The 144,179-nt window shown below is 37.8% G+C and overlaps 6 protein-coding genes and 2 long non-coding RNA genes across 9 annotated transcripts in view; 4 read left to right on the top strand and 4 right to left on the bottom strand.

The window, feature by feature from the left end:
- Window positions 1–8,461, bottom strand: part of LOC110803778 (kinetochore protein NUF2 homolog) — a 17,352-nt gene extending 8,891 nt beyond the window's left edge. The window contains exons 1-6 of one of the 2 annotated variants that reach the window (XM_022009301.2): window positions 8,049–8,461; window positions 7,727–7,945; window positions 6,690–6,780; window positions 6,426–6,605; window positions 5,702–5,791; window positions 3,659–3,766 (exon numbers count right to left, since the gene is read on the bottom strand). In XM_022009301.2, coding sequence (XP_021864993.1) covers window positions 3,659–3,766; window positions 5,702–5,791; window positions 6,426–6,605; window positions 6,690–6,780; window positions 7,727–7,945; window positions 8,049–8,242 — 882 coding nt within the window. In that variant the 5' untranslated portion in view covers window positions 8,243–8,461. The remainder of the gene's footprint in view (window positions 1–3,658; window positions 3,767–5,701; window positions 5,792–6,425; window positions 6,606–6,689; window positions 6,781–7,726; window positions 7,946–8,048) is intronic. The other variant, XM_022009302.2, reaches the window with a different exon arrangement.
- A 7,685-nt stretch (window positions 8,462–16,146) lies between these two features.
- Window positions 16,147–17,876, top strand: LOC130469013 (uncharacterized). The gene is made up of 3 exons (XR_008929379.1): window positions 16,147–16,227; window positions 16,560–16,619; window positions 17,583–17,876. It is a non-coding gene; the product is annotated as an uncharacterized lncRNA (long non-coding RNA).
- Window positions 17,877–44,758: 26,882 nt separating this feature from the next.
- On the top strand, window positions 44,759–66,213 carry LOC110803788 (CLP protease regulatory subunit CLPX1, mitochondrial). Its single transcript, XM_022009310.2, has 15 exons — window positions 44,759–45,631; window positions 47,855–47,916; window positions 48,010–48,110; window positions 48,263–48,342; window positions 53,551–53,601; window positions 55,589–55,663; window positions 61,539–61,616; window positions 62,207–62,263; window positions 63,238–63,308; window positions 63,401–63,500; window positions 63,637–63,741; window positions 64,997–65,059; window positions 65,146–65,268; window positions 65,431–65,589; window positions 65,989–66,213. The coding sequence occupies exons 1-15, from the start codon at window positions 44,801–44,803 to the stop codon at window positions 66,061–66,063; spliced, it is 2,031 nt and encodes a 676-aa protein (XP_021865002.1). The 5' UTR covers window positions 44,759–44,800; the 3' UTR covers window positions 66,064–66,213.
- Window positions 66,214–71,659: 5,446 nt separating this feature from the next.
- On the bottom strand, window positions 71,660–72,526 carry LOC130469699 (uncharacterized). The gene is made up of 2 exons (XM_056839128.1): window positions 72,353–72,526; window positions 71,660–72,223 (listed from the first exon to the last, which is right to left on the bottom strand). The coding sequence occupies exons 1-2, from the start codon at window positions 72,524–72,526 to the stop codon at window positions 71,660–71,662; spliced, it is 738 nt and encodes a 245-aa protein (XP_056695106.1).
- A 398-nt stretch (window positions 72,527–72,924) lies between these two features.
- Window positions 72,925–75,112, top strand: LOC110803782 (protein FAR1-RELATED SEQUENCE 5-like). The gene is made up of 4 exons (XM_022009306.1): window positions 72,925–72,936; window positions 73,487–73,574; window positions 73,871–74,403; window positions 74,495–75,112. The coding sequence occupies exons 1-4, from the start codon at window positions 72,925–72,927 to the stop codon at window positions 75,110–75,112; spliced, it is 1,251 nt and encodes a 416-aa protein (XP_021864998.1).
- Window positions 75,113–86,158: 11,046 nt separating this feature from the next.
- LOC110803781 (uncharacterized) lies at window positions 86,159–86,905 on the top strand. Its single transcript, XM_056839129.1, has 2 exons — window positions 86,159–86,713; window positions 86,891–86,905. The coding sequence occupies exons 1-2, from the start codon at window positions 86,159–86,161 to the stop codon at window positions 86,903–86,905; spliced, it is 570 nt and encodes a 189-aa protein (XP_056695107.1).
- Window positions 86,906–106,020: 19,115 nt separating this feature from the next.
- LOC110803780 (uncharacterized) lies at window positions 106,021–111,567 on the bottom strand. The gene is made up of 8 exons (XM_056839130.1): window positions 111,512–111,567; window positions 111,328–111,417; window positions 109,131–109,217; window positions 108,488–108,817; window positions 108,220–108,393; window positions 107,964–108,143; window positions 106,965–107,623; window positions 106,021–106,598 (listed from the first exon to the last, which is right to left on the bottom strand). The coding sequence occupies exons 1-8, from the start codon at window positions 111,565–111,567 to the stop codon at window positions 106,021–106,023; spliced, it is 2,154 nt and encodes a 717-aa protein (XP_056695108.1).
- A 7,188-nt stretch (window positions 111,568–118,755) lies between these two features.
- LOC130469014 (uncharacterized) lies at window positions 118,756–120,928 on the bottom strand. Its single transcript, XR_008929380.1, has 3 exons — window positions 120,722–120,928; window positions 119,997–120,061; window positions 118,756–118,978 (listed from the first exon to the last, which is right to left on the bottom strand). It is a non-coding gene; the product is annotated as an uncharacterized lncRNA (long non-coding RNA).
- Window positions 120,929–144,179: the final 23,251 nt, after the last annotated feature.

The raw sequence follows: 144,179 nt of genomic DNA on the forward strand, positions 1-144,179 counted from the left end.
ATGCCACAATGACTTCTCTTTCATCCCCTTTCTCGGTCGCAATAATTTAAACCAAACATCTAAATCTGAATTTCTTAAAATTTCTCCCACGATGCTCTACCCATCTTAGTGCAGTTCAGACTTCAGACTTTTGTTTTGTCCTCTTTGATGAGGTCAACGAAGACGTCGTTGCTTTTTTTGTGATCCCGACTATCTCTTGAAGGTGATGATGGTCTCTCATGAACTTTGACGTCACTAATGAAGTTTGGGGAGATGGCAGTCCCTCTGCTAGAAAATTAGTAATTATTGTTATTTTGTAAATGTTCTTTGTAATTTTTTTTCCCCCAATTAGAAGTTGTTTTTAGTATAGCTTAGTTGAATTAGGGGCCGTTTGGTTGGGGGTATTCAGGAAAGGGAAAGAGAATCAGAAGGATTAATTCCTTTTGTTGTTGTTTGTAATGCTATTTCAATCATTCCCTTTACCCCCTTGATTCCCCCCAATCCCTCTATATTGATTCCCCACCCCCCCTTAGGTATTGGCATTCCCTTTCCTCAGCACCATACACCATCAACATACCACCACATCCACCATGACCAACCCATAACACCACCCCCACCACTTGAGCCACCCTAACCGTGGACCCACCCTTGACCACCCTCGTCGTCGACCACCTGTTGACCACCCTCGCCGTTCACTGAACGCGTCTTTTCCGTCACTATTACTCCTAGCTAGCAAATTTTTCATCTTCCACAGCTTCGAGAATCCCGTCGAGTTGCTCTTTTGGCTCATCTTCGGCGTCGGCGATTTCCACAAACAATAATGTCTTTCCATCACGTCATGCCAAATTTCCATATCAATTTAAAGAAAATGAATACAAACCCAGATGATAAAATCATCCCAACAATTAATTTTTTAGATGGGACAATCGTATCAGTGGGGTGATAAAAAGTGGACCAAACAACAACATTAGACCAATTTTTCTGGTAGAAATGACCGGAATCGTCAAGGGTGGCATGGAAAACGTCAGATTTCGAGGTGTTGGATTTCCACAGAGTAGTCCCGACGTCGGAGAGGGACGTCGGAGAGGGAGTTGGGATTCGTGGGAGTCGCGAGTCGGGGAGAGGGGAGTCGCGGGTCTGAATCGAGTCGGAGGTGGTGAACTGGTGGTGGGACTGGTGGTGGACTTTTTAGGGTTTCCCTAGATAGGTTCAAACAAACAACTCTTAAAATCTAAGGGATTTGCTTTCCATTCCCTTCCTACCCCTTTTTTGATTCCATTCCCTTTACCCCGTGTGAACCAAACGGCCCCTTAGTGTTAGTGACACCAGGGCTAGGGTTAGAGTGAGGTCAAAGTCCGTGTCCATTATACTGTTTGGTCTTTGTACTTCGTACTACTGTTGTTCGGAGTCTTTGTATTCTATTGTTGTCTCAAAATCTTTGTATTCATCCGAAATGATGATTTCAGGTTTTCTTCCATAATCAAATAAAATAAAAATAAGTGACCTATCCTTTTTATGTTTTGACAAATCTAAATACCCTCACAGGTCACAAAATGAATCATGCTTTAAGTAACTTTCAGCAGCAGCAATAGTCAATAGCATGGATCAGTGTCACCCTTAACGTGGAACGAGGCCACGTTCCGCGACCCGGGTTCGCCCGTTGCATGTCGCTGCGGTTCGCTATCCGGTTCGCGATCCGATTTGCAATCTGGTTTGGCGAACCCAATTGAAGATCTAAGAAGATGAGAAAGAGAGAATCATGGCGTTGTAGTGCTGTGAATTGTGATGCTTCGGACATGGTTGTTGCTCAAGGTTTTTCCATACTTACATTCATTTTGTACCTTATTTTTCTCTCTCCTCTTTCTTTTTTGTGGGGCTGCTTGATGCCTTTATCTCAGTCATATGCTTTTAGGATTTCTTATTTTTCTCTCCCCTCTTTCTTTTCTTGTGGGTGGCGGCTGGGGCTACATATGCTTTAGGGTTTGTCAATGGGATGTGGGTTAAAGCCCAAAACATATTTCCTACTCTTTTCTTTTCTTTGGGCTGTAGCTGTTTTTTTATAAGACTATTATTTACCAAACTTCTAATTAGACCCGTCAAAAATCCACCCGACCCGAAAACCGACCCGAACTTTACCCGAAAATAATGGATCTTGAACAAGGTTTTGTGACTCGTAACCCGATTTTAACCGAACCCGGACAACCCGAAAATTAATGGGTCAAAACCCGACCGAACCCGTTTTTTACCCGACCAATTGAAAATCATTGTATTTATAGTAATAAATGAGTTTATGAGGAATTTTAAGCATAGTAAACACATTGTTGTTACTATTGTTGGGTCTAATATGATTTTAATTTGAATATTACGTCATTTTATGGTTGAATTTTACTAAATATAAAGTTTTGTAGGAAAATTTGTTAATTTGTGCCCATATTTTGTATATTTATTACATACTTTAATGAAAATATAATACGCGTTAATTTGTGCCCAAATGTTCTGGGTCTTGAACAAGCATTTGTAAACCCAAACCCGAAACTGACCGACACGAATTAACCCGAACCCAGAAATAATTTTTTACAACCCGACCCGACCGACCTGTTTGACAAGTCTACTTCTAATGGATTACAGGATTACTAATTTAAATAAAAAAATATATTAAAAAAAACCCAACGTTCCGGGAACTTTAGAGGCAGCGTTATGCGTTCCCGTACCACGTTCCCATCGTCCCGCGTTCCGTGTAACATTGCCCAAGATGGTCACATACTCACCACCTATGATGCACAAAAACGTCATTTCTGAGAGGTTGTCGTTTCAAAAACGTTTCAAAACGGCAAAACACGGAAAAACTTTCCAGAACGTTTTGCATTTCTGAAGCCTAAAATGCGCACGGGAAACGCATTTTGGAAAGACTTTTCTCTTATTAAAACCCCAAACCCAAATTCCTAATGTTATCACTTAAAACCTAGGTTCAGCCAATATCTCAGTTGTTGCATTCCTTCTTCCTCCGATCCTTCCTTTGATAGTCTTCACCGAAGATTTTCAGTGTTCGTCGGCGCCGATGTAAGACCGTAAATTTTATGTCCTATTTGTTAATAGTGTATGAATTAAGTAGTTAAACACTTTAGCATCCCTTAATTTAAACGAATGAGTTTTATTTATACTAAAATGGGATTAATTTGTAAGAAAATAGATTAATTTGATACACAATTGTGTTCAAATTATACGAAATTGAGTTAATATTCTACGAAATAGGGTAAATATTCTACAAATTTGGGTTTTTGAGTTTAATTTCAGTCCACCCATTACATCAGTTGGATGTTTGATTCTTTGATATTGTTGTACTCTTCCGTTCCTTAATACTCGTCTCGTTTTTCTTATAAAGTCGTCCCTTAATACTCGCCCTGTTTCTATAAATGGCATATTTTTACTAATATTATATCATTTCTCTCACTTAACCACGGAGATACATATATTCCTACTTCCTTAACAAACATTAAAAACTAACTAGACTACATTCAAGTAAAGACACAAAGTAATATAGACTACATTCAAGTAAAGACATATATACAACAAATAAATGTGGACAACTAGATTTTGCATCCAAAGTGGCAACTACCCAATGCATAAGTACTAAGTAGAGGTCATGTATCCCAAATAAAACTAAGCCTTAGTCACATACCTTTGTATAAACCTCCAAAATCGCAGTCTTTTCTTGAAAACTTTGGAAAGCTAGCCTTCCAGAATCATTTGCCTCCATCTGAACTAGTTTCTTCTCCTCTAAAGTCCTCTATCATTGTAAAGAAGGAAAGAGGTTAGTTCTAAATTTTCAGAATATGACAAAGTTAATAATAGAGAATAAAGATGCTTGCATGTCTTCTCCCCCCTTTGCCTTTAAAACTAACTAGAAGATGAAAGGCACAAGGAGGATACAAAAGAAAATTTAATATGTTATTTGAGCCCAAAAAACTCCCTGAATGAGCTGCTATAATTTTTAGGAAAAATTTACGTCATCAGTCCAAACTATTGACGTTCATCTTTAAAAAGTCCCAACTTTTGATTAATATTGGACGATCCCAACTTTAGGGGGTCTCAACTTTAAACGGTCCTCGACCGAGATTAACTTGTTAAACTGGTCAATATGCCACGTGGCACACTCATATTGGTTTTTAATTTAATTTATTTTAATTTTTTTTGGCGAAAGATTTTTAATTTTATTCTTTTAAAAAAACTTTACTTAACATTTTGGTTTCCTTCCACCAACTCCGCTGGCAACCACCAAGGGGGCTTCCCCACTTTTCCCCTCCGCCTGACCCTTCCATTGCATACTCCGGCGTCTCCTCTCTACTCTCCACCTGCACTTATTTCTCTTTCATCCATCCATCTCCGGCATCTGTATTCATCACAACACCGTAGCCTTCAGATCTTCCACAAAAAAACCACCTCGTTGTCGCGCCTCTGTTGTCGTTGTCGCCCAATTCTTTCTTCTCTCCTTCCCTCACCGCCTCCATCACTTTGTCACCCAGCATATCTCTCTATCGTCGACGCTGGAGAAGATGATGTTGCATAAAAGGAAAGGGGCGTGTTGGGGGTGGTGGTGCAACTGGAGTTTTGGTTTGGTAGCTTAGCTGGCTTCGGGAGAGGTGGGGAGCTGATATGGACTACAGGCGGGGGAAGGCAGGGGAAGATGGGTAGTGGAGGCGAGTGGGTGGGAGGGGCTATTGCAGGTGGTGAGGGGAGGAGGAGGGAAGATCTACAGGTGGAGGAGGTCGAATAGTGGTGGCCAACAGTTGCAAGTGGTGGTGAGGGAGAGAGGGAGGAAGAAGTTAATTTCAAAATTTTCATTTAATTTTAAAAAATACGAATCAATTAAATTGTGCCATGTGGATAGAAAAGAAAAAACAAAAGAAAAAAAAAACTTGTTTAACGGGTTATAGGTAAAAAAGCCCAATTAAAGTTGAGATCCCCCATAGTTAGGACCGCCCATGATTAATCAAAAGTTGAGACTTTTTAAAGTAGATCGGTTATAGTTAGGATTGGTGATGTCAATTTTTCCTAATTTTTATCATAGAAAAGAGAACTAATAAAGCACCACTTCTAAAGAAATTGCTAAATGGTTTAAAAAACAACTTGATCAAGGACGTCAATTTAATCCTTTTCTATTGCTAAGAAACCAAGAAAGATAAATCATATATTTTTTCCTTTTGAGAGGTCATGGACAAACATATCTAGAGTCATATAAATGGGAAGAAATAGCCTTGACATCACAGAAGTTTTGATTACGCTCCTTTCGAAAAAGAAAAGAAGAAATTGAGACAGTGTTATTACATTAAAAATGCAATCTTTGTGCATGATTGTTCTTATTCATGCTTCCATTATGTGCTTCCATTATGTGGAGTCTTTTTAATAATATTTTTTAAAATATTTGTTAATAAAGAGAGAATAAAAAGGAGGGAGCAAGTAGCTGAAAAAAAGGACATAGCCCAACTGATACTATATTCCTAAAAAATCTAGAGAGTAGGTCAAGATGTCATATTTCATGAATAACTCATTTGTGAGAGCCAAAGAGTACCTTATATATCTTTTGACCTTAGCATTTAAAGATTCTTGCTCAGGCCGAAACAATCTTAAGTATGACTTGCTAAACCAATAATTTGTGGTTCTAACACCATTAGAGCTAATAACAACAATAAACTTGAAATATTGAACTGAATACAGGTTATACCTGAAGTTTGTCTGGTGAGTGTACAATTTTAGAACGTAATGTAGCATTCTCTTGTGTAGCTTGGATGAGTTCATACTCAGATCTGGTAACCTTGCACACATAACAAGAAAAAAAATAACAGCAGCCATTTTAAGAAAAGAATAAAGCATGCTATTCACTAACTTACAAATGTATGACGCTACTCATGTGATCTATGGGTGCGACTATTGGCACTACATGTTATAGCACTATATCTTGCTGTAAATTTTGAACAAATACCCACTACATTAATGACATCTATCACTCCAGCATTAGATGCTGCAGTGCTCGCTGCAAGAATTATTTTAGAAAGCATAACTGCTCATTGCTTGCCTGTTTTTAAAAATATCTGACAAACTGTAACTAAATGTTGAGTGCAAATTTGCAATTAGAAACCCTATTCTGCTCATAACTTGCCGATTTATGTGTCTAAATGCAATGTCACTATGATCCCATGACCATAGAATTGCCATGAAACTTATGCTGACCTCTTCCACACACCATGAGGGTGAATAAAAGGAAATGCATAAAGAATAACCAAGAGCTTAAACTAGTAATCAAATCATAAGGATATCAGACTTAGGTTGGAATTCGAAGTGACAGAACACAATTCAACAAAGGAAGATAGACTTCTATGATGCCTCATTTGAAAATTCAGAAAACATAATATGACATGAAAGAAAGAAACTAACAAAAACGTTCTTACATTGTTTTCCAGTTCTTCGGTCTTCTCCTTCATTGCTTTATGCTCCTTCCTCAAATTGAACTGAAGGCTATTGAGGTTATCAAGCTTTTGCTGCAATTCCTTTACCTTAGCTTCAGCTTCTTGGACCAGAGGCTTTTCCTTGTCTCTTGCTTCATTTAATGCTGCACTTTCTTTTCTAAGCTGCATTAGATACTGTGAATAGTCAAAGCATATTTCCACCCATGTGTTTCAACGTTTCCTGAGATAAATTTCATTAAGCTATACCTGTAAAATTTTAGCCTCACGCTGCTTGCACTCCTCTTCTAGTATACCAAGTTCCTCGGCATATGGCGTTATCATACTAAATTTTGATTCCCTGTCCCATTGGCAACACACATATTAACTTACATCGAATAATCGAAGACATCCTACTAAGGAATTTACACTATAAATATGGTCCTTTATTGCCAAAGAACAAAGCACACTGGACAATAAAGCCACAAGTAATCACACAACACAAACAAAACCTTATAAATTATACCGTCATAGAGTTTTATGATGAATATTGGAACTTCACTGTTTCGAAAAATCAGTCACGTTTCAAGTTTGATGCTGAAGGATCACCAATTTTGACCATTGATTTGTTAAAATATGCATAGACATACAATATCAAAACATCTAGCTAGATTTATCTGATTATGAACTTCCAGAAGTTTATCAGTTATCATTTTACAGCTTACAAAATGAAAGGTCAAAAACCAATTCTATAAAGGGTTATTGAATTGTAAGGTAACCTCAAATAATAAAAAAAATCATATTAAGTAACAAGCAAAAACAAAAAAATCAATAAAAGCAGTTTCTGAAATTTTAATGACATCGTGATAGAAAACAACAATCAAATGTAACAAAATTACACTACAAAGCGACTCGCCAAGCTCAAATTGGCTGAATAAAAGAATCTTTCCTACATACCAGTAATAAAATGAGTGATGATTAACTGAGCATAGAGCATAGCGTCAGTGTACGCAAAAAGGCGGTATTTCTTTTATGTTTGTAGCGACTATGGGCACATTTTTGGGCATTCCCTGAAGTCCACGAAACTAAGCATTACCGTCTTGAAACCCATTTAGCATTCTATTCCAAATATTCATTTCAAGGAAACTACAAATACACTTGGTCTAATATGAGGAGAGGACATAAAGCATACAACACAATGGAATGGCAATTACTCACACAACCCAAACACCAACAAAATCCCCGTGCATCTATTATAATTGAGTTCAAAGAAGAAATTGAACAAAATTAGTAAACAACCAACTCACTTATGAAGGACAAAATTGATAATGGCAGAGACGAACTTGACGGTACGACTCGAGTCAGGACTGATCAAATCAGGGAAGGTGAAACTAATAGGGCACCCAATTTCAGATAAAACATCCTTAATTCTTCTATACAACTTGATCGGCCTAATTGCATCAGCATATATTTCAGGGTTCTCGAACCGTTCCAACGCCTCAAAATCAACTTGACTAGAATCTTCCCTGCAGAAATTCAAGATGAAAATGTCAGTCAACAGCAATCAAACAGAAAAACATCAAATTAACAGAAGACGACTTAGGGTTAGAATTATAGAGAGATATTAACTCGAGAGAATCAAGGAAATGTAAGAAAGAATTGTAGAGATTAGCTACGAAATCAGGGTTAGGGTTAGTGAGATCGGATTCGGAGAGACTGATAATCTGGTATTCGGCCAAAATACCAACGATTTCGGGGCGAGATAGAACTGGAAGCGAGTACACTGATTGTGTTGATGATGTTGGGTTTGAGTAGCCCGCCATTGCTGGTTGCGGTTGCGGTTGCGGTTGCTGGTTGAGGAGAGAGAAAGTGGGAGAGGTGAGTTCTTGACGTCTAATTTCCGATTATCTCCCGCGCCAGTACTATTTGAATCTAATGATACTCGTTTCCATGCAATTTGGATGGTGCAGGCCTGTTCACCTAGATCTAGGTGCACCACTGTACCGGGATTAAAACGCAAACATTTTAAAACAAAACGCGTGTTTTTATTAATTCTGCAGATAAAAGGAACATGTTCCGCTTTATATGCTCTTTTTTCTCTGTTTAGTTTTCGCGATTTTTTTGTTTGTTCGCTCCTTTTTGCGGGTATTTATATGTTTGGGCTTCATAATTTGAATTCAAAAAGTGTGAAGAGGAGAGAGAAAGCTTACATTTGTGTTTAAATTGTTTTTAGAGAGAGAAAGTGATGGAAAATTCTCAAATATTCCATGATTTTTCTGTTTCAATATCAATTTCGAATGATTCTTCTTCTTCTCATTTGAATTCTTCAGCTGAAAATCAGACTTACGAAAGTATTTTTTTCAATTTGTAATAACGAATTGCAATTTTTTTTGGATTTTATGATTTCGATTTCGTAATAATCGCACTTTTTATGTTTTTGGTGATTGTAATTACTTTGATTAATCTAATTTTGAATCTCATTCTTCGTTGATTTTGGAGATTGTTGATAATGAAGGTTACGAATTGTTTTTTTGTTGATTTTGCATTTTATTTTATTTATGTGGTGAAATTGATTGTGTAGTAACTAGTATATTTGAGGAATATACGTTTGATTATGTTCGTTTGCAGAACAGAACATTAAATCATTTCAGAAGAACATATGTCGGTTTAAAAAGAACATGTTTAGAATACGTATTGAGACGTTCCTTTTTATTGTACTAGTTGTTGGACCGTGCGCTAGCGCGCACGATCCCCCAAGATATACAAAGTAATTTCGTAAAATGTTACATAAAAGATATAGTAAATGCAAGAAACGGGATAAATGCTAGAAATGATATGTTAAAGTTGGACTTGCATGTAATAGACAATAGAAAATCATAAATACGTTTACTATCAGGTGCTATTGATGATACATAATCACAATAACAAGCCAAAAAATGAATATCTCCTAGAAACATGGGATTTCAATCTCCTCCATGTTCCTACAAAATAACCCAACCACCATACCTACTTGCTACAATAACAAATTTAAACATTGTCTGCAAACGTAGTAATATGTAATTATTTTAGATTAAAAATATGGTTTATGTTGTATAAAACCAATCTTTGCTTAAATTAAAGATGTAAGCAAATAAGTTCTAACAATGTTTTTTCAATAAATGTATTTGAGAAAGTTACACAAGCCGGAAAAAAAAATACAATTTTGTATTACAAAAATAGCATGACTTGAAGTTGACAATAAGTTAGTGATATTTTTTGCCATCATCTCCGTCTCCTCATCAACCACAACACGAGCTTTTTGTGAGGATGACTTAACCTTTAGATTAAACAAAACAACATATTAACGTTAAAAAAATCACTCAATTAAAGTCAAATTCAAATCCAATGTTGGCAACCAAAGGAGGCACGCAAATCTCATAGCCAAGACATTGTCAAATATAACCATGTTCCATAAAAGGGGGTGGGGATGTAGTGATGGAAGGGAATGGGCTTCTTTAATTTTTGCCTAAAACCAAACTTCAAAATTAGTCATCCGTCACAAGATAAACATAAACATATATCACTATTCATGTGTTGGAAACCCTCACAAATCCTTATCACCTTTATCACCTCTATGTATGGTTGATTGGGCCATCAATGGCGAGCCATGGGGATTATATGATCTTTCTGGCCTATGTGCATTAGCCTGCTTAAATAGTCAATGACACAAGGCACGTCCAAGACTATTTACCAGAAAATCCAAAAGAATTGTACCAAATGCCAAACTCACAAAATTTTCAACTATGCGAACACACAAAGAAAGGGAATCAACAATGAAAGAGAAATTTTCCATGCTTTTTTGATAAATAATATCTCCTCACATTAACACAGGCTATTTCCATTGTTTAGCTATTAGTGTAATAACAAGAAGGTAAAGAACTAAACAACAAATTCAAGCAATAATCTAAGCATACCAAACACTCCATAAAAGAGAACATGATCATTTATATTACCGTACAGGGTATCTCCTGTATTTACTGTCATAAACCCCAAACACAATATCGCAACAAAACAACCAAGTTAAGCTTGATATATTACAATTCACATTTCTGTTTGTCTGAACCCAATATGTAAATATAATTGTTGAATACATCAGGTGCACAATCAATCTGATCACAATTATTATGTGGAAATTATAGAAATCATCTCTCCACCAAAATTTCACTAAGTAGTTATGTGTGCCTTTTAATTTCTCGTTACATTACTTCTAATCATATGTGAGCTATTTATCTGTCGTTCCCGCAAATCACACGAGGCATCAAAAATATAGATGAGTTATTTGAAATGCAATCTGTCAATGCATAGGTTGTTAAAAGAACTTTGATACTAACATCTTCTAAACTATGAAGAACAAAAATAATACTTCGTATAATATAAGTAAAATAATTAAATAAAACAGGACTCAAAGAGCCTCCCCACACCTTATGATGTAATGTAATACCCTATTACCCACCAAAAACATAAATTTAATATAGAAGTGTAGTCTTTTTTAAGGCTAACCACTAAATGAAAGAAAGAAAGGCAATCATTCATAGACCACAGCTCTACTGGTCCACACTCCACAATATATGAATCAACACGGATATAGATCTATAAGATGCACTTATATAATACTAAGAGGTACCATTTTAGTTTTACCAAAGCAGAAAAATAAGCCACAAGTGACCAAATTTGGGTATTGCTTATATCAGAAACATAACTTCATTTTAAAAATGTTGCAGTGAAATGCAGAATAGAGACTCTTGCTTATGACAAACTATTCTCACTTAACTACTTGGTGAAAAAAATAATGGCAGTACATAGTGAGAGAAGCTTTAGCTTGACTTGATAAAAACAAAATTCAAACACTCAAATGCCTCATAAGATCGGACCTTCCTGACTGGAATACTTGATCTATGATAAGGTTCTTTTTCAAATAGATCCCTTAATTCAGATCATTTTCAACCATATCATGTCAACTGTGACTTCAAGATATATCAGCAATAGGAGTAAAGGACCCAAAGACGCAAACTGGTGGTCCAACAGTAATACCAAATCCAACTACAACTGATGACATGTTCTGGATAAATTAAGGAACAAACTATAAAGTTTCAAAGTTAGAAATTATGCACAGAAGATTCTTCAAAAGAAATGCAAATTCCAACAACAAAACTTAGCTCCTGGTATTTACAAACTCATAAATCAAGATATCACTAACACTCCAACTTCTATAACCAACATAGACAATGACCATCAATAAATTATTTGGGCCAGACACTTTTGCACATACGAAGTATGACATATTTATGTGCAATCAAGTCCAAGTAACATAGAGAGGAACTATACCCTAGCTATGAGTTTTTCTTTTACATCGACAATCGGTGAATGTTTGAGATATTACCCTACACCTCTAAGTAAAACCTAAATTCTTGAACCACCATCCCCATATTTTACCAAATTGTAAAATAATTATGCATGTAGAAAGACACGCAATATACATATGATACAACTCATACGAAATATATAAATATCTCAAATAATAGCAAAATCTTTACCCATCAGGCCAACAAGCACTGACCATTAAAATTATAACTAAATACTTAAAATAATAAAATTACACCTCCAACGAAACTCCATATCACTTACACCAAATGGTGACTGTTGATAACAACAGATAGGAAGGAAACCAAGATATTGTTCAGTTATATTATGTCTCTTATAACAGTTCCCACACTCGTATGTGACTGCAAGAACCCTCCACAAAATAACAAATCAAATTACGTCTAATCCATAAAATTCCACCAAATTGAAGTAAATTTAAACATTGAAAAGCAAGATCTTATCATTAATCTCTAAACTCAATTGTGAAGAACACCAGTAAACCCAAAACTCAAAGCTGTTCAAATGCAAAACAACATACCTATGTTCTTTGTCATAAACCCAAAACTCAAAGACAACACAAATTCTCCATCGTATCCCTAAACTAATAGAAATTACTCTAAAAAAATTAAAGATATACACCCTGGTATAAATCTTAAAACCGTTGCAGCATTAATCTCTACTTAGACAATGCGTAAATTACCATTTTTCACAAAGAAGCATCACATAGGACACAATCATCAACCCATCATTACCACGATCCTAGGACAACCTCATCATAGACAATATCCCCATGCAATAAAAAAGAAAGAGACTTAAGGGTGCACCAATGAACTATTATAATGCACAAAAGTACCACAACCATCAGCATCTGATATTCCTACATATTCTTTTGGACTTCCTTCCGAACCAAATGCATGAATTGGAAATTATATCTTAGCTAGAAAGAACAATGTTCACATAATCATATCCTTACTTGCACTCTGTTAGAAAAGTTTAATAGCTTTGTCTCTTTGTTTCTGAGCAAGTCCTACATCACTGCTTCGAGGATCGTTCTTGGTAAAATCCACTCATCAGAAGTTGCACTTTATTCAAAATAACAGAGAATCCTATTAACTTTGATATTCCACCGAAAATTGGAAAGCGAGGAACGAATCTACTCACCAAGACGAAGGCAAAAAATACACATGTTTTTCATTTTCAATACGGTTGCAAAAGGCACTTGATATTTAATTATTAACACAAAGATACCAAGACAAAACTACATACATCCACGAATCAACTCAAATAATCCATTGAAACCGATACAACAACGACATCACGTAAACTTACAACAATAGAAGCGAAAGAGTGGAGCGATGAATAGACAATCTTATAGTATAATTCAATGTTCACAAACCTTAATCCAATCCCTCGATTCCAAGCCCTCAATTAAACCATGAAAAGTCAAACGCAAAATTAAACTAAAAACAACGAAATGGGGAATCACTTCAAAAATCAGAATTCACCATCGTAAAGTTGCAAAATTTCAAAGATTATGAAAATAAACGACCGAAAATGATAGTGTAGACACCTACTTTTGTCCCCATTCCCGCAAGGGAAAGGTTCGATGATGAAAACGTAAATCTCCACTTGACAACGCATCTCCTATAAAATATACGAATCTCGATTCCCCATTTCATTTCACCCGAAACCTGCTATTTATGGAAACCTGCTAAAACTAGTAACTGCCGTAAAAAGGTAGCTTCTAAAAGTGGCAAATCATAAAAGATAGAAACCTGTCAGAATTAGGTGTTGCATTCCAACATAAATCCTAAATGAGATAGAAAACTGCGAGAATCCTATTCCTAATAGGATTCGGAAATAAGAGTTACGTATTAATTAAAATCCTAACGAGCCTAGAGTTCGTAACGGGCCCAGACGCATTCCGTCATAAAATTGATACGCGCTAAAAGACTCGAATTAATCTCAAACTCTACGGATTTCAGGAATCCGAATCTGACTAAAGAAAACAGCCCAGACCCTATTTTCAACGCCTGGCTCTGGGCGCCGAAATCTTCGGCGCCCAGGCCTGGGCGCTGAAAATACTTGGGTACGTGTTTTTTCCTAATTCTTTGTGGATTAGAACTCTGCAATTCTATCTTTCCACAAACTCTTCCCTATAAATAGGCCCCTAAAATTCGACGTGAAGGAACACACAACAACACACACTTATATTCTGAGTATTGACTCCAACCCTTAGCCTAAGCCTCTCGCTGCGAAACTGTTCACGCGTTCTGTCGCAATCGATCCATAAATCGAACAGAACGTATCCTGTCCCATAATTGAGATTCGTTAAATAAAAAGGAGAAATAGCAAAGTCAAAGTGGATAGTTTTTTGAGAACCGTGACGCACCTCTCAAGGGTGCGTCGTAATGTGTCCCTTTTCGATGATTTAACTGCTTTCCTCGCCCTTTTTATGAACTGTTAAACTAACCTAATCTGATTGTTCTATCACGCCTAACAAATATAATATTTTTGGGAAATCGGATTATCATGCTAGGTCCCTTAATATTATTTAAATCAGATAATCACGATCGAATTAGTATTATATGTTGCATATTGCTAAAATCAACTCAGATTAGTTTAATAGTTAACGCATGTCCCTTCAATTATTTATGCTGAGCTAGTAAGGATATCCTGCCTCTGGAGTTATCGACGAGCGAAGTACTCCTCTCGGTAGTTACAGTCCCCCGAACCCATAATCTCCACCTTGCGGGTGTATATTGAGAGATCCCCACACCAGGGATCACAAGGGAACCTACGACCGTCGTGGTCAAACATAATTGCACTCCCTTTATGTCACGATAACCGGGTTTTGTCAGTTTTTCTCATTGTCGTTAAAAACTGAATGGCGACTCCTATATTACTAGTCAATTGGGTGTATACTCACAGGAAATCCAATTACACTTGATTGAATAAAAAGAATCGTCACACCCACGAGGGACAAGGTCACGCATTAGCCTCGCGCTTTTTCGACCCCCTCACAGTGGCGACTCCACTGGGGATAGTGAAGGAAATACTCGTGCTTGTAGGTAATCAAAATAGCCGAAGGGTGAAACGATCCTACCCCGCGTTTATTTCCCCATCAAGTTGGGACGACCTGAAAATCAGCATATTAATGTGAACGGGCAGAACCGCATAACGAATCTCGGCTCCCTCGGGAGTTGGGACTAAGGATACCTTTTTTCGCCAATAGGGGGGTGCATACGCCGCGCATGTTTCCCACTCGGTACTTGTGCAAGTAGTACACCTATCCCGAACCCAATCGCTCGCTCATTAGGTCCCTCTCGCCTGCATGCCCCCTTGGCTTGCACTTGCGGGTTGGCCTCTTGAGCGAAATTCGTCTGTTGAAGACACTACCTCGACCGGGGCATGTGTTGGATCTACGATAGAAGCAGTACCAAGCCAGGCACAAATAAACTACCCATAGAAGCCTATCATAAACTACGTGGCATATTTAATTTTCAAATCCATGTTTGTAATGTAGTTATGTGTAGCGAAATATATGATTGTGTGTGACAAACTATCCTAGAAAACCAACGACCTTAAAAACTGCCCAAACATTCATAGACTAATTTGCCAAAGAGTTATACCGAAACACGTGTTCCGCAAACCCGAATAATCGCCACAAAATAAGCGACGCTCGGGATGGCCTGTAACGAATCCCACAAACGCTGTTACGCGTAAAGGACGTTATTAGGCAAGCACGCAAATCGAAGTCGCATAAACAGAAAACAGAAAACGAGAACCAGCCAGGACGAATTTTCAACGCCCCTGGCTGGGCGCCAGAATTTCTCACGCCCCTAGCTGGGCGCTGAAGTTGCTGCTTGGCCTTCTGGTCAGGCGCAGCAGCCTCGGTGCCCGCGCGAAAGGAAAATACGTAGCTCTAGACACCTACTTTTGTCCCCATTCCCGCAAGGGAAAGGTTCGATGATGAAAGCATAAAAACTCCACTTGACAACGCATCTCCTATAGAATAAACGAATCTCGATTCCCCATTTCATTTCACCCGAAACCTGCTGTAATATCCCGAATTTTCGGGTATTTTCTAATAAATTATTTTGATAAATTAAGATAATTTTACAATTAAAATAAAGTTTTTAATGAGTTTTAACTAATAGTCACTACAAGTATATTTTCAAATTGATTTTATAAATTTTCTGAAATTAGTCTCCTAGTTAAACCTAATACCCTAAGTATATTTTCAGAATTAATTTATATATTTTCTGAAATTAGTCTCCTAGTTAAACCTAATACCCTAAGTATATATATAACCCAAACCTCACAAAAAAAATCTCTCGTTACATTAACTGATAGTAAACCCCTCTTCTCAATAATCTCCGCCGTTGTCACAGTACCCTTCCTCTCGGTAAGTAATAGATGTTTATCATTTCCAAGCTTTTCACTTTTGAAATCTATCTTCGATTTAGTGTTTTCTCGTCACTGCTAATTGACAATTATGGCTGACAATTGGGAGTGGGGATTGTTTAACTCATTAACTAACATTGTTTTGGGTTTTTCTATTGTACGTTCTTTAGGAATAGGTTCATACAACAATGGTGTGCTTTGAAAAAAAAAAAATGAAAGTTGATTTATTAGACTAATTCTTGTTTATATTCTCTAACTATTACTACGCATAGATTAAGTTAGGTTGGGCAAATATTATGACTAACTTAGGTTATTTATTTTGTGTAATCGTAGACGGAGACTACTTAGGAACCACGCGAGGAGACTACTAGTTTGAGTACGTGCGTGTTCAAGGTAATTTTCAATGTCCATCATCTTTAGGTCCCGTTAGTAAAAGTATTTGGGTATATTTATGTGTTAATATGTGCTATGGAGATTAAGTGTTATATGCATATATATGAGTGTTATATATGATTTGAGTTTATGGGGATGTATAATATTAGTATTAGTATGTAAATGATATTTTGTACTAATATAATTATTTTACGAAAATGAATATCACTTCATCTGATTAATGTGTATGGAGGCTATTTTGATGCTAGACACAAGTTGGAGTTTGTTAATTAATTCTGGTTATAAATTTGTTCATGAATTGTATAAAGTTACAGAAGCACTCCAACTCTTTAATAAGAGCTGTAACAATTAAGAACTAAGTGATCGTTGTAATATATTGATAATGATGGGCTCAATTGTACTTCGTATAATTGTAGTTATGGACTCTTGTGACTACGACTATTATGTGCTGTGACCTTATTAAAAATATTAATTACGTAAAGTGTAATATTAGAGGGAAAAGCCCGTAAGGGTTAGGAACAGGTTGCTCTTCTAGATGTTGTTCTATCGGTGCACTTTAGTGGAGACCCGGTAGGCTTCTAGTAGGTTTCTATTATTCTGTATTAAACTTTCTGCTTGGTCTTCCTCCTAATTATATTGGTGCGCGGTCGCGGAGACCCATAGTTAATTAGTGAGGGGTGTGCACACTAGGGACATTCTGTACTCATCTTACTTTGGCCATTCTCAAGGGTTACGCGCGACCCTTAGCGTTCTTTTTCCCTCACTTAATTAATATTGATCTTTATGTGATAAGTTTAATAATGGAGTTATTAAATTGGTACTGGTTGTTTAATTGTCTATTTTATGTACTCAAAATGTTTTCAAACTAAAATTATTTATTTTACGGGATGGAGTTGGAATTACTCAGTTTATCTGATTTTTGGGAGTTCGTCTCTCTTGTCTCTTTTCTATTTATTTTTGCAGGTTGGTAAAGGTACTTGGCTACGAGTGAGGAGACGCTTAGAATAACCACCTAGTCAAGAGACAATTTCTATTTCAGTTTAAGTTTAAGTTGGTTTTTGTTATTCATTTTGTGGGAATTGGTTGTAGTTTTTATGGGGCACCTTTTAGACCACTTAGTTAATTTTGACCTTAATGATTTTAAATTGTTTTGTTGCTTTGCATTTATTTTCTATGGAGAATAAATGTAGCAGTGACACTCCCAAGGTTTGGACGATTGTTTTATGATATAAAAACAGGGTTTTTGATTATATAAAAGGTCCAAATTTTGGGGGTGTTACACCTGCTATTTATGGAAACCTGCTAAAAATAGTAACTGCCGTAAAAGGTAGCGTCTAAAAGTGGAAAATCATAGAAGATAGAAACCTGTCAGAATTAGGTGTTGTATTCCAACATAAATCCTAAATGAGATAGAAAACCGCGTGAATCCTATTCCTAATAGGATTCCGGAATAAGAGTTACGTATTAATTAAAATCCTAACGAGCCTAGAGTTCGTAACGGGCCCAGACGCATTCCGTCATAAAATTGATACGCGCTAAAAGACTCGAATTAATCTCAAACTCTACGGATTTTAGGAATCCGAATCTGACTAAACAAAACTGCCCAAACCCTATTTTCAACGCCTGGCTCTGGGCGCCGAAATCTTCGGCGCCCAGGCCTGGGCGCTGAAAATACCTGGGTCCCTTAATGCTATTTAAATCAGATAATCACGATCGAATTAGTATTATATGTTGCATATTGCTAAAATCAATTCAGATTAGTTTAATAGTTAACACATGTCCCTTCAATTATTTATGCTGAGCTAGTAAGGATATCCTGCCTCTGGAGTTATCGACGAACGAATTACTCCTCTCGGTAGTTACAGTCCCCCGAACCCTCAATCTCTACCTTGCGGGTGTATATTGAGAGATCCCCACACCAGGGATCACAAGGGAACCTACGGCCGTCGTGGTCAAACATAATTGCACTCCCTTTATGTCACGATAACCGGGTTTTGTCAGTTTTTCTCATTGTCGTTAAAAACTAAATGGCGACTCCTATATTACTAGTCAATTGGGTGTATACTCACAGGAAATCCAATTACACTTGATTGAATAAAAAGAATCGTCACACCCACGAGGGACAAGGTCACGCATCAGCCTCGCGCTTTTTCGACCCCCTCACAGTGGCGACTCCACTGGGGATAGTGAAGGAAATACTCGTGCTTGTAGGTAATCAAAATAGCCGAAGGGTGAAACGATCCTACCCCGCGTTTATTTCCCCATCAAGTTGGGACGACCTGAAAATCAACATATTAATGTGAACGGGCAGAACATCATAACGAATCTCGGCTCTCTCGGGAGTTGGGACTAAGGATACCTTTTTTTCGCCAATAGGGGGGTGCATACGCCGCGCATGTTTCCCACTCGGTACTTGTGCAGGTAGTACACCTATCCCGAACCCAATCGCTCGCCCATTAGGTCCCTCTCGCCTGCATGCCCCCTTGGCTTGCACTTGCGGGTTGGCCTCTTGCGCGAAATTCGTCTGTTGAAGACACTACCTCGACCGGGGCATGTGTTGGATCTACGATAGAAGCGGTACCAAGCCAGGCGCAAATAAACTACCCATAGAAGCCTATCATAAAATACGTGGCATATTTAATTTTCAAATCCATGTTTGTATTGTAGTTATGTGTAGCGAAATATGTGATTGTGTGTGACAAACTATCCTAGAAAACCAACGACCTTAAAAACTGCCCTACCATTCATAGACTAATTTGCCAAACAGTTGTACCGAAACACGTGTTCCGCAAACCCGAATGATCGCCACAAAATAAGCGACGCTCGGGGTGGCCTGTAACAAATCCCACAAACGCTGCTACGCGTAAAGGACGTTATTAGGCAAGCACGCAAGTCGAAGTCGCATAAACAAAAGACAGAAAAACGAGAACCAGCCAGGGACGCATTTTCAGCGCCCCTGTCTGGGCGCCAGAATTTCTCACGCCCGACGCTGGGCGCTGAAGTTGCTGCTTGGCCTTCTGGTCAGGCGCAGCAGCTTCGGTGCCCGCACGAAAGGAAAATACGTAGCAAAAAAATGTTCATAAAAAAGAATTGCTACAAGGGCGTAAGAAAAGCACTCGATTTCAAAAAAAAGCGACTCGCGAAAAATTAATAATTCTTTGCGTCGTTGTTAGGCCTCCTACGACGGCAATGCTCGACACTAAAAATCGACCATGCAAATAATCATGAATGTCACACGGGCAGAGATTTTCAAAAACATAAAGAGTTCAAAGTGCACACATAACAGTCCAAATATACTAGTCCGACTTAGGGGTAGTCATAGAGTGTCTAAAAAAAAAACCGACTCACGAAACAAACTAATGTGTCTCCTACTCCACAACAATAATGCAGGGCCCCTGAGTACCTGCCCGTGATAGCCATCAAGGGACGCGATGGAAGAAGCATATCCCGAACATCTATACCTAGAGGTCGCACAAACCCAAGAGATGCATGCTCTGGGACACGACCCTTTACGTTCTCAAAGGCCACTCGCCCCAAAGAACCATGCTATGCCAAAAACGCTCCCCAAATCATACGCTTTCGGGCTATTGTTTGGGTTAGAAAAGAAAAGAGCGAAGAAAGAAACAGAAATTATGGCATTAGCTCTCCAAGTTGAAGTGTTCGATCCTACTAAATTGATCGCTCCATCACCCTCGAAAGACGACCAAATCCAACGAGGGTGGCGCATGACTTTCAAATGGACTAATGCTCGTGGGATGAAGTTCAAGATATCTGCGGGAGAGGGTCCGATGTACGAAGAATTAGGGTCTGAATCCGAGTCTGACTCCGAGTCCGAACCTAGCAAAATTGTAACCCCTCCCAAAACTAGTTTAGACCCGGAAATCTCTACTCCGGGAGATCTTTTTGATGTAATGCTTCATGACTTTAATAAGATAAACAAAACTTTTGAGTATGTGCCGCTTAAAAATCAGAGTAATAATGCAGAATGTCCCGCCACTAATGAGTACGAAAAAGAGCCAGAAGAGGAATATACCGAACTAATAAAAGCTGTAAGTGAACAAGAACTCAAAACTCCTATAATCGACGACACAGAATCGGTAAATATTGGAATGGAAGAAAATCCTAAAATTATTAAAATTGGCCTCACCTTAACTCCCACTGAAAAGACCGATCTAATCTCCACTTTGCGGGAATTCGAGGGTGTCTTTGCTTGGTCCTACAAAGACATGCCAGGAATAGATCGAGAAATCGCTGAGCATAAAATTCCACTAGATCCCAAAATGACGCCAGTAAAACAAAAGCTACGGCGGCTCAAACCAGAGATAGCCTTGAAAATAAAAGAAGAAGTCACTAAACAATTAGACGTCGGCTTTATAAAAGTCTCCAACTACCCAGAATGGGTGGCCAATATTGTCCCAGTAGCTAAAAAAGATGGACGAGTGCGAATGTGCGTAGACTTTCGAGACCTCAACAAAGCCAGTCCTAAAGATGACTTCTCTCTACCTCACATTGACATACTAGTAGACAACACCGCAGAACACGCGCTCCTCTCCTTTATGGACGGGTACGCCGGATATAACCAAATACTCATGGCAGAAGAAGACATGGAGAAAACAACTTTCATTACCCCTTGGGGAACATATTGTTACACTGTAATGCCTTTTGGTTTGAAAAACGCGGGGGCCACCTATCAAAGAACAGCCACCACGTTACTCCATGACATGATACATAAAGAAATCGAGGTCTATGTGGACGACATGATCGTCAAATCTAAAGACCGGCGCGGTCACCTCCCGGCACTTAAAAAGTTCTTCACCCGAATCTTAAAATATAACATGAGACTAAATCCACAAAAATGTGTGTTCGGGGTAACCTCGGGAAAATTGCTAGGATATGTTGTTAGTACGCGAGGAATCGAGATTGACCCATCCAAGATCAAAGCCATTACTGAAATGCCCCCACCAAAAACTGAAAAACAGATAAGGGGCTTCCTAGGAAAGCTGCAATACATTAGTAGGTTCATTTCCAAGCTTACTATGACTTGCGAGCCAATATTCAAAAAATTAAGAAAAGAAGAAAAGGACGAATGGGATGAACAATGCCAGACTGCCTTCGATAAAATCAAAGAATACCTAAGCAAGCCACCCGTCCTCTCCCCGCCTTTGCCTGGAATCCCTTTACGCCTATACCTAACCGTCACGGATACTGCAGCAGGAGCTATGCTCTCACAGTGTGTACATGGATCCGAGCGAGCCATTTACTACTTGAGCAAGAAGTTCATACAGTACGAGACGAGATACACAGAACTTGAGAAAACCTGTCTCGCCCTCGTCTGGGCATCCAAAAAACTCAGACATTACCTATTGGCCCACACTGTTCATATAGTGTCACAACTAGATCCCTTAAAATACATGTTCGAAAAGCCCGCCCTGAGTGGTCGCCTGTCCAGGTGGCTAGTCATGCTCTCAGAATTCGACCTAAAATTCATGCCGGAAAAAAACAATCAAAGGAAGAGCGGTAGCCGAATTCCTGGTCGAGCATGCCACGAATGAGGAAACCACGGAAGCTTACCTCCTCCCCGACGAGGAACTTCTGATGATACAAGACGACTATTGGACACTATACTTCGATGGCGCATCCAACCAAAAAGGATGCGGCGTCGGAGTTCTCCTAGTCAGTCCCGAAGGAGCCCATATACCAATTTCCGTCAAACTTGACTTCGAGGCCACAAACAATGCCGCCGAATACGAGGCCTGCATACTCGGGCTAGAGGCCGCAGTTAGCCTCGGAGTCAAATACCTACAAGTCTTCGGGGATTCTTCCCTAATAATCAACCATATATCCAAAAGATGGAAGGTCTGAAGCACTAGTCTCTCAAAATATCAAGATCACTTGGACCAAATAGTCGAGCAATTTGAAAAAATCGAGTATACGTACTTACCAAGAGACGACAACCAATTCGCGGATGCACTAGCGAAGCTAGCTTCAATGCTCAACATCCCGAATGAATGGGACGGAATGACCCTTCGGGTCGAGCGAAGGAAAGAGCCGGCTTATTGTTGTGCCTTAGACTCCGAACCTGAAAACACCGAAGAAGAACCATGGTACACGGACATCCTTCGTTACAAAACAAGTGGGGAATTCCCCCCAAACAATTCCCCGCGAGCACAAAAGGCCCTACGCCTCCTCGCTTCACAATATAGCATAATTCTGGGAGAACTGTACAAATACACGCCGAATAAAATCAAATTACTTTGTGTCCATCAAAACCAAGCCCAAAGACTGATGGAAGAATACCATAACGGCGTGTGCGGACCCCATATGAACGGAAAAATGCTATCCCGAAAAATATCCCGCTCAGGATACTATTGGACCACTATGGAAAGTGATTGTCATCACTTTGTAAAAACTTGCCCAAAATGCCAAATCTTCAGTAACCTTAACCATTTGCCTCCCTCAGAACTATACACCTTCACTTCTCCATGGCCCTTTTCCACCTGGGGTATAGATATAATCGGCAAGGTAACACCAACAGGCGTAGGGGGACACGAGTACGTTTTAGTCGCAATTGATTACTTCACTAAATGGGTAGAGGCAGTCTCCTATTCGAAATTAATAGCCAAACATGTCGCCCGATTCCTAGAAAAGAACATATTCTGTCGATACGGGGTTCCACATGAAATCATAAGCGACCAAGGTTCCCACTTCAGGGCCGAAGTCCAAGACCTGCTCAAAAAATATCATGTCAAACACCATAAATCCTCTCCCTACAGGCCGCAAATGAACGGCGCGGTAGAGGCGGCCAACAAAAATATTAAAGTCATAATCGAAAAAATGGCCGAAAATTATAAGGATTGGCCCAACAAATTACACTTCGCATTATGGGGCTATCGAACCTCAATCCGCACCTCCATTGGAGTAACACCCTACTCCTTGGTATACGGAATTGAAGCAGTCCAACCGGTCGAGTTGGAGATTCCCTCCCTCCGGATCGTCCTAGAAAGCAAGCTACCCGAAGCTGATTGGGTTCAAGCTAGGTACGACGAGCTCGTCCTTTTAGACGAACGGAGGTTGAGAGCTCTACATCACGTGCAAGTGTATCAAAAGCGCATCGCAAGGCAATTCAACAAAAGAGTCAAACCTCGAAATATCAAAGAAGGCGATTTTGTATTAAAAGAAGTCCGCGCACCTACTACGGACCCTCGAGGAAAATTCCGGCCTAACTGGACAGGACCGTATTTTGTAAAGACCATCCTACCGAGCGGAGCAGTCCAACTAGCTGACATAGATGGAGCGGAATTCGCTAACCTCACGAACTTAGACTAATTAAAAAAGTACCATATTTAAATTCAGTCCAGAGTTAAGGCATCTAATAAAACACATTAAGACTCATAAAGCAAACATTCTGCGCATTACTCTAAACAAACGACATAAAACTCGATAAGGTAAAAGAAGCGAAGGACAAAACTTCAACGCCCAGGACTGGGCGCTGTTATTTTTCACGCCCAGGCCTGGGCGCCGATATTTCCTTCGCCCTTGAACCGGCGTCATTCTCTCTTGCCACCTACCCTCCCGCTTCTGCAAAGTGTTCGTACTCCTTTTTCCAACCCTCAAAAGAACCACGAACACTTGGGGGGGGGGAGCAGACGTGTAATGAACACCCTTTCAAAATGCTTTTTTCAAAAAGCTAGAACTACGCGCGACCTGATTCCTACAAGATACGTAGGCAATCCTTCTCGAGGATTCGGTCCAATAAAAATTAAAAAATAATAAAGTCATGCAACGCATCAAGAAGAAAAGATATTGCAAAGGGCACTCTACCCTAACCCATGCACGGGCAAGACCGAATAAAATGAAAAAGCCACAAGAATTTCCAGGAACAAGCCCAACAAAGGAGTATGGCACGAGTCGGCAAAAAACAAATCCCCCCCTAGTGAACATACATATGTAATACCCCAAGTAGTCGGTTAGTCTAAAAATATGTGTGCACTCTTATATGAACTCATTATTTTTACGAAAGTCTTTTCCTTTTCAAAATTCGTCGTTGGTTTAGAAAGCTAATATTGCTATAATATGTTAAAACAAAGCCCACGGAAGGCTCAAAACATTCTTGCACCAAAAATCACAAAAAATACATATATACATGCGGAATACAAGAATGAATATGTACAAAACAGGAGGTAAGCCTAAGACTCGTCATCGGCTCCATGTCTCCAAGCCTCGCCGGTCCATCCACTCCACTCCCCGTGGTATGAGGGCCCCCAGCCAGAGTCACCCCGAAAATGAGGTTGTGACTGCAACTCGGGGCTAGGCTCTCGGGCCACCGACACGGAACGTCGCCTACGCTCCGGCTCGGACCTCTCCCCGGAAGAACTCACCCCCGCGTCAGAACGGCGATGCCGTAGGGACGAGTGCCGTGCCCTCTCTCTCTCACGACCGTGTCCCCCGCCCGAGGGACCCGCGTCGTCGGCCCAGGCACGTCCAGCAGCCGTCTGCAAAAAAAAAGGAGACAAAAAGAGAGTGAATAACCGAAAGCCAAACAAAAGGTACAGATCAAAAAAGAGGGCACATTACCCGAGTAGAGTGGGGGCTCCTGCAAGAAAGTACAGACCGAGCTCGAACCAACGCGGACTTCAACCGGTTGATCACCCCCACCATCGCATTGGCCGTACGGGCCGGAACCTGAAACAAGAATGTCAGTAAAAAAAAAAAAATATATAAAAAGAGTACACAAATAAAAGGTGCATACCGCCTCTACTCCCTCAGGGAGCGGAGCATGGAAAACCCGGTCTTCCGGGAAAGTCTCCACAATCTCAGATCCACTCTCTCCGGTATACGAGATCCGAGCATCGGGAAGCACCCATCCCCCCAACGAAGGGTCAGGACCCTCCTGCACAAAACACAGTAGGCATAAACACATGGGCACGAGCATGAAAACACTAAAATCGATACAAAGAGAGAAGGCAACTTACAGCGCCAGGCTCCGGGAGACGAAGAGAATCCTGGATAAACTGGTAATAGCTAGCTCCCTCTATCACCAACTCCGTCGCCGACACGCCAGTCCTCGAGTGGACCCTCCACGACTCGCCTATCAAGCGAGTAGACAGCATGGTCGCAGGCGGAGGCCTGGGCACCGAAAAAACCCCGACCGTCTGCATACGTATCCGCTCTCCCAGGTACCAGACAGGGTCCCGGCGGCCAACGAACAAGACCCGCATCGCATAACTATCCCTGACCGAAGCATGGGTACCCCTAAAAGAGAGCCATGGGGTCCAAACCACCTGTTTTTGTACAAACGCAGTCAGATCTCGCACATAAAAAAATAATATAAAAGAATACGAGATAGAGGATAAGATTCTGTACATGCTCAGGGTTCCCGTCCCGGATAAGATCCCACACGGTATCGGGCGGTGGACGCACTGTCAGCTTCTTCTTCCAACCCCAACGGCGACCGGCATGGAACTCCAAAGGCCTCTGCCCCTTTCGGGGAGCTAGCCAAGGTAAGTGCTCAAAGGCCCACAGCTGCAAAAAGAAAAGGACAATAAAACATTAAAAAAGAAGAGGCCCGGTATAAGCGAGAAAACAAAAGAAAATCTAGGCACGTACCTCGATCAAGCGCGGCACTCCCGCTAATGTAATCACAAAGTGACGTCTACTCGGGTCCGAGTCGCGCACCGACAAACTCATCTGGCCGACAAGTGTCGCATAGCCCAAATCGCCCCAGCGATAGTCACCCAGTGTAGACACATCCTCCACCATGCCTGTCCACCTCGGGTCAAAGGTGTCAGTCGGACCCGATAGAAAAGTGGAAGTAATAAAATGGAGGTAGAACAGCCGAGCCTGTCTCAAAGGCGACTCCTCTACCCCATGCTCCAAAGCCCACATCAGGTCAGCGAAAGGTATCCCACGGGGCTGGTACGAAGGTAATCTACTACCCATCCACGAGCCCAGGAGCCTGGTACCCTCAGCAACAGTCGGCGATGGGCCATCCGACCTCAGACGAACGGGGTTCCCTGTAAAGGTCAAGCCCGTCAAAGCTGTGTAGTCCTCAGGAGTGATCGTCATCTCGCCCCAAGGAAAGTGGAAGGTGTTGGTGGTATCCCACCACCACCTCATGAACGACCGCAGAAAGGACAGGGAGATGTTAAGCCGCAGTATCTCCCAGAAGGTCTCAACCACCGGAAACAGTGAGCTCGCCCTCACCAAGGCCTGGGCGTCCGAGCTCAGATAGCTAAAAACGGTCTCACTCGTCGCGGCGCCATAGCCGCGAACCGTAGTTTCTCTCCTCGCGTGAAGGCGGGAAGTCACATGGTGCTCTAGGTCGTAGTGCAGATCACGGCCATCGTAAAGCTCAGGGCCCACCCATAGGGGACCCGGGCCAGTCGACTGACGCGTCATGCCACGCACCTCGTGGCCACCAGGAGGGGGTAACGACTCGTCAGACATGCTGATCAACAATACAACAAGGCATTATACCTTTGACAAAATCGGCACTCATACCGATCCCTAAAAAGAGTGCATTTCACTCATGAAATGGAGTCATACAATTTTTGTTCCCTAAAAACATGATACTAAGTTCATACTTAGCAAAATTCCCTAAGTAAAATTTAACTCCAGCAAAATCAAAATTCTCCCATGATTTGTCACCCATGAATTATGAGGAACGCAAGCAACATACCAAGAATACCTACATTATAAAAAAAGTACTAGGGTCGTAGGTATACTTGGGTGCTAGCATGAAAATGCCCAAATTCAACAAAAATCAACATACTTGCAAAAATTAACATGCACAAACTAATTAACATGTTATGTGGAGCATTTCCAACTATCCAATTGAAGGAAAGGGGCACAAAATCAAAAAGCCCCAAATCAATTTCATGCACAAAAATACTTGACAAAAATATTGAAATTGACAAAAAAGCTCAAAATTACTGAAAATTACTTACATTGGGAAGATTAGGAAGTGATTTGGAGTAGAATTCGTGAAGAAAAGTGAAGGAAACGAGCAAAAATCAGCAGAGAGAAGTGAAGAGTTTGAGCGAAAATGGTGGAAATGGGAAAGGAAGGAGACGGTCTGCGTATTTAAAGACCAGCCCCCCCTTTCGCATTTTCAACGCCCAGCTCTGGGCGTTAGAAATTCTCGCGCCCACAGCTGGGCGCTGAAAATGCTTCCCAGACAGCGAATATTCGCTGTCGGGCACGCGTACTCCCCTATTTTGTGTAAGATATCCGTTATCTTGATATTTCTATCCCAAAAAAAAAAAAAATTGTTAAAACAAAAATATACACAGTGTGGACCCACTTATAGGACACATCTAATCAGGAAATATTACGACCCACCAACAGGTTGTAATCACAAAAGCCCTTCTACATAGGCAAAAGAAGAAATTCAAAATGGGCTCGCCCACCCTCAGCGGGCGGGGTCTGCGTCACTAGCCGCGCAGGTCCTCAGTTTTCGAAAAATATAGTCTTCAAATTTAAAACAGGTTCGCCATCTTCAGCCGGCGGGGTCTACGTCACAAACCGCGTAGGTCCTTATTTTCAAAAAACATCAAAACAGATTCGTCCACTTCTATCGGACGGGGCGTCCACCCTCAGCGGACAGGCTCGCCCACCTTAGCGGGCGGGGTCTGCGTCACTAACCGCGCAGGTCCTTAGTCGCTGCAGCAATAACTTTTTCGGTTTTCCCTTTTTCCAAAAATTAAAGGATTGGTTTTCCCTTTTTCCAAAAATTAAAGGATTGGTTTTCCCTTTTTCCAAAAATTAAAGGATTGGTTTTCCCTTTTTCCAAAAATTAAAGGATTGGTTTTCCGTTTTTCCAAAAAAGAACGATGTACTGGATTTTCCTTCGTTTTACATCCTATAAAAACAAGGGGGTTTTCTCGTTTAGCTAGCCCTGAAAATGAGAATCTTTAAAAACGTTTTACCTCGTGATTGGGCTTGGCCAGGCCCAATTACACTTTACAACTTTGATTTCAAAAACATCTGTAGCTACTCCCAATGACAAAGTGAGGGAGTTTCTACTCACCTTTAGATTCTTCCAATGACAAAGTGAGGAAGTTTCTATACTATCAGTTGACAAATCCCAATGACACGTGAGGGATATGTCGACACTTCAAGTGATGACCCTTAAGTCAAATGTTATCACTCGGGGGCTCGTGAGACCCTCGCAAAACAAGGTCACATACACCATGACTTGTGTGACGCACTCCGTCTAATACTTTGACCATCGTCTTACTCCAAGACTCAGTCAAAGTGGGGGCTAATTGTAGACACCTACTTTTGTCCCCATTCCCGCAAGGGAAAGGTTCGATGATGAAAGTATAAAAACTCCACTTGACAACGCATCTCCTATAAAATAAACGAATCTCGATTCCCCATTTCATTTCACCCGAAACCTGCTATTTATGGAAACCTGCTAAAAATAGTAACTGTCGTAAAAGGTAGCGTCTAAAAGTGGCAAATCATAGAAGATAGAAACCTGTCAGAATTAGGTGTTGCATTCCAACATAAATCCTAAATGAGATAGAAAACCGCGAGAATCCTATTCCTAATAGGATTCGGGAATAAGAGTTACGTATTAATTAAAATCCTAACGAGCCTAGAGTTCGTAACGGGCCCAGACGCATTCCGTCATAAAATTGATACGCGCTAAAAGACTCGAATTAATCTCAAACTCTACGGATTTTAGGTTTTCGAATCTGACTAAACAAAACTGCCCAGACCCTATTTTCAACGCCTGGCTCTGGGCGCCGAAATCTTCGGCGCCCAGGCCTGGGCGCTGAAAATACCTGGGTACGTCTCTTTTCCTAATTCTTTGTGGATTAGAACTCTGCAATTCTATCTTTCCACGAACTCTTCCCTATAAATAGGCCCCTAGTTTCGACGTGAAACAACACACAACAACACATAATTATATTCTGAGTATTGACTCCAACCCTTAGCTTAAGCCTCTCGCTGCGAAACTGTTCACGCGTTCTGTCGCAATCGATCCATAAATCGAACAAAACGTATCCTGTCCCATAATTGAGATTCGTTAATTAAAAGGAGAAATAGCAAAGTCAAAGTGGTTAGTTTTCTGAGAACCATGACGCACCTCTCAAGGGTGCGTCGTAATGTGTCCCTTTTCGATGATTTAACTGCTTTCCTCGCCCTTTTTATGAACTGTTAAACTAACCTAATCTGATTGTTCTATCACGCCTAACAAATATGATATTTTTGGGAAATCGGATTATCATGCTAGGTCCCTTAATGCTATTTAAATCAGATAATCACGATCGAATTAGTATTATATGTTGCATATTGCTAAAATCAATTCAGATTAGTTTAATAGTTAACACATGTCCCTTCAATTATTTATGCTGAGCTAGTAAGGATATCCTGCCTCTGGAGTTATTAACGAGCGAATTACTCCTCTCGGTAGTTACAGTCCCCCGAACCCTCAATCTCTACCTTGCGGGTGTATATTGAGAGATCCCCACACCAGGGATCACAAGGGAACCTACGGCCGTCGTGGTCAAACATAATTGCACTCCCTTTATGTCACGATAACCGGGTTTTGTTAGTTTTTCTCATTGTCGTTAAAAACTGAATGACGACTCCTATATTACTAGTCAATTGGGTGTATACTCACAGGAAATCCAATTACACTTGATTGAATAAAAAGAATCGTCACACCCACGAGGGACAAGGTCACGCATCAGCCTCGCGCTTTTTCGACCCCCTCACAGTAGCGCAAAAAAAAAAAGTTCATCAAAAGAATTTCTACGAGGGCGTAAGAAAAGCACTCGATTTCAAAAGCGACTCGTGAAAAATTAATAACTCTTTGTGTCGTTGTTAGGCCTCCTACGACGGCAATGCTCGGCACCAAAACCGAACATGCTAACAACTATGAATGTCACACGGGCAAGTGTTTCGAAAATCCAAAGAATGACCAAAATAAAAATAAAATAAAAAAGTGTACCGACAAAAGAAAGAGTGAAAAACCAATTTAGAGAGTCGAAGTCTAGACTAAGTAATGCTTGAAACTTTGGGAACCTAAACTTTATCTTATCTTATGCCTAGGACTGGTCCTGCCACTTGGTGCCGATCAGGGAATCAACGGTTAGTGCGTCTCGAAGATACATCACCAACATCAGGTTTAGTAACTCCAAGCTCCGTCCGTCGTCCCTCATTTCAAGGATCTCCGCTTCCCCAACCTCGATTCGCACCTTCAAACATGTCCATCGAAGATTTGCGAGACCAGATGGTCCAAATGACCCAACTTATGGGCCAACTGAAAATGGAAAATGAAGCTTTAGCGGCTGCGCAAGCCAAAAATGACCTCGATAACGAGAAGAAGATTGGAAAAATGGTCCTACAGCAAACCATGGGGAGCAAATACTTCTCCCTCGAGCCTGAACCTTTTCCTGGCAAATTACCAGAAAAGTTCAGTTCATCTGACTTACCAAAGTTCAAGGCCACGGACAACCCCCGTGATCATCTACTGAGCTTTGTGAATACCATGAACTTGAAAGGCGTGGACAATTCCATGTACTTACCTGCCTTTCCTTTGTCCTTGGAACCTGTGCCGCTCAAATGGTACTATCACCAGGACCCTAAGCTCTTCCCCACTTGGGAAGACTTTGTCAATGTCTTCATCAAGCAATACTCGTCGAACATGGATTTCCAAGTCACCATGCGCGAGCTGGAAGTTCTCTTCCAAAAGAAAAATGAGGGTTTCACAACCTAGTTTGCTAGATGGAGGGACCAGGCGGCCCAGCTAATCAATAGGCCTCCCGAAACAGAACTGGTCCAAAAATTCATTGACAACCTGGACCCGGCTTACAGACAACACCTTAGGTACCTAGGACTTGACACTTTCAAAAGAGTTTATGATGTGGGAATAAAGATCGAGGACGACCTCGCCAAAACCATACAGAGCAAACCCACATATAAGACCAACACCTATAATCGGAATAACACATCCCAAGCCCAAGAAGTCCATGTTGTAGAAGAGACTCCCGCCCGAAGAAACCCTTTAAGATGGGTCCGAGACCGAAAGTTTTCCCCACTCGTGTCAGCTTTGGTACAAGCCTTTGAAAGACTAACCAATCAAGGAAAGTTGAGACCTATAGGCCCCACCCGTGACCCTCCTGTCAAAAGCAAATATTGGGTCGAAGGTACTTACTGCAAATTCCATCAAGGAAATGGGCATGACACTGAAAACTGCTGGAGTCTAAAACATACGATCCAGGACATGATAGAGGATGAAGTGATACCTCTCCCTAACGTTGGCAAACCCAACAACAACAAGAGCCCACTCGGCTCTTGTCACATCTCTCTTGACCAACCAGAGAACTTCGACCCCACGGTGTATATTACACCTCAAGGTGCACCACTCGCTGTGGTCCCTATGGATCGAATCGAGAGGGAAGTGTGCGGTGTGTGGAACGATGATGCTGAAGATATTTACCTATCTCAAGTCTCGGGCCAGGACCTCTTCACTGAAACTTGGCCCGGGTATGCTCTCATTGACACCACCCCTCAGGAGCCCGAGGTTGGCAACCTCACCCAATCCGGAAGGATATACCAACCGGATATTCACCCGCCTCCTAGGGACGACATCCCGGTTAGGCAAACTCCTGAGAATGGATGGCACGCCACCGTCGCGGAAGTCATTGAAAATCCTCTCCTGAAACAACTAAAAAGAACCAAGGCTGAGATTACCATCTGGGATCTTATGTGTACTTCAAAGGAACATCGCGAAAAGCTTATTCGCTCACTTGACCTCATCTCAGTACCTACAGATATCACACCTGACTCATTGGTTAGCCATGTCACGAGAGATGCAGGAGAAAAGGCCATAGTTTTCACTGATAAAGACTTACCCAAAGAGGGGGGTGCTCACAATAAAGCCCTTTACCTAGTGGTTGGATGCAAAGGACAAAACATCCCCCTAGCACTCGTAGATAATGGTTCGGCGGTTAATGTCTGCCCATTGCGAACCGCCCATTGCTTGGGGCTAGGAAGTGATGACTTCCAAACCTCCACGCAAGGGGTACGAGCTTATGATAACTCCCGAAGGCCTGTATTTGGGAAAATCAACCTTACCATACAAACCGGGCCTGTGGCACGCACCACGGAGTTTCAGATAATCGACATCAAACCCACTTTCAACCTCCTCTTGGGGCGACCTTGGCTCCATGACTTAGGAGGTGTGGCTTCTACCTTGCACCAAATGGTTAAACTTAACCATAACGGGGTAATACTAGAAATCCGCGCCCCTCCTCTCGACGTCAGTTGTACTATGGTTGGAACAGCTGAAGCTGCAGACGACCTTTATGGGTTTCAAATGGAAGAAACAATCCAGTTCATCGAAGATTATGATCCAGCATTCCTAGACCCGCATGCATCCCGAGTCAGCCCTAGAATGCTGTTAGCTCAAGGCTATTTTCCAAGAACCCCATTGGGCATAAGGAAGAAGGAATGCACATTCCATCCTTTTCCCGACAAATCTACTCCATTTGGCTTAGGTTATGAACCAACGGAGGAAGATATTGTTGACCGCCTATCTAGGCTACGCCTTAACAAAACCAAACAAACAACCCTCCTTCCCCCATATCAAAGGACCCTTAACGGGATGTTCGTTAGGGAAGGAGAAGAACACCCATGCTGTGATTTCCCTGAACCCTTCGTTCAGGATGGCTTGCTAAAACCCGGATTTTCCATGACTGCCACACCTTGGATGAGGCACCCCACCTCGCCAAGGCTAAAACAGCTGAAATATTGGACAACCAGGCTCTATGGACATTATTTAACGAATCGAGGACTATGGAGGACGAGACTGTGATGACTACCCTAGCTTTACAAGATGAAGGTTTCGATCCAACCCGGTTAATCTCTCCTGCATCAACACTAGAAGAGGTCGAGAACGGATGGGTGATCAGTGGGTCAACGCAAAAGGAATGGAATTCAAGATGAGTATCGGTGAAGGACCAAAGTTTTATGAGACTAAACCCCAGGCTTGAGCCACATAGAGCACCATTAGTAAAAAGCGCCTAGTAGTTCTTTAGATTGATAAAAAAAATAATAGAGACTTTAGATGGTCCTAAGGCCCTTTAGAATATGGGTCAGTTTTATTTCAGTGTGTTTTCCTTACTTTCCGAATCAATAAAGGCGTAATATTTCTCCTAAAATTTTTATTCTAACACTAAATAAACACCAAATGTACTTGCAAAATACAAAAATAAAAAGGCGGCCCACTCTAGGCCCAACAAACAAAGCCCACTCGGTTTTGAAATAGTGCCATGGGAACCAATTCCCGAAACCCACAAAATAAACCACACTATCCCATTCATATCCCCAAAACCTAAAAAGCCAACCAGTGTCATCATAAGAGCCAATCCATGCAACCCAAAATCAAAGGAAATCAAAAATTTAAAACAATGCAAATGTTACCAAAAAAAAAAAGATTCATAAAACATAGATTCCATCATACCCTTCACTAACAACCCACCTCCAAAGCCTACACAAAAATCTTCATAACTTCCGCACCCCAACTCCATTTTCAAAACTGTTTTGAGTCACCAATAGAAAAAATTAATCCACACAAAAGTGCATTTCACGCTAACAGTCAAAAAAGCCTCCAAAAATAGCCTCAAAATTAACTTTAAATACGAAGCATAATGTCAAGGCACAAAAAAGGGGAATAGAAATAAACGCAAGAACATGTGAAGCAAAGCGTCAAAAATTGACCGCCCAAGTCATTTTCAGCGCCCAGGGCTGGGCGCCGAAATTTCTGACGCCCCAGCCTGGGCGTTGAAACTCTCTGCCTGCCAAAAGTTTTCTTTTGAAAGTGCTCGTCATTTTATCCGCACACAACGGAAAAATAACGAACACTTGGGGGGTACAGTACGTATCCAAATAGGTTCACCAAGAATATAGCTATACAAATTAGTCGAATTTTACGCAACCTATGGCAAAAAAAAACGGCAGATGAAAATAATGATAAATACTTCACTCATTTGACCAATTAAGTAATATGTTTCCACTTCAGGACATATCTACCGAAATCCGGCATACTAGAACTTATTCTAAAACTAGAACTACGCGCGACCTGATTCTGACAAGATACGTAGGCAATCCTTACCAAGGATTCGGTCCAAATAATAAAAAAAAAAATATTCTTTGTGTAAAAAAGTGTTAGACATATAAAAGAGGAGAAACAAAATTAAATGAAAACTAAAAATACGCCTTTATTAAAATATAATAAGAAGGAAAACAGAGTGCTAAAAATAAAAACAAACACAACTGAAATAAATAGAGGGCACCTACACCCTAGCAAGAACTACACTACTCTAGTTCTTCTGGATCATCAAATAAAGTCTTGAAGAGGGCAATATTCGCAGGATCCACTCCCACAGTCTTCTGCGCTGCCCCAATATCAATCTCCATAAGAACCGGCTCCTGGACACTAACTTCCAAAGATGTCAAGGCTTCAGAAACATTCTCAATTATAGCCCGCTCAGCCTCGAAGGTACAGGCAATGGTGGGAGAAGGATTATTATCATCAACTACTAGCCGCTGTTTCTACGGGCGGCTGAGCCTTCCTAACCCATACATTGTTCCGGCGACGATCTCCGCGAGAGCTTGCATTTCTTTTGACAACAGCAGGCCCCTTCATGTTAGGCATCTTTTTAGGCCTGAAACTGGAACGGGGAGGAACTTCCTTTCGCTTTCGATCAGGACGAGCTTTCACAGTCTTAAAACTATAGGTACGAGGTTTGGCAGAATCAGGATCCTCATACTTAACACGAATACGAGGTATCAAATGCTCAGCCGACTCATTACGAGCCTCGGTCCTCACATCGTTGTCATCGGAGCTCATCCACAACTTGTAGTTTTCAGAAAGACCCACAAAGCCATTTGTAGCTACGGCCCAACGCGGGAGACCATCATAATACTTAGCCCACGCTAAGACCCGTGTTTGTGAAAAGGCCGCTACCTTAGGTGGTACCGTATCAGAAAAGGGGATAGTCTGCCTTAAACCATATTGACGCATGACTCGGTAAGGGAAAATATAAATGGGACGAGATAGCCCCAACAAAGAAATATAAACCGATACATCAGACCCCCCTGTCATAGTAGTCAAACCCCACCATGGTACCACCCACTTAATAGAACAAATGCCATAAGTAAAATTGGAGGTCCATTCGGCCTCGTCCTGGCCTTGGTGCAAGTATTTTCGGTTACCCAAAGCTATAGGGCGATAATGTTTAGGATCGGCAGGAGCTTCCAAAAGTCTAAGTCGTTCCGCAAGCCAAATCTGCAAAAACAGGTACGATCGAATCAAAAGAATGAAAAGAAAGAAAAAAAACGGTTCCTGGAGCGCAGTTTCAACGCCCAGGACCAGGCGCTAAAAATTCCAGGGCCAGCCCTGGGCGCTGAAACTCAGCCCCAGGCAAAAAGAAATATATGCAATAAAAAACATACGTGTGTGCGTGCAAAGAAAAAAATCGATTACCTGCAGTAATAGGGGGCTTCCCTTAAAATGTTCGGATTTGGCATCCTTCTTCAGCTCATCCGCACTCAGCAAAGTCTCGGCAACAACCAACGGCATAATAGAATAGCAACTTTCCATCTGGCTAATCAAGGGGATCAACCTTATGTCACCGAACTCACCATTGTTATTCGACAACAAATATAATGATTCAACAAACAAAATACAAGGGCTCGAATATTCAATTTCTGTTCGGTCATATTCTTACTAAGCCTAAAATGATGTTTTACAAGTTTTGCCAAGTTAACCTTATCATCTACAACAATTTCAGCAAACATGTTATCATCTAGCCCTAGGAAAGCCCTTATGGTTGTTTTACCCTCTACAATAGTGCCAGGGATAACAGGAGTAGCATTAGTAGGATAACCAAGGATCGCAGAAAATTCATCAGGCAAAGGACATATTTCATTGCCCCGAAAGGCAAAAACATGATGATCGGAGTCCCAAAAGCTTAGGGCAGCATGCAGAAAATTATAATCAATATTAATTTGTTGTAAGCCTAAAAGTGCCTCTAAGTGGTATTCTTTTAACAAAGCTTTTTCTGTGGGAGTAAGGGCCCGTAGCCAACGCCTAACAGTTCGTTGGAGTGAGAAAGTAGGGATCGACATGGCAAAAGCAGTAAATAATTAGAGCACAGCAAAAGAAGAGAAAGAATTTGAGAGTGGTGGAAAATAAAGACGTATCTAGCCCCTATATATAGCTGAAGGCACCCAATGACATCCTGATCCCATTCGGAAACGTGTTAGGAGATCCGAAAATCAAATATTACCAGGAAAGGACTTTCAGCGCCCACGCCTGGGCGCCGAAATGTTTAACGCCTGGCCTTGGGCTCTGAAAATGCAGCCCAAGGCCCAGATTTCACAAAACACTAAACATGAAAGGACTTAAGACCGTGTTACTAAACACGAGGCCCTATTGCAAGTAGGATCAAGCCCAAGGCACCTTTAGCTCCCAAATAAGCAAAAAAAAATAATAACATTAAAACTTGGTCGAAACTTAGACTCGTCTCAGAAAATGCTTATGTACACTTTCAAAAAAAAAGAAGCAAGTTAAATATCATGGTCATTCTTCGAAACACCAAAAATATGTGTCGTCAAGTCCTTGGTTTTCCAAATAAAAAAAAATGTTTGTCTGTCAAAGGGTTAATCCGGGCCAAGCTAAAACCGGATGTCGCCTGAAAACTAAAGTCGCACTACACGGCTTTGCTAAAGTAGCACACTCCTATAGAAGGTCGCTCGCACATACGAGCATGACCCCAAACATGATTACAAGATGCGAAAAACAACCGACGAGCCCCAGTGCTTGGGGGCTCGCAAAAAGAACTAGACTCCAACGAGGAGCGCACGATCAAAATCACATTCCCAGACTGCGCCATACACCATATCATGTTTGGATATCTCAAAAAAGAACAACAAATAGGTTCGACCTCATCGAAAGGACGTCACTGACGCTTGTGCACGGTCCTCTGATCAAAGACCAAGTCGAGCCGTAAAGACTAGCTCAAAATCACGAAAACGGACGGTCGCAAGACAAAGATCCATCTGAACACGTTGTCAGCCCACGTTCGGGTCACAACTAAATTCGAGCACCCCTCGAAAGAATTCGCTCTTGCAAGAATGAATAAAAGAAATTCTCAAAAGAAAAAACCAAAGAAATAGGGACTTGCCCATCTTCAGTCGGCAAGATCGCGTCACAAAACCGCGCGAGCTCCCAAATCGAAAAGAAAACGAATTCAGGGACGTCCACCCTCAGCGGACAGGGCTCGCCCACCCTCAGCGGGCGGGGTCTGCGTCACTAGCCGCGCAGGTCCTCAGTTTTCAAAAGAAATAAAATCTTCAAATTTAAAATAGGCTCGCCATCTTCAGCCGGCGGGGTCTACGGCGCGAATCACGTAGGTCCTTATTTTCAAAAAAAAGCAAAATAAATTTCAAAATAGATTCGTCCACTTCTATCGGACGGGGTGTCCACCCTCAGCGGACAGGTTCGCCATCTTCAGCCGGCGGGGTCTACGTCACAAACCGCGTAGGTCCTTATTTTCAAAACATCAAAACAGATTCGTCCACTTCTATCGGACGGGGCGTCCACCCTCAGCGGACAGGCTCGCCATCTTCAGCCGGCGGGGTCTGCATCACTAACCGCGCAGGTCCTTAGTCGCTGCAGCGATAACTTTTGCTGGATTTTCCTTCGTTTTACGTCCTATAAAAACAAGGGTGCAGGATTTTCCTTCGTTTTACGTCCTATAAAAACAAGGGAGTTTTCTCGTTTAGCTAGCCCTGAAAATGAGAATCTTTAAAAAACGTTTTACCTCGTGATTGGGCTTGGCCAGGCCCAATTACGCTTTACAGCTTTGATTTCAAAAACATCTGTAGCTACTCCCAATGACAAAGTGAGGGATTTTCTACGCACCTTTAGATCCTTCCAATGACAAAGTGAGGAAGTTTCTATACTATCAGTTGACAAATCCCAATGACACGTGAGGGATATGTCGACACTTCAAGTGATGACCCTTAAGTCAAATGTTATCACTCGGGGGCTCGTGAGACCCTCGCAAAACAGGTCACATACACCATGGCTTGTGTGACGCACTCCGTCTAATACTTTGACCATCGTCTTACTCCAAGACTCAGTCAAAGTGGGGGCTAACTGTAGACACCTACTTTTGTCCCCATTCCCGCAAGGGAAAGGTTCGATGATGAAAACGTAAATCTCCACTTGACAACGCATCTCCTATAAAATAAACGAATCTCGATTCCCCATTTCATTTCACCCGAAACCTGCTATTTATGGAAACCTGCTAAAAATAGTAACTGCCGTAAAAAGGTAGCTTCCAAAAGTGGCAAATCATAAAAGATAGAAACCTGTCAGAATTAGGTGTTGCATTCCAACATAAATCCTAAATGAGATAGAAAACTGCGAGAATCCTATTCCTAATAGGATTCGGAAATAAGAGTTACGTATTAATTAAAATCCTAACGAGCCTAGAGTTCGTAACGGGCCCAGACGCATTCTGTCATAAAATTGATACGCGCTAAAAGACTCGAATTAATTTCAAACTCTACGGATTTCAGGAATCCGAATCTGACTAAAGAAAACAGCCCAGACCCTATTTTCAACGCCTGGCTCTGGGCGCCGAAATCTTCGGCGCCCAGGCCTGGGCGCTGAAAATACCTGGGTACGTGTTTTTTCCTAATTCTTTGTGGATTAGAACTCTGCAATTCTATCTTTCCACAAACTCTTCCCTATAAATAGGCCCCTAAATTCGACGTGAAAGAACACACAACAACACACACTTATATTCTGAGTATTGACTCCAACCCTTAGCCTAAGCCTCTCGCTGCGAAACTGTTCACGCGTTCTGTCGCAATCGATCCATAAATCGAACATAACGTATCCTTTCCCATAATTGAGATTCGTTAAATAAAAAGGAGAAATAGCAAAGTCAAAGTGGTTAGTTTTCTAAGAACCGTGACGCACCTCTCAAGGGTGCGTCGTAATGTGTCCCTTTTCGATGATTTAACTGCTTTCCTCGCCCTTTTTATGAACTGTTAAACTAACCTAATCTGATTGTTCTATCACGCCTAACAAATATAATATTTTTGGGAAATCGGATTATCATGCTAGGTCCCTTAATATTATTTAAATCAGATAATCACGATCGAATTAGTATTATATGTTGCATATTGCTAAAATCAACTCAGATTAGTTTAATAGTTAACGCATGTCCCTTCAATTATTTATGCTGAGCTTCAAGAGTGACCGTCTACACAAAATGCAAAAAAAACAAAATTAAAAAATAACAACCATAAATTTTCTGAAATTAAAAGAACACCTTTGAGATATTTGGAAAAGAAATAAAAAAAATCTAGAACTCAAATTAGAGATTATCATGAAATCAAAGAAATAAAATGCAAGAAAATGAAGAGATAAATTGAATAAAATAAACCTGAGTAAAAAGATTGTAGGTGCTACAACAATAATCGGAAGAACCAGATGATAGGGAAGTTTCTTAGAGGAGAGAGAAAATAGATCTGATGTAGAAAGATGAGGGAGGAAGCCAAAGCAGGTGAAAGAGGAGGGGATGAATTACAGAGACCCAGAAGAGGAAAAGGGGAGGAAGGTGAAACACTGGGAACACGAACGTGGCACTTGAGTGGGGTAAAGGCTGAAACGTAAAACAAAGGGAAACGTGGGGCATTATAGTAATTTAACTGTTACAGGAATAGTAAACCAAGTTCATGACTTTATATGTGTTAGGATTTGACTTTTCAAATCTATACTGATTGTTCTTTTAACTCTTCATTGATTGTTCTTTTTAATGCCTAGTGTTCTTTTCAGTCTACATTGACTGTTCGTTTACTCTTGATGCATTGTTCTTTTTTAATAACTATTGTTCTTTTGATTCTTTATTGGTTGTTCTTTTATATCTGCACGGATTGTTCTTTTAAGTTTTTATGAGTCTACATTGGTTGTTCTTTTAAATCTGCACAAATTGTTCTTTTAAGTTTTAATGTGTTATTTTGATTGACTACACTGATTGTTCTTTTAACTCTTCATTGATTGTTCTTTTAATGCCTAGTGTTCTTTTCAGTCTACATGGACTGTTCGTTTACTCTTGATGCATTATTATTTTTAATAGCTAATGTTCTATTGATTATTGTTTTAAGTTTTTATGAGTCTACATTAGTTGTTCTTTTTAAATCTACACAAAATTGTTCTTTTAAGTTTTAATGTGTTCTTTTGATTGAGTTCTTTTTCTGATTTTTTTTTTATTTTTATAATTTTCCAGATATTTTACATAATGCGCTTAGTAATTCAGAACAAAATGATGCTAATGAGGATCCAGAATTCTATGTGGTTGTTGGCCAAGGTACATGAATTGCACTTTTACTTGTTTGTCACAATGTTCTTTTACTTCTAGTGTTTGTTCCTTTATCTTACTTCTGATGTTCTTTGTGTTCTTTTTTTATCGTCATGCAGATTTTGAAGAACCAGTTTCATTAGAGGGAAGTGTAGTTAAGGATGATGATGAGGCGTATGAGTTATACAACAATCATGCATTTAGGAATGATTTTGGTACTAGGAAGGGTAAAAAGGAGTATAGAAGTGGTACTAGAATAGTTCGACAACGGTTTTTTGTTTGTGCATATGAGGGGTTTAAAAATCCAGATGGTGTTGTGCCTAAATCCTTTAAAAAAAATTGATAGGAGAACTGGATGCAAGGCTTCAGTTCAGTTTGTGTTCTTTTTCTTGAGTGATTATGTTCTTTTTTTTTAGCTTGTACAACGTTGTTGTTAATATTTTTAAATTTGGTTTTTATTACTGTTTTTTACTTAAATTATATTTTTAAATTTTTATATTTTAAACAGTAATCTATTTTTTAATTTTTTAAAATACAAAATGAGAGAGAAGTAACTTATTTAATTTTTTTTTATTAAAAGATGGATTTTTTGGATAAACCACCTTTTAAAGTTGCCACTTTTGAAATAATGACAGGCTTAAGTCGTATCACCTAATCAAATATACCTAAAATCACTAGCTAAATAGCAAGGGAAATCAGGATCGAATCCACAGGGAAACAACGTTCTTTCTATTACTAAGAATAAAATATAGACTATTGCGAACAAGAGTTTGGTTGGTTTTGATACGAAAACTACAACAATAATAAAATAAGGATAATTCAGATATTAAAAGGTCTAGGGCATAGGTTCACCGATGAACAACAATCCAGGATGATAAACATTCGACAATAATCAATAAAGCAGTTAATTAGACTATCATGCTCTCTCGAATCGATACTAATCATAGACTTAGAATTAACGGGCTCTCGCTACGTATTAATCCCAATTCTACCTATTGAAACAAGCCTAAACATCAAATTGCATCTCTCGAATCTTAATTTGACATTGCTAGACTAATACAATTAGACCTGCGCAAATCCAATCGCAAAGCAAATAGAAGCAATCAATAGGAATTTACCACAATACCAACAATCAACAACAATTAATCATCCCTTCATATTAGTTCATGGATTCCCAAAACCCTAGAAAATAGACTACTCACACATGATTGAAATAACTAAGGCAATATTAATCAATGAAAACATAGCTAGAGCAAAATAATAAATCAAAGTAAGAATTAATACCTAAATGAAGAACAATGAAATATGAAAGCTTGGATTTTTGAGATTAAATAAAAACTAAGTGTTGCAACAATTTTGAGAGAATAACTAAGCTAAGGAAAATAAACTAAGTGTTAAATACTAGAAAATAAGATGTCACTAAAAATAAAAGGGCCTAGTATTTATAATTTGCCCAAAATACAAGCCAAAATCGGAAATAAACACGCGCATAAGTGTAGGGGGTTGGCGTCGCCCGATCGGCAGAGCTTCGCCCGATCGGGCATTCTGCTTGACAAGCAAGTCGATCGGGCGAAATTCCGCCCGATCGGGCGGTTGAGAAACGCCTTGGACAGCCGCGCGTTGAAAGTTCCATAATCCTTTTTCTTCGCCCGGTCTTCTCATTCCGCCCTCCGCTCAAAGGGCGATTTGCAAAAAGCATCATTCTTCGCCCATAACATCGAGTCTAACTTTCGGGGCTCAACCGTAAGCATCTAAGGCTCCCGAAAGTCGACGATAGTCGTCCCGAACTCCCTCGGGATCGTGTAGTGGCCCATATCACCATGAACCAAGCCTAAAAAGGCCAATTTCTTACTAAGTAATCCTGAAACTCAAGGCACACTCAATAACACAGATTGGTACTAAAAACGGCTCCTAAGAGCTCATTTGATGCATAAAATTACTAAGGGACGGAGGTAAAACTCTATATAAAACACACATATCAAATAACCACCTTATAAGTTTTTGTTTTTTTTAAATAACCACCTTAAATTTACTCCGTTAAGGAAATCAACACCTAATTTGAACTTCCGTCAAAAATTCTGTTTTGTGGGACCCACATCCAACGACCAAATTAGATTTCCCTCCTCTTTTCCTTTCTTCTTCCTCTTTATAATCTCTTCCTCCATCAACACACCTTGCTCGAAAAAAAATTCTCAAAAATCTGCAAATTAAATCAATTTCTCTTCCAATTTTTCAAGTACATTTCACCACCAAACAATTTTCGTCAATTTTTCCCAATTATCGGCATGGTGCAAGTAGTTAAACATGTAATTTGTAAAATTCTGAAATTAGAGTTCTTCGTATGTGAATTTTGGGCGGTTTTTTAATTTGGGGTTTTTAACTCAATTGATTGTTGTAGGTTGATAGACCACGTGACTAATAATTATTGTGGAGCTCTTGGTAGTTTATCATTCCCCTTTATTTGCGTTAAATGCTATGCAATGATGACAAGGGGAAGAGCTTGCATGATACTTCTTAATAGTCCCAATTCAAGGGGAAGAGTTGTTTGTTGACCGTGGTCCATCAACCCTTAACAATTAATTGAGTTATAAACCCCAAATTAAAAAAACCCCAAATTTTACAGACGAAGAACCTTAATTTCAGAATTTCACAAATAATCTGCTTCACAACGTGCACCATGCTGATAAATGAAGGAAATTGTCGAATTTTGTTAGCTAATTAAAATTAGCTACAAAGAGAAATTGCTTAAAATGAGGAAATTTGGAAAATAAAATTTGAGCAAGCTTTGTTAATGAAAGGCCGTGTTAATTGGAGGAAGAAGGAAAGAAAAAAGGAGTGAAAGTTCAAAGAATAGTTGGAAGTGGGCCCCACAAAACGGAAATTTTGACGGAAGTTCAAATTAGGTGGCGATTTTCTTAACGGAGTAAATTTAAGGTGGTTATTTTAAAAAAAACTTATAAGGTGGTTATTTCAAAAGTGTCAAATTTGAAATGTGGTTTTATCCAAAAAATCCTTAAAAGATATTGAGGAGAGAGAAATTACCTGCCATGTTCCATTTTTTCATAGGAAAACTTCTGTTTTGCGGTTTTTTTTCTTGCCACGCTCCATATTTTCAAATAAAAACTTCTGTTTGGCGGTTTTTTTCACATTTTTTTTGAAGGCATATAAAATCTTTGTTTTAGTTCTTGAATTATTTGTTCTTTTCTATTATTTTTGTTTTTGTTCTTTGCTAGGTTTTTTTTTTCAATATCGATACTCTTTTTTTGTGTGTTGTTCTACTGTTGTATTTGTCATGTTCTTTTTTAAAGTACTTGCTCTTTTTATAGTTTATTAGGACAGATAAATCGTTCTTTTCTTGTTTTAACCTTTTTGGTTTTTAATATGATTGTTCTTTTTTTCTTTTTTTTTTCTTTTCGTTTACTTCCTGATGTTCTTTCTTTTTAGTGTATTATGTTCTTTTACGTATTTTTTCATGTTCTTTTTATAGTTTATTAATACAGAGAAATTGTTCTTTTCTTCTTTGTACTTTTTTTTGTTTTAATATGATTGTTCTTTCCTGTTTTACTTATTGTGCTTTTCGTTTACTTCCTGATGTTCTTTCTTTTACGGTTTTTGTGTTCTTTTACATTTTTGTGATTTTTTTAGGTTTTTGCTTTTTGTTCTTATTTTTCTGCGTTTTGGTGCAGGTGAAATGTGCAAACGTGCCCCATCCGCGTTGTATAATATTAGGAAAAAGTACCCAACACTTTTCTTTTCCGAATTTTCCGAGGAAAAATAATCACCATGTCGAAACTTCTCCGGCGAAAAAACCTCAAACAACTCCTTACATTTTCTCTCTCCTCCACTGTTCCGCCGCCACATCCCCCTCTCTCTCCTCACCACCACCGCAACCACCATCGCCGCCATTATCACCGCCACTCCTCATCTCTTAAAATCACCAACTCACTTTTATGTCACCCTCAATTTCCGGCATTTCTTAAATTAGGGTTCGGGTTTCAAGGTCGGCTAAAATGGGAAGGGAGTTCCGACAACTACGATCAAATCAAGGCGGTTGTAAATTGCCCTCGTTGCTCGAAGCAAATGAATGTCCTCTTCTCGAATCGTCCATTGTCGATTACTCCCAACGAAGTAGGGATTTACCAAGCGTTGAATATTTGTCCTCACTGCAAAACTGCGTTTTACTTTCGGCCGTTTAAATTGGCGCCGTTGCAGGGGAGTTTCTTCGAGATTGGGAAGGTTGGAGGGAAGGATAAGGATGATATGATGATGGAGGGGATGTTTGTGAAGGAGGATGATATTAGTAATAGTAATGGTGAGGAGGAGAATGAGAAGGTTTCTATGTGGCAGAAGTTGAGGTCTTATGTTAGGGATCTTCCTCCTCCTCCTTCACCCGAGGATTCGACGCTGAGTTCGGGGCAGAATCATTATTGGGCTGCTACTAGAGTGGAGTGTGATAGTGTGCCCGGGGACCTGCCCAAAGGAGGAGGTCGGGTGAACGGGGTTGGAGAGAGAGATGTGTGGGGTGGAGCGAATTTGGGGATGAATTTGCCAACGCCTAAGGAGATTTGCAGGGGACTCGATGAGTTTGTCATTGGGCAGGAACGAGCTAAGAAGGTCAAGCATTATCACCTTTTATTCTTATTTCATATTTTAGGAAAATTTATAGATTTATGCTAATTATAGGAACTTTTGGTTTTTATTTTTGTACTTGTTGCATGTTTGTTGTGATGGTGAGGTGCCTTTCTATGTTTGCTTGTGGAGTTGAAAGTAAGTGCGTTATTGAACTATCCTTTACTAGAACACTGATTTTGATTAGTGCTGAAATTGTGAATGGCATTAGACAGTGATGAAATTGCGAAGAGTGCTTATCGGAGACCAGAAATAATGTAATACAGAAAGTAAGTGGAAGGGAATATGGAATAGGATTTGCCTACCTGTTTACTAAAGATGTTTGATTACAAAGTCTTGGTTGTATGATATTTCTTCTCATATGATTCTTGTAATGTAGTTTAGTACTGCGTAGATAAAAGGAGGATTCAGAGAATTTTAAACTGAGATACATAGCAGTTGTGCATCGGTATCTCACTAATGAATAACTAAAGTGGCCACACAGCCGATACCCATTAGTTTATCATTAAAAAGATGGTTACAAGCTTTTTGCCTTGACTACTATTGCATCTGCTTCTTGTGTCCTTTTCTTGAATGGTTTGTGCAGGCTTAATTTCTCATTCTCCACTGCTTCACACCTCATAGACCATCCCGTGTTCTGATTAAGTGGTTATTTCTTTTTCCTCTTTCAACCGCTTAGATCCCCTTGAAGAAACATCTTGAAGCATCATCATCATTATCCATTACCCCATTTCCTTCAAAGAGGCTCCCACAACAAGCGGGTTGGTGGTGGTGGGGGGGAGGGGAAGAGAGGTTGTTTCCAATTGACCCATGAGCGATAATGACACGACCATCTTCTACTTCATGGAAAGGAAGCAAAAAGATTCTGAGACCCATTTGATTTAGTCCATTATATCGCAAAGTCTAAAGAACAAATGAATCTTTGGTTTCATCAAAAACATCTTAAAGCATCGGCCAACAAAATTTTATGCTCCTAAGCCGGTGCGAGCTATGTTGTTACTCTACAAAGCATCAAATTAACTGAGGAATAATGATTAAGGAACTGAGAAAAGCAAAAAGAAACTGCCTCATGTAACCCTGATCTGCTCCACTTGTGTCACTCTTCGACTTCCTTGAGAAGTTCCAGTAACGTTTGCAGTTATTTAGTCTGATTTTATGTAGACTGTCTTAGTGTTGATATTATTTAGGTTCATTTTTCCAATCACATGTTCGTGTTTTAGCATGAAAGACATATCTTCATTTTCACTAAAAGATTAGTAATTACAAGCTTCCTTGATTATACATAACTAATCTAGTTTGCAAAAAATAGTTCTAGAACTTGGAGTGGCGATACATATTACATTTACCCCAATTGTACAAGTATTCGACCTGTTATTCTTCGACGCATGGTGTGATGCAAACTGGATGCTAGTGGTTGTTTAGTATTAGAATATTGAGAGCATCTTCTAATTTTGTTTCAAAAGAACTTGAGTTGTCATCTAATTAGCAGTAAGCAAAGCACCAAAGATTGTTTCAGTAATATGTAGTGGTGGGGCTTGTTTCTTATTTATAGGTTTTTACTGTGAAGTGTGAACGTAGCTTGTGGCATATCTCCTCACGTTTCATTTAATCCTTTTAGTTGCTTATTTAGTATGGACTCTAATGCTGGTCCATCCAACACAAATTTCATCAAATCTAACATTTGTCTGTTGATTCCCTTGGTTCTGGGTAGTCTGAACACAATTGATAATTTTATGTTATACGTCAGAGGGAGCAGCTTAATTTATACACCCTAAAACAATCGTCCCCATTTAAGTAGCAACCCTTGTATACATGCCATTTAGGAAATTGGATATTTATTGTGCTGAAAGAGTAATCTTTGTTCTGGGGTTGGTGGCGTTGTTTTCAGTGCAAAATGCATTTGTTGTTCTCTCTTTCCCAACTTGCTGCATTTCCTTCTAGGGTTGTCTCAAATTGTTTTGCTCTTTCCTTTATGTTAAAGCTTTTTCTCTTGCTCTCTTAGTCTCTTATCCACCAACTCCCCCCCCCCCCCCTCCCTCTACTACCTCCCTGTTATTAAAAAACCTGCCAACATTCCATGGAGCTAGAAGGGCCGGGGGGGGGGGGGGGGGGTTATTAGATATTCAATAATTTGATATCGAGGGCTCGAGGCATATCTTATCAACTGCTACTTTCAAATGTACATTTATCTCTTTGTTTAACGTGCAGGTGCTTTCAGTTGCAGTCTATAACCATTACAAGAGAATACATTACACTTCTGAGAAAAACCAGTTTGTCCCCTATGACCATTTAAAATAAAATAAAATTTGTGCTTGTTATACTTTTTCACTAAGTGGTTCTTGAATTGCTGGTTCAAATGGTAGGTTTGGCGCAGATGTAGATGACAATGACGTCAAACAGGATGACTTTGATCTTGTTGAATTGGAAAAAAGCAACGTCTTGTTGATGGGTCCAACTGGTTGTGGTATGGACTGCATTACTTTGATCTGTAGATAAACGTGCATCATAAGCTTGCTCCCCCTTCTCTGCGGTATTTGACAGCAGTTACCTTGTGAGAGATGATTAATGAACAAGTTGTTCTGATATGTTTGCACCTGATGTTGGTTGTAAGGACAGGGAAGACATTACTTGCAAAAACAATGGCTCGCTTGGTGAATGTGCCGTTTGTCATTGCAGATGCAACAACATTAACTCAAGTAAGGGTTTTGTTTGATTTGATTTTAATTGTAGCTGTGTATGGTTGATTGGTATTAAGTTGTTCCGTATGGTTGATTGGTATTAAGTTGTTCCGTATGGTTGATTGGTATTAAAAATTTAGTATATGATGCAGTAGCATCCAAGTACATGTGGGCTTAATCTGGAATTTGGACTTTGACTGCAAGATCGATAGATATTCTGCCCAACCATGTCTATTTGGATGGTTTATCTTAGGTATGACATGTCATAGGTAGATAAGAAGATCTCTATTGTTTGGGATTGCATTCAATGGTTTTGCATGGAAACATAAAGCGAAGATGAAGAAGTGTTCAAGTGCACAATAGTTAGTAGTTGGGTCAACTTGAGCAGCCATATCTTCTCTGGCATAAATCATTTAAGGCGATTCAATTAGTTATGACAGTTGGGTTGAATAGCTTTCCGTCGACAAGTCATAAGCGAAAAACCGACTTCAAATGAATGAGATATGACTATTTGAAGTTGAATTTCTTAAATTGCCGTGCAAAATTGGCAAAACCTTGTGTAATATGCAACATCTTGCATCAATGCATGATTGGCCGTGCAAAATGTGTACTCATGCTAATGGCCGGAAACCAGAATTCCACATCTCTTTTGTGTTAAATGAAATGTCTCAACCATTTCATTTGCAATCCAAGGACCCATAGTAGAAGTTCCTTAGGATACCTTTAGTAGTAGTAGCTACCCTATGAGAGAACTAATTTGTATGAGGTTTTTGGCTAAAGACCTCTAAGAACAGCTGCAAGAAATATACGGTGTTGCATAGAGTTTTTGTTCACAATTCACTTAATGTGCTACAGGATAGGGTGTACATGAGGAACTAGACGTCGTCGATGAACTAGAAGATGGACTGGATTCTCGTAGGTTTTATGTCCCTACATCCACTACCCAAATGAGGCTCCTGATTCGAATCATCGAGGGAAGACGAGGTAGGAGGGTTTAATGTTAGCTGGGCATCTGTCGACTGCCTTGCTGTTCAATCGCACTGTAGTCAATCGCACTGCAGTCTGTAGCTGATCGCTGCGTGCTCCAGCAATACCTGATGGTGGGGGGGGGGGACTACCTTGCTGGGTATTGCTTGCCATTGTAGTGCTTGGCAGAGCAAGCTGCACTACTCTCCCTTTGCTCTTTCACATTCGAAGATCTAAAATAGACTCAAGAGTCAAGATCGGCCAAAAAGTCGACATCCACGCCACCAATAGTACTAGAACTTGAAGTAGCTGGTACCAAATCAGGATATTGACATTAGAGAACGAGAATTCAGTTTCGTGAAATTTTAGATTATGAGATACGAAGATGACACCCCTATCCAAGTCATAAAGCCGCCACCCTTTTTGCCATGAGGGTAACCGAGAAAAACACATTCCCGACTCCTAGGTGCAAATTTGTTACCCTTTGCTTTTTGATTGTGAGCAAAACATAAGCAACCAAAAATGCGCATTTCATCAAAACTTAGCACGTGATCAAACAACCTCAAAAAGAGTTTTATCTTGCAATAACCTGAATGATGTTCGATTGATTATATAAACATCACTTTAGGACACATTCACCCCTAAATTTTATCGGAAAATTACCTTGAAACATTAATGCTCGTGCGAATGTTTGCGTTCGATCCTACCATTTTGTTGAGGGGTACCAACACAAGAGGTTTGAAACGGCATTCCATGTTCCTCAAAATATTCCATCATACGGTTGAATTCCGTGCCATTGCCGCTACGTACTATTTTGACAGTTTGATCGTTCAAAGATGGAAAAAGATGAACAAAATGCTTTATAAACCTCAGTTTTATCACTCAAAAGATGTGTACCTTGAATAATCATCAACCAAAGTTAAGATATAATGTGCACCACTAGTAGAGGGAATTCTATAAAAACCCCACAAATCGCAATGAATTAATTCAAAAATTCTTCTCTACTGTCGCTGACAATTAAACATCATGCTAATGTTTCACCAAGGACAAACATCACGAGCCTTATTTAATTGTTTTTTAGCAGTACTAGGCTTAATAAGACGACTCTGACGGACGCCCTGTGCCATAACTCAACCTCAGACTCGGCCGTAGTCACCACACACACTATAGGATTCTTCCGGGAATAATAGAATCCATTCTTCCGTTCCCTAATCCTCTGTTAATTGTCACTGAAATGAGATTGCAATTAAAATTGGGCGCTAATAAATTATTCTCAAGAATTAAGCCATGAACGGGAACCACTCTTTGGCAAACCTACTGGGCGTGACAGGATATTAACAACATCGATCAAGCAAGACTTGTCCCCTGTTGTAACATGTGCGAGGACAATAAAGGAGACTCACCACTCATCTTGTCTTGTTGCGCACTTATCATGTTCAAGAGCACATTGACTTGCTTGGTGCTAAGGTTGGCAAGGCAGTTGCTGCATCGCATGAACCCCCTATCCCACTCCTTGCACTCTCCTCGTGCCACGATATTGGCACGAACCTCCCACCCTTGCCTCAGGGCCGGACTGTGAAGACAAGGCACCGCATAGGCGCATAGCTGTTGTTCCCTTGTCTAACATTGTGGCGCTCCACCCACCGATCTGGATACCCGTGGAGTTTGAAGCATGAAGAGTTATCATTACCCCTCTTGTTACATTGGGTACACAATAAGCTCAAGCGGTCCCATTTATTAGGCTTACCCTTTGAACGATCAACTTGTAAAGCGAAAGTTTGATTATCCACCTTCTTAGTCTTGCCACGAGCAATAGCACGTGGCTTTTCTTCTTGAGTGAATGCTAGATACGCACGATTAAGAGCAGGAACTGTGGCATATAATGCATCGTCAACATCTATAAGGAACTAATGCAGCCTCTCCTCCTCTCGGTCTTCAACAAATTCCCCGGTCAAATACATATTCAGTGTCCGCATTCACATACATGAAATGGTTTGGGACAATTGAGGGCATCATATAGGGCCATAAGACGGGAATGATAATTCTCAATCGACTTGTTTGGCTTTCACATCAGCTCGCAACTTTTGAAGGTGTGGTCCATTCGCTATAGAATACTTCTCAAAAACTCCCATCATCTGGGCAAGGAATTGATTCAGCTAACTACAGATCACGTCGTAACATTCATGAGCAAGCATGGAGTTTACTGTTCCAAGTCAAGGAATTTCTCCTGGTTAGTAGGTTTGGTGATTATACCATACACCATCACAAGCTTTCGGTGAGACTTGAAGGCCAACATCATAATTACCCCCTTCAATACCGCGTTAGTGATAATGTTTCCGGGTTGATCACCGAAACAGAGGTAGAAGGGAGAACTCGGATCAAGCAACGACGAATTATAGAGGCAGCCGATGGACGATTTTTTTTGTTTAGGGTTTTTGGTGGTAGGGACTTGCTAGGCTGCTAGGGCTCCGATATCATCTCAAGAATTATGGGAATATGTTTTCCTTCATTGCATTCTTTTTAAACGTAGGTATTTATACAACCTAGTATTACTATTAGGCCAAAGGCCACAACTATACAAAAAAATAATTTGCCCAAACTAATTATAAAAATTAACCTCTAACAAAATTGTTTCGTATTTTTCTTAGTTGTGTTTGGGCTTTGCAAGCATGAGTAAATTTTGTTGGTTGTAGTAAGTTACAAGAGTACTTATTAATGTATTGCATGACTTCCCATTGGCATGGATGAGAAAAGAAGAATTGTTGGCCAAGACTAGATGAGAGATGAAAGTCTATTAGACTATCTTAAGATAGTGGGAAAAACTATGCCTTGTTTTACTTCTAAGGCCCTGTTCTTTAGAGTTTTAGAGCTGAACTGAACTGAACTTAATGCTCCTGAACTGAACTGAACTTAACTTAATATTACTGAATTGAAATAGATAATAAATAATAATAATAAAATAATAAATAATTAATAATAAATAAAAATAATTAATAATCCGTAATTAATTACTTAATAATAATAAGAAATGATAATTAACAACTAAATAATAAATAATAAATAATATTTAATAATTAAATAATAAATAATTAAAAATCGGTAATTAATTAATAAATAATTCACCCACTACCCCACTTTCATCTTATTTTAATAAAAAGATGATGTGAGTAAGTGTTGGGACCACAAGAAAGAGAAAAATATTAATATAATGTAAGTGGGGGCCAAAACATGTCAAAAAAGCAAAGTGTATCTCTTTTTAAAATACGGCCGTTTAAGGAAAGTGTATCTCTTTTTAAAATACGGCCATTTCATGTTGATGTTTCATAGAAGCTTGCATATGGCTTTCAGATGGTAATACAAGTCAAGTTCATTCCTCCAGCTCCCTTTGGGAGATAAAGTGTTTCCCAAGCAATAAGTGCCCTCTTGACGCCCCAAAGGAGCCTGTCCACAGAAAAGCTCTACACAATGCCTGAATGAGTTTGAGAATTTGTTTGGGGTTAGAAAAATCTGACACCAATATGTTGGCATTCCAAACAAAACCGAGTTAATCAATTGTACTTTACCAACATAGATTAAGAGTTTTGAAGTCCAACTATCTATTTTATGAAGAATTTTCTGGATGAAAGACTGACATTGGATAATAGATAGTTTCGTAGTGGAGAGTGGGACTATAAGATACTTGAAAGGAGGCATACCTTTAGTAAATTATAATGCTTCAAGGATTGCAGATTGCACATCTTTTCTATCTCCTCCAAAGTAAATGATGCTGTTGCTAATGTTTTCTTTTTAGTCAAGAGGCCTTCGAAAAACACTGAAAATCATTATAAAGCTCCCTTACAGAGCCCCTGTCTCCTCTAGCAAACATGAGGAGATCATCCGCAAAACACACAGGTAAGATCCACCTTCTTACATATAGGATGATAATGGAACTTTGGGCTATCCTTTAGTCCTTCTAAAGACCTATTTAGATATTCCATACACAGAACAGGAAAGTAAGGTGAAAAGGAACCCCCCCTGCCTCAGGCCCTTCTTGCCTTGAAAACGGTTTAGTGAGCTTCCCATTGATGTTAAACGAGAATGTATTCAGGCAAGTCATCATCCACTTACAAACTGACTCGGAAAACCAATAGCCAACATTAGATAAAAGGCCATTCTCCAGAATCATATGCCTTTTGAATATTAATTTAAAGCATACATCTAGGGGAGATTTATGTTTCATTTGCGTATCACTGAATTGAGCAATGTTCTTTTCTTATTCAGGCAGGCTATGTTGGAGAAGATGTGGAATCAATATTGTTTAAACTACTAACGGTATGTTACTGGCATGCTGTTCATTTCTGTTCATTTATCTCAACTTTGTGGTTGAGGTTGATAAACAATATGAGGTAGTGTTTGATTTATGTTTGCATATTCCATTGTCTAGCGCACTATTTGGTATGAGGTTTTTTACATGCTTTCACCTTCACGGAATCTTGTTTTTCTGTGTTAAAAGTAGCTACGCCATTGATTACTTCAAGAGATCCTTTTTGGTGTTTTTGCTGAAGTACGAAACAATGGTTTGTTGTGTTGGCTGTAAAGCTCACTGTATGGGATCTTTTTAGAATCTTCTCAATATATAGTTTCCGAATCTTAACATAACTTTTACATATTGATTATGAAAGATATTATTGGTCAAAGTTTTGCGTTAGCTAGCGTGAAAGTCAAACTATGTAGATTAAACTGTAAGAGTATATAAAAATTTCAAATTCTTCAATACCATAAAAGTCAAGCATGGAAGTCAATATCCCTGAATTCGAGTTTTTAACTTGAATTGAAAAACTATATTAATAATCATCTAATAATAGCATTGGCAACAAACTTCTTAATCTATTTTCTCAAAGATTGTTATACATACGTTTTAGTTCATTCGGTCTAAAAGTATATTGAATTGATTGAAAAGTAAATAAAATTGATTCAAAAGTAAAGAGCGCTGAAGCAAAGGGTGTTAATCGGCAAGGTCAATAGTAATGTATCAGAGTTCGGCTGGGCTTGAAGCTGTGATGAGCTCAAAATTTTATTCATGACTTAGCTCGCTGAGTTCATAAATTTAAAGCTCGCAGTGACCAGTGAGTTAGAGGTAGATCATTGCTATCTTAACTAGAAACCCTCAAGCGCATATAGAAGTAGGCCCAATGTACATTTAAGTTTCCTGTTGTTGGAGTTTGGTTTTATACATCCTCTTAGCTCGTTTCCCGTGCTATATCTCGACGTAGGGCAAATGGTTTCAAACTTACATCTCCTTGTGTTCTGCTAAAGTTAAAATGGGTAGCAGGCATTGTAATACAGCTTTACCCAACAAAGGCTTAACAACCCAAGGAAATCAAACACCATTGAAATTTGAGCGTCGCAGGGTTGAATCTTTTTATTTTTATTTTCTTACAGTAGTCGTTTAATCTTTTGTTTACCCTTCACACTTCTTCTGTTCTTTAATAATCTAATAATCACAACGTTCTCACTTTTACATTCACCAGTGTTTCTTTTCTAATCAAATTAGTTTTATTTTTTATTTTTCCCCAAATTATCCTGTTATGTGCCATCTCTATTTTTATTTTCTACCTGGGAGGGAAGAAGATATGACAATCAAGAGGAAATGAAAAGGAAACGTAACCATCATGCGTTGTCCTTTTCCATACTTAAAAATATAGAATGGTCCAAACTAATTTTTACCTCGTATCCTTTTGTTGTCCGTATTAGTTATTACTTCCTCCGTTTTTTTAACACTTTGGTTATTTAACTATTCATACACATTACTTCCTTTATTTTTTGGGATTTATACCTTAGGAAAAATATAGTCATGTGGGATCTCGGTAGATTCGTGTCAATGTATATTTTGGAAATATCATTTTTTTAGTACGGAGTGATTTTTTACCCATTGATAATTAGAGACTATGTTACTTGGACTCGGGTACTAGTGTCGGAAATGGGTACGTATCCAAGTGTCGGACTCGGCTAATTGTGAAAGTTTTCCATGATTTAAGTAAAAAATGAAGTGTCGGAGTGTCCGTAACCATGTCGGAGTGTGGAAGATCTTACACGGGTACTTGAGGTAAAATGAAGAGTTGGAGTAACATAGATTAGAGATATTAATGGTTTAAGTTTTGCATTGGCAAGCGTGAAAATGATTGCATCTAACAAAAAACAAAATATGAAGTACTATTTTACAGAAACAACATTTTTTCTAGAAAGACTAGACCTTTTTTTTATTGTATATCAAGAACCATTGATCTTACATTTTTTTGTCTTTTTTATTTGGCAATAGGTTGCTGACTTTAATGTGGAAGCTGCTCAACAAGGGATAGTCTACATTGACGAAGTGGATAAGATTACAAAGAAGGTACTCATTGATATTTTGTTTCCTGCTTTTGGATATTTAAAGGAGGATTAAGTTAAAGATAAATTTCAATTTTTTTAGTTACATGATAGCTTGGATTTTGCCAATTTGTCGTACATAGTTGACAGTCTTGAGTCTTGACACCCCCTTGGTGTCTTTTTCAGGTAGATCTTTACTACAGTTATGGGTTATACCTGAGGTTGTATTTATGCAATTATGGCATATGCATAGTAAGGCATGTTTAGATTTTGTTTCTTCGCTATTTGAGGATAAGCATACCGAGAATTTTACGAAATGTTTTTAGGTCAATGGAGCATGGAGGAGTCAGGGGTTGTCATTTGACAGGCACACTCTCATAGCTAGTACAATCATTAACATCTACTACAAGGGGTACCTGCCTATAGGATTTTCAATTGTTTCAGATGGTTAGAATCTATGAAGCACGGGTACTTCCCCGGAGTGCCGTTTCCCGTACCGGGGACGGGTAAGTTACGGGTACGGGACGGATACGCCGGAAATACGTCCCCTGGACGACTCTTGAATGGTGGGGACGTCAGGTTCAGTAGGGGACGGCTAGGGAGGTTGTTGGGGACGGATTATACAGCTTCAAGACGTACCCTTCCTTCTTCTTCCCCTTTTTTTCTCAAATCTAGGGTTTGTAACACTAAATCTAAAAATTCAAGCACTAAACATACATGAAAGAGGATGAATGGTTAGGGATCGAAGTCGGCATTATTAAGCGACCAATTCTATGGAGTTGCGAGAAGTTTTTGATGCGGTGGTCCGGTGGTTGCGTGGTGGTCCGGTGGTTGCGTGGTGGCCGGAAACTTATTGAAGCGTCTACCTCGAGTCGTGGATGAACAAGGATCTGACCGCGGGCATCTTGAATCATGGATGTTATTGTAGATAATTGATGGTGACAGAACAAAGGTTTTGAGTTTTCTACTTTTCTTCGATGGAACTGATGAAGGAGGAGAGAGAGAATTAAAAAAGGTGGTCCGTAGATTGAAGGAGAAGACAAAGGATTAAAGAAAGTGGGTCAAAAAGTCCACTCTTCTTATTTATTATTATTATTTAAACTAATTTTAAATATCCTGTAGCTTCTAGTTTTCTATTCATTAGGGCCCACCATATTTTCAATCCATGACTCCATGGTTTAACGTCACTGTATATTTTTCTACAAAAATTAGATGGAGATTTTATATCTATTAAAAATTTAAGGTAATATATATTATTTAATTTTTTTTGCCGAATCCAAGCCGTACCCGTTTTTAGAAGTTTTGGTTTTGCCGTTTTCCGTCCCCGTACCCGTACCCGTATCCGTTCCCGTATCCGTATCGGTGCTACCTAGGTTAGAATTGTCATTGTGGCTTCTGTATGTTTGTGGCTTCTGTATGCTTGTGGCCGGTCAAGGTCGCTAAAAAGAGAGTAGGCAAGAGGCACTACGGATAACAGACAAAATGATGATAAGGGAGAGGGGTGTTTGGTTAAAACTCATTGGGGGGAGGATTTAAAGGCAAGTGAAAATTATTTCCTAATATGCAAAGTAATCATGCTAGATAGAATAAAAAAGGTTATAGAAAAAAGGAAAATTATCCATCTAAATCGTCACAATATCCATGCTCTCAGCTGTCATTCTAACCTGAATTCTGTTCAATGATAATTTCCTGCATGATTTTTCTTTCTGTTGTATTTTTTTTGTGTTCTCCATTATCTCTTGAAATCATATTTTCTTCTAGTGCTTGTTTACATGGGAAGCTAATTCCTAAGTGAAAATATAATTCAGGGGAAGTTACTTCCTTTTGCAACTCTTAGGAATTTATTAAACTTGTTTGGTTAACATCAAGAGAAGTTGAAATTCTTTGAATTTAGATTGACCAAGGGGGCTTGCAAATTTTTTTCCCATGTTTTGAAATTCTTTCTTCTTTTTGTCTACCAAAAACTCTCCGACCTATCAATTCCCATAAATTTCTCTTTCATCATTTGTGTTGTCAATCAAGAAAGCACTTAGTATAGTGTCCAACTATGGTAAACTGAAGGTTGCTGCTCCAGTCTTGGTTTATATAGAAGCCTCCCTTTTTTGAAGCAGATCTACTTTGTTTTATCAGAAATAAATGTGTAACTCAGGATACTAGATTTATTTGTCAGGGAAAGCCTCTTCTCCTCTGTCCTTAAATTCTTACTTAGTAGCCATGTGAATACGTTGGTGATGAAAAAGACTGTCCCAGTACCATGTATAGGGTCAAAGCATTCTGGAAGCCTAGAAAAAATAAGTTCCTGTTAACTGTAAAAGGGTTCATTTCACACTGTTGACTAGTATCCAAGTTGAAATGGAAGCTCCTCAGAGTTTGAGTTAATCGACCTCGTCATTAGATAACTCTCATAAGAGTCTTAACCATGGAATTAAAACTCGGCCGTTCCGTTACGTAACGGCCGTTCTGTTACCTATTTTGGATTTGCCGTTCCGCGAAAACCCGTTACGTTACGGTTTGACAAAAATCACGTCTTTCTCTCCGCGTCGTCCGTTACGTAACGGCGACTCGCCGCGTTAGACGCTTTTTTCTCCGTTACACCGTTCTTTTACATAAATTCATCAAAAATATTCTTTTAATTAGTTATATAGTTTATAAAACATGATATTTCGAGTGCTTATTTGTTCACAGAATATAATACTCACTCGTATTATGATAGATTTGGTTATATTGTGTTGATATAATACTTTTTAGACTAAAAATGTAATAATTAGGCTTAGAAATGTTACGTGGTTTTTTTCAAAAAATTCACACCGCGTCAGCCTCGATCCGTTCTATTCTTCCGTTACAAGAGGTTTCTGCGACAACGTGACCGTTACCGCGAACGCGACCGTATCCGCGTTTTTTTTTCTATGGTCTTAACAGTTTCATCTCCTAATGTATTACCTTGAATACAAATTAATGCATCCTTGCAACCAAAACAGTGCTAGCTAAATTTTCACAGCTTTTTACTTCAACTTGATGTTTTGAGAAACTTCCAGGACTGAAAGTGGTGCAATTGAAGCTTCCCTTGTTGATTATAGATATTTTGATTTCACAAAGTATGAGTATTTCATAAAGGGAGTTGCAAACTGCAATAACTAATTGCTAAATACAGAAATGAAAAGACAAAATCGCGAACAAAAAAGGGCACCACACTATTCTTCCTCTTGAGACTTCTATGCTTCCGCCCAGCTTTCACATTGTGGTGAAAGATGCTATTTAATTTCAAACTTTAAATTCAATCGTTTTAATTAATTTATTGGCCAAAGTGTATATAGCGAGAAAAGAAAACCTCTTTCAGTGGTCCCTTAACCGAAAAAGGAAATGAATATGATGACTAAGTTTGCAACTTTTTTATCTGGAAGGACCGGAGATAATATTAAGATCTGCAAATCTTTTAGTAAAAGGGTAGAATGCTGATATAAGAGTATGTTTATCAAACACCAATTTTTGGTGTTCAAGAGAGAGAATTGAATAAAATACAATAAAATAGTTAGAGAGATGAGAGAGAAAGGGAGAGAGAGAGTGAAACCATTTAAGAATTGGTGTTCATGAACACCAAATGGAAAACCAATTTCATGCATAGAATACTTGACATGTTGCATATGAGGGGACCAAACCAATGATACCCGGAACACGGAACGTTGCCCTGTTCCGCGCCCCGGGTTCGCTCGTCCCGGGTTCACTGCGGAACTCGTACCAGTTCGTTGAAGGCGGCGTACCCGATATATGATAGGCTTGATTTAGTTTTTGGTGTTTCCTAGGTTGAATTTGAAGCTTCATCTCTGTTAATGGTTGTGGCGTTGAAGAAGACGAGGCGCATCATTGAAGAAGACGATGAAGATGTTTGGTTTTCTTTATGTATTATTTTTTTTTTTTTTTGCAAAAGATTCTTTATAATGAGTTACAGCTGGCCCCTCTCATCTTTATTTCTTTGTTTTTTACACAGATAATCATAGTTATAGTTGTGGCCCTTTCATCTTTATTTCTTTATATTTTTTACACAGATAATCGTAGTTGTGGGACTTGTGGCCCCTTCAGCTTTAGTTCTTTATTATTTCTTTATATATTAAAGTGTTTAGAGTCTTTATTAACTTTAGAAGAGGCCTTCATTTTTATAAAGATTACAGGCTAGTCTCCGTGGACCCTTTCCCTTCTATTTTTTTTTAGTATTTTTATTCTTCTTTTATTTATTATTATAATTTTATTGCTTAATTTTTGTAATTTTGTATTATAAAATTTAAATTCCAAAAAAATAAATAATAAATAAATTAACACAACGTTCCGGAAACTTTTAATGGAGAGTTCCGCGTTCCCGTTCCCGTACCACGTTCCGAAACGTCCCGCGTTTCATGTAACATTGGACCAAACAATATTGTTTTTAAAAAAAAAATGCAAAGTGGCATTTTATAGATGGTGTTTTAATTGTAAAGTGACATTTTAGAGATGGTGTTTGATAAATGTTGTTAAATATTGTTGGTGTTGGGTTTGGTGTTTGGGAGAGAAAATATAAAATATTATATTTTATTGGGTTGAAGTCCAAAATTTTGGTGTTTGATAAACATGCTCTAATGTAAGTTGTTAAAAGGGATTGTACGATATTTAGTACATCATTGTAGTATATTTGGTTCAGAGACGAAAACCAGTGGGAGACTAGTGTGTATAGAGAGATCGAACAAGAGAGGGCGAAGGGAGAGTTCGCGGGAGGTACTTTTTTTTATTTTTTTAAGAAGGTGTTTTGGTCGTTTCAAATTTGGCATCTTGCATTTTTTTTTCTGCATTAAGAAACTGTGATAGATTGATGGAATAAAAACATTTTAACCTTGGGAAATTTTGCTACTAGCCTACTTCGCAGAATGCTTTTGTCCATGAATATGTTGTATGCCTTAGAGCTTCCTCATGCACCAAGGGCTTAGATCTGAGTTTTTAATATTTTCACGGGAGGAGGGGGGGTTTGGCAAGAATGCTGTGGAGTCCTTTTATAAAGTATGATTTAGATCAGTAAATACACCGACATGTTTTTAACTAATGATGATTTGGTCTCTACTTTTGTGGTGGGAAGTGGTAGTTGTTTTTCACAGAAACTTAGTTTTAGGTGTGATTCCTTGACTAGGAGCTGGAAGAGATTACTAACCAGTTGGGTGCTCGAGTTCGTGTGAATTATTTAGATTTGAGATTATTAAGTTTGGTTAGCCAACTCTAGCAGATTGTTCTCTTTTAATTCGTTTAAAACACGTCTGCTAAGAAATTGTGACTGAAAATCTCTTCCCTTGTCCAGAAGTCTTTGGGAGGCTAAGGCCTTGAAATGAGTTAAAATTTTTATTGAGTTGCTAATTATAGAAAATTTAAACTTACAATTATGCAGGTGCTAAGAACCAGTAAGGCAGTCTCTTATATTTTTGCGTGTTTTGTTAGTGGAAGACGTGCTGCCAATCTGCCATATGTTTTTCCTTTGCACTAACTAGATTTTTCATATAAACTAGAACTATATCTCTAGTGGGAATGTGACTATTTTCGAGCACCTGGTATCTTCTTTCGTGACTTCTCGGAGGAGTATGGGATGCAGATGTTGCTGTTATAAGCTTCCTTTGAGGTCATATAGTTGGTTGGTTGGAGAATGACGCATTCGGTTGTCTACAAATATTTCTTGGTTGGAGAGAGTTGTATTTGTAATGTCCCTTTAGGCATATGTGTATGTGGATTTTCTTAGTATTCCTTTTGCAAATGTTCAAAGAAATTCGAGTGCTGTATCTATATCTTCATATTTTTGAAGGACTACTAGCGTGCTGGTCCTTTCTCTTTTTCCCTCCTTTTGGCTTATCTTAATAATAGACTTTCTCTTTACCGAACATATTTCTCTGCAGGCTGAGAGCTCAAACATTGGAAGAGATGTATCTGGTGAAGGTGTTCAACAGGCATTGCTGAAAATGCTGGAAGGAACAGTAAGCTCATTGTTCTCATGAAAAACCATGACCCTCATTTATCTGGCTTCTATTGTCATGATTTAAACTTCACATGTTTGATTGGTTTGTTCATGACTCTTGATGCCTATTCAAATGTCTTTTCGACTATATCGACAAATAAAAGACTTCTGCTGTTCTGCATTTGTGAATTTATGAATTTGGGCCCTTTCATGTCCTAGTCGACTATTATTTGACCAGTTTTTGCCTTATTGTTCGGATTTGCTTGCCTGGCACATGTGTACGTAGAATGCGTCTAGTGATTTTATTAGTTCTGATTGATATTTTATGTGTTATGCATCCGGGACATTACAGTCAGTTTAATGTCAAATGTTCTACTTGATTATGTTGAGAAGGCTCGGGATAAACAATTTACTATCAGATATTCAGATGTTAATGATTGCCACTTACTGGATTATCATTAATGGTATTGTTCGTGTTTGTAATGCTGCTATCTTCATTCACACATCTTGCCCCTGGTCCGCTACTTGGATTTTTAATGAGAATTTTCTTATTACTTCGATTTGCTCTCTCATTTTTGTCTGCTTTGTCGAATTATCTTTGTTGTTTAGATAGTGAATGTTCCTGACAAGGGTGCTCGAAAGAATCCCCGAGGTGATAGCGTACAGGTATTACAAAATATGTATGTTTGATCATTTGATGTGTCTGTCGGGTCAGCTCCTTTCTAAAATATATTACGTGCTTGTATTCCTGTTTTTGGTTGTTTTACTCCATATGTGGTGTTAATTTAGTTTTACATCACATGTTGAATATTGAGTTTAAATAGCCTTATTTGAAATCCATATCTTCTTCTTTTAAATTGAAAGTTCTATTAAATAAATGTCATGAATTTGAGTAATATGTGAACAAAAAACTTTATTTTTTCATAGTAGGCCTTTTTATTTTACTTTTGAGAAGCTTTTTGAAAGTTGAACTCATATCATTCTTGTGTATGGAATGTATTTTTTAGCATAAACCTTTAATGGACCTTTAGTGTGATTTAGGTGGCGTATGCTAATACAATTTATAACGTGATAATGATATGTGTTGTTGGTGTTTTTAACATATCATTTATTTGTGAAATATTTGAAGATCTTATTTTCACAAATTTTATAGTGAACATATGTAATTACATTATCTTTCAAATTACCATTAAAAAGGTACAATGATTTTATTTGCAATGCTTTCAAAGGTATTTACTTTGAACTTTTGGATGCAAATTCTTGAGTTTGAAAATGGTGTATGCAAATTCTTGAGTTTTAGTTTGGATGCAAATTCTTGAGTTTGAGTTTGGATGCAAATTTTGAGTTCACTAAAGTGGGGAACGTTTGAAAAAGACCCCTATTGCCTTAGTGCAGCCTTGAGCTTTTGTATACATTGAACTTGACTAAGAATACTAGGAAAACAATCTGGTTATGAGCTCTATTCAAATCAAAGTAAGCATCCTCCTCAAAGTGGGGAACATTCTCGACATCATCTTATATCATTGTATATAATCCTCTCATTTCTGATGTTTGGCAAGCTGTATACGTCCTGCAAACTATTATCTTTGTAATATGATAAAGTGTTCTGTTCTTTTTTAATATTTGTTGATGTTTAACAGATCAATACAAAAGATATTCTGTTCATATGTGGTGGAGCATTTGTTGATCTGGAAAAAACTATATCTGAAAGGTGTGTATTATATGTGTTTCCTAATCATTACCTAAGTCTTCTTACAATCTTATGATTAGCGCTTAGAGTAATTCCTATTTTCGTTTTGTCAGGCGTCATGATTCCTCAATAGGTTTTGGAGCACCAGTTCGTGCTAACATGAGATCTGGCCGGATGACTAATGCTGTGATTGCATCTTCATTATTGGAAACTGTGAGAATCAGAATCTTAGGCGTATATCCAAACTTGTGTCACCATTTTTTATTATTCTGCCTATGTGGGTGACTTTACTTTTAAATTTGGCGGCTTTGACCATTAGTTAAACCTTCAAGATGGTTTTGAGATGCAGGTAGAAAGCAGTGATCTTATTGCATATGGTCTTATACCAGAGTTTGTTGGCAGATTTCCAGTGTTAGTGAGCTTGTCAGCATTGAATGAGGATCAACTTGTGCAGGTTTTTTTCATTTACTCAACTTGTTTTCCTAAACTTGTCCATTTATATTTTTTTCACTCCCCTCCTAAAAAGTCAAAACAGTGCATCTACTGTATAACGAAGGAAGTAAGAGCTATCAAGTACCTTCCCCTTGAAAAAAACGCTATGGTGTACCCTTTCTCTCTGAGGGAAGGATAAGAGTCATATTCTTGTACATGGTGAGAGTAAGCCAAGTCTGTCATGGCTAATGCATGTTGGATGTTGGGATATTTACCTTTTAAACTTCATCTATTAATTTTCAAATGTGAATACAAATTATAAAATCAATTATCCCTAATACATAATTATGACTAACATATTGGTACTATTCATGGACTTTAACGTTCAATAATTCAATTACTACGTACTAGTTTTGTTTTTTTGTTTTTTTGTGTTTTTTGACATGTCTTAATAATTTGATATTCTAAGATTGACTAGAGATACAAAAAGGCCTGTAATATACTCAAACTAATGTAATAATACAACGAATATTAATTTGCCTTCTTTCTTTCCTAGCCATTCGCATATTTTCCCCCTTTTAGAAACAAACTCAACCACGAAACAGAGTTTTGAAGAAAGAAAATGATTAATTGATAACTGTTCAAAGCAGAATTATTGAAAAACTGCCTATATGAAATGGTTTAGACTAGGGGGATTTGTGATGCGAGTCGAGCTCATGCTGTAATCAAACTCGCTAACTCAGACTCGAGTCGAATAACACCCGTGAGCATGCAATTTGAAGGTCAACTTAAACTTGAAAACTCAAATCGAACTCGATTGAGATAAGCTTGAAAATGAACCGCATTTGTTTTTTTAAGTATATTATTTAAAAATGTTGTTGATATAGTAGTAAATTATACAATGAAAATTTCTCAATGGTAGCCCTGTACAATTGTACTTTCTTAATGGTGGCAAAAATAATACGGATCGTCACTGGTAGCTCCATGTTAATGTTTATTACCAGCAATGACTGGTAGCCCCAAGTTAATGGTTAACTAAATTCTTTCATTTACAAAGTAACGCAAGATCGTCCATATTCCTATTTCCTTTACAGGCCATCTGCATCAGGTGGTGTCGTGCTAAGGATTGCACGTCTTGTACGTTTTAGGCGTGATGCTGGCAATCCCTCCCTTATCCAAAGTCCCAAGCATTTAGCTTCTCTCTCCCCCCCCTCCCCCCCTCCCCACCTAAAAATAAAAAATTGTGGTTTACGGGTGTCCGTTGTTATGTCTTTCAGGTGCTCATGCAGCCAAAAAATGCCCTTGGTAAACAATACAAGAAGATGTTTAGCATGAATGATGTAAGCTGACTAATCCATGATGCTATTATTGTTCACATCACATTTTAGGTATTTTATTTTTGTTTTTGACCTTTGAAGTGATGCAGGTCAAATTTCATATCACAGAGGAAGCTTTGAAATTAATTGCAAGAAAAGCAATGGCGAAAAACACTGGTGCACGTGGACTAAGATCTATATTGGAGACCATTCTTACTGAGGCTATGTTTGAGGTACTATGAATCAACCACCCTAAAAATCTAGAGATCTTAGCAATCTTCTTGTAAAAACTGTGAAGGAGAACTTTGTTTCATACAGCTTAAACAAATATACCAGATGCATGTCTTTCATGACAGAACAGTGCTGTAACATGGTGTTTGCTTCTTCTTGTGCAGGTTCCGGATGCCAAAATAGGAACTGACCGAGTAGATGCAGTTGTGGTGGATGAAGAAGCTGTTGGATCAGGCGACAGAACAGGCTTGGGAGCAAAAATTTTGCGTGGACATCATGCATTTAAAAAATTTCAACAAGAAACAAAATCCAGTGATCAGACGGTATGTTCTTTTACTTGTTTACCCTACTAATTACTCCCTCTCTTTGTTTTCTTTCTTCTTCATTTCATCTTTCCTTTGTGGGACGTTCTTTTTTGTGCTTTCCACCTTTGTTTTTCCCTTCTACGAGAAACCATTTTTTTTCTACTTATTTCCCGAACCAACTAAACCACAGTCCACTCTTTTCCCAACATTGGCCTCACTAATCTCCTTGTCGTTACCCTTTTGGCCTTGGTCAAAGTTACTAATACAAGAAAATAATACAAAATAAGGGGAGTACTTAGAAGAGTTAGTTTTGTACTTTTGTTGGTTTAAAGAGTTTAACTCAGGCTACAAACAATCTTTTGTCCCTAATAATAGGTATTGTTGAAGTTGACTATCGAAAACTTTTGTTGCTTGCAGAATCAATATGAGGTGGTGAAGGTTGAATCACCAGAAAGTGATGTGCAGTTCGCGTGCCGAGCTATGAACTTGTAATCTACTTTTTTGGTATATGCGTTAAATATGTATTCTAATGTAAATTGTCCCAAAGGGAAATTAGAATGATGACATCTGTATTCAAGTTATGTGTTGCTTAAGAGTTACCCTGAGGTATATATGAAAATTCTAAGATAGTCATGATAAAAATGACCATGGCAAGTGAAATTAATATGGACCATATAAATTGATTTTATTTCATCTTTATATTTTTTAACCAAAAATCATTTAATTGATTTTTGGAAAATATGAAAAATTAATATATTATTATGAAGGTAGAGAGAGAGGGAGAGAGAGGAAGAGAGAAACTAACTGTCTATTTTTCTATTTATTCATTAGGCATATATAATATATATACATACATAATATTATATTGGGGTAAGGGTATAATGAGCATTCATCCTAATATATATTTTATAACACTCCCCGTTGGATGTCCATTATTCAAAACAATACAATGCCTTATAATGTGCATGAGATGCTGTCTCACTAAAAACCTTGCTAGGAAAATCCAGTGGGAAAAACCATGGTTAAGGGAAAAAGAGTATAGTTGTGCATTTACTCCACCTAATGGTAACATCATTGAAGATCTTTGAAACGAGGCAATCCAATGAGGCGAACTAACTTTCTAAATGTAGCAGTGGGAAGATTAGTAAACAAATCTGCCAAATTTTCACTTGAACGACTCTGTTAGACATTTATATCGCCATTCTTCTGAAGTTCATGAGTGTAATTTTGGTGAGATGTGCTTTGTTCTATCACCTTTAATGTATCATTCCTTGAGCTGTGCAATACATACTGCATTATAAATTGTTGGTGTCTCTTTTCCTGAAGATAAAACAACAATCTTCTCTTATATGTTGAATCACACCTTAACTATACACATTCACGACTAGCCACGTGAATAGTAAAATCTCAGAATGGTTAGAGGCAGTAGCTGTAATAGTTTGTTTCATAGAACGCCAATAAATAACAGTACCTCCACATGTGAATAAATATCAAATTTGTGATCGACCATTATGAGGATCAGATAAATACCCTGCATCCGCAAAACCCACTAAACCTTCTTTTGATAAATTAGGAAAGAACAAACCCTTATCTTTCGTACCTTGTAGATAACGAAGTACATGTTTAATCCCATTCCAATGCCTTCGTGTTGGGCATGAGCTAAACCTTGCTAACAAATTCACAGAAAATGATATGTCAGGTCTTGTATGACTAGCAAGATACATCAATGCCCCAATCGCACTTAAGTATGGTACTTCAGGACCAAGATTTTTTTCCAGTATTTTCCCGAGGACGGAAAGGGTCATTATCCACATCAAGTGATCTTACAACCATAGAGATCCTCAATGGATGTGCCTGATTCATTGAGAATGTTTTTAGCACATTTTCTGTATATGTTGTTTGATGCAAGGATTCCATGCTTTAGGTGCTCAATTTGTAACCCCAAACAATTTTTTTTTCTTTCCAAGCTCTTTCATTTCAAATTCTTTCTTTAAACATTCCATTGTCATGGAAATATCTTTAGGAGTTCCAACAATGTTTAGATCATCAACATACACTGCAATTATAACAAATCCTGATCTAAACCTCTTTATAAAAATGCATGGGCTAGTAGGATCATTCTTATAGCCTTCCTTCAACAAGTACTCACTAAGGCGATTATACCACATACGCCCTGATTGTTTCAGTCCATATAAATATCTATTCAATTTGATAGAGAAATGTTCTCGAGAACTTGATTTTGTTGCTTCTGGCAACTTAAATTATTCCGGGAGTTTCATATAGATATCATTATCCAGTGGGCCATACAAATAAGCTGTGACTACATCCATTAAGCGTAAGTGAAGTCCTCTCTTATTGCCAGACTGATTATATATCGAAAAGTTGTTGCATCCAACACAGGAGAATATGTCTCCTCATAATCAATACCAGGTCTTTGTGAGAATCCTTGTGCAAGTAATCTTGCTTTATATCTTTCAGTATCACCATTTTCCTTTTTCTTTCGCACAAAGATCTATTTATATCCCACTGGCTTTACATCTTCATGTGTACGGACTACCGGTCCAAATACTTCTCTTTTTGCAAGAGATTTCAATTCTGATTCAATTGTTTCCTTCCCCTTTGGCCAATCATCTCTATGTCTACATTCTCCAATAAACTTTGGTTCATGATCCTCATCGTCATCCATAACATCTAATGCTACATTACATGCAAAAACATCATCGGCGTCGATTTGATTTCGGTTCCATATAATTCCAGACATTATATAATTTGTTAAAATTTCTTCGTTATCAGGTACCTGAATTTCATCTTCTATCATGTCTAAAGTCTCTTCTGTAGATCTTTTAAAATTGTTTGTATCCTCGATTTGACCATCATCAAACATTTCTCCTTTCCTTTTTCGAGGATTCTTGTCTTTGGAACCAATTGGTCTTCCACACTTCTGGCGTGCCTTAGACTCATTACCAACTTCATTTTGTCCTTCTGGGACTTCAATCTTAATTGGAGCATTTACAGCTGGTATATGTGACTTAGTCACTCTCTTTGGGTTAGGAAAAACATCTGGCAACTGATTTGCTAAACTTTGTAAATGAATTATCTTTTGAACTTCTAGTTCACTTTTCTTAGTATGAGGATCAAGATGAGACAATGATAATTCATTCCAACTGATTTCTTTCTCCAACTGTTTGTTTTCTCCCCCTAAACATGAGAAAAATGACTCATTAAAATGACAATCAGCAAAACGAGCCTTAAATAAATCCCCTGTAGTTGGCTCAAGATATTTGATTATTGATGAGGAATCAAATCCAACATATATTCCCAACCTCATTTGAGGACCCATCTTGGAGCGTTGTGGTGGAGCTATAGGGACATAAATTGCACATCCAAAAATTCTATGATGGGATATATTTGGTTCCTGACCAAAAACCAATTGTGATGGGGAGAACTTATGATAATTTGTGGGCCTGATGCGAATCAATGCTACTGCATGTAATATAGCATGTCCCCAAACAGAAATTGGGAGTTTAGATTTTATTAGTAATGGTCTAGCAATCAATTGAATGCGTTTAATTAATGATTCAACAATACCGTTTTGTGTATGAACATGTGCTACAGGATGTTCAACATTTATCCCAATGGACATGCAATAATCATTGAAAATTTGAGAAGTAAATTCACCAGCATTATCATGACGAATAGACTTGATAAGAGTATCTGAAAAATGTGCTCTTAATTTAATAAATCCAGCAAGTAACCTCGCAAACGCCAGGTTGCGAGTTGATAACAAACACACATGTGACCATCTAGTCGATGCATCGATTAAAACCATAAAGTATTTAAATGGTCCACATGGGGGATGTATTGGCCCACAAATATCCCCTTGTGTACGTTCCAGAAAATTGATTGATTCAAACTTTATCTTAGCTGGCGATGGCCGAATTATCAACTTTCCTTGTGAAAAAGCAACACATGAAAAATTATTAGAAAGAATCTGCTGGCTCTTTAATGAATGCCCACAAGAATTTTCAATGATTTTTTGCATCATTATTGAACCGGGATGGCCTAACCGATCACGCCAAACTATGAAGCTATCAGTAAATTTCTGGTTTACTATAGTATGTGTTTTAATCGAATTAATTTTCGTGTAGTACAAACCAGTGGAGAATGTAGGTAATCTCTCCAAGATATTTTTTGTGCCATGGTTTATGCTCGTGATTTGAAGGAATTCATCATTTCCTTCACTAATTGTCTCAATATGATAACCATTGCTTCAAATGTCTTTAAAACTTAATAAATTTCTTTGAGACTTAGGAGAATACAATGCATCAAAGATGTCAAATTTAGTTCCCATAGGCAACACTATATTTTCTCTTCCGGAGACTTCAATAATATTTGTACTACCCGATATATAGTACTCACACTAGTTTTTCTCATTGTCAATTGAGGAAATATTTCTTATTTTTAAGTATAGTATGAGTTGTTGCACTGTCTGCAAGACATAATTATTCATCATTTATTTCCCTCTGAACTTGAGAGGTATTCATATTCTTCAAGGAAATAAAAATATGTGTCACAAAATCAAACATGTCCAAAATAACCATTATAAAATAAAACACCCAGAATAATACCATATCATAGAAAGCACACAAAATATAAAGTCATAGTACAATCACAAAGTTCACAACATAAACACAAAATTTCATAGTTAAACTACTACAATTTTATATCAAATTCAACACAATATATTAAAGGAAAAATTACTTTAAATAATCCAACCTTTTGACGATTTTCCATTAATAATTCAACCTTTCGATTATTATCTAATAATCCAACCTTTGTATCCCATTAACTTTTATTGCACCCAGATGACCGTTTGCCGGTTAACAAGGTCACCCTTATTTATATATAAAGGAAAAAAAATTTAGAAATACAGTATAATTGTTTTTTATTCAAAAAATAAAAATTTAAACTCTTCCTCTCTATTTTCTCGGTTTGTTCCTTCCTTTGTCTTCCCCAACTGAATTATCGTCGTTGCTTTATGGTCACAACTCAAAGTTGATGGCTACATCAGTTCGCAACAAACAGGACCTCTATAGTCTTCTTGGGTAATACAATCTATACCTTAATCTCCTTCTAACTTAAGCCCGTTGAGTGTTGCAATAGTTCTGAAGTACTACCAGTTTTTACTCTGTTTCTTCCATTGTCGATCCATGTCAGCCACCACTTGCGGCTTTTTGAATTATCGTCGTCGCTCTAAATTAAATACTCGAAGCCCAGATTCGCACAAGCAAACAAATATCCGATGTCCAGATTCACAAAAGCCCCGAGAAAATCAAATTGGGTAAAAAAAAATAAGGTTCTTGTTCAAATAATTTGGGGTAAATTTCGAACAATTTGGTTCGCATTAGGCATTGAATTTGAGTATCTGTTGTTTATTTTGATCAAATTAGTAGTTCTTTTACAATTTGATAGGAAATTAAAATTTGGGTGGGTTGGAAGGTTGGTCGGCAGCCGCGAATGGCGATGGTTCTTGAAGGTCAACTTTGTTGATGGTTGTTACTTCTGCTTTTGTACTTAACTTTCTTTTGGGTTTCTGGGCAATCTACGTAGATGTGGGTGAGAAAATGTAAGTGATTGAATAGTGCATAAAATCAATTTCTTGTGGTTATTTAATTTGATGATCAGAGGATGACGATGACAATGGTGGTGGGAGTGAGTAAGGTGGCGGTGGAGGATGGAGGAGAGAGAGGGGATGTGGTCGGTGGAGGAAGCTAGGATGAGAAAAGATGACAATGGTGGTGGGATTAGAGTAATTAAGGACAGAGAGGAGGAAAGAAGAAAGAACGAAAATGAAATAAATTAAAAAGAAAATAAATTATTAATTTAAAAAATAAAATAAATTATGACAAATGGTTGCATGACACGTGTATAGGTTACCTGATATGTTGGTTTGGTGACGAGTTGGGTGCAATAAAAGTTAATGGGGTGCAAAGGTTGGATTATTAGATAATAATCGAAAGGTTGAATTATTAATGGAAAATCGCCAAAAGGTTGGATTATTTAAAGTAATTTTTCCTATATTAAAAGCTTAATTATTCCCTTCAGGGGAAGTAAAGAAATCTGCAACTTCTAAGTGAGTTGTATCACCAGAATCAAAATTACCTTCTCCATCTTCTAATACAAGATTAGTCTCTGCATTCTTTCTTTTTTTCTTCAATGATTGCTGATAAAGGTCAACAAGTTGTTTTGGTGTGCGACATACACGTGACCAATGACCTTTTCCTCCACAAAGATAACAAACGCTAGTCACATTGTCACTTTTTCCTTTCTCACATTTACCATCTTTTCGGTCCCACTTCTGGTGGGAATGTGAGCTCTTGTAATAACCTCCACGACCTCTACCATAGCCACCAAAACCACGTCCACGCCCACGACCTCGCCATTGGCCACGACCAGGACCACTGCTGCTAGCATGGTCTTTTTTCTTTGATTCTTTTCCATTATGGGAAGTCACATTCGCTTCAGGGAATGAAGTTGAGCCAGTAGGGCTTGCTTCATGATTTTTCAGCAACAACTCATTATTTTGTTCAGCCACAAGAAGACAACATATCAATTCAGAATATTTCTTAAAACCTTTTTCTTGATATTGTGTCTGCAGGACAACATTGCTTGCATGAAAAGTGGAGTATATATGTTTTTTCTAACATATCTACATCAGTTATTGTTTCTCCACATTCAGTTGAGAAGTAATTTTAAACATGGCTCAGTTATATTCACTCACGGATTTAAAATCATGTAATCTTAAATGCAACCAATCATAACGAGCATTTGAAAATATCACATTTTTCTGGTGGTCATACCTTTCCTTTATATTACTCCAAAGGATTTGTGGATCTTTAACTGTCAGATACTCAGTTTTAAGCCCTTCGTGGAGGTGATGGCGAACAAATATCATAGCCCTAGCTTTATCTTGACATGTTGCTTTATTTCCTTATTTTATTGTGTCACCAAGCCCTTTAGCATCTAGGTGTTTTTCAGAATCTAACACCCATGACAAATAGTTTTTCCCAGTAATATCAAAGGCCACAATCTCAAGTTTTGCTAGGTTCGTCACTATTCACTATATAAGATAATATAATAAATTAGAATTTAAGAGATAACTATATTCACACTAAGCCATAATTATTATTAATGCTAACATAATTATACATACATATATATATATATATATATATATATATATATATATATATATATATATATATATATATATATATAGGAAGGCTCCCGTAAGAACGCCTTCTTAACCGTTGGATCTAATTTAATCTAACTGTTGAGATTTTCTCATTACTAATGGCAAGTTTTGTAAATTTCCTGAAGTTTTTTTCTTTCCTTCTTTTTTTTGTTCTTCGATTCTTTTTCTCTCTCTAATTTTTTTTGGTTCTTTCTCTCTCCTCTTCTCGCGCAGCGATCTTCAATCGAACACGAAGGACACAAATCGGATTTCGTTCACACTCTACATCAAATTTATTAAATCTTCTGCGTTTTACCTTGAATTTCGGATTTCGATTTCAAATTTTGCTGATTATTCTTAATCGATCGATTTTGTTCATCAATTTTTTTCCCAGAATTTCAGCAATTATCGAAGGTATTTGAAGACTAATTGAATTTCTTTATTTGTTGTTTGTATTTATGTGAATTCGACTTTTTATTTTGTTTCGATTATGAACTTTTTCCTAATTCTCAATCGAACGATTACAAACTTTGTTATTTGGATTAGAACTTTTTCCTCTTTTGATTTTCATTCGATTTCTAGCTTTTTTTTGTTTTTAAATTGTTTCTGTTTGTTTTTGTGTTAGTTTTTTGTTGTTGTTTTGTATTTAATCTCTGATTATTCTTAATTTTAATTTTTCAGGTTAATTGTGCTCTGTTTTTATTTTTTATGGCTTCTGCTGAAGTTGATATGTTATCTCATGGTTCTAGTTCATCAGTTACTCAATCAGGTATGATTTAATTCTTGCCTTTATTGTTGATGATGTTCTAAAGTTTTTTCAATCATGTTCTAAATATTTCTTTTTATGTTCTTTAGATCCTATTCATTTGTCTGTACTGTTATTCATATTGTAACATTTTTTTTTTGTTGTAACTATTTGTTTTTATGTTCCTTACTTTTTTTTGCATTTTTTAAAATTTTAATTTCATTTCCTAAAGTTTTTATCTCATGTTCTAAATTTTTGTTTTTATGTTCTGCATATTTTGTGCACTGGTTTGAATTTTTATTTTATTTTATGTTGTGCAGTTGGAATTATTATTAATGAACCATCAAGTTCTTCTGTTGGTACTCCTAGAGTGTTTACTTCATTGAGTCCTGGCGGTACTAGAGAATGGATTCCTTCTTGTTCCGAGGAGTTAAAACCTATTGTCGGAATGAATTTTAAAGATCCCGAGGAAGGTTTATCCTTTTGTAAAGCTTATGCTACTGCTTCAGGTTTCACTTCTAGAAAAAGTACTACTACAAGAAGGAAGAAGACTGGTGTAGTTGCGTTCCAGTATGTTGTATGCAATAAAGAAGGTTTTAAGGCGTCTCGTAAGCCTGTTGTGGAAGCTCTTAAAGATAAATCAGACAAGGCTCGTTCTACACGAATGCGAATGCTTACTCGTACTGGTTGTGGTGCTCAAATGTGTATGAAAAACATTAATGGATCATATGTTGTGACATACTTCAAAGAAGAACATAATCATCCTCTATACACTCCTGGTTGTGCTAAATTTCATAAGCATGGGAGGAAAATGAGTATTTTGCATAAGAAGATTATTATTGATAATTCAAAGGTGTTTTTTATTCTTGTGTTCTAATGTTTCCTTCCTATGTTCTATATATTTTGTGTATGTTCTAAATTGTGTGCTCTGTTTCCTTCCACAGGTTAACATTGGTCCAGTGAAGTCCTTTAGAATAATGAAGGAGTTAACTGGATCATATGACAATGTTGGTGCATCAAAGCAAGATTTCAAAAATTTTCAGAGAGATTTGAAGGCATTAATTGAAGGATCCGATGCACAAATGTTTATCAACAATTTTCAGAATAAAAAGTTATTATGGAGTGCGTTCTTTTATGATTATGAGTTAGATGAAGAAGATCATCTCTGTAGAGCATTTTGGGCAGATCCTATTTGTAGAAAGAATTATGCTCTTTTTGGAGATATGGTTTCATTTGATACTACATTTAAAACAAATAAGAATGTTCTATTCTTTATGCCTTATGTTCTAAACGTTTTGTTCTTATGTTCTAAACTGTTCTATTTTTTTCCTAGGTACAATATGATATTTGGGCCATTTACTGGAGTTGATCACCATAAAAAGTGTATTACCTTTGCTGCTGCCCTTATATCTAATGAGGATATAGTGGCTTTTGAGTGGGTTTTTAAAACATTTGTGAAGGCAATGGGAGGTAATGCGCCTCTCTGTTTGATTACTGATGAAGATCCTGCAACGAAAGTTGCCTTTCCCAAAGTGTTTCGGTCTACAGAGCATCGGCTTTGATGAAAAAGATGCCTGATAAAGTGTGCCGTGATCTTCCACCAGATTCTGACTTTCTACAAAAGATTTGCAAAGCTGTTTGGAGTGTAGAGATTGAACCGGCTGAGTTTGAAGAGAGGTGGGCTAAGGTTATTAGTGAATTTAAGTTGGAAAACCATGACTGGTTGTTGCAAATTTATGAGAAGCGTGAAATGTGGATTCCAGCTTATTTTAGGGATTTATTCTTGTGTGGTATTATGAGAACCACATCAAGGTCAGAGAGTGAGAATAACTTTTATACTAAGTTCACTAATCCACATCTTACCCTTGTTGAGTTTTACATGAGATTTGAAAGTGCTTTGGATGCTCAACGCCATACTCAAGGTGAAAATAATAATTCTTCTAAACATAAACATCCTGAATGCAAAACACGTTCTGCCATAGAGAACTTTGCTTCTGAAGTTTACACGACAACTGTTTTTTATGAGTTTCAAGACGAGGTTGAATCAGTTATTTTCTCTTGTGGGCTTGATGGTTTTAAGAAAGAATTTGGATTGGATGTTTATACTGTTAGGTTATGATACATATGATATTACATAAATCATGCGGAAACAACCATTGACCCAGGATTACATATTATTTACACATAATCATATAGCATAATTTAGATGCATACTCTTTGTTGCGTGCCCTCCCTAGCTGCGCCCGAACCGAACAAGAACAAGTCTTTAGGACTCCAAGTGTCGTCCCTCCGTAGATAGCCCACAGCACGTCCGGATCCGCCTTAAGATTGACCAACTAGAATCGCCCTTAAGGTACTAGAATTTTCGGCACTTTTGAGCAAGATGTGTGGCTGAATTTTTCTCTCAAAAACTCACTTTGAATACTTTTAAAACTCATCATAAATTGTGAACCCAGGCCACATATTTATAGGGTTATGGAAAGGGAATTGGAATCCTATTCAGATACAAATTAATTAAACCTAGAATCCTACAAGAACTCTAATTTAATTAATTTATCAAATAGAATTAGGAATTTAATCATTAACCGAACTCTGCACGTTTTAGGAAACGTGCACGAACACAAACACTTACGCACACACACACGGCAGCCTCGATGGGCCGCCCATGCGTGCGTGCGAGCAGCAGCCCACGCAGCGAGGCCTGCGCGAGCTGCAAGCCCACGCAGCTCCCGCGCGCGCTGCGCGCGCTGTGCGCGCTGCCACGGCCTGCTGGGCCTGGCCTTGCGCTGGGCCTGGCCTTGCGCTGGGCCTGGCGTGGCTGTTTGTGCGGCGCGCTTGGCTTGCTGGGCGATGGCCTGGCTTCGTGCTGGGCCCTCGCCCGGCAGGCCTCGTCCGATGCTTATTCGTACGATACGCTTCCGATTAAATCTCCGATTCCGGAATTCATTTCCGATACGAACAATATTTAACATTTCCGATTCCGGAATTAATTTCCGTTTCGAACAAATATTTAATATTTCCGTTTCCGGAATTATTTTCCGATTCCGGTAATATTTCCGATTCTGACAATATTTCCGTTTCCGGCAATATTTCCGATTCTGGTAATATTTCCATTTCCGATAATATTTTCCGATACGTACCATGTTTCTGTTTCCGGCAACATCTACGACTTGGATAATATTTATATTTCCGATACGATCCATATTTCCGTTTCCGGTAATATCATCGTTTCCGGAGTATTCATTTCTTGCCTGTGACGATCTCAGCTCCCACTGAAACCAAGATCCGTCGATTCCGAATATCCATAGATAGAGTATTTAATGCCATTAAATACTTGATCCGTTTACGTACTATTTGTGTGACCCTACGGGTTCAGTCAAGAGTAAGCTGTGGATTAATATCATTAATTCCACTTGAACTGAAGCGGCCTCTAGCTAGGCATTCAGCTCACTTGATCTCACTGAATTATTAACTTGTTAATTAATACTGAACCGCATTTATTAGACTTAACATAGAATGCATACTTGGACCAAGGGCATTATTTCCTTCAGTCTCCCACTTGTCCTTAGGGACAAGTGTGCATTTCCTAATTCCTTTGTCGCTCGATGCTTGCTCTTGAACATAAGGTAAGAGTTGTCATCCTTATTATGTCCAGAGGTGTTCCTCGGTTTCAGAGTTCAACTGATCAAATAAACAGATAATCATAGCCTATGATTCATCCGAGCACGGCCATGCATTTCACAGTTTCTAGCTCTCCGAGTGGCCTTGTACAACTTTTAAGCATCTCATCCCGATTTATGGGAGGACAATCCCAATCTTGCGATCTTGAGATTAGACTTCGTTTGATAGGTGATTACCTGAGCGTTGCCTTTATAGCCTCCTTTTACGGTGCGACGGTTGGTCAACGTCAAAGCAACCAGTTCTCAAACAAGTAATCTCAAATCACTCAGGTATTGAGGATTTAGTGTCTAATAATTTAATGAAATTTACTTATGACATACTTTCATCTCTTACAGTAAAGTTTCATAGGTCTTGTCCGATACTAGTCTTCCCAAAGTAAGTATCTATGCAAATGATTATAACATTGCCATGTCCACATAGTTCAAGAAACAGAACTACTAGTCATCTTGCATTCTAATCGTCTAACGTTTTCTATGCGTCCATCTTTATAGAAAACTCCGACCAGGGACCATTTTCAACTTTTGACATTCAAGTTCACTTGATAGACATTTCTTAGTCACAGGACTGGTCCTGACAGTCTATCTTGAATATATCGTCAAATTTGAAGGGACTCATCATTTAATACTAAACCAAGATTAAATGGAATATGAAAATACATTTCATATATGATAAATGTTCAACCCCAATGTTTTATAACCATGGGCCTCAAACCCATCTTCTAAAACAATTCATGGAATTCAAAGCTATGCTTGATTTCCAGTGCGACAATGTGAGTGTTGCTTCTCACTTGTTGCATAGGTTTAGCTTTTTCATCGAATGTTCTTCGAGATATGATGAATAAGATCTTTTGAGTTTGTTTATTATGCGATCTAGTCTTTCTTACTTCGATGGTGGTTTTACTCATTTTGCAATGAAGAACCATCAAGTTAGCAGACGTTTTTCTTGCTTCAAGAGTGGTTCTACGCATTTTTCAATGAAGAACCATCAAGCCAGCAGATAGGTGATCTACCCAAGTTCAGTGAAGAACTTTAAACAACCCTGTTTTATTGCTTCTAAGGCAACAATCACTTTTACTTCAACTGTATAGGTTGCTAGTGATGCTTTGTTTGGATTTACCTATCCAAGCAGTTCATAGATATGTGGAAGACTCTCCAACTATATATTAGAACATAGAAATTAATATTTTAATTTCCCACGCAACAACTCATGGTCTCCAATCCATGTTGCCATTTCAAAACACGATGCTCTATAGCTCGTCCTTATCAATGGTTAACTCAAAAGGGTCTTGCTTGATCCTTTGCCAGTGTTTATGCGTGTAGCATCAATATTTAGCATATCTTTATTTCCTTGAATCAAGAACTATTCCTATGTACTTTTTCAAGTACCATAAGTATTCTTGATCTCAACCTAGTTGATCTTCACTTAGATCAATAGAGATTGGTATATGTTCGTCATGCCTAAAGTCATACGATACGTTTTTGGCGATCCTCATATTATATCATACATGATAAATTCTTTTTCAGAATAATTCCCAATTGAATTCTATTCATGTAATTTTAGCTCATTCAATTTCAGCAGATACTGAATCCAGCTAAATTCTTTGACATATAATATAGGTTTAAGAATCTCATTTAGACTCTTTGATGTTTAACTTAGTAAATGCTTATACATAGTTCAAACATCCTTTACTTAGATTTATTCACATGGGTCGAATATCTCCAATGGAGACTTTCGTGTTTGATTTAGTAAATGCCATTACTTAATCCAAAACAATATCATAAGATCTTTGTAAATAGATCTTAATACCCAGTATGTACTAAGTTTCGCCATGGTCCATCATTGATGAATAATTTCAAATCTAAGTCATTAGCATTTGAATGTTATTTTACAATAGAGAGATATGTGTGTGATACACATAGGACCAATTAAGTTTTATGTACTCCCACTAAACTTCTTATATATCTATAAGAATCATGTACATTTTATGAAACTAAAATACTTATTAGCTTCACTAAAATACATTTCTAATTCCCAATTGCTTGCTTAAATCTGTACTTAGATTTCATAAGCTAGCTTTCTTTTTCAAGCATTTATTTGGATCCACAAATCCTATGACATACCATGTACATAGTTTATTCCAACATTTGATTGAGGAATACGTTTTGTCATCCAATTGCTATATGTACCAATATGCAATCATTGCTTGAATTATAGACTTGAGCATTACGATTATGCATGAGGTTTCAACACAATTCACACCATGAATTTGCTTGTAACCTTTAGCAACTAATCTAGCTTTGTGTGTGAACACAATTCCATGTTTGATGGTTTTTATCCTTAAAACAAACTTGCAACCAATAGGTGTGAACCTATTCTTGCAAATCAACAAAATTTCAATTTTGTCATCAAAACATTGAGTATGTTTTATGGCCTCTAACCATTTAAAACATTTGAGTCTATATATGGCCTCTAACCATTTTAGGGAATCTAGGTTTCGTCATAGCTTTCTTACAAGTCACAAACTCATTAATCTACAGGATAATAGTTTGACTGCAAGTTGTAGGTTTCTTCACTATTTAATAGAAGAATCTCATAGTTTCATTGACCTGATCTCTATGTTTCTTCACTATCTAATAGAAGAATCTCATAGTTTCAGTGACTTGAATTCTATGCCTACTTGGGTATAGAACATCAAACAAATAGAATATCAATAGCCACTTGAAAGTCCTTTGAATATTCTGTTCTCTTTGAAGCATTTGTAAAGTCTTCTAAGAGATGTCTATTCTTTAAAACCACTTCTAAAGTCCTTAAAGAATAATTTCGGATTTTCTGAAGCACTTCGAAAAGCCTCCGGAATGTCCGTTTATGTTTGTTGTTCGCCTCTAAAACTTTCGAGGTCTATTTTCTCCCACTTGTCATTTTGGAAACGAATCTCCAAAAGGACATCATTTCGAGCAAACAAACATTATGTTCTCAAAAATTCGTGGTAGAAACAATACCCTTGTGTCTCATTTGAATAAATCACAATGAAACATATATCTATACTTGGGCCTTATTTTGTCGAATGACAAACACTAAGCTCCCACTGAGTTTTGCAACTCTCTAGATATATTTTATGAAAAGTTATTCTGAATTTACTTTTCAATAGCTTTGACGAATTTTGGTTTAGTTTGGTGGTAGTTGAGCATTTTGTTTTAGAAATTATAGGAAAAGTCTTTATGATTCATCATTAATCGAATCAAGTACTAATTGACTTCGATTATTCCAACTAAGATATGCCATATCTTATGGACCTAGATTGTGAAATTACACCACACAATCATTGATGATCATATTTGGTCTCAAGTAATCATCAACATGATCTAACCTAGATCTTTATGATTTCTTGCCAAGTGGATTTTATACTTCTGAATCTTTGAACTAGCCAAACAGATTCAACTTATATCACATTTGAGTAAATAAACCTATATTCACTCAAATCCATGTGAAATAATAAAGTCATAAAACCTTTCTTTAGCTTTGAACTCTATCGTCTAGGCGTTCTAACAATAGTTCATATTCTTTGTTACTTTCAACAAGTAAGACTAGCTTGTCTTAAGTTGATCTAGAAATCAACCAACTTTCAAAAGTCCATTTAAAATAGAGCTTGTGAATGTTAACTTGTTGATATGGTCTAAGCAACAATGCCAAAGATTAGTGGAACTCAAATCAAGGGTTTGATTTGAACCTAGTAAAGTTCTTTAAAGAGTTGTTTGTTTTAATCAAGCATATTGACTCAACCTGTAATTGACCATTTCATTCAAATAAACAAACAAACTGTTTTTGTTTTTCTTGAATGTGAGTCTTTCTGTGTTTGAAGCAGAAAATTTAGGTATGCTGATTATGGAACAAAATAGCCATTAAGTTCCAGCCTTTGAAAGGACTTAAAACAAACTTAGATGACCCTACAATTAATGTAGCATTGCCATGCTTCATTTCCCACTTGTAGGTCATTAGTGTATCCTAGCTTCCATTGTTTGAGTTATTACCGAAGTAAGAATCTCAAGCGGTATATGATACCAAGGAAGTTTGATTGCTAGGTCACTTCTCTTTAAACATAAACTTATAGGTAGAAACGGAATCGTAAATTCCTTTCATTTGTTCCTCGTTTTCCTATTTCTTGTACCCTTTCTTATAGTCTTAAGAATTGAATTCTTTAGTGTTGACTTTTATACTTTGTTAGACATGTCCAATGTCACCCCAACAAGGTTCTTAACATTTAATTTATGTTGAATATTAAGTTTCAACTAGATGATCTTACCAGAAGCTTCTAAAGTTCTCTAAGCATCGATCTATTCGAATGTCTAGGGACTAGACTCATTCGAGAATTAAATGGACAAAGATATTAGGTTGTTAACCATTGGTAAAGCTGAGCGTTTAAGCTCAATGCTTTATGATCTCAAAACTACAGTGTATTTTGAATTCACAAGCACCAAATGGTTTGCCATTCGATTTTGATATTCGAAAACAACCATAAAAGTCGATATAAGAAACGTACATTTTAAATTGCTCACTTTCTCTCTATTCCGTGAATCGTTCTTGGATTCACTACCAATCGAGGAAATTTACTGTTACCTTTCTAAAAGGATTTATTGCAGTGCAAGATATTTAATTATAAACAATAATTAAAACATACATTGAAGCATGCAAAGTCTAAACATTTATCATGAATAATAACTTGAAATTAAAGCAACCATGCAATTCAAACAAGTTATTAGCATTTTATTCGAATTTATTGTTCCGGCAGGTGTGAATAAAATGATTCCAAGATCCTAAAATCATTGAAGAACTAAGCACAGTTTGTCGACTTAATCCTAAAACATCTTAGGTAAGCAAAAGCCTTTTGCTAATAGTCTAGAAACTATTCTTGGTTGATAGGTACGTCTAAGAACTTATTAGGTAAACCTATCGATTTTGCCACGACATAAAAGGACTCCTTACTTATATCGTTGAGTTTCACCAAAACTAACATGTACTCACAATTATTTGTGTACCTTGCCCCTTTAGGACCAATAAGTAACACCTCGCTGAGCGAAAACTATTACTAGATTGATGTAAAGGATATCCAAGCAAGTGTATATTTTGGCATGGCACCTTTTAACTCAATTTTTAAGTTTGGAACTTAAGGCTCTTACTATGTTGGTTAGATTTTAAGTGAACTAAAATCCTTAATCATGCAACATAATCAAGCTTTTGATCTCATGCATTTTAAGACATATTTAAAAGCAATAAATAACTTAAAACATGCATAAGATAAATGTGATCTAGTATGGCCCGACTTCATCTTGAAGCTTTGACTTCAAAGTCCGTCTTGAAAATCTCCGTGGGAGGCACCATTTTCTTCAAATAGGATAAGCTATAACTAATTACAACTATTTGATGGTTCGCAGACCATATTTGAATTGAAAAATAACTTTGGTACTTTAGACCAATTACATTCAAATTAATGGTACGCAGACCATATTTTCTATCCTATTTGGGCCATACTAGTCACTTCATAACCTGCAAAACAGTACATATACAATATATACCATTCACCCATTCATTATCATGAATGGCCCACATAGCTGGTTAGTAAAACACATTATGCATCACGTAAACATTTGCAGCAATTAATCAAGGGCACCAATAATCTACCAATTATTCAGTCCTTATTAATTCTAATCAAGTTGTTTTAACCTTAAGGATTTGTAGACCTAATCAAGAGTTTATGACTAAAATACGCTCCCACTTAAACCAATAAATTCATATGCTTTACTAATTTTAAACATAAAAGTGTATTTCTAGTCTAACCGGAAACATACAAATTTAATTAAAATTTAAAGCTCATATAAATTTATAATTGAATCCAAAAAATTTAATTTAATTTCAGTCGTTATTTAAATTAATTCATGATTTTAATTTTAGTAAAATAATTAGAATAAATAACATTTATTATAATTACAATATTCAAAATTAAAATCCAAGAAAATAATTTAAATTATTAATTTTAAAATTAATTAAAATTACGTGAACTGAAATTTTCAAATTAAACATTCAAAACGATCTAATCGTAACGCAAACACCCTACGCATTGCACGCCCATGGCCGCACGCATACAGCCATTGCTGGCCATATGCGCGCAGCCCATGCGCTCGTCGCATAGCTGCTGCATCTCCATCGCAAGCTGTGGTGCTTGCTGCGCGCGCGCCAGCGCTCGTCGCACGCGAGCCATCGCTCGCAGTGCGCGCGAGCCATCGCTCGCTGGGCGCGCGACATCGCTCGCTGTGCGCGCGAGCAACGCTGGGCGCAGCGCTCGTGGCACGCGAGCTTGCGCTCGCTGCGCGCGAGGCTGCGCGCTCTTACGCGAGGCAGTGCGCGTTGTGGCGCAGCTCGCTTGCTGCCCACACGCGACTGCCTTGGCTCGCCCTTCGCCCATGCCCATTCGTCCATTGCTCGTGGCCCACGACACAAGGCAGGGCTGCTGCCTTGTGCTCGTGAACTACGCCCTTGCTCATTGCATTCGTGCCGCACGGGCGACGAGCTCCCTTGCTCGTCGTCGCATGCCCGCATTATACAACACCCCTTAAGGGTAACACGAAGCGTCCATTGCTTTGTGCGTGCAAGTTATATGAACGAATCGCATAAAAAATTTAAAATTTATAAAATTAATGACAAATTAATAAATATTATTAATTTCATAATTTTAGGGCGAAAAAATCGAAAATTTATTATCCAATTGATTTCCGATTGTTATGGATTCAAGTCTAGGTCATAAAAATTTAAAATTTATCATAAATTTACAATTTTTATGGTGGTTTTTAATCATAGGTTTCTAATTAAATTACAATTAATTATGAAAATCAAATTAATTCTAAATTATTCTAATTTTCAACAAATTAATCATAATTACAAATTAGATTGCATAATTAACAAGACTAGGCATTCAAACTTGTTAAACATATGCAGTAGGTCAATCAAAAATTCAAGATTTATCAACATGAATCGCAAATATTTAATTTAACATCTTAAATTTACGAAATTTTTGCATTCGAAAAACTAAAACCTTCGAAAAGTCATAGTTAGGCTTCGAATTTGAGAATTCTGGGTTCGGCAGAAAATTTTTTTTTTTGTCAAAATTTTAGAATGCCTTTTACATGCGGAATTGACACAAAAATCACTCGATTTGGATGAGTAACGAAGAAACTGCCGAAAAACTGCGTACGTATAATTAAATAAACGCAATTTGCAATTAATTAACAATTACGAAAATTAATCACCCCTTTTAATTCTTGCAAATTTGTAATATTTAACCATGTTCATGCAATTTAGATTATGAAAATAATAAGGGGCTCGTGATACCACTGTTAGGTTATGATACATATGATATTACATAAATCATGCGGAAACAACCATTGACCCAGGATTACATATTATTTACACATAATCATATAGCATAATTTAGATGCATACTCTTTGTTGCGTGCCCTCCCTAGCTGCGCCCGAACCGAACAAGAACAAGTCTTTAGGACTCCAAGTGTCGTCCCTCCGTAGATAGTCCACAGCACGTCCGGATCCGCCTTAAGATTGACCAACTAGAATCGCCCTTAAGGTACTAGAATTTTCGGCACTTTTGAGCAAGATGTGTGGCTGAATTTTTCTCTCAAAAACTCACTTTGAATACTTTTAAAACTCATCATAAATTGTGAACCCAGGCCACATATTTATAGGGTTATGGAAAGGGAATTGGAATCCTATTCAGATACAAATTAATTAAACCTAGAATCCTACAAGAACTCTAATTTAATTAATTTATCAAATAGAATTAGGAATTTAATCATTAACCGAACTCTGCACGTTTTAGGAAACGTGCACGAACACAAACACTTACGCACACACACACGGCAGCCTCGATGGGCCGCCCATGCGTGCGTGCGAGCAGCAGCCCACGCAGCGAGGCCTGCGCGAGCTGCAAGCCCACGCAGCTCCCGCGCGCGCTGCGCGCGCTGTGCGCGCTGCCACGGCCTGCTGGGCCTGGCCTTGCGCTGGGCCTGGCGTGGCTGTTTGTGCGGCGCGCTTGGCTTGCTGGGCGATGGCCTGGCTTCGTGCTGGGCCCTCGTCCGGCAGGCCTCGTCCGATGCTTATTCGTACGATACGCTTCCGATTAAATTTCCGATTCCGGAATTCATTTCCGATACGAACAATATTTAACATTTCCGATTCCGGAATTAATTTCCGTTTCGAACAAATATTTAATATTTCCGTTTCCGGAATTATTTTCCGATTCCGGTAATATTTCCGATTCTGACAATATTTCCGTTTCCGGCAATATTTCCGATTCTGGTAATATTTCCATTTCCGATAATATTTTCCGATACGTACCATGTTTCTGTTTCCGGCAACATCTACGACTTGGATAATATTTATATTTCCGATACGATCCATATTTCCGTTTCCGGTAATATCATCGTTTCCGGAGTATTCATTTCTTGCCTGTGACGATCTCAGCTCCCACTGAAACCAAGATCCGTCGATTCCGAATATCCATAGATAGAGTATTTAATGCCATTAAATACTTGATCCGTTTACGTACTATTTGTGTGACCCTACGGGTTCAGTCAAGAGTAAGCTGTGGATTAATATCATTAATTCCACTTGAACTGAAGCGGCCTCTAGCTAGGCATTCAGCTCACTTGATCTTACTGAATTATTAACTTGTTAATTAATACTGAACCGCATTTATTAGACTTAACATAGAATGCATACTTGGACCAAGGGCATTATTTCCTTCATATACTGTTGGAGAAGGTTGTCGTGTACGTAAGTTTGATGTTCTTTTTAATGTTGAAACATTTGATACTAGTTGTTTATGCAAGTCATTTGAAAGGCAAGGGATCCGTTGTAGGCATATGGTTTGGGTTTGGAAGGCAAAACATATTCCAAAAATTCCCGAGGCTTATGTGCTTAACCGATGGAGTATAATGGCATGTAAGAAGCCGATTTTTGATTTAGAAGGAAATGAGTTGGAGCAATGTGTCCAAGTTGTAGATAGGAAGAGACTGTTGAATGATTTGTGGAGTGAAATTCATTCTTGTGTGAGTTTGGCTCAAGGGAATGAATTGACACTTAGTGCTCTTGTGGACAATCTACGATCATTGAGGTTAGATTTGGAATCTCAAAGTAGTATTTTTGATGGATTGATTGGTAGTGTTTCTAGCAAAGCTCAAGATATTGAATTGCTTATTGGAGCTAGTGTGCCTACTGAAATTTTGATCAAACCGCCTAAAGTATCAAAGAACAAAGGAACCGGGGTTCATGTTCAAGGTAGTGGAAGTGATAAACGGTTGAAGAGTGATAAAGAAAAAGCTGTAGAACAAAGTCAAAAGAAGAAGAGGTTGTGTAAAGGATGTAAGAAGTTGGGTTACCATGATATTCGTAATTGTCCGAAAAAGAAAAGTAAAAATGTAAGTAATTTTGCTGGTTTAAGTTTTTTTATATGTTCCAATATATATTGCCTTATGTTCTAATGTTTTGTTTTTATGTTCTAGTTTTGTTTTGTACTTTTTTTTATTATATATTATACTACTGTGTTTAAAATATTTAAAGATGTGTCTGATTTTTCATGGGTATCTGTGTTCTAGTTGTTTAATATTTAATGTTCTAGAAAAGAGGCCTTGTGTTCTATATTCAGGTACTGTATGTTCTATATATTTCCCTGTTTTTTTTCTTCTTATTTTAAATATTAATGTTCATGATTTGTTTTCCTTTTTGTAGGTAAAATATTCACTGACTTCTTTGGAGGCCAGATACTTTATTTTTGTTTTTATTTATTTATCGCATAGTATAATTTATTTGTTTTACGAACACAAATGTTATTTTATAGTTGACATTTATTACTTTGTAATTTTTTTGTTCTTTTTTTCTGAAATATTTATTTTATATATGAATTACTGGTCTTTTTAATATTGTTTGTTTAAAGTTTTCCATCTGTAGTAGGATTTAATTTTGTATATATTGTATAATTTTTATTCTTTAGAACATGTTCATATCATCTTAGAACATATCCTTTGTGTTTTAGAACATGTTTAGTTAACTTTTGATATTTCAACATTGTTTTACATAGGACGACTACATGTTCAAAATATTGTTTTGTGTATCAGAATTTGTATTAGAACATATCTTGCTACTATTAGAACTTGCCAATATATGTTTAAAACATGTTAAATTAATAGTAAATAAACACGCAATGAACTCACGATAAATCTATTTTTAGAAATCAAAACATGGATATATTATCCAAAACAACATGTGAAAATCAACACACAAAATCTTGTTCAAATATTATGTAGACTACATAACCTTGGTTTAAATTAAAAAAGGAACACACAGAAATTATAATTCAAACTAAATTCAAGTCAAAGTATTATATAATAAAGTTCTAGTTTAATCATATTTAATCTAATCTATCCTCATCTCTCTCTTCCGTTTCCTCGACTTCATTGAAATTGCATGATGCTCGTCATTCATCTTTGTTGATAATATTTTCCCACAATATTCTACCCTCAGTTTTTGGAGTATTTCAATCTGCAAATAACAAAAAAAAAACATTAGAAACAATGTTTGTAACTTGAATGTACAACATTGTGGGAAAAATATGTTTTCCATTCTTTTTTTTTTGTTATTTCTGTTATTTCTGTTGTTTAGTTGTTGTTTGTTCTTTTTTGTTCCTCTGTTTTATTTGATGTACCATGTTCTAAAACAGAGTGTCTTGTGTTTTAATGTGTGTCACACATGTTCTAAACTATTTTATCTTGTTTTTTAATGAATTCATATTGAAAAAAAAGAATACTTACATTGTCTTTCTCAAGTCCACATTGCCATTTTTCTGCATCTTCTGCCTCATATGTCTGCATGTGCCTCATCAAAAACACTCCACAATCATTCTTGTTGCTTAAGCTTCTCCATGGCATTTTAATTGTCCGAGTTTTAAATGATTCCACATACTCTGTGCTTTGAATCTTGTCGATATGGCAGAAATTTTTTGCAAACCCCCTCAACTGAGTAAGATAAAAAACATTAATTGCATTTTTTTATATTATATTTTATAATTAAAATAATAGAATAAATTAATGTATTACCATTTGTTTTGGTTCATTTGCATATTTCTTGAAGAACGAAATCTTTGCCGGCAATGGTCTGTTATCGATGAGATCAAGTTTGCTTTCCAAGAAATTCACGCAAAGTAGGTAGAAGTGTGCTCCATTTACGACAGGCATGAATACCTGTTCAGTCAAATAGATGGCAGTTTAGGTGCTATGTTCATATTATCCAACAGTTTAAACTCAAATAAAATTTTCAGGTTCTATGTTCATGTTCTAATCATTCCTTAACATGTTCTAATTTTAGATTCTTTATGTTCTAATCTTACTCAATTATGTTTTGAAGGTTTTTATCAAGTATAAGTTTACATCTTACCAGTTGGATATTTTTGAAGTTGTCCACTCCTGCATGTTTCATCTCTTTTTCCATCCTTGTAAACAGAAATTCCATCACCGCTTCTTGTGTATCCTTTGCATTGAAATACTTGTTCGTGCACAGTATAAGTTGAAAAATTAAATTCAGTGTTATAGATTTCATTAGTGATAAGTTATTCATATAACATTAATTAAATATAAATGTAATACACTTACGTAAATTTGTGTGGAGAAAAAGAATCTGTTTGTTTTCTCTACACTCCTCCTTTTGTTTTCGATGTTCAGGATATATGAATATGCATCGATAATGTTGTTCACCTGATGTTCCTTATCTGCCAGAGTATGCATATCCATATATGATGTAAACACAATCATACAAGATCTCCCTATAAATGATAGTTTTTATTAATTGTTAGATAAAAAAGATGAAATGTTTAAATTACATTAATAGACATGTACTTTAAAACTTACGTTATATCTCCTTCAGCAAACGCATACTCTGCCACCCTCCTATACCCTTCTTCAAATTTCTTGAATTTGCTTTCATTTTCAATCATGAAAGGAGACCTTAAGTTCAATGGAAGTCTATCCACATTCCTTTTTTCCCTTCCTGGTTTTGATTCAATGATATTTTCTTTCCCCCTGTTTAACACAATAATATTTATTTATTATTAGAAAACAGTTTTATTAAACAAAGTAAACCATGTTCCAATTTCTAAGGCACATGTTCCAAATGATGCGCTTCATGTTCTACAATAACATGTTAATTGTGATTTTCAACTGGAAAGAATTGAAGTCTTTCTATTTTTTTTAAATCTATTTTTTTAAAAAATACATAATTTTTCGTAAAAATTCCATCCAAAATACATAAATACAATTTTTTCTAAACAATGGAATTTATGTTCCAATTTCTAAGGCACATGTTCTAAATATTCTTGTTCATGTTCCAAAATAATATTTTAAAACTTATTTTTCACTGGACAGAATTGTATTATTTTGATGTCCTCGAAATATTTTTTATAAATATATTGTTTTTAATTTAAAATACATAATTTTTGAAAAAAAATTCATTCAAAATACATTAATACAATTACTTTACCCTTGAATCTGTTCCTTGCCCTTCTGTTTTGCATCTCCACTGTTAAGAGCTTTCTCGCTTTCCTCAGCTGCTGCATCAACCATTTTCATCAAATTTTCAGAAGATGATTCATGCTCTGCATTTTCAGGTTGTTCTCCTTTTTTGGTTGGCGAGGGAGATAGTAAGTTGAAGCTTGTGTATTTTGCAATTGCAATCCTTGTGGTTTCTGGTGTTTCATTTGATGCAGATTTATTGGCAGGCTCCCTGATTTCAGACTCGGAAGGAATTTCAGGTTCTGGGCTTGGGGTTCTTAATCTGAACCGTGGAGTTGGTATGTCTAGCCTTGGAGAAATTCTCTGGATGATCCACTGCTTCATGTATCTGTGCTTCAGTAGGAGTTCTTTGATTCTTGTTTTCATTAGCCTTTTGCTCATAATACATATTCCATGCATTTTCCATTAACTTATCCAACTCCTCCATGAAACCAGGCTCGTCAAACAGATGCTGATCTTGGCTTAGAAGTGATGGTGTTTTCTTTTTTGGCTCTTCTTCATCTTTGTTTTGGCTCAGCTTTTGTTTCCTAGAGGTGTACTTGTTCCAAATGTTTTCAACTAGGCTATGCATTTTGTCTGTTGTATCAGCCTCGTTAAACATTTCAATTACTTTGTCTAGCATGTTGTACATCTCGCTGACATTTGAAGCAAGCGTCTTTGCCAATGTACCAAAATTTTCCAAAAATTCCTATAATTTTGTAAACAATATATTAATATATTATTTTATTTCATATTTCTATTTAGGACATATAATTTTAATTTAGTTTTTAAGATAGTCAAACTTAGAGCATATGTATAATATATTAGAACACACATAAGAAGGTTTAGAACATTAGACAAATCAATTATTATGATTATTTATAACTTAGAAAACAAGTATTTATCATTGTAATATGAGTTTAAAAATGTAAAACATAATAGAAACATGAGTATAAAGAATATTAAAAATATAGAACATAAGCATGCATAATTCGAACACACACTGGAATGTTTAGAACATTTGACAAACCTAAGTATTATGAATATTTAAAACTTAGAACTCTAGTATTTATAATTGGATTTTTACTTTAAAAATTTAGAACATTATAAAACATGAGCATAAAGAATATTGAAACCTTAGAACATAAGCATACATAATTAGAACACACACTGGAATGTTTAGAACATTTGACAAACTTAAGTATTATGAAATTTATATCTTAGAATACAAGTATATATCATTGTATTATTACTTTAAAAATTTAGAACATTAAAGAAACATGAGTATAAAGAAATTTTGAAAGTTAGAACATAAGTATTCATCATTAGAACATTTATTAGAACATAACCCTTTATTAACAAGTTGCAAACATTTCTACTATTTTTTGTTTCTTCATATTTTCTATAGTTTTCTTATGTATGTTCAAATTTATTCTTTTCATGTTCTAAATTTCATTTGAATGAGTTCTAAGTATGACCCAACAAGTTCTAAATGAATGGTCTTACCATCATTTCAGATTTTGCATTTGAAGAAATTCCTGCCATATTTGTTGCTTCTGTTTTTTTGGGATTTCGGCTTTGGGCACCGCATTTTCCTGGACAGTTGGATCAGCTCCTATGCGATTCAGCACTATACCTTGTCCAAATCCTCTTGCTTTTTCAATGAAAATTCTGTTTGTCATTCTTTCTCTATTCCATACTAGGGATGGCAATGGGTAATGGACCTGACCCGGATCCGTGGATCCAGATCCGTTTTCAGCGGATATGGATCCTCAATTTTTGGACCCGACGGATCCGGGTAGGATCTGGATCCTTGGTTTTTAAAACGGATCTGGATCGGGTCCTAAGTCATTACCCGGATCCGAATCCGTTTACCCGTTTTTTTAAAAAAAAAAATTAAAATATAAAATTAAGTGGTAAAATGAAACCCTAAATTTTTTTGTCCATTGCGCCGTTCACCAGTGCTTCACCCTCTCTTTCGTTTCTCTCTCTTTCGTGTATCTCCTTGAGTCTCTGACTCTCGTCATTCACTCATTCTCACCATTGCCGGAACTCCACTGCCGGAACCGAACAACACCAGCGAGCCACGAACCAGCGAGCCTGAACCGAACAACACGAGCCACGAACCAGCGAGCCACGAACCAGCGAGCCGGAATCAGGTTCCTTTATCTTTCGATTTAGTTTTTGTTCGATTTATTTTTCTTATTTACTTGAATTATTTTGATGAATTTACTCAAATTATTTCGATTTATGTTGTTGCCTCGATTTGTTCGTTATTTACTCGAATTATTTTGCTTATTTATTTACTCGTATGGATAGAGAAAGAATGTTTATAGAACTTGCTACGGACTATAGAGCTGCCGAACATACTAATTTGAACGATATAATGCAGATACCGTAGAGTTAAAAAAAAACTATGCATCAAATTGCAATACAAAACCCACACTGAAACTAACACGGCAATGTAATCATATTGTCAAAGGTTGTTCTTTAATAAGACTAGTTAATTTTGTAAGTTTCAACAAATGACCAGCTAGGCAGTGGGTAAGGCTGCCGGCGTCGACGAAATTGGTGTTACCAAACACGTATGAAAATTGATTGTTATTTGCTAAATTTGATTGGTTAGTAATATATATTTGGTTATTTGATAAGGATAGTTATTTGATTGGTTATTTGATTGGTTATTTGCTGAATTTATTGTTGTGTTTTTCAGATTATTGTTTGTAAATCATAATTATGGATGATAAAATGTCATATAAAGATAGTGATGCTGGTTCTAGTCACCCTGATGAGGAACCATTTGTTATGTTGGCTGATTCTGATAAAGAGGATGATTTGGAAGGGTTTGTTGAGGTTGGGGTTGATACTAGCAAGGAAGAACAATCTGGTGGTAATAAGAAAAGTAAGAAATTGACTTCTGCAGCTTGGGAAACTTTTAATGTGGTGGTAGTTAATGGTATTAAAAAGGCCAAGTGTAAGGATTGTAATAGCTTACTTTCATACTCGGGAGCCAATGGAACTTCACACCTCAACAAACATGCCAAAAACCATTATACGGGAAAGCATTTGAGGCTTGCAAGTGGTCAATCACAATTGAAGTTTAAGAAAGAAGATGATGGCCGACACCACTTCTTTGGCACTTAAGGAAAAGGTAAAGAAAGTGACATTTAATCAAGATGTTTCAAGGCGAGAGTTGGTTAAGATGGTAGTAATACATGAGTATCCTTTGTTAATTGTGGATCACATTGGTTTTAGGAGTTTTGTCAAGAGTTTGAATGATGATTTTAAGATGATTTCGAGGAACACTTTGAGAAGTGATGTGGTGAAGATGTTCAACAATGAGAGAGGTTCTCTTAAGGATTTATTAGTTGCTAACGAGGGTAGAGTGGCGGTAACAACTGATATGTGGACTGCCTCCAACCAAAAGAAGGGGTATATGGCCGTGACAGCCCATTTCATTGATGCTAAATGGATTTTGCATAATCGAACAATAAGGTAATTTTCTTTTGTTCCAAATTATGTTATTTGCCTATTTGCATTTATAATGGTTAACATTTTAGAGTTTTGATTTTTTATGTTCTTAATCTTGGTTTTGTCATGATTATATAGGTTTTGTTATGTTCCAAGTCCGCATACAAATGGGGTCATTTCTAAGATTCTTATGGAAAGTTTGTCTCAATATTCTTTGGAAAACAAAATTTCTTCTGTAGTTGTTGATAATTGTAGCACAAATGATGCAATGATAAATGTGTTGTTGGACAAATTGGAGACTAGTTGTTTGGTGTTAAATGGAGAATTTTTGCATATGAGGTGTAGTGCTCATATTCTAAACTTGATTGTCAAAGATGGTTTACAAGTCATAGATCATGCTATTTCCAAAGTAAGAGAGTGTGTTGCTTTTTGGATGTCTACCCCTAAAAGAATTGAGAAATTTGAGGATGCATGTCGTGTTTTGAATATGACTAAAATAAATAGGATTGGTCTTGATGTGAAAACTAGGTGGAATTCTACTTACTTGATGCTTGAATCTAGTTTGCCTTTCAAAGATGTTTTTAATAAATTAAAACGTCTAAATAAAAGGCTTAAGTTTTCCGTTCCTAGTGACCATGATTGGAAGATGGCTACTATTGTTTGTCAAAAGTTAGAAATATTCTACAAGGCCACCAAAGTTTTCTCCAATAGAAATCATCCTACGGCTAATTTGTTTTTCCGAACAATTTGTGAGATTAGGGTTGCTTTGAATCATTGGGTGCAAGATGATAGTAATGAGGTCATTAAGACAATGGCTATTTCCTGACCCTGCTTCACCTTATCAAGAAGGAAATCCAAAAGGAACTTAATGGGATAAGTTTGACAAATATTGGAAGGAAATTAATGGGATTTTGGCCATTGCGGCTATTCTAGATCCTAGAAACAAAATGGATTGTGTGGCTCATTATTTTAGAAAATTATATGGTGATGAAGCCAATAGTGAAATGGCAAGAGTGAGAAGGACCCTTGATAAACTTGTTCGTGAGTTTGAAAGTAAGAATGATGTAGTGAATGGACAACCATCACCATTAAAGAGAGGATTTAATGAGTGTGTTGATGAAGATGATTTTGCTAGATCAAAAAGACAAAAAGTAACAACGCCATTAAGGAGTGAGGTTGATAACTACTTGGAGAGTGCTACTATGGCGGAGGATAGTGAATTTAATGTTCTTAATTGGTGGAAAAGAGACACAAATTATCCAACTTTGAGAAAAATTGCCAAGGACATTCTTGCTATTCCCGTGTCTTCGGTTGCTTCGGAAAGTGCTTTTAGCATGGGTGGAAGAGTGATTAGTGCTCACCGTTCTAGGCTTCATTCTCAAATCGTGGAGGCTTTAATGTGCTTGCAAAGTTGGTTGATTGATGATGTGAAAGGTAATATTTAGAGTTATATATTTATCTTTTTTCTCTTACGTTTATTATATAACTTATATTTTTCTCTAATATACTTTTTATTTGGTTTATAAATGCAAAGGCACACTTGATTGGAAGAATTCGTCATACACAATGAATGAAGATTGTGATTACGATAATGAAGCTCAAGATATCATTGACATGGTGTGTAGTATGTCATCATTTTTTTTTTGTCTATAATTTTTTACTAATATGTCACTCATTTTGTTGTTTTTCTGCTTTGTTTTAGGATATTGATGATGTTAGTAGTGATGAAGAATAGCCCTCTTGGAGTTGGTACTCTTGGTAGATCAAGTGAAGAATGAAAGATGTAATATTGTAGTTTGTTAAGGATTAAGAATTAGTTTGTTGAACTTTTAATATTATTTATGTTGGATTTGTTAAATTTGATTTTAGTGAATGCTTGTACGAACTATGGACAAGTAGCGTTGTTATTGAAGAATTATTAAACTATGTTTTAAGGTTGAAATTAAAATTAGGGACGTTTGATGAAAAAACAAGTTAGGATCCGTTTTGGATCCGTTTTGGACCCGGATCCGTAGGATCCGTCGGATCTGGATCTGGATCCTCAATTTCATTACCCAACGGATCCGGGTAGGATCTGGATCCTTGCCTAAAAAACGGATCTGGATCTGGATCCTAGAGGATCCGGTCCAGATCCTACCCGTTGCCATCCCTATTCCATACTGTTAAAAGTGGGATTTCTCTTGGTACTTGTTGGCCTCCTCTTTGTAATCGATCAAAGTACAACACTTGTTCATATTATGACAATATTTATTGTTTATTCAATATATTAATGAAGTATTAAAAGAACATTAAAAAAAAAACATAAATATTTACCAAGAGGAATGGTAGAGGTCCCGTATAGAAAGAAGTTGGGGCTTTCCATTCACAAACAGATTTCTTCCAATGTCTGTACACAAACGTGCTCCAATCCAGATTAGCAATCGTGTTTGTGTTCATACAGCTGTACATGAATCTGATGTATACTTGTGGGTTGTTGGTTGATCTCATAGAGGAGTTCACTGTGAAGGAAATAGTGCCCTTGGTCCAAGTATGCATTCAATCTTAAGTCTAATAAATGCGGTTCAGTATTAATTAACAAGTTAATAATTCAGTGAGATCAAGTGAGCTGAATGCCTAGCTAGAGGCCGCTTCAGTTCAAGTGGAATTAATGATATTAATCCACAGCTTACTCTTGACTGAACCCGTAGGGTCACACAAAATAGTACGTAAACGGATCAAGTATTTAATGGCATTAAATACTCCATCTATGGATATTCAGAATCGACGGATCTTGGTTTCAGTGGGAGCTGAGATCGTCACAAGCAAGAAATGAATACTCCGGAAACGATGATATTGCCGGAAACGGAAATATGGATCGTATCGGAAATATAAATATTATCCAAGTCGTAGATGTTGCCGGAAACGAAAACATGGTACGTATCGGAAAATATTGATGGAAATGGAAATATTGCCGGAATCGGAAATATTGCCGGAAACGGAAATATTGTCAGAATCGGAAATATTATCGGAATCGGAAAATAATTCCGAAAACGGAAATATTAAATATTTGTTCGAAACGGAAATTAATTCCGGAATTGGAAATATTAAATATTGTTCGTATCGGAAATAAATTCCGGAACCGGGAATTTAATCGGAAGCGCATCGTACGAATAAGCATCGGACGAGGCCTGCCGGACGAAGGCCCAGCAAGCCAGCGCGCCACAAAACGCCCCAAGCCAAGGCAGCGCCCAGGCCCACCGCAAGGCAGGCCCAGCGCGCGCCAAGGCCACAACAGCGTGTGGGCCTCGTGGCATGGGCTGCGAGCTCGCAGGCTGCGCGCGCATAGGCGCCCCTCGTGGGCTGCCGTACGTGTGTGTGTTTGTGTTCATACACGAATCCTAAAACTATTAGGATTCGATATATGATTAAATTCCTAATCCTAAAAGGATAAATTAATTAATTAGAGTTCTGATAGGATTCTAGTTTAATTAATTCGTATCCTAGTAGGATTCCAGTTCCCTTTCCATACCTCTATAAATAAGTGCCTAGGGTCATTATTTAGAGAAACAATTGAAGTATTCTAAAGGTAAGATTTTGAAGAAAAATCAGCCACTCTCTTGCCCCTAACCAGCCGAAAATCTATATTACCTTAAGGGCGATTCTAGTTGGTCAAGCTTAAGGCGGATCCGGACGTGCTGTGGACTATCTACGGAGGGACGACACTTGGAGTCCTAAAGACTTTTTCTTGTTCGGTTCGGGCGCAGCTAGGGAGGGCACGCAACAAAGTGTATGCACCTAAACTATGCTAAATGATTATATGTAAATAATATGCTTTCCTGGCTTTATGGTTTTTCCGCATGATTTATGTTTTGTCATATGTATCATAACCTATCAGTGGTATCACGAGCCTCTTATTATTTTCATAATCTAAATTGCATAAACATGGTTAAATATTAAAAATTTGCAAGGAATTAAAAGGGGTGATTAATTTTCGTAATTGTTAATTAATTGCAAATTGCGTTTATTTAATTATATGTACGCAGTTTTTCGGCAGTTTCTTCGTTACTCATCCAAATCGAGTGATTTTTGTGTCAATTCCGCATGTAAAAGGCATTCTAAAATTTTGACAAAAATTATAATTTTCGGCCGAATCCAGAATTCCCAAATTCGAAGCCTAACTATGACTTTTCGGAGGTTTTAGTTTTTCGAACGCAAAAGTTTGTAAATTTAAGATGTTAAATTAAATATTTGCGATTCTTGTTGATAAATCTTGAATTTTTGATTGACCTACTGTATATGTTTAACAAGTTTGAATGCCTAGCCTTGTTAATTATGCAATCTAATTTGTAATTATGATTAATTTTCTGAAATTCGAATAATTTAGAATTGATTTGATTTTCATAATTAATTAATAATTTAATTAGATACCTATGATTAAAAACCACCACAAAAATTATTAATTTGTGTCAAATTTTAAATTTACCTAGATTTGAATCCATGTTAATCGGAAATTAATTGATTAATAAATTTTCGACTTTTCGCCCTAAAATTATGAAATTAATATGTTTTATTAATTTGTCGTTAATTTTGAATTAAAAATTTTAAATTTTATGAAATTCGCTCATAAACTTGCACGCACAAAGCAATGGACGCTACGTGTTACCCTTAAGAGGTGTTGTATAGTGCGGGCATGCGACGACAAGCAAGGGAGCTCGTCGCCCATACGGTACGAATGCAGCGAGCAAGGCGAGTGGCGCGCGAGCACAAGGCAGTAGCCCTGCCTTGTGTCGAGTGCTGCGCGCATGTGGGCGATGAGCGAGCATCGATGGCAGGGCACAAGCAGAGGCGCGCGCGCGCGAGGGCGAGAGCTGGTCGCCCAGCGATCGCAGCTCAGCGCGCCAACACGCGTGGCCTCGAGCGCTTGCTTGCGCGAGCGAGCGAGCGAGCACCATCGTAGCTGCTGCGTTTGCGCGTGGCTGCTGCGATGACGTGCCATGGGCCAACGATGGTCGTGCAATCGATGGGGCTTGGGCGCAAGCCCAAGTGCTCATCATGTTACGATTGTCGAGTTTTAAATTTTAATTTGAAATTTTCAGTTCATGTAATTTTAATTTATTTTAAAATTAATAATTTAAATTGTTTTCTTGGATTTTAATTTTGAATATTATAATTATTATAAATTTTATTTATTCTAATTATTTTACTAAAATTAAAAAACCTTGAATTAATTTAAATTCGACTGAAAATAAATTAAATAAATGGATTCAATTATAAATTTATATGAGTTTTAAATTTTAATTAAATTTGTATGTTTCCGGTTAGACTAGAAATACAATTTTATGTTTAAAATTAGTAAAACATATGAATTTATTGGTTTAAGTGGGAGCCCTTTTTAGTCATAAACTCTTGATTAGGTCTACAAATCCTTTAAGGTTAAACAACTTGATTAGAATTAATAAGGACTGAATAATTGGTAGATTATTGGTGCCCTTGATTAATTGCTGCAAATGTTTATATGATGCATACAATGTGTTTTAACTAACCAACTATGTGGGCCATTCATGATAATGAATGGATGAATGGTATATATTGTATATGTACTGTTTTGCAGGTTATGAAGTGACTAGTATGGCCCAAATAGGATAGAAAATATGGTCTGCGTACCATTAATTTGAATGTAATTGGTCTAAAGTACCAAATTTGTTTTTCAATTCAAATATGGTCTGCGTACCATCAAATAGTTGTAATTAGTTTTAATTATAGCTTATCCTATTTGGAGAAAATGGCGCCTCCCACGGTGAAATTCAAGACGAAGTTTCCATTTTCGAGACGGACTTTGAAGTTGAAGCTTCAAGATGAAGTCGGGCCATACTAGATCACATTTATCTTATGCATGCCTTAAGTTATTTATTGCTTTAAATATGTCTTAATTATGCATGAGATTGTGGCTTGATTTTGTTGCATGATTAAGGATTTTAGTTCACTTAAAATCTAACCAACATAGTAAGAGCCTTAAGTTCCAAACTTAAAAATTGAGTTAAAAGGTGCCATGCCAAAATAACACTTACTTGGATATCCTTTACATCAATCTAGTAATAGTTTTCGCTCAGCGAGGTGTTACTTATTGGTCCTAAAGGGGTAAGGTACACAAATTATTGTGAGTACATGTTAGTTTTGGTGAAACTCAACGATATAAGTAAGGAGTTCTTTTATGTCTTGGCAAAATCGATAGGTTTACCTAACAAGTTCTTAGACGTACCTATCAACCAAGAATAGTTTCTAGACTATTAGCAAAAGGCTTTTGCTTACCTAAAAGATTTTAGAATTGAGTCTAAATACATAATGTGCTTAATTCTTCAATGGATTTTAGGGTCTTGGAATCATTTTATTCACACCTGCCGGAACACATAACTTGAATAAAATGCTTAATGAACATTGAATTATGCATGTATGCTAGAATTTAAGTTTATTAAGAGAAACTGTGAATGGTTATTTATTTGTTTATTCTTTTCAATTGTAGTTTTAATTATGGCAAACAACAATTCATTCAACATTCGATCAATTCTCGAAAAGGAGAAGTTGAGCGGGAAAAACTTCCTTGACTGGCAAAGAAACTTGCAAATAGTTCTTATGCAAGAAGAAAAGGAGTATGTCCTGGAAGAGGCGATGCCCGAAGCCGCAGGCGACGGGGTCACTCAGGCAGCCCTCAATCGTTGGATTGATGCCAACAAGGATGTGAAATGTCTAATGCTCGCCACCATGAGTGCAAATCTGCAGAAAACGTTCATCAACTCAGATGCTTTCACGATCATCAGTGAGTTAAAGAACATGTTCCAAGATCTGGCTCGAGTCGAAAGATTCGAGACTCATAGGCAAATTCTTGAGACCAAGCTTAAGAAAGGCGAGCCCATAAGTCCACATGTTCTTAAAATGATTGGACTCATTGAGAATATGAGTCGGTTGGATCAGCAATTCTCTCAGGAAATGGCTATAGACACCATCCTCCATTCTCTTCATAGTGGGTATGATCAGTTCAAACTGAACTACAGTATGAATAGTCTGGAAAAAACGCTCACTGAGCTTCACAGTATGCTGAAGACCGCAGAAAAGACGCTCAAAAGTGATAAGCAAGATGTGCTTATGGTGCGTGGGGGCAAGTTCAAGAAATCTGGAAAGAAGAGGAATGCTAAGAAAGGTGGCAACAAGGCCAGCCAGACTAAGCAACCAGCTGGCGCCAAATCTGAAAAGAGGAAGGTCAGTCAACCCACTTCTGAATCCGAATGCTTCTACTGCAAGAAGAAGGGGCATTGGAAGAGAGATTGCTTGAAGCTAAAGGAAGATCAGAAGAATGGAACAGTCGTTCCATCTTCAGGTATTTTCGTTATAGACTGTATACTTTCTAATTCAACTTCTTGGGTATTAGATACAGGTTGTGGCTCACACTTATGTTCCAATTCACAGGGACTAAGAAGAAGTAGAAAGTTAAGCAAGGGTGAAGTCGACCTACGAGTGGGAAATGGAGCACGGATTGCTGCATTAGCTGTAGGAACTTATTATTTGTCGTTGCCCTCTGGGCTAGTTTTGGAACTGGAAGAGTGTTTCCATGTTCCAAGTCTTACTAAAAACATCATTTCTTTTTCTTTCTTAGATGCTAAGGGATTTTCCTTTTTAATAAAAGACAATAGTTGTTCGTTTTATTTTAAAGAGATGTTTTATGGATCTGCTAGATTAGTCAATGGACTTTATATATTAGATCACGACAAACAAGTTTATAACATAAATACCAAAAAGGCCAAAAAGGATGATTCAGATCTCACCTATCCGTGGCATTGTCGATTAGGCCATATTAACTTGAAACGCATGGAAAGACTTCAAAAGGAAGGAATTCTAGAACCATTTGACTTAGAGGATTATGGTAAGTGCGAATCATGTTTACTTGGCAAAATGACAAAGCAACCTTTCTCTAAAGTTGGAGAAAGAGCAACTGAACTATTGGGTTTAATCCATACAGATGTATGTGGACCAATGAGTACAAATGCTAGAGGTGGTTTCAGCTACTTTATCACTTTCACTGATGACTTCAGTAGATATGGTTATGTCTACCTAATGAAGCATAAGTCTGAATCCTTTGACAAATTCAAGGAATTTCAGAGTGAAGTAGAGAATCAATTAGGCAAGAAGATTAAAACACTGCGGTCGGATAGAGGCGGTGAATATCTGAGCTATGAATTCGATGACCATCTGAAAGAATGTGGAATTCTATCAGAATTGACTCCTCCTGGAACACCACAATGGAACGGTGTGTCGGAACGGAGGAACAGAACCTTGCTAGACATGGTTAGGTCAATGATGGGTCAGGTCGAACTTCCATTAGAATTTTGGGGACATGCACTAAATACAGCTGCACTCACTATAAATAGAGCTTCGTCTAAAGCTGTCGAAAAGACTCCATATGAGTTATGGTTTGGAAAGCCTCCAAAAGTGTCTTTTCTTAAGATTTGGGGATGTGAAGTATACGTCAAACGATTAATTTCAGACAAACTTCATCCGAAATCTGACAAATGTATCCTTGTGGGCTATCCAAAGGAAACAAAGGGGTATTACTTCTACAATACATCTGAGAACAAGGTGTTTGTTGCTCGAGATGGTGTCTTTTTAGAGAAGAATCACATTTCCAAAATGACAAGTGGGAGAAAAGTAGACCTCGAAGAAATTCGAGTCGAACAACAAACTCTAGAGAATGCTCAAGATGACATTCAGGATGAAACTCAGAGATCTTTAGAAGCATCTGGTGAGAATCATGGTCAATCTAGAGATGTAACCCCGCGTAGATCGCAGAGATATAGATCTCAACCGGAAAGGTACTTAGGTATTTTGACGAACGAGAGCTATGAAGTTCTATTACTTGAAAGTGATGAACCTGCGACTTACAAACAAGCTATGACGAGCCCTAGCTCCAAGCAATGGCAAGAAGCCATGCAATCTGAATTAGACTCCATGTCAGAAAACCAAGTATGGGATTTGGTCGATTTGCCAGATGGCTACCAAGCCATTGGAAGCAAATGGGTTTTCAAACTGAAAAAGGACAAGGATGGGAAACTTGAAGTTTTCAAAGCTAGATTGGTTGCAAAAGGTTACAGGCAAGTCCACGGTGTGGATTACGATGAAAACTTTTCACCAGTTGCAATGCTAAAGTCAGTTCGGATAATGTTAGCAATCGCTGCATATTACGATTACGAAATATGGCAGATGGATGTCAAAACCGCTTTCTTAAACGGCGTTTTAACAGAAACTGTGTTTATGACACAGCCTGAAGGTTTTGAGGATCCAAAGAATGCTAAAAAGGTATGCAAGCTAAAGAAATTAATCTACGGATTGAAGCACGCATCAAGGAGCTGGATTATACGTTTTGATAAAGCAGTCAGTGACTTTGGTTTCATCAAGAACGCAGACGAATCTTGTGTATACAAGAAGGTCAGTGGGAGAAAAATTTCTTTCCTAATATTATATGTCGACGACATATTACTTATCGGAAATGACATTCCTATGTTGAACTCTGTCAAGATTTGGCTTGGGAAATGTTTTTCGATGAAGGATCTAGGAGAAGCACAGTACATATTGGGCATCAAGATTTACAGAGATAGATCTAAAAATATGATTGGACTTAGTCAAATCACTTATATCAATAAAGTGCTTGATAGGTTCAAGATGTCAGACTCCAAGCGAGGCTACCTACCCATGTCTCATGGAATAACTCTAAGCAAGACTCAGTGCCCAAAAACACTTGATGAGCGTAGACGAATGAATGGGATTCCATATGCATCATTGATTGGTTCAATAATGTATGCTATGATATGTACACGCCCGGATGTTGCGTACGCACTCAGTGCTACGAGCAGATACCAGTCAGACCCAGGAGAGGCACATTGGACTGCTGCCAAGAATATTCTGAAGTACCTGAAAAGGCACAAAGATGACTTCCTGGTCTATAGTGCAGATGATGAATTAATTGTTAAAGGCTATACGGACGCAAGTTTCCAAACCGACAAAGATGATTTCGAATCACAGTCTGGGTTTGTCTTCTGCCTCAACGGAGGTGCGGTAAGCTGGAAAAGTGCTAAGCAAAGCACCATTGCGGATTCTACAACTGAAGCGGAGTACATTGCTGCACATGAAGCAGCAAAGGAAGCTATATGGCTAAGGAAGTTCATAGGTGAACTAGGTGTCATCCCCTCCATTAAAGGACCAATGGCCCTGTATTGTGATAATAACGGAGCTATTGCACAGGCAAAGGAGCCTAGACACCACCAAAGAGTCAAGCATGTACTTCGTAGATTTCACCTTCTACGAGAGTTCGTTGAAAGAAAAGAAGTCGAGATAAGCAAGATTGGAACTGATGACAACATATCAGATCCATTGACTAAACCTCTGCCGCAGGCGAAGCACAACTCGCACACTGCAGCTATGGGAATCAAGCATATTGGAGAATGACTTTGATGTCCTTATTTAATGTTTTAAAGTTTTAGACTTTAATTCTTTGTAAAACATTATTGGTTAATCATTCACAATAAATGAATAGAATTCATTTTTCCATTTAATTTGTGGTTTATTAAATGATGAGTCCCTTAAATTTGACAAAATATTCAAGATAGACTGTCAGGACCAGTCCTGTGACTAAGAAATGTCTATCAAGTGAACTTGAATGTCAAAAGTTGAAAATGGTCCCTGTTCGGAGTTTTCTATAAAATTGGATGCATAGAAAACGTTAGACGACTGGAATGCAAGATGACTAGTAGTTCTGTTTCTTGAACTATGTGGACATGGCAATGTCATAATCATTTGCATAGATACTTACTTTGAGAAGACTAATATCGGACAGACCAACTTTACTGTAAGAGATGAAAATTTGTCATAAGTAAATTTCATTAAAATTATTAGACACTAAATCCTCAATACCTGAGTGATTTGAGATTACTTGTTTGAGAACTGGTTACTTTGACGTTGACCAACCGTCGCACCGTAAAAGGAGGCTATAAAGGCAACGCTCAGGTAATCACCTATCAAACGAAGTCTAATCTCAAGATCGCAAGATTGGGATTGTCCTCCCATAAATCGGGATGAGATGCTTAAAAGTTGTACAAGGCCACTCAGAGAGCTAGAAACTGTGAAATGCATGGCCGTGCTCGGATGAATCATAGGCTATGATTATCTGTTTATTTGATCAGTTGAACTCTGAAACCGAGAAACACCTCTGGACATAATAAGGATGACAACTCTTACCTTATGTTCAAGAGCAAGCATCGAGCGACAAAGGAATTAGGAAATGCACACTTGTCCCTAAGGACAAGTGGGAGACTGAAGGAAATAGTTCCCTTGGTCCAAGTATGCATTCAATGTTAAGTCTAATAAATGCGGTTCAGTATTAATTAACAAGTTAATAATTCAGTGAGATCAAGTGAGCTAAATGCCTAGCTAGAGGCCGTTTCAGTTCAAGTAGAATTAATGATATTAATCCACAGCTTACTCTTGACTGAACCCGTAGGGTCACACAAAATAGTACGTAAACGGATCAAGTATTTAATGGCATTAAATACTCCATCTATGGATATTCGGAATCGACGGATCTTGGTTTTAGTGGGAGCTGAGATCGTCACAAGCAAGAAATGAATACTCCGGAAACGATGATATTGCCGAAAACGGAAATATGGATCGTATCGGAAATATAAATATTATCCAAGTCGTAGATGTTGCCGGAAACGGAAACATGGTACGTATCGGAAAATATTGATGGAAATGGAAATATTGCCGGAATCGGAAATATTGCCGGAAACGGAAATATTGTCAGAATCGGAAATATTATCGGATTCGGAAAATAATTCCGGAAATGGAAATATTAAATATTTGTTCGAAACGGAAATTAATTCCGGAATCGGAAATATTAAATATTGTTCGTATCGGAAATAAATTCCGGAACCGAGAATTTAATCGGAAGCGCATCGTACAAATAAGCATCGGACGAGGCCTTCCGGACGAAGGCCCAGCACGAAGCCGGGCCATCGCCCAGCAAGCCAGCGCGCCACAAACACCCCAAGCCAAGGCAGCGCCCAGACCCACCGCAAGGCAGGCCCAACGTGCGCCAAGGCCACAGCAGCGTGTGGGCCTCGTGGCATGGGCTGCGAGCTCGTGCGCATAGGCGCCCCTCGTGGGCTGCCGTGCGTGTGTGTGTTTGTGTTCATACACGAATCCTAAAACTATTAGGATTTGATATATGATTAAATTCCTAATCCTAAAAGGATAAATTAATTAATTAGAGTTCTGATAGGATTCTAGTTTAATTAATTCGTATCCTAGTAGGATTCCAGTTCCCTTTCCATACCTCTATAAATAAGTGCCTAGGGTCATTATTTAGAGAAACAATTGAAGTATTTTAAAGGTAAGATTTTGAAGTAAATCAGCCACTCTCTTGCCCCTAACCAGCCGAAAATCTATACTACCTTAAGGGCGATTCTAGTTGGTCAAGCTTAAGGCGGATCCGGACGTGCTGTGGACTATCTACGGAGGGACGACACTTGGAGTCCTAAAGACTTGTTCTTGTTCGGTTCGGGCGCAGCTAGGGAGGGCACGCAACAAAGTGTATGCACCTAAACTATGCTAAATGATTATGTGTAAATAATATGCTTTCCTGGCTTTATGGTTTTTCCGCATGATTTATGTTTTGTCATATGTATCATAACCTATCACACTGCAGCAATGACAAAGTTCGAAATGAACTCATTGGATACTGGTTCAAGCATCAGGTCCTTTATTCTAGCAATTAGTGGCAAGTTTTTTGGGCTTCCCTTCCTCAACTTGAAACTTTTCCTCCATGTTGCTAAGAACTCTACGTAATTATCATCAATGTCTTCATTTTCTGGCTCCACAATCTCTTCCCTTCCCAATGGTACACCATAGACCTGATGAACGTCTTCAGGTGTGACAAAAATATCACCACTTCCGGGCAGAACGATTGACTGTCGGTCTACATTCGAGCTTGACACTATGTAATTTGCCAATGCTGAATTGTGATTTGCCATGCTCAGACTCAGAAATCCCCCAAATCCAATTTTCCTGATAGCTTCCTTGTGCTCGTCAGACATTTTCTTGATAAGTTCTATCAATTGGGTTGGGGGAATTTTCTGATACAACACCACCTTTTTCTTTTGCTTTGGAACAATCGGCTTTTCATCCTCATCAATCTCCAATAACTCCAAATCATCATCATCATCCTCTTCGATATCCTTAATTTTCCTTTGCCTTTTTCTGCTTTTGTCATAATCTGTAAAAAAAAACATAGAACATATCATTCATATTTTAGAACATGTAAACCTATTACTTATTATAAGAATATAGGATTTTAAATAATGTAATTATGTTCATTTATATATTAGAACATAAGGTCTTACTTTGTTTTAAATTATTAAATCATCATGTAATTTTTTTTATTATGTTCTAATTAACTTTACACATGTTTTAATTAATCAGGCATGTGTTCTAAATATTACTAATATGTTCTAAGTCACTGTACACATGTTTCAATTAATATTTTTATGTTCTAATTCAATTAACACATGTTTGAATTACTGTCTCTTGTGTTCTAATTTTTTTAACATGTTCTAATTTTTATTTTTTTGCCTTTTTCTACCATTTTTTATGTTTTCTAGTTTATTATGAAGAATTTTTAATATTGTAAATGTTACCTGTAATTGTTGTCTCTTTCTCTTGTTGAATGGCTTTTCCTCCTCTTCTTCTTCTTCTTCTTCTTCTTCTTCTTCTTCTTCCACCTCATAATTTTCATCATCTTCCTCATCTTCTTCATCTATGTCAGATTCTTCTTTCTTCACTGTTTTACGGGGTATTCTTTCAACTCTCCTTTTTGTTTCCTTTACAATCTCTCCATCTTCCTCCTTTTCTTCAACAGCTTTCTCACTTTCTTGCACTCTTAAGCTTCTTCTTGTTGGTGTTCTTGTTCCCAAGGCCTTTGCTGCCTTTTTCTGTACCACTCCCTTTCCTCTTTTTTCAACAGCATTTTCATCCTTTTCCTCTTCCTTTTTTGTTGTTGCATTCTTTTCCTTTTTTGTTCTTTTTCTTTGTGGTTGTGTCCTTGCCACTCTGAATTGACTAATCAGTATATCATCATTTGTTTCTTCATCGTCTTTTTCCACTGGATCTTCAGCTTGTTTTTCAATGATCCCTGATTGCAATTTTGTCTTTGGTGCGGCGCTTTTTCTCTTCATTTTTCTTGGAGGAGATGAAACGATTTCATCATTGTTAATGTTCTCATCTTCTTCATTAACTTCCTGCCTGTTAAACAGTAAAAATGCATTATAATTTATATTAGAACATGAGTTGTTAATGTGTTCTAAATTCTTAAATCATAATCAAATAAACTACTCATATTCTAATTCAGTTAACACATGTTTTAATTAATTATTCCTGAGTTCTAATTAAATTTTATATGTTAAAACTAAGTTTGCTCATGTTCTAATTAAATATTCCTATGTTCTAACTTAGTGTACACATGTTCTAATTAATATCTCTAGTGTTGTATTTGTTTTTAATATTTTTTAAAGATCTAGATCGAAAATGCAAAATATTATATATAAACTACTCATGTTCTAATTAATAAGTTGATATTGCATACCTTAAAGTTGATTTGACTTTTGTAGATTCATTTTCATCGTTCTCCTCTTCATCAGCTTCTGTGTTTTGATCTTCATCATCGTCAGTGTTCTGATTTTCATCACCTTCTGCATTATCATCCTCTTCCCTGGAATCTTTTTTCTCTATTGGGCAACCAGTTGATTTCTTAACATTCTCCCACCTGTTAATTTATGAATAAAACTTATAATCTTATAATTTAAATAATTTACTAAAATATATTTGTTTAAGTTTAGAACATGCCCTGTAGCTGTTCTTGGTATTTCTCGGTCACTGTTATCATTCTTTTCATCATCACCAACTTCTTCATCATCTGTTTCTTCATTTCAGTTTCCACGAGGACTTCTTCCTGTTCCTTTTGATCATTATAATTAACTTGTTCATCATCCTTTTTTTCTTTGTTGGATTCATCCCTGAAACATATATTAGATATGTAATTATATTTTTATATCATTAAAAAATATATTTAAATTAAAATTATATTTCAACTTTGTATCTTTGACTTACTTTGAAACAATGTTTTCCAACGAGTTTGCAATTGCCAATTGTATTGCAATTTCTAACTCCTCATCTTCTTTTTCTTCAATAATTTCTTTTGTTCCCGAAGATGATGCTTCTAACTCATTTGAATGAGTTGTAACAGTTGGCAACCTTAACTCATCATCGTCTTTCTTCTCTTCCTTCTTTTCCTCTGATTTTGTTGGATCTGCCTCGACACTTTCTGTTTCTTTTTTATTTTTCAGGGGCACCTCTTCCTTTTGATGCTCTTTTGTGTTCTCTTCCAACTTCTCAGATTCTTTGTTCTCAGTTGGTATTTCCAACTTTTCCGATTCATTCCTTAAACAAAAATTATAACATATTGCACACTTTATTAGTACACACATACAACTAAATCAAAACATATATATATATATATATATATATATATATATATATATATATATATATATATATATATATGAAATTATACCATAGGATAGAATAATTAAAACATAAAGCTATGACATTAGAACATAAGTGTACTATATTAGAACATACATTACAGATAAAAATAACATTGAGTCATGTGACTTAAATTTAAAATCAAACTAAATTAGTTTTGTTTTTCAAGTATTCTGAATGTGTTAATATCTTGACAAAAAATAATTACCTTTGATCATGGGCCAATATAGGTACCGCCTTCACTCCATGAAGATCACCTTTAATTTTGAATGTAACTTTTTTTGGTGGTTCACCCCTAAATGATTATAATTTATTCCAAAATTAGAACATAATTTTTTTTATTATAATGTATGAACATTTAAACAAGTTCCAAGTAATTAACAATTAGAACATAAGAGACACACATTTAGAACATAAGCAGCATACCTAGGATTTATTTTTTCCTTTTGTGGTTTTTAATCCTCACTATGATCCTTTCTTTTTCTTTCCTGTTTAGTTGTAGTTCTAAACATTTGTTAGTAATGTTTTTAAATTGAAATTTATTTTTTCTTATGGTTAAATTTAATTAGGATTATTACCTCTTGATTGGAATTACTTCTGAAGTGGTTTATACCTCTTCCGTAGTAAATTTCATGGTATATTTAATCCTTTCTTTCGGTTGAGGGACTCTATAGTATTCAGTTTCAGGAACACTCCTATCACATTGTTAAAACATTTTCAAACATAAGAAAATGCGGTAAGAACATTCAATATTAGATTAAAGAACATATTATGCATTTAATATTGAAGTAAAATTCTGAAACTTACTTTTGAATCGAAATTGTTCATTCAGTTGAAGTTGTTTGCAACACGGTCTCTTGTTCACCGTCTGTTCTTTCCATATTCTCATTCCTACGAATAAATTGTATTTAATTATATGAAATGACCAGACAATAAGTATACTAAATCAAAGTGCAGAAGACATGTTCTAAAGATTTTTGTTATGTTCTAAATATTTGCAAATATATTATAATTTAAATTCTGGAAAATTACCTAATAATGTCACATTCCAAAACAATATTTTTCAAAATTTCTTCGTTCACAGTTGGACTTCCAAATGTGACTGTTTTTGTTGTTTCGGCAACATCCTCTTCTGTTTTTTCTTTGTTTTCAATTAAATATGTTTTAGAACATGCATGATAATATTTGAAAATTTTACGCATTACTTTAGAACATGCATTATAACTTTAAAACATGCTTTAAATAACATTTAGAACATACATTATTTATTTGTCACTCAATATACTTTTAAATTCTTACGTTTTTGAAATATTTTCTTCTGTAGGATTTGTATGAATACTTGAAACAACCGCATTATCAACCTTTTCGTAGTGGATGTCATCCTCCTTGCTGAAAAAATATTAGAATATTTACATAAATCCCACTGTTAGATAATGTTAAAAAACTTTAGAACATGCTCAAACATTTTAGAATATCCATTTTATAAAATTAGATCATATACTAAGTCAATGAAACATGTTTGAATGTTTAGAACATGGTAATATTTTTTAGAACACTTTTAGAGTTTTTTTAGAACATGGTAATTTTTGTACAATATATCTATCTCAAAATATTTAATAATTAGTTTTAATTTTAGAACTTGCCTTAGAACAACATTCTTACATTAGGACATGCTTAAAACATGGATTGAACATTAATGTATGTTTAGAATAGGATGAAAACATTGAAACATGTATTTATATTATTGGAACATGTGTTGCAATGACATTAGAACATTCTTAAAATGTATAGAACATGGAATTTTTTTTATAATATCCTTTTAATCATGACTGATAACTTTAGAACTTTCCTTAAAACAACATTTTGAAATTAGAACATTCTTAGAACATGCTTTGAACATTAATGTACCATTTTAATATTTGCTAAAATATTAATTCATGATTAAAACCTTTAGAACATGCTCCAAATTCAAAAGTTTTGTTTTATAAAGCAGATGTTGGCTTAAAACAATGAAACATGTTCGAATAACTTTAGAACATTAACATCTTTAGAACATGGTAATTTTTTTCGAACATTCTTTATCTATCACCAGATCCATCATTAAAACATTCAATCATGACTTTTAAATTTAGAACTTGCCTTAGAACATCATTTATACATTAGAACATGCTTAGAAGATGTGTTGAACATCATAAAATCATTGAAACATGTCTTAATATTATTAGAACATGCGGAAAAAATTAGAAGATTCATATTTAATAACAGATCTGGTATAAAAACTTTAAATTATGACAATTAACTGTAGAACTTTATTTTGAACATAAATTTAACATTAGAACATGTTTAGAATAACAATTTTAGTCGATTTTCTTTATTTGAAACTCCAAATAACTTGAAATCCTTACGTATTTGTAGCTTTTTCTTCTGTTGAAGGAGCATTGAGACTAGAATCGATTGCGTTTTCAACTTCCTCGCTTTGCATGTGCTCGATTTTCCTTAATATTTCAAAATTAAGCAACAAAAATTAAAAAATTAATTGAAATTGACGAAAACATTTAAACTATTTGAATTTGTTAGATCATCACTAACCTTGTATTATGGCAGTTGTTCGAAGAATCAATCGCATTTTCGTCACCTGATTCCATCGAGATTGCGTACAATTTGCAGCTTTCAAATTTTTTTGCGATTTTGTTGCAATTTTTTTGATTAAGCGTGATTGAAGTATAGAATGATGAATTGTTGTTGTTTTTGCAATAATTCTGCCGGAATTCTATTAAATAGAGAGAATTTGAGCGGTTTTACGTCCGTTGTAGGGAGTGAGTGGGAGGTTGAGGAGAGAGAAAATGGTGAGAGAGTGGGAGTTATGGCAACTGATGAGAGAGAATGTTTTTTTATATATATATTTTTGCTCCGTTTTTTCTTATTTACGATCATGCCATTATGGCAGTGGTTGGGATGATCGTGGCCATTGATTTGATTCTAATCCAATGGTGTAGAAGGTGTTCTTATTATAAGAAGTGTACTTACATAAGGGAGTGTTCTTACCGGATCCCTCCCCTATATATATATATGTATATATATATATATATATATACATATATATATATATATATATATACTTTGCACTTAATAAGAACACTAAGGTGTACTTACATAAGGTGTTCTTATTGATTTGATTCTAATCCAACATGTTTGATACTTTGCACTTAATAAACTCACAAATCAAACAATTAAATCAAACTTTAGTGCATACTAGTACCCGATTTCAGGAGAATACATGCAGTTATTCACAAAATACTGAGTACGAAATTTTGCACAGATTGATTCGCGGTTACACTATTTTTTGTAACCAAATAACCATGTTAATTGCCATCAAACTTCAACTTGCAAATCCATTAAAAAGTGTAAATAATATAAAAAAGCAAAACTGTAAGCAATAATTACAAGTTACCAAACATTAGAGAAACATCCGACAAACATTGTAACAACAAAAAAAATAAAAAAAATAATGCATATTAATCATGTGAAAATGTCAAAAAATGCAATATGTTAGAAGTGCTTACAAGCCACACAAAAACCATAATCACAATCCCAAAATATTGAAACATGAATCGGAAGTATATATTGTTCTAATTTAAATAATAACAATTAAAGTAGACTTACATTATGTAGACAATTTCACTTTATTTTTCGTTTGTAATTTGATCCCGTTGCTATCTACCGTCGGTTAACAATGGTGCTTATAACAAATTATGAAAGTAGAGAGAGAAGGAGAGAGAAGAAGAGAGAAACTAATTGTCTATTATCCTATTCATTCATTAGGCATATATAATATATACACATACATAGTATTATATAGGGGTAAGGGTATAATGGGCATCCACCCTAATATATATTTTATAACATATATTTATTTTTGTGAAAATCAATAAATAATTTTCAAAAATAATTAGGAAAATAATTAACTTTTGAGTTTTTTTAATTTATGGGTTTAGTTCAATTCTCTTTCCTCTCCCTCTCCTTTGCCGGCACCGGAAAACTCACTGGCGAAACCAAATTGAAGCGCGCTATCACCATCTCCTGCCCCCGACATCCACCCCCCTTCTCAACTCTCTCAGTACACCATTCCATGATTTCCATCATCTTCAACCTTTTCTCATACTCCAGAAAAAAAAAAACTGCAAATAAATTGAATGGCGATGGTTGTCAACGAGAGCTGCAACATTTTTGGACGCAGCTTAATTTGATGATAAGGAGAAATGGTTTTCGAAGATTGAGAAATGTTGACACAATTAAATATTTGGTTTCTCGATTTTTCAGATCAGCGTTGCAAATTTATGTTTTATATCTAGAAATTTTGTTGATAGTGTAATTTGTAATGTTGTTTGGTTGAATTCACAGTTACACATTGACAGTTTGGGTGCATGTAAGCTATTGGGGGGTCCGGGGAAAAAGATGCTGAAAATTGTGTTTTGGGTTTAAAGGAAGAAGACGATGAACAATAGTTGAAATTAGAATTAATTCCCGGACGTGGCAATTACCAAACTTGAGTGACAAACCTTGATTATAGTACTGTCTATGAATATTTGTGGCCACTACTTACGCATAATGATGATTGAAAAACCAATATGGTAGTTCGACAGGCAATTACCAAATGTATTTATGGACATTACCGAACACATAACATGAAGTTCAATAGCCTAGTAGTTGAGTGAAATTACCAAATAGGTATATTGACGTGACCAAATATAATGTAGAAGTTAGGACACTTATTAAATGTCTAAGATAACAAACAAGTACATCATATATATTCAACAGATTACAAATTAAGAGATAAAACACAAACAAAATTATATATTATTAGGGTAATATAGAAAACCACAAAAACCACAAAATATAGAGGCAACATATATAGCTCAACTTGGCTGCAAATAGATAAATAAAACAGGGATGAAGAAAACAGGAAATAAAACTACCAATAGGGATGCAGAAAATATGAAATAAACTAACAATATGAAAACAATACATGAAACACAACCTGCATCATCATCCATAAGTGGTCACGTGGATAAGCCATTAGCATTTAAATTAATAGTAAAGTTATATAATTAACAATATTCATATTAGTCACGTGCATTGCCTTTGTATGTCTAGTGGAGTGTTGGTGTTTTTCTAGCCCTATGTTATACTAATGTTGATATTATAGAAAGAATATAGATTAACACCTCTAATGGTTGAATAATGTTCTACCAATAACCATAACGGGGAAAGACACATGTTCTTTAAAATATATTTGGAAATCAACTAACATTAACACATTTACCACACATTCGTCTTTGTTCATGTTATTAATAGGCTGGTCGGGATAACGATCGAATTGAATAATCGATTAGATGTAACGAGACTTTACATAAAAATTTGAAAAATATATAATGAATATTTATTTAAAACACATGTACAAATAACATTCAATAAACATAAGAAAAAGGGATCTTTAAGAGATCTACACTTTTGTATATGAGATTGTAAATTGAATTAATTTTCAATATTCTTTGTCTATCGGTGTAGTATTGGTAGTGACCATTAATAAAGTTAGTAAGTAATGTGATAAAGTTGAATATTTTTAGGACTTTTAAGTAAAAAAAACCTAAATTTTCGGCCCATGATTTAAAATTCAAGTCCTTTTTTAATTTTTGTTTTCGCAGGTTAGACGAAAAATATCCCCAAAATTTGAACTTATCCCCCAATTTTTTTCTCTCTCCTCGCATAACTTCTCAACTTCTTTCTCTCTCATAAAAACCTCTCTCCTAAAAACCTCTGCATTTATCTTCTAGTAACTGCTCAACCTCCACATCTATTACAGTGGTTCTTTGACTTGCTCTTATATCCATTTTTTCAAATTTCTTCTTTAATTTCTTTGCAACACAGTCTTCCATTAATTTCAAGTATCCTGGTCTTGATTTCGCGGAAATATTGTCGGCGACTACAATTCAAGCTTCTCAAGTAATTCGCTTTTCGTTTTCTGTTGGTATTACACTTGAATTCCACTTTAATTAAACCAAAGTATCATAAAATTTGTAATTTAAGGATTGAAGGTCTACAAGTTAGGGTTTAGGGGGTTAACGGTGTACAGTTTAGGGTTGGGTTGTATTGTGTATGTTTATGACGGATGAATTGCCGTAGAGTAATTATGATGTTCATTCTCACATAATTTTGTACAGTGATATTTAATCTATATATTATACTAAAATAGAGGAAATCAATGTGGTGATCACAAATGTTACTCATTGATTCGCCTCTCCTTTAATATTATTAGTCAACGTCATCAAAGTACTAAATTTATTTATTCACTTTTTTGTTTAACTGAGTAAGTCTTTATTGTCTCTTCTCTCTCTTCTCTCTCTTCCCTAATTCCTTATTGCAATTCTGTAAACTTCCACTGCTCACCACCATGAAATCAATGTAATTTTTCATACGAAAATGAAAAGATTGTTAATCGTTTAGTCTACTCACATTCATTATCAAGCGCAATAATAAATTGCACCTCTAATCTCTCCCAAGCTCCTCCAGCATCACAGTTGAAGATCTTAACACTACGACTAATGGTAATATAATTAATGCTAATGGTTGATTATCCTGTTCAGAGTTCGAAGGTCTTCCCAACTACCATAGTAGGTAGAGAAATAAAAGGGGATTTGGGTTATTATAATTAGCTTAAAATCTGATTTTTAATGTAGTGCTAAATTGTTAGTTGCAGATATGAATAATATAAACAATATAATTCATGCGGAAAATCCATAAAGCCAGGAATCCAAATTAATTGCCACATAGTCAATTAACATAATTAGTATACATACAATGTGATGCGTGCCTTCCCTAGCTGCTCCCGAACCGAACAAGAACAAGTATAAGACTCCAAATGTCGTCCCTCCGTAGATAGTCCACAGCACGTTCGGATCTGCCTTAGATTCAACCGACTAGAATATTCTCTAAGGTTTTATGTACACTCGGGAAACTCACAATGGTGATAGTCAAGTATTAAATTCTCCCTTGAATTTAATGTGTTGGAATAGGTTAATAAATTGTGATCATGAAGCACATATTTATAGGGTGGAAATAAGGAGTTGTAATCCTACTAGGAATCGATTAACTAAATCCATTAGGACTCTAGTTAATTAATAATATTAGAATTCTATGGACAATCAAATACTAAGTATTTCAGATCTACCCTTAATGTCTAATTTTAGTAGAATTAGGAAAACTATAACTTGTGGCCCAAACTACTTGCCGCGCAAGTAGCTTGGCTCACAAGCTTGCTTAGCTTGCAAGAAATCGACCGGCTAAGGCCTTGCAGCGTGTGGTCTAAGCCCACGTTGCTGCGATGTGCTTGGCGTCCAGCAACAGCACGCGGCCAATGAGCTGGGCGCTGCTGGCTTGCTCGGCCCAAGCATGCTTGGCGTCCAGCAACATCACGCGGCCCATGTGCTGAGCGCTGCTTCTTGCTCGGCCCAAGCGTGTCTTGCTCCTCGCAGGCTTGCTTGGCGCTTGCGCTGGGCCTTGCGTCTTGCAAGCTCGTTCGTCGAGCATTCGCACGTCGCACTTCCGATTCGTTTTCCGATTCCGGAATTTATTTTCGATTCGAACAAATATTTACGTTTCCGTTAATATTTCCGATTCCGACAATATTTTTTCGATTCCGATAATATTTCCGATTCCGGTATTATTTCCGTTTCCGGCAATATTTCCGATTCCGGCAATATTTCTATTTCCGATAATATTTTCCGATACGAGCCGTGTTTCCGTTTTCGGCAACATCTACGACTTGGATAATATTTATATTTTCGTCATGATCCATGTTTCCGTTTCCGGCAATATCATCATTTCTGGAGTATTCTTTATTTTGCCTTTTGACGATTTCAGCTCCCACTAGAACCGAGATCCGTCGTTTCCGAATGTTCATAAATGGAGGACGTAATGAATAATATTATTCACTTAAATACTTGATCCGTTCACGTACTATTTGTGTGACCCTACGGGTTCAGTCAAGAGTAAGTTGTGGATTAGTATTATTAAATTCACTTGAGCTGAAGCGACCTCTAGCTAGGCATTCAGCTCACTTGATCTCACTGAATTTATTAACTTGTTTAATTAATACTGAACCGTATTTATTAGACTTAGAATTGAAAGCATAATTGGACCAAGGGTATTATTTCCTTCAATACCCTATGGGCATACCAGACTGCATTCAAGACACGTACTGGTACCTCCCCGTACCGATTAGTGTATGGTAAGTCATGTCATCTTCCAGTAGAGATAGAGTACAAAGCGTTCTAGGCAATTAAGGAACTCAATATGGATGCCAAGCTAGCCGGTGAAAAGCGGCTACTACAGTTGAATAAGCTTGAAAAGTCCATATTGTAAACTTATGACAGTGCCCGTATATAGAAGGAGAAGACCAAGCTATGGCACGATAAGAAGATCTTACCTAGGGAATTCATAGTGGGTGACAAGGTATTACTGTTCAACTCTAGACTTAGGTTGTTCCCTGGAAAACTAAAGTCTAGATGGTCTGGGCCATTCACTGTGACCATGATCAATAAGTTAGGATCGGTAGAGATAGAGAGTGATAAGGGTGACAAGTTCAAAGTCAACGGGCAACGTCTGGAGTGGTACCATGAGGGGGCTATTGTAGGAGTAATTGAGGTCCACTACCTCCAATCTCCTGCCCCATGAGCCAGAAATGAGGTAATAAGGTCGAGCGGGACCTGAAAATAAACCAGCGCTTTGCGGGAAGCAACCTGTACTTTATAGCTTATTAGCGTAACTTTCAGTTTTTTTTAATTTTTATATATACTTTTTGTATGTTTTAGCATAATTCATAGTATTAGAGAGGTGAGGAGAGGGGATTTTACTGTTTGGACGTTGTGAGGGGGTCGAAAAAGCACGAGGCTAATGCGTGACCTCGTCCCTCGTGGGTGTGACGCTTCTTTTTGTCAAATCAAGTGTAATTGGATTTCCTGTGAGTTTACACCCAATTGACTAGTAATATAGGAGTCGCCATTTAGTTTTTAACGACAATGAGAAAAACTAACAAAACCCGGTTATCGTGACATAAAGGGAGTGCAATTATGTTTGACCACGACGGCCGTAGGTTCCCTTGTGATCCCTGGTGGTGGGGATCGCTCAACGTACACCCGCAGGGTAGAGATTGAGGGTTCGGGGGACTGTAACTACCGAGAGGAGTACTCGCTCTTCGATAACTCCAGAGGCAGGATATCCTTACTAGCTTAGCATAAATAATTGAAGGGACATGCGTTAACTATTAAACTAATCTGAGTTGATTTTAACAATATGCAACATATAGTACTAGATCGAGCGCGGTTATCTGATTTAGATTGTTTTAAGGGACCTAGCATGATAATCCAATTTCCCAAAAATATCATATTTATTAGGCGTGATCGAACAATCAGATTTAGTTAGTTTAACAGTTCATAAAAAAGCGAGGAAAGCAATTAAACCATGGAAAAGGGACACATTACGACGCACCCTTGAGAGGTGCGTCACGGTTCTCAGAAAACTAACCACTTTGACTTTGCTATTTCTCCTTTTATTTAACGAATCTCAAATTATGGGACATGATACGTTCTGTTCGATTTATGGATCGATTGCGACAGAACGCGTGATCAGTTTTGCAGCGTGAGGCCTAGGCTTAGTGTAACACCCCGACAATTCTCTCTTTTCTAAAACAACATTTTAATATAAAACGTAGAGAATTATCAAGGCATTATCGCCCGTGTGAAAACGTTACGGCTTATTCAGAATTTTGCAGCGGAAAACATAAAACTAACTTTTAGGTTCATAAATAATCTATTACATATTAGGTCCAAACCAATTAACTGAATTAAGGAAATACGAATAGTATGACAAATTTCAAATCCAAGTTAACAAATTAAATCACTTAATTAAACAAATAGAACTACAAGCTCTCTAATCCCGATCCCAATGATGCATCATCTTCAAACCTGTAGATGGGCAACGCTTATTGATCCTTAGAGACTGCTCACCAAAGATGGGTCATCACAGGATCAATAAGGCATAGCCATGATCAACACACACAAACAAAGCACGTAATCAGCAAAGCTGAGTACTACATACTAAAACAACAACAATCCTAGCATGATACTATCAAACCAACAACCCTAACATGATACTAATAAATATAAGTAAGGACAGACAAAACATAATAATTTGACGACTATACTTGACTAGACTAAGCTAGGCTTGATAACCATAATATTATTTTAGTTGAAATAGACAATGGACCGAGTTGACCATCCAGAAGTCTTCACTAAGGAAGACGAGGTACGGGCGCGACTCCGTAACCTCAGTGACCTGCGATATCGAGGAACGTTTAAATAAAAATAGGACACGGTGATCAATCCGGTTCCAGAAAAGGCCATGGGCTACCACCATGAACCCCAACTCCTGTTTGTCCGTCACTTCAGACGTGCACAGTCTAAAGCTATTGCTATTCAGTTTCACTTTACATGATTTATAAATTGAGATTCCGTTATGACTCAACCATTACATAAGACAGACAATTCACATTTGTTCACAACTGTTTTTATCTTGGAATTAAGTAAGTGATCATAAACGCATCAATCAAGACTCATTCCAACTTAACCAACCTTTCCTTTAACCATGAGCAACCCTGTATATGGGCATAAAGTTTCAACCTACTAAACAAGGTCCTCCGCCCTTATAAAGTAGTGAAAAGATAGAAAGGGAACAACAACCAATCGATCCAACCCAATCATATAGAATAATCTAGTGTTCCCAACCAACATGTTTGTATCAAACATCCATACTAACATGTTACAGTTTTTATAGTGCAAAATAAGTTCAATAAGTTTGTCCAACAGTATTAAACATGCACATTCAATATAACCCAGTTCGTCCATAATATCAACATCACCAAGTTCAACAATAATATCAACATAACCAAGTTCAACAACAAGATTCAACATGGTTTCAACAATTAGCACACATTCCAAGCACACAGGTATGTACGTACCTTGTGTAAACAAACTAATAGGCCACTTTAACACTTTCAAAAGTCGCCTAACGAGAATTCTCCACCTAAAAACAACCAATATAGATTCATATCAACTCACATTGAATTTTCTGCAACATTAGGGTGCTTCAAACCCTTCCTAAACATAATTAGAACATTCCCCAATGACAACACTTAGCTACTAAACCTCCTAGCATAGTGATTCCTACACTAATGATCACCAATTATCATAAACTCCAATAAAGCATCCCTTTCTAAAATTCCAGCAATATAAAATAGTTTAAAACTTCACCAAACCATAATTAATATGCTTAAAATCATAAAAACAATAACTTTAATAATTCATAAACATCATACTATGATTTTCTAACTATTAAAGCATTAAAATTCATTCTTTAAATAATTCAAATCCTCATTTGACAAAATTATATAATCTGAAAATTAATAACTTCATTATATAGTACATATAATTTGAAATCTATATTTAAACCATAAAAACTATAAATTTACTTCAAGAAAACATAATTTAAATTGACAAAATATAATTAAAATCCTAACTTAAACATGATTAATAAATCTGAAATAAACTAAATTATAATATCAACATATAATCTGAATTCTAAATACATCATCAAAACTTAATAAGTTAAATCATGAAAATTAACATTAATTAATTTATTAAAAGACAAATAATAATTTAAATAAATTGAAGGGGGAGAAATAACCAAAATTAAGGAGGAGAGAAAGGCTGCTGGCCGGCGGCAATGGCGGTGCGGCAGCAGGTGTGGGTGGTCGACGATCGGTCGACAAGGCTGGCGGCGCAGGTGGCTTGCTGGGTGGTGGTTGCGTGCGCCTACGGTGGTAACCCGCGAAAGAAGAAAGGGAGAAGAAGTTGGCGGGGCAAGGCGCGACGGTGAGACAGGACGGCGAACTGGCAACGCGGCTGGGCTTGCGTGGTGGCGAGCAGTGGTGGCAGCGGTGGTTCTAACCGGCCGGAGTTGAAAAGAAGAAACAAATAGACATTAGGGGATAAGAAGAAAGAACGAGAGAGAGTAAGAGAGGGAGAAGGAGAGTACCGGACGGAGGGATCGGCGGTGCGACAACGCGGCGGCGGTCCGGCGAGTGTACGGTGGCTGCGGCTGGGGCAGAGAGTACCAAGGTTTGAGGGTTTTCTGGTTTACGTGAAAGAATAGGTGGGAAGGAGGGTTTGACTTCTCTTGTTTTTGCTTTTACGTGAATTGAAGGAGAGTAGAGGTATGGGTAATTTTGTTTGGGTTTCTTTATTGGGCTTTGCAAACTTGGGCTAGGATTGGAATTGATGTTGTTTGAATCCAAAAATAGTTAGGATTGTTTATCCAAATTCAATCGGACGCGTTTTCATAATTCGAATTCTTTTCAACGTAAAATTCTAAAATTACTTTTAATTTTCTAATTCGTTGAAATATTTAAAACGTAAATAAAATAAATAAAATAAATATACGTTAATTATATATTTATTACTAAAATTCATAAATTCTATTTAAATATAAATAATATATGTTAAAATATATTTAATAAAATTTATAAATTTACGGGGGATTACACTTAGGGGTTTAGAGTCAATACTCAGAATAATAATTGTGTGTTGTTGTTTTCACGTCGAACTTAAGGCCCTATTTATAGAAAAGAGTTCGTGGAAAGATAGAATTGCAGAACTCTAATCTACGAGGAATTAGAAAAAAACACGTACCAGGTATTTTCAGCGCCCAGGCCTGGGCGCCGAAGATTTCGGCGCCCAGAGCCAGGCGTTGAAAATAGGATCAGGGCTGTTTTTCTTAGTCAGATTCGGATTCCTAGAATCCGGAGTATTTGAGATTTAATTGAGTATTTTAGTGCGTATTAACCTTGTGACGGGATGCGTCTGGGCCTGTTACGAACTCTAGGCTCGTTAGGATTTTAATTAATACGTAACTCTTATTTTCGAATCGTATTAGGAATAGGATTCTCTCATAATTTCTATCTCATTTAGGATTTATGTTGGAGTGCAACACCTAATTCTGACAGGTTTCTATCTTTTATGACTTGCCACTTTTAACAACTATCCATTACGGCAGTTACTATTTTTAGCAGGTTTCCATAAATAGCAGGTTTCTATAAATAGCAGGTTTCGGGTGAAATGAAAAGGGGAATTGAGATTCGTTATTTTATAGGAGATGCGTTGTCAAGTGGAGATTTACGTTTTCATCATCAAACCTTCCCTTCCGGGAATGGGGACAAAAGTAGGTGTCTACAGTTAGCCCCCACTTTGACTGAGTCTTGGAGTAAGACGATGGTCAAAGTATTAGACGGAGTGCGCCACACAAGGCATGGTGACCTGCTTTGACGAGGGTCTCACGAGCCCCCGAGTGATAACATTTGACTTAAGGGTCATCACTTGAAGGGTCGACATATCCCTCACGTGTCATTGGGATTTGTCAACGGATAGTATAGGAACTTCCTCATTTTGTCATTGGAAGGATCTAAAGAAGTGTAGAAACTCCCTCACTTTGTCATTGGGAGTAGCTACAGATGTTTTCGAAATTAAAGCTATAAAGTGTAATTGGGCCTGGCCAAGCCCAATCACGAGGTAAAAACGTTTTTAAAGATTCTCATTTTCAGGGCTAGCCAAACGAGAAAAGCCCCTTGTTTTTACAGGATATAAAACGAAGGAAAATCCAGCACATCGCTCTTTTTTGGAAAAAACGGAAAACCAATCCTTTTAATTTGTGGAAAAGGGAAAACCAGAAAAAGTTATCGCTGCAGCGACTAAGGACCTGTGCGGCTTGTGACGTAGACCCCGCCGGCTAAAGATGGCAAGCCTGTCCGCTAAAGGTGGACGCCCCGTCCAAAAAAGTGGACGAATCTTGTTTTTTTAATTTGAAAATAAGGACCTACGCGGCTTGTGACGTAGACCCCGCCGGCTAAAGATGGCGAGCCTGTCCGCTAAGGGTGGACGCTCCGTCTGAAAAAGTGGACGAATCTTGTTTTTGAAATTTGAAAATAAGGACCTACGCGGCTTGTGACGTAGACCCCGCCGGCTAAAGATGGCGAACCCGTTTCATTTTGTTCTTTTGAAGATTCTATTTTTCGAAAACTGAGGACCTGCGCGGCTAGTGACGCAGACCCTGCCCGCTGAAGGTGGGCGAGCCCTGTCCGCTAAGGGTGGACATCCCTGAATTCGTTTTTTCCTTGATTTGGAACTTGCGTGGTTCGCGGCGCGACCTTGCCTGATTGAGGTGGGCAAGTCTCTATTTTTTGTTCATTGTGATTTCTCTTTTTTTTTTGAGAACTTCTCTTGTTCATTCTTGCAAGAGCGAATTCTTTCGAGGGATGCTCGAATTTAGCTATAACCTGAACGTGGGTTGACAACGGGTTCAGACGGACCTTTGTCTTGAGACCGTCTGCTTTCGTGGTTTTGAGCTAGTCTTTATGTCTCGATTTTTGCCACCACTTGGTCTTTGATCAGAGGACCACGTACAAGTATCAACGACGACCCTTTTCTGAGATCGAACATGTTCTTTTGAGATCATCCAAACATGGGACGGCGTATAGCGCAGTCCGTGATTTCGATTGCGCGCTTTTTTTTGTTGGAGTATACTTTTCGCGAGCCCCCAAGCACTTGGGCTTTGTTAGTCATTTTTCGTATACTTCATAACGTCTTTTAATCATGTTTGGGGTCGAGCTCGTATGTGCGAGCGACCTTTCATAGTGGTGTGCTACTTTGGCGAAGTCATGGGGTGCGACTTCAGTCTTCAGGCGACAAAGTTTAATATCATTCGGTTTAGCTTGACCCGATTTAATCTTTTGACAGACAAACATTTTTATTTGAGAAACCAACGACTTAACAACATTTTTTTTTTGGTGTTTCGAAGAATGACCTTGATATTTCATATTTGTTTTGAAAAAGTGTACATATATGTTTCTTGAGACAAGTCTAAGTTTCGACCAAGTTTTACCATTCATTTTTGCTATTTGGGGAGCTTAAAGGTGCTTTTGGGCTTGATCTTAATTGTACATAGGGCCTCGTGTCTAGCAACACGGTTTTAAGCCTTTTCCTGTTCCGCGTTTTGTGAAATCTGGGCCTTGGGCTGCATTTTCGGCGCCCAAGGCTGGGCGTTAATTATTTCGGCGCCCAGCTTCGGGCGCTGAAAAATCATTTCCTGGCGAATTTTGACTTTCGGATTTCTTAACGCGTTTCCGAATGGGATCAGGATGTCACTTGGTGCGTTCAGCTATATATAGGGGCTAGATACGTCCCTATTTTCCATCACTCTCAATTTCCTTCTTTCTTTGCTGTATTTTAATTACTCCTTGCTTTCGTTATGTCGATTCCTACTTTCTCACTCCAACGGACTGTTAGGCATTGGCTACGGGCCCTTAATCCTACAGAAAATGCTTTGTTGAAAGAATACCACTTAGAAGCACTTTTAGGCTTACAACAAATTAACATTGACTATAACTTTCTGCACGCAGCCCTAAGCTTTTGGGATTCCGATCATCATGTTTTTGTCTTTCGGGGCAACGAAATATGTCCTTTGCCAGATGAATTTGCTGCGATCCTTGGTTATCCTACTAATGTTACCCCTGCCATTCCTGGCACTATTGAAGAGAGTAAAACAACCATAGGGGCTTTCCTAGGACTAGATGCTAACATGCTTGCTGAGGTGGTTGTAGGTGATGAGGTTAATTTGGAAAAACCTGTAAAACACCACTTTAGGCCTAGTAAGAATATGACCGAACAGAAATTGAATATTCGAGCCCTTGTATTTTGCTTGTTGAATCATTATTTGCCGTCGAATAACAATGGTGAGTTCGGTGACATAAGGTTGATCCCCTTGATTAGCCAGATGGAAAGTTGCTATTCTATTATGCCGTTGGTTGTTGCCGAGACTTTGCTGAGTGCGGATGAGCTGAAGAAGGACGCCAAATCTGAATATTTTAAGGGAAGCCCCCTATTACTGCAGGTAATCGATTTTTTTTTTGCGCACGTATACGTTTTTTTTTTCTCATATATATTTTTATTCCTCCTGCCTTGGGGCCTGGTCCTGGGCGTTGAAACTGCGCCCCAGGAACCGTTTTCTTTTTATTATTATTTTTTGATCGTACCCGTTTTTTGCAGATTTGGCTCGTGGAACGGCTTAGGCTCTTGGAAGCTCCTGCCGATCCTAAACATTATCGCCCTATAGCCTTGGGTAACCGAAAATACTTGCACCAAGGCCAGGACGAGGCCGATTGGGCCTCCTTTTTTACTTATGGCATCTGTTCTATTAAGTGGGTGGTACCATGGTGGGGTTTGACTACTATGACGGGGGGTTCTGATGTATCGGTTTATGTTTCTTTGTTGGGGCTATCTCGGCCCATTTATATTTTCCCTTACCAAGTCATGCGTCAATACGGTTTAAGGCAGACTATCCCCTTTTCTGATACGGTACCACCTAAAGTAGCGGCCTTTTCCCAAGCACGGGTTCTAGCGTGGGCTAAGTATTATGATGGTCTCCCGCGTTGGGCCGTAGCTACAAATGGCTTTGTGGGTCTTTCTGAAAACTACAAGTTGTGGATGAGTTCCGATGATAAAGCGGTGAGGACCGAGGCTCGAAATGGGGAGCCGGATGAGCTTTTGATACCTCGTATTCGTGTTAAGTATGAGGGTCCTGATTCTGCCAAACCTCGTACCCATGGTATTAAGACTGTGAAAGCTCGTCCTGATCGAAAGCGAAAGGAAGTTCCTCCCCGTTCCAATTTCAGGCCTAAAAAGATGCCTAACATGAAGGGGCCTGCTGTTGTTAAAAGAAATGCAAGCTCTCGCGAAGATCGTCGCCGGAACAATGTATGGGTTAGGAAGGCTCAGCCGCCTGTAGAAACGTCGACTAGTCTAGTTGATGATAATAATCCTTCTCCCACCATTGTCTGTGCCGTTGAGGCTGAGCGGGCTATAACTGAGAATGTTTCTGAAGCCTTGGCATCTTTGGAAGTTAGTGTCCAGGAGCCGGTTCTTATGGAGATTGATATTGGGGCAGCGCAGAAGACTGTGGGGGTGGATCCTGCGAACATTGCCCTCTACAAGACTTTATTTGATGATCCGGAAGAACTAGAGTAGTCTAGTTCTTGCTAGGGTGTAGGTGCCCTTTATTTATTTCAGTTGTGTTTGTTTTCTCATTTCTTAGCACTTTGTTTTCCTTCTTATTATTTTTCAATAAAGGCGTATTTTATTTTTTCATTTTCATTTTTTTGTTTCTCCTCCTTTTTTATATTTTTATGTGTCTAACACTTTTTGCACAATTTATGTATGTTTTTTTTTATTGGACCGAATCCTTGGTAAGGATTGCCTACGTATCTTGTCAGAATCAGGTCGCGCGTAGTTCTGGCTAGAATAAGTTCTAGGATGCCAGATTTTAATAGATATGCCCTGAGGTGGTAGCATATTACTTAATCGGTCAAATGAGTGAAGTATTATCATTATTTTCGTCTGCCGTTTTTTTGTTTGCCGTAAGTCGCGTAAAAAATGAAATTCGACTACTTTTTGTATGGCTATATTTTTTGGTGAGCCTATTTGGATACGTGCTGTACCCCCCAAGTGTCCGTTATTTTTCCGTTACGTGCGGATAAAATGACGAGCACTTCTAAAAAATTTAGGCAGGCAGAGAGTTTCAACGCCCAGGCTGGGGCGTCAAAGATTTCGGCGCCCAGCCCTGGGCGCTGAAAATGATTTGGGCGGTCAATTTTGACGCTTTGCTTCACGTGTTCTTGCATTTCTTTTTTTTTTTTCTCTTTTTTTTGTTTTTGATTTTTGCTTGTATTTAAAATCAATTTTGAGGCTACTTCGGAGACTTTTTTGACTGTTAGCATGAGATGCATTTTTGTCCGGTTTATTTTTTTCTATCCGTGACTCGAAGCGGCTTTGAAAATGGAGTTAGGGTGTGGAAGATATGAAGATCTTTGTGTAGGCTTTTGGGTGGATTGAGGTGCGCGTTGTTAGTGAAGGGTATGATGGAATTATGTTTTATGAATCTGTTTTTTTTGGTAACATTTGCATTGTTTGGATTTGATTTTTTTTTTTGGTTTCTTTGGGTTGCACGGGTCAGACCCTTATGTTTTGGAGATATGATGGGGATGGTGTGGTTTATTTTGTGGGTTTTCGGGAACTGGTTCCCATGGCACTATTTCAAGACCGAATGGGCCTCGTTTGTTGGGCCTAAAGTGGGCCGCCTCTTTATTTTTGTATTTTGCAAGTACATTTGGTGTTTACTTAGTGTTAGAATAAAATTTTAGGAGAAATATTACGCCTTTATTAATTTGGAAAGTAAGGAAAACACACTGAAACAAACTTGACCTATATTCTAAGGGGTCTTAGGACCATCTAAAGTCTTTATTTTTCTACCAATCTAAAGAACTACTAGGCGCTTTTTACTACGGTGCTCTATGTGGCTCAAGCCTTGGGTTTAGTCTCGTAAAACTTTGGTCCTTCACCGGTACTCATCTTGAATTCTATTCCTTTTGCATTGACCCACTGATATGTCTTCACCCATCCGTTCTCGATCTCTTCTAGTGTTGATGCAGGAGCGATTAATCGGGTTGGATCGAAACCTTCATCTTGTAAAGCTAGGTTAGTCATCACAGTCTCGTCCTCCATAGGCCTCGATTCGTTAAACAATGTCCATAGAGCCTGGTCGTCCAATATTTCAGCTGTTTTAGTCTTGGTGAGGTGGGGTGTCTCATCCAAGGTGTGGCAGTCATGGGAAACTTCAAATCTGGGCCAAGTTTCAGTAAAGAGGTCCTGGCCCGATTCTTGAGACAGGTAGATATCTTCAGCATCATCATCCCACACACCGCATACTTCTCTCTCGATTCGATCCATAGGGACCACAGCGAGTGGTGCACCTTGAGGTGTAATGTACACCGTAGGGTTGAAGTTCTCATTTTCTGGTAGGTCGAGAGAGATGTGACAAGAGTCGAGTGGGCTCTTGTTGTTGTTGGGTTTGCCAACGTTGGGGAGAGGTGTTATTTCATCCTCTATCATATCCTGGATTTTGTTTTTTAGATTCCAGCAGTTTTCAGTATCATGCCCATTCCCTTGATGGAACTCGCAGCGAGCGCCCTCGACCCAGTACTTATTTTTGACTGGAGGGTCGGGTGTGGGGCCTATGGGCCTTAGTTTTCCCTGATTGGTTAGTCTTTGGAAAGCTTGTACTAGAGTCGACCCGAGTGGGGCAAACTTCCGACTTCGGGTCCACCTTCCCGGGCTCCTTCGGGTTACAGCATGGACCTTTTGGGCTTGGGGCATGGGACCCCTGCGGTAGGTGCTACTCTTGTATGCAGGTTTGCTTTGTACTGTTTTTGTGGGGTCATCCTCGATCTTTATTCCCATATCATAAACCCTCTTGAAGGTATCAAGGCTCAAGTGTCTAAGATGTTGTTTGTAAGTTGGGTCCAGATTGTCAATGAATTTTTGGGCTAATTCGGTTTCAGGAGGCCAAATGACCAGTAATGCAAAATGTTTGGCTTGCGCAGCCGCTAAGGATTCGTTTTCCATTTTTAGTTGGTTCACGAGCAGGGTCATTTGGGTTATTTGGTTCTGTAGCTCTTCTATAGACATGTTTGAGGGTGCGAATCGAGTTTGGGGGAGCGGAGGTCCTTGAAATGGGGAATGACGGGCGGAGCTTGGAGTCACTAAACCTGGTGTTGGCGATATATCTTCGAGACGTACTAACCTTTGATTTCCCGATCGGCACCAAGTGGAAGGACCAGTCCTATGCATAAGATAAGCTAAAGTTTAGGCCCCAAAGTTTCAAGTATTACTTAGTCTAGACTTCGACTCTCTCTATTGGTTTTTCACTCTTTCTTTTATTGGTACACTTTTTAGTTCTTTCTTTTGGTCATTCTTTGGATTTTCGAAACACTTGCCCGTGTGACATTCATAATTATTAGCATGTTCGGTTTTGGTGCCGAGCATTGTCGTCGTAGGAGGCCTAACAACGACGCAAAGAGTTATTAATTTTTTATGAGTCGCTTTTAGAATCGAGTGCTTGTCTTACGCCCTCGTAGCAATTCTTTTTACTAACGTTTTTTTTTGTGCTACGTATTTTCCTTTTGCGCGGGCACCGAGGCTGCTGCGCTTGACCAGAAGGCCAAGCAGCAACTTCAGCGCCCGGCGTAGGGCGTTAGAAATTCTGGCGCCCAGCCAGGGGCGTTGAAAATGAGTCCCTGGCTGGTTCTCGTTTTCTGTTTGCGTCTACTTTTGTTTATGCGACTTCTATTTTGCGTGCTTGCTTAATAACGTCCTTTACGCGTTGTGCAGCGTTTGTGGGATTCGTTACAGGCCATCCCGAGCGTCGCTTATTTTTGTGGCGATCGTTCGGGTTTGCGGAACACGTATTTCGGTATAACTCTTTGGCAAATTGGTTTATGAATGTTTGAGCTATTTTTAAGGTCGTTGGTTTTTCTAGGATAGTTTCTCACACGCAATCATATCTTTCGCTACACATAACTAACATTCCATCATGAGGCAATAATAATATGCCATGTAGTTTATGATAGGCTTCTATGGGTAGTTATTTGCGCCTGGCTTGGTACCGCTTCTATCGTAGATCCAACACATGCCCCGGTCGAGGTAGTGTCTTCAACGGACGAATTTCGTCCCAGAAGGCCAACCCACAAGTGCAAGCCAAGGGGGCATGCAGGCGAGAGGGACCTAATGAGCGAGCGATTGGGTTCGGGATAGGTGTACTACCTGCACAAGTACCGAGTGGGAAACATGCGCGGCGTGTGCACCCCCCTATTGGCGAAAAAAGTTATCCTTAGTCCCAACTCCCGAGGGAGCCGAGATTCGTTATGCGGTTCTGCCCGTTCACATTAATATGCTGATTTTCAGGTCGTCCCAACTTGATGGGGAAATAAACGCGGGGTAGGATCGTTTCACCCTTCGGCTATTTTGATTACCTACAAGCACGAGTATTTCCTTCACTATCCCTAGTGGAGTCGCCACTGTGAGGGGGTCGAAAAAGCACGAGGCTAATGCGTGACCTCGTCCCTCGTGGGTGTGACGCTTCTTTTTGTCAAATCAAGTGTAATTGGATTTCCTGTGAGTTTACACCCAATTGACTAGTAATATAGGAGTCGCCATTCAGTTTTTAACGACAATGAGAAAAACTGACAAAACCCGGTTATCGTGACATAAAGGGAGTGCAATTATGTTTGACCGCGACGGCCGTAGGTTCCCTTGTGATCCCTGGTGGTGGGGATCACTCAACGTACACCCGCAGGGTAGAGATTGAGGGTTCGGGGGACTGTAACTACCGAGAGGAGTACTCGCACTTCGATAACTCCAGAGGCAGGATATCCTTACTAGCTCAGCATAAATAATTGAAGGGACATGCGTTAACTATTAAACTAATCTGAGTTGATTTTAACAATATGCAACATATAGTACTAGATCGAGCGCGATTATCTGATTTAGATTGTTTTAAGGGACCTAGCATGATAATCCAATTTCCTAAAAATATCATATTTATTAGGCGTGATCGAACAATCAGATTTAGTTAGTTTAACAGTTCATAAAAGGGCGAGGAAAGCAATTAAACCGTGGAAAAGGGACACATTACGACGCACCCTTGAGAGGTGCGTCACGGTTCTCAGAAAACTAACCACTTTGACTTTGCTATTTTTCCTTTTATTTAACGAATCTCAAATTATGGGACAGGATACGTTCTGTTCGATTTATGGATCGATTGCGACAGAACGCGTGATCAGTTTTGCAGCGTGAGGCCTAGGCTTAGGGGTTTAGAGTCAATACTCAGAATAAGAATTGTGTGTTGTTGTTTTCACGTCGAACTTAAGGCCCTATTTATAGAAAAGAGTTCGTGGAAAGATAGAATTGCAGAACTCTAATCCACGAGGAATTAGGAAAAAACACGTACCAGATATTTTCAGCGCCCAGGCCTGGGCGCCGAAGATTTCGGCGCCCAGAGCCAGGCGTTGAAAACAGGTTTCTATCTTTTATGACTTGCCACTTTTAACAACTACCCATTACGGCAGTTACTATTTTAGCAAGTTTCCATAAATAGCAGGTTTCTATAAATAGCAGGTTTCGGGTGAAATGAAAAGAGGAATTGAGATTCGTTATTTTATAGGAGATGCGTTGTCAAGTGGAGATTTACGTTTTCATCATCGAACCTTCCCTTCCGGGAATGGGGACAAAAGTAAGTGTCTACAGACGTTTAGTGGTGTCCAGGTTTGAGGCTCCAAGTTCGAAAAAGTTGAAAAATAGCTGAAATAGAGCATTAAGCGAACCCCCGGTGGAGACTGGGCGAAGGGCGCCCGATCGGGTGCGTTTCAATGAGTTATATGTTAAGCATTTTTGCTCGACGGGCGAACGAATTGCCCGATTGACCTGCTAGCGAGCCATTCGCGCAATTGGGCAAACAGCTGTCTGATCGGGCGGATTTATACGGAGTATATTTGGAGTTTGTGGATGAAAAATTTGCTAAGGAAGGAATTGGAAGGACTCAAGCCATCCTCCCGGTGGTGACCGAGCGACAGGCGCTCGATCGGGCGCGTGGCAATGAGAAGAAAAACAATTTAATTCGCCTAATCGGGCGAAAATCGAGCCAATCGCCCGATCGGGCGAGCAGCTGCCCGATCGGGCGGATGAGAAAATACCGGGCTTAAACACGGGTTTCACCCTATTCTTCTATTTTCTTCAATCTTCATCTTCTTCAATATCTCTCTTCCACCATTAAACCCCAAACCCTCATAACTTTAATCCTCCATATCTTACTCAATTCTCCACCAAATCCATCACTCATTACATAGAATTCATCCTCACACCATCCTCTTCAACCTTCGTCAAATTAATTTCACCAACTCCCTCTCTCTTTAAAAACCCAAAAATCACCAAAAACTCAAAAACCTCAAACTTCTCTTCTCCAATGGCTTCAAGACCGAAAAGAACTTGCACAGGGGCTACAAGGAGACAAGAGGAGGCCTCTACTATCCAAGCATCACCACCACCACAGATTGAGTCCGACCGGGATTTTCCGAAAATTATTCTTACAAGTGAGGAGCAACGAGACCGGCTCGCCCACCTCAAGAAAAGGGAGGTAATTCCTACGCGATCCATTTGTCAAAAACCTTTAAATGATATGGGAATTGAGAATGATGTCAAAAGATTATTTTATGGTGTTGGTCTAAAATCAATGTATAGCATGTTGAGGTTAACTTTCAGAAGGTTAACTCTTGAGTTTTTGAGTTCATTTGAAGTGCATAAGAATGGGCATAAGGACATAGTACGTGTGTTCTTTAGATTAACGGATTTTTTATAAAATGCCCCTGATATTTGCTTTAATGCACCAAATACCCCTAAACTTTTCAGAATGCACCAAACACCCCCGAGGTTTTAAAAAATAACACAAAATGCCCTTAATGAGCATTTTTCGTCAATTCCGTTAAGTCTCTGTTAGCGTAAAATTACTTTTATGCCCTTACTCAACAATTTTCTCAACTAATCCTAATATTAACACTTAATTATATTAATTAAACCCCTAAAAAAATAATTAATACTATTATTTAAAAAAAAATCCAAAAATTTGTTTGGGCTTTTCTTCTTCCCTTCACGCATCAATCAGCATCATCATCATCTTCTTCTTCTTGTTCTTAACCATCATCGTCCCTAATCACCATCACCATCATCATCTTCTTCTCCTTCACCCCGTCAAAAAAAAAAACCCACCATTCCTTCTTTTTCTTCATCCCACCATTTACCGTCACTTTCCTTTCCTTCATCCCTCCCAAAAAAAACCCCATTTTCTCTCTCCTCGAGCTGCAACAATGGTGGATTTACAACCCAGATTTTCGGCCCACAATGATGTTCAATAACCGTAGATCTGTGACAAATTAGTTTCACTTCCAACTCTTTTTTCGTCTTCTCCAACCGTAGATCTGTGGTGCGGTTCGGCGACCCATTTGAAATTGGGCGGCGATTGGATGACGACTCAAGCTAAGAAACCCACATTTGAGTCGATTGGGCGTCGACCCATTTGAAATTAATCAGTGAATTGCAAATACCGATAATCAATTTGGGTTTTGTGTTCTAGAAAGGAACTGATCGAGATTCGAGAGTGATGCGTGGGGGAGAGAGAGGGCTTGTGGTGGTTGTGGTTTGTTGGTTCTGGATGGTAGTTTTGGTGGCTTGGTTTTTGAGGATTATGGGATTATGATAATATGATTGCAAGAAGAGAAAAAATAAATTTGGTGGAGGATTGGAGATGGTAGATGAGCCATAGAAGAAGAAGAAAAGGAAAGAGCAGGAGACCACCATGGGGAGAGAGAGATGAAGAAAGTAAATAGAAAGAAAAAAATTAGGAAAATAATAATAATTAGAGGTAAGGTTAACGGTAACTTAACGGAATGGACGGAAAATGCTCATTAAGGGCATTTTGTGTTATTTTTTAAAACCTCGGGGGTGTTTGGTGCATTCTGGAAAGTTTAGGGGTATTTGGTGCATTAAAGCAAATCTCAGGGGAATTTCATGAAAAATCCGTTAGATTGATGAATCAAGATGTTCAAATGACTATTAGGGATTTTGGTAGAATCTTTGGATTAAATACCGAACATAGGAGATTCCTGGGGAAGCCCATAATAATACTACAATATGAGGAAAATTGACCAGACAACCTACGCCAGCTAGTTTGCAGCATTTACATGCTTCTGATGTTAAACACCCATTTCCTATTGTTTTTTTTCTTCGATTCCTAGGATTTACTATCTTTGGGAGGGATGAGCCCTAAAATGTTAGGAGTACAGAGTTGGAGATTCTTGGTGGTTATATGTCTGAAGGTGAGGATAGCTATGGAATGAATTTGGCCCAACACCTGGTTAAGCATTTCAAAGCGGTGGCAATTCACCGATTTACCACGCGTATTTCTCTTGGTGGGTTGATAACCCAAATTGCCATGTCTACTGTGAATTTTTTTGAGGCAAACCATGTGCCGGTTCGAGGAAGTAACTTGCTTGATTTGACATATTTTTCTTCATTACGTCGGCTATACGCCGAGCATCAGTTACTTCGCCCTGGTTCTATGTACTGGATGTTAGGGAGGGACAAGCTTTTCCTTTTGCCTGATTCCGAGGGCCACACCAGGTTTCAACCGGGCCAACCACATTACCTTTACGTGGGTGATAACATTGACCCCCTACCCCAACCATAGCAGCCCGAGCCTTACTTTCGTAGAGGGTGTCAGGAGAAAGAGGCGCGGCAACAGGGGAGCCCAACTCCACAAGGGGAGCATTTCTCTTTGGAGGAGCGCATGGACATGCTTGAGATTAGATTTGATCACTTTGAGAGTGATCACCAGAGATCCATGTTCCCCATCTACGTCCACTTTGCTAGGCAGGGTATTGTGCCTCAGGAGGCTCAGCACCCTTCATGGTTTAGCTATCCCACGGAGGGATATGGAGCACCTAAAGTTAGGGGTACCTTCACGCCCACTAGCTACTACGGGGGGTATGGAGAGGGTACTAGCGGTCATGGTGGCCAGGCAGGGGATGATATGGATGATGATGGCGCAGGCCATCCGTGATTGATGATGATGATGGTTCCATACCCCTTTAAGCCAATGAGGACATTGTCTGATTTACCTTGGGGGGTGTTCATTTCCATGTATATACTAGGTATGGTTCCTTTTTATACTCTATTTATTGCTTTTGTGTGTTTATCTGCTTTATAGGATAGATTTATTGCTTTAAAAAAAATATAAAAGAACAAAAATACGTCCCTATGAATACAATAATCATGCTTCCCTGTGCCCCTTGATTGAAAACTGTTTTGATTCTTGGTTTTTGATGACAAGCAATGTTGATTTGTTGACCGTGATTTGATATTTGACTTTTTAATTGCCTTAACATGAGTTAACTTTGAGCAACTGTTTATAGACTTGGTGCTTGGCTAGTTGATTTGGTTAGGAATGTGTGTTAGCTTCCTGGTATGTCATTGATTTTAAGTATTGGTTTGCAACTGTTAGTAACGTTTCATGACTCATATACATGCACATTGAGGAGGACGAAGACATTTTTTCTATTTAGGTGGCCTTCAGAAGATTGTAGATACATTTGTTCCCTTCTTGCTACCCATGTTGTTGCCTGTGCCCTTTTATTCGGAGACTAGCCATATTACAAGCCCATTAAGCCCCATTGGTTACTAGTCCCAATCTTAGCTTGGGGGAGCTATTAGTGAGTGAGGCGAGGGAGTTGTAGTGTGCTTCATTTTAAGCACAAATTGGGTGTTGGAAAAAATAAGGGAATTCTTCTTGTCTTCTATGTTGTCTCGAAAAAAAAATGAAGAGTAAAAAGATGAGAAGGATAGAAATGTGAAGGTTCCAAAAGAAAGAAAAAGAATTTGAGCGAAAAAAGAAAAACAATTCATTACTCTCGTAAAAATCAAAGCATAATTTCACTCAAGTATTGCAATTCCTTATTGGCTTATTCTTGTGAGTGATCGGCCTTATATATGAAAGAGGTGAACAAAGTATGGTCACTAGTAGAAAAAACCCTTATTGCAGCGGGCTTTTAGACCCCTGTTGCAGCGTACATCGTATGCTGCAACTGGGGGGCCTGCAACAAGTCTAAACTTGTTGCAGCGTACATTGTTCGCTGCAAAAAGTGCTTTTTTGCAGCGTACATATATTTGTACGCTGCAACAAGTGTGAAAAATTTGCCAAAATCATGACTTGTTGCAGCGTACAAATTGGTGTACGCTGCAAAAAACCCATCCTGTTGCAGCGAACATCTATTTGTACGCTGCAAAAGGTCATAATTTTTGCCAAATTTTACAGCCTTGTTGCAACGTACATATACATATGTACGCTGTAACAAATCACTTTTGGCGGAAAAAATTTAATTTTATTTAGGGATAGCTAGAGTGCCTTGCACAAAATATAGAAACCTGTAACAACAATAATAATATCTCAAATTGTATAACAAATATAAAAACAATAACTGGTGTTCTGTATATATCATAAAACCAAAATACACGTACTACATTTAAATATATGTACGTCCCAATTTCAACATACGCATACATTTTAATATAAAAGATTGTTCTATAACATCTAAACCAACTCGATCAAGCGCGCTCAGGCCAATAATAAGGCGCATTCCTCGGAGTATAGACCATTGCTCACGAACCACATCAATTTCCTCATTAGCATAAGGCGCATTCCTCGGAGTATAGACCTTTACAAAAACAAAAATTTGTAGGGAGCATTAGATTAAATGCAAATGAAATGTCACATTTTAACATTCAAGCAACTAAGAAAGAAATATCCCTAAAACTCTTGTAAATAGGATAAAACACGATGTAAAATATAGAGTTATTAGGCCAAACTAAAATTTTAAAGACCTATCTTCAAATCATCATCAATAACAGAAACAAACCTGCAATAAAGATCCGTCCTACGGTTTCCAATGCTTCATTGTTATACAACCAGAGAAAAATCCAGATACAAACCTAAAGCATAAAATATAACTATCATGGGTTCAAACCCTTTGAAAATAAAATGGTAACAAATCACTAACATGAAAGATAAAGTAAACATGAGATGTAATAAACCTGTATGAAGTAAATGCCAGCGTTTAGCAATATGTAAACAAGCCTCAGCTTATCAGTTGGTAGATATCTAGCCTGAAAAAGTAGGCACTTGTTAGGCGGAAAAGGAGCTAAGATGAAATGAATGTTGTCATTTTCAAATGTAAGCAAGGCAACATCAGATTACACTCTACCTGATGATCGATCTCTGCCCAAAAGAGGACAAGGAGAGTATATGTGGAGAAAAACAGAAGTCCAGGAAGATCCAGTAACACCAATGTTAGAACCTGTCAGAAGCAGAATATCAATGCTATTTTAATTTTCAGAACTTGCTGCGGTTTGCATCTAAAGCATAAACCTTCAAATGAAACAATAACATAAACAACTAGTTACAATTTCCACCCTATTTCCCTAAATAATCATGGGAAACTAAGAGTTATCAATGGCAGTAAGTGTACAACAGTACAAGGATACGAGTAACAGTCTTTTTCTGACATTACTAGGCATACCTGCGATCCAGCATGATGGTGGCAGTGATATATCAGACCACAGAGCGAAATACCGATAATAAAAAGTGATTGTTAGCTGGTTTTTTCCAGGAGAAGGCTGCTTTGTTAGAAGGTTGGAACATTTTTGTCTCCAATGACTTATTTGGCTCTTACTAGAACTAAGGGCAGTAGAAAACTAAAATAAGAAAGACTAAAATGACTGATGCAAAGCACAAGAACAGTTAAATACAAGTTGTGCCAAATACTAAACTAAAACAATCAATAGCAATTACAGGTAACTTAAAGACAATGAAGTAGCACTAGTGCCAGACACAAAGATGCACTGAAGCTAACATTTTACAGTCTCTGAACATCAAATCTCCTATGCAAGTTCACTTTTCCATAGAAAAATCAAACTGGAATGGGGTCAAGACCAATGCAAGTGAAACAAAATCAGGAACTTAAGCTCCATTCAATTCAGTATGTGAGGCGCTGATCCCCCAGAGTATTTATAATTTTATAACAAATAGTTATCAGGTCATTTTATGCTCTATACATTAGAAAGGAAATATGCCACAGAATTATAAGAAAATTATATCTTGACAACAGCAAAATGAACTTTGAGAGTAGGCAGAGATAAAAGAAACTAACGGATAGAGCAAGAAGTTGAACTTTTGAACTTTTATTTCCAAGACGCTTCTTAATTATCTTCAGGGCATCCTTTGCTTGACTGCAAAAAATTCATTGTAAAAGCAGAGAAGATCAAAATTTTGCACTTGGTGATGGATACAGTTTTGTTGATGGAAGTTATGGAGAGAAAGGGACATAGTGATGTGTAATATAGAAATCTAACTGACTTTCACCAAAGCCAAGACAGGATAACATTTTCAAATGGTAAAAATTTCTGCTGCAAAGAAACCAAAGCATGAAGCATCAACACAAAAATGGCAGTTCACTGGATATACATAATGCTTAAACTATCATTGAGTGAAAACAATCCCAAATTCTAGGTTTTAACCTTGAGTGCAACACTGCAACATTACGCACTGAGCTAAGAAATACATGGGGATGGCTGAATGCAATCACTTGTGTACTTACACTACTGTTAGCCCTTAGTATCTTTTTTCCAAAGTGATATCTTAATTTGTAAAACTCTCCTCCCCAATTATTACCATATTAAATGAATGTGAAATAAGCATTTGTGGTACTCAATCCGTTTAATCCTTAACTATGTGTATCAAGACATGCCTTATGCAACTATTGTCTGCCTAAAAAATCACTTATTTTTCTATTCATGCATCAAAACCTTTCTACCCCTTAAATCAATCGTTTCCTTCTTTAGTTTCCCTTGCAATTTTGAAGAAAAAGAAATAATATTTTAACTGCTTAGACAAAGGAAATTGTTAGTAGAATAAAATTAAATCTCCTAAGCTTTGTCAAGAATGTACGTGCTTTAATATTTGTTATCATAATAAGGTTTCTCTAGTCTTTTTACTTGACCACTTCTTGTAATTCTAAAACAAGCTTTTCAACAAGAAACCAAGCTTTTCTGGTGCAATCGTTCTTGTTCATTTTCCTTGTTAGTTTTGCACTAAGTTTTCTGTGGGTAAGATTACCTCTAAAGCATGTCCAGATAATCACAGGACTCTTTGGTTGTTACAGTGTTACCTATCGTTAACAATAACTCAGAATGAAACTAAAAACAATGATCCATTTCGAAGTAAAAGGGCAAAAGGCTAGCAACAACGATCGATTCGTTTACCCTGTTGATTTATACGATGAATATTAGATGATCCAAACCCACGAAATACTAGCAACATAACCCAGAAAGGCATTTTCCTAACAAATTAAACCCAAAACCATCATCATTCTTCAATCTATCATGTTATCAAATTCTCAAATCCAGAACAATCTAACTTATACTTCTTAATTAAAAAAAACAGCAAGATTCAATAAAAACAAACTGCAAACAACTGATTGAAACAAATCTTTGAGTATAGGGAAATTACCAACAAGCTAAGTGAATCCGGATGATGCGAATTTCCAAAACTGCTAAGTATTAAAGACAAATCAATCCACAAGAAAACAATTAAACCTATTAATTTGCTTATATTACTTGCCTCTCCGTTTCGTCTCAACTCTCAAGTAATCTCGGCTTGCTCCGTCGACCACCACTGTGGGCTGTCGTCAGTCACTCACGCACGCTGTTGTGGAGTGATTCTGAGTGGTGCTCTGCCACCGAAACCAAAAGCCCTAACTGCCAAATCCCCAAATTCTAATTCACAAACCCTAATTTTTTGAGAAGCAGAGGAGAGAGAAAAACGCAGAGGGAAGAAGAAGAAGGCCAGCGAGGAAGATCGAAGAAGAAGAAGGGGCAAGGTCTGTGGTGTTTCCGGTAGAGCTGAGGGAAGATCGAAGAAGAAGGGCTAGGTGTACGGTGCGAAGGAGAGGAAGGTCGAGAGAAGAAGAAGGGACTACTGAGTGGGATATGAATTTCGAAATTGGTCACGAGGTTTGAGATAGAAATGTTTGGTCAAAGTTAAAGTTGCAGCGAAAAAAATTTACAAATATGTTATTGCAGGGGGCTTTTATCATGTATGCTGCAAAATAAAAGACCTATTGCAGGGGGCTTTTACTATGTACGCTGCAAAAAGCTCTTTTGCAGGGGGCAATTAATTTGTACGCTGCAATAACCCTTTAAAGGGTTTGACCCGTGTTGACCGACTGGTTGTTGAAGCGTATTAATACTTGTACGCTGCAACAAGGGGGCTGCAACAGGAGTTTTTTCTATTAGTGGGTGTGGTTCGTTTGTTGCATTATCATGTGTTGAGTGGGAGTGTTGTGGTAATTATTTATGTTTGATCATGGGTTTTGCTAGGATTTTTTGTTCCCCAAAGCTAATTCTTTAAGCTCACCTTTATACCCAAATTTACCACACCCTTACCTAAGCCTAACATTACAAGCTTTGAAGACCTTCCGACCTTTGTGCATAGAGTCATGTTAATGTGAAAGTAGTTGTTTATCAGTGCAAGTTATGAAATGACATATTCCGAGTCGACTGTTAGGTTGAGTGCTTTTCCTTTTTAAACACACGAGTGTTGTGAGTTTGGGAGGGAATTGTTCACATGCATTGTTGGGAGGAGAGAGAACGGGTACATCTTTTACCCGCCACAAAAAGGAGTGAAGAGTGTGTAAGCACTAGTCCTGAATTTCATTTACACTTGTGATTTACTCTACGTGATAATAATTAGGAAGATTTATAGTCGAATGGATTTGATTGGTTGACATTGATGCATCCTTGTCAGATTTTACCTTGAATCTTGTCCATTGTTTTAAGATGTATTTGCGGTGAAGTTGGGTTGTGTATCAATCGATGATTTTTATGCTTAGAGACAAGCAAAGATCTAGCTTGGGGGAGTTTGATATATGCATTTTATATAGAGATTTTTGTTAGGTTATGATACATATGACAATTCATAAATCATGCGGAAAAACCATTTAGCCAGGAATACATATTATTTACACATAATCATATAGCATAGTTTAGATGCATACTCTTTGTTGCGTGCCTTCCCTAGCTGCGCCCGAACCGAACAAGAACAAGTCTTTAGGACTCCAAGTGTCGTCCCTCCGTAGATAGTCCACAGCACGTCCGGATCCGCCTTAAGATTGACCAACTAGAATCGCCCTTAAGGTACTAAAAATTTCGGAACTTTTAGGCAAGGAATGTGTCTGAATTTTTCTCTCAAAAACTCACTTTGAATACTTGAATAACTCGTTATAAATTGTGAACCCAGGCCACGTATTTATAGGGGTATGGAAAGAGAATTGGAATCCTATTAGGATACGAATTAATTAAATTAGAATCCTAATGAAACTCTTATTTAATTAATTTATCAAATAGGATTAGGAATTTAATCATTAAACGAATCCTGTACGTTTTAGGTTTCGTATGTGAACACAAACACCCACGCACGCACAGCAGCCCACGACTGCCGCAGCCTTGGGCGCGCGCTGGGCCTGCCTTGCGGTGGGCCTGGCGCAGCCTTGGGCTGGCATGTTGTGGCGCGCGTTTCCTTTGCTGGACGTGGGCCTGGCTTCGTGCTGGGCCTTCGTCTAGCAAGCTCGTCCGATGCTAATTCGTACGACGCGCTTCCGATTAATTTTCCGATTCCGGAATTCATTTCCGATACGAACAATATTTAACATTTCCGATTCCGGAATTAATTTCCGTTTCGAACAAATATTTCCGTTTCCGGAATTATTTTCCGATTCCGATAATATTTCCGATTCAGACAATATTTCCGTTTCCGGCAATATTTCCGATTCCAGCAATATTTCTATTTCCAATAATATTTCCCGATATGTACCATGTTTCCGTTTCCGGCAACATCTACGACTTGGATAATATTTATATTTCCGATACGATACATATTTCCGTTTCCGGCAATATCATCGTTTCCGGAGTATTCATTTCTTGCCTGTGACGATCTCAGCTCCCACTGAAACCAAGATCCGTCGATTCCGAATATCCATAGATGGAGTATTTAATGCCATTAAATACTTGATCCGTTTACGTACTATTTGTGTGACCCTACGGGTTCAGTCAAGAGTAAGCTGTGGATTAATATCATTAATTCCACTTGAACTGAAGCGGCCTCTAGCTAGGCATTCAGCTCACTTGATCTCACTGAATTATTAACTTGTTAATTAATACTGAACCGCATTTATTAGACTTATCATTGAATGCATACTTGGACCAAGGGCACTATTTCCCTCAGTCTCCCACTTGTCCTTAGGGACAAGTGTGCATTTCCTAATTCCTTTGTCGCTCGATGCTTGCTCTTGAACATAAGGTAAGAGTTGTCATCCTTATTATGTCCAGAGGTGTTCCTCGGTTTCAGAGTTCAACTGATCAAATAAACAGATAATCATAGCCTATGATTCATCCGAGCACGGCCATGCATTTCACAGTTTCTAGCTCTCCGAGTGGCCTTGTACAACTTTTAAGCATCTCATCCCGATTTATGGGAGGACAATCCCAATCTTGCGATCTTGAGATTAGACTTGGTTTGATAGGTGATTACCTGAGCGTTGCCTTTATAGCCTCCTTTTACGGTGCGACGGTTGGTCAACGTCAAAGCAACCAGTTCTCAAACAAGTAATCTCAAATCACTCAGGTATTGAGGATTTAGTGTCTAATAATTTTAATGAAATTTACTTATGACAGATTTTCATCTCTTACAGTAAAGTTTCATAGGTCTCGTCCGATACTAGTCTTCCCAAAGTAAGTATCTATGCAAATGATTATGACATTTCCATGTCCACATAGTTCAAGAAACAGAACTACTAGTCATCTTGCATTCTAATCGTCTAACGTTTTCTATGCGTCCAATTTTATAGAAAACTCCGACTAGGGACCATTTTCAACCTTTGACATTCAAGTTCACTTGATAGACATTTCTTAGTCACAGGACTGGTCCTGATAGTCTATCTTGAATATATCGTCAAATTGAAGGGACTCATTATTTAATAAACCACAAATTAAATGGAAAAATGAATTCTCTTCATTTATTGTGAATGATTAACCAATAATGTTTTACAAAGATTTAAACTCTAAAACTTTAAAACATTAAACAGAGACATCAAAGCCATTCTCCAATATGCTTGATTCCCATAGCTGCAGTGTGCGAGTTGTGCTTCGCCTGCGGCAGAGGTTTAGTCAATGGATCTGATATTTTTTCATCAGTTCCAATTTTGCTTATCTCGACTTCTTTTCTTTCAACGAACTCTCGTAGAAGGTGAAATCTACGAAGTACATGCTTGACTCTCTGGTGGTGTCTAGGCTCCTTTGCCTGTGCAATAGCTCCGTTATTATCACAATACAGGGCTATTGGTCCTTTAATGGAGGGGACTACACCAAGTTCACCTATGAACTTCCTTAGCCATATAGCTTCCTTTGCTGCTTCATGTGCAGCAATGTACTCCGCTTCAGTTGTAGAATCCGCAATGGTGCTTTGCTTAGCACTTTTCCAGCTTACTGCTCCTCCGTTGAGACAGAAGACAAACCCAGACTGTGATCTGAAATCATCTTTGTCGGTTTGGAAACTTGCGTCCGTATAGCCTTTAACAATTAATTCATCATCTCCACCATAGACCAGGAAGTCATCTTTGTGCCTTTTCAGGTACTTCAGAATATTCTTGGCAGCAGTCCAATGCGCCTCTCCTGGGTCTGACTGGTATCTGCTCGTAGCACTGAGTGCGTACGCAACATCCGGGCGTGTACATATCATAGCATACATTATTGAACCAATCAATGATGCATATGGAATCCCATTCATTCGTCTACGCTCATCAAGTGTTTTTGGGCACTGAGTCTTGCTTAGAGTCATTCCATGAGACATGGGTAGGTAGCCTCGCTTGGAGTCCGCCATCTTGAACCTATCAAGCACCTTATTGATATAAGTGCTTTGACTAAGTCCAATCATCCTTTTAGATCTATCTCTGTAAATCTTGATGCCCAATATGTACTGTGCTTCTCCTAGATCTTTCATCGAAAACCATTTCCCAAGCCAAATCTTGACAGAGTTCAACATAGGAATGTCATTTCCGATAAGTAATATGTCGTCGACATATAATACTAGGAAAGCAATTTTGCTCCCACTGACCTTCTTGTATACACAAGATTCGTCTGCGTTCTTGATGAAACCAAAGTCACTGACTACTTCATCAAAACGTATATTCCAGCTCCTGGATGCCTGCTTCAATCCGTAGATTGACTTCTTTAGCTTGCATACCTTTTTAGCATTCTTTGGATCCTCAAAACCTTCAGGCTGTGTCATAAACACAGTTTCTGTTAAAACGCCGTTTAAGAAAGCAGTTTTGACATCCATCTGCCATATTTCGTAATCGTAATATGCAGCGATTGCTAACATTATCCGAATAGACTTTAGCATTGCAACTGGTGAAAAGGTTTCATCGTAATCGACACCGTGGACTTGCCTGTAACCTTTTGCAACCAATCTAGCTTTGAAAACTTCAAGTTTCCCATCCTTGTCCTTTTTCAGTTTGAAAACCCATTTGCTTCCAATGGCTTGGTAG

The sequence above is a fragment of the Spinacia oleracea genome, chromosome 3 (assembly GCF_020520425.1).
Source record: "Spinacia oleracea cultivar Varoflay chromosome 3, BTI_SOV_V1, whole genome shotgun sequence".
Classification (NCBI taxonomy): domain Eukaryota; kingdom Viridiplantae; phylum Streptophyta; class Magnoliopsida; order Caryophyllales; family Amaranthaceae; genus Spinacia; species Spinacia oleracea.

Coding starts and splice junctions, on each gene's coding strand:
- LOC110803781 (XM_056839129.1), top strand. CDS start 86,159: ATGGTTTGGGTTTGGAAGGCAAAACATATTCCAAAAATTCCCGAGGCT.
- LOC110803782 (XM_022009306.1), top strand. Junction 73,575..73,870: donor TTCATCAGTTACTCAATCAG/GTATGATTTAAT, acceptor TATGTTGTGCAG/TTGGAATTATTATTAATGAA. Junction 74,404..74,494: donor TTATTATTGATAATTCAAAG/GTGTTTTTTATT, acceptor TTCCTTCCACAG/GTTAACATTGGTCCAGTGAA.
- LOC110803780 (XM_056839130.1), bottom strand. CDS start 111,567: ATGGAATCAGGTGACGAAAATGCGATTGATTCTTCGAACAACTGCCAT. Junction 108,394..108,487: donor TTGGAAAACATTGTTTCAAA/GTAAGTCAAAGA, acceptor TATATGTTTCAG/GGATGAATCCAACAAAGAAA. Junction 108,144..108,219: donor CAAGAACAGCTACAGGGCAT/GTTCTAAACTTA, acceptor ATAAATTAACAG/GTGGGAGAATGTTAAGAAAT.
- LOC110803788 (XM_022009310.2), top strand. CDS start 44,801: ATGTCGAAACTTCTCCGGCGAAAAAACCTCAAACAACTCCTTACATTT. Junction 47,917..48,009: donor TACACTTCTGAGAAAAACCA/GTTTGTCCCCTA, acceptor TTCAAATGGTAG/GTTTGGCGCAGATGTAGATG. Junction 53,602..55,588: donor TATTGTTTAAACTACTAACG/GTATGTTACTGG, acceptor ATTTGGCAATAG/GTTGCTGACTTTAATGTGGA.
- LOC130469699 (XM_056839128.1), bottom strand. CDS start 72,526: ATGATATTTGTTCGCCATCACCTCCACGAAGGGCTTAAAACTGAGTAT. Junction 72,224..72,352: donor GATTACATGATTTTAAATCC/GTGAGTGAATAT, acceptor GTTGTCCTGCAG/ACACAATATCAAGAAAAAGG.